The sequence below is a fragment of the Scatophagus argus genome, chromosome 6 (genome assembly GCF_020382885.2).
Source record: "Scatophagus argus isolate fScaArg1 chromosome 6, fScaArg1.pri, whole genome shotgun sequence".
Taxonomy (NCBI): Eukaryota; Metazoa; Chordata; class Actinopteri; family Scatophagidae; genus Scatophagus; species Scatophagus argus.
Genome location: NC_058498.1, coordinates 26,818,650 through 26,923,682, shown reverse-complemented (window position 1 = coordinate 26,923,682; position 105,033 = coordinate 26,818,650). Strand labels below are relative to the sequence as shown.

General features: G+C 41.5%; 1 protein-coding gene and 1 long non-coding RNA gene across 4 annotated transcripts; both read right to left on the bottom strand.

Annotated features, from left to right (window-relative positions):
- Window positions 1-15,432: 15,432 nt before the first annotated feature.
- Window positions 15,433-18,675, bottom strand: LOC124060934. Its single transcript, XR_006843657.1, has 3 exons — window positions 18,560-18,675; window positions 17,500-17,560; window positions 15,433-15,519 (listed from the first exon to the last, which is right to left on the bottom strand). It is a non-coding gene; the product is annotated as an uncharacterized LOC124060934 (long non-coding RNA).
- A 27,088-nt stretch (window positions 18,676-45,763) lies between these two features.
- slc5a9 (solute carrier family 5 member 9) lies at window positions 45,764-87,787 on the bottom strand. Of its 3 annotated transcripts, none has more exons than XM_046390963.1 (14): window positions 87,629-87,787; window positions 76,461-76,579; window positions 75,998-76,069; window positions 74,304-74,408; window positions 72,941-73,105; window positions 72,750-72,855; window positions 67,066-67,146; window positions 66,362-66,567; window positions 62,813-62,948; window positions 60,595-60,702; window positions 59,023-59,173; window positions 47,714-47,882; window positions 47,035-47,250; window positions 45,764-46,421 (listed from the first exon to the last, which is right to left on the bottom strand). In XM_046390963.1, exons 1-14 carry the CDS (start codon window positions 87,648-87,650, stop codon window positions 46,122-46,124), a joined length of 1,956 nt encoding a protein of 651 aa, XP_046246919.1. In that variant the 5' UTR covers window positions 87,651-87,787; the 3' UTR covers window positions 45,764-46,121. The 3 variants fall into 3 exon arrangements, with proteins under 3 accessions (XP_046246919.1, XP_046246920.1, XP_046246921.1); XM_046390964.1 differs by lacking the exon at window positions 87,629-87,787 and adding an exon at window positions 77,567-78,345; XM_046390965.1 differs by lacking the exon at window positions 87,629-87,787 and adding an exon at window positions 77,649-78,345.
- Between the last annotated feature and the right edge of the window lie 17,246 nt (window positions 87,788-105,033).

The following is a 105,033-nucleotide window of genomic DNA, read 5'->3' as shown; positions in this document are numbered from 1 at the left end:
GAAAGCAGTCTGTAAACTTGTTTAGAAGTGAATGCAGTCAGATTTACAAAAACAGCGTTCTCTCGCTGAGATAAGGCCAAAATGAAACAAGTAGTGTGTGTAGCTGCTAAACTTCACAATAAACACATCAAACCATTAAGAACTTGCTACTTTCTCAATCCTGCATATGTCTGATGAAGAAAGCAGTCTGTAACCATGTTTAGAAGTGAATATAGTCAGATTTACAAAAACAGCGTTCTCTCGCTGAGATAAGGCCAAAATGAACAAGTAGTGTGTGTAGCTGCTAAACTTCTCAATAAACTCATCAAACCATTAGAACTTGCTATTTTCTCATCCTGCATATGTCTGATGAAGAAAGCAGTCTGTAACCATGTTTAGAAGTGAATTATAGTCAGATTTACAAAACAGCGTTCTCTCGCTGAGATAAGGCCAAAATGAACAAGTAGTGTGTGTAGCTGCTAAACTTCACAATAAACACATCAAAGCATTAACTCGTCATATTTTCTCAATCCTGCATATGTCTGATGAAGAAAGCAGTCTGTAACCATGTTTAGAAGTGAACTGCAGCAGATTTACAAAAACAGCGTTCTCTCGCTGAGATAAGGCCAAAATGAACAAGTAGTGTGTGTAGCTGCTAAACTTCACAATAAAAAAAAAGCATTTTTTAAAAAAAATTTTAAAAAAATTTGAAAAATTTTAAAAAAATTTAAAATTTTAAAAATTTAAAAAAAATTTTAAATTTTTTTTTTTTTAATTTTTTTAAAAACATTTTTTTGCCATTTTCTCAATCCTGCATATGTCTGATGAAGAAAGCAGTCTGTAACCATGTTTAGAAGTGAATTATAGTCAGATTTACAAAAACAGCGTTCTCTCGCTGAGATAAGGCCAAAATGAACAAGTAGTGTGTGTAGCTGCTAAACTTCACAATAAACACATCAAACATTAAGAACTTGCTATTTTCTCAATCCTGCATATGTCTGATGAAGAAAGCAGTCTGTAACCATGTTTAGAAGTGAACTGCAGCCAGATTTACAAAAACAGCGTTCTCGCTGAGATAAGGCCAAAATGAACAAGTAGTGTGTGTAGCTGCTAAACTTCACAATAAACACATCAAACCATTAAGAACTTGCTATTTTCTCAATCTTGCATATGTCTGATGAAGAAAGCAGTCTGTAACCATGTTTAGAAGTGAAATAGTCAGATTTACAAAAACAGCGTTCTCTCGCTGAGATAAGGCCAAAATGAACAAGTAGTGTGTGTAGCTGCTAAACTTCACAATAAACACATCAAACCATTAAGAACTTGCTATTTTCTCAATCCTGCATATGTCTGATGAAGAAAGCAGTCTGTAACCATGTTTAGAAGTGAACTGCAGTCAGATTTACAAAAACAGCGTTCTCTCGCTGAGATAAGGCCAAAATGAACAAGTAGTGTGTGTAGCTGCTAAACTTCACAATAAAAAAAAGCATTTTTAAAAAAAAAAAAATTTAAAAAATTTAAAAAATTTAAAAAATTTAAAAAAAAATTAAATTTTTTTTTTTTATTTTTAAAAACATTTTTTTGCCATTTTCTCAATCCTGCATATGTCTGATGAAGAAAGCAGTCTGTAACCATGTTTAGAAGTGAATTATAGTCAGATTTACAAAAACAGCGTTCTCTCGCTGAGATAAGGCCAAAATGAACAAGTAGTGTGTGTAGCTGCTAAACTTCACAATAAACACATCAAACCATTAAGAACTTGCTATTTTCTCAATCCTGCATATGTCTGATGAAGAAAGCAGTCTGTAACCATGTTTAGAAGTGAACTGCAGTCAGATTTACAAAAACAGCGTTCTCTCGCTGAGATAAGGCCAAAATGAACAAGTAGTGTGTGTAGCTGCTAAACTTCACAATAAACACATCAAACCATTAAGAACTTGCTATTTTCTCAATCTGCATATGTCTGATGAAGAAAGCAGTCTGTAACCATGTTTAGAAGTGAACTGCAGTCAGATTTACAAAAACAGCGTTCTCTCGCTGAGATAAGGCCAAAATGAACAAGTAGTGTGTGTAGCTGCTAAACTTCACAATAAACACATCAAAGCATTAAGAACTTGCTATTTTCTCAATCCTGCATATGTCTGATGAAGAAAGCAGTCTGTAACCATGTTTAGAAGTGAACTAGTCAGATTTACAAAAACAGCGTTCTCTCGCTGAGATAAGGCCAAAATGAACAAGTAGTGTGTGTAGCTGCTAAACTTCACAATAAACACATCAAACCATTAAGAACTTGCTATTTTCTCAATCCTGCATATGTCTGATGAAGAAAGCAGTCTGTAACCATGTTTAGAAGTGAACTGCAGTCAGATTTACAAAAACAGCGTTCTCTCGCTGAGATAAGGCCAAAATGAACAAGTAGTGTGTGTAGCTGCTAAACTTCACAATAAACACATCAAACCATTAAGAACTTGCTATTTTCTCAATCCTGCATATGTCTGATGAAGAAAGCAGTCTGTAACCATGTTTATGAATTATAGTCAGATTTACAAAAACAGCGTTCTCTCGCTGAGATAAGGCCAAAATGAACAAGTAGTGTGTGTAGCTGCTAAACTTCACAATAAACACATCAAACCATTAACTGTCTATTTTCTCAATACTTCATATGTCTGATGAAGAAAGCAGTCTGTAACCATGTTTAGAAGTGAAATAGTCAGATTTACAAAAACAGCGTTCTCTCGCTGAGATAAGGCCAAAATGAACAAGTAGTGTGTGTAGCTGCTAAACTTCACAATAAACACATCAAACCATTAACTTGCTATTTTCTCAATCTGCATATGTCTGATGAAGAAAGCAGTCTGTAACCATGTTTAGAAGTGAATTATAGTCAGATTTACAAAAACAGCGTTCTCTCGCTGAGATAAGGCCAAAATGAACAAGTAGTGTGTGTAGCTGCTAAACTTCACAATAAACACATCAAACCATTAAGAACTTGCTATTTTCTCAATCCTGCATATGTCTGATGAAGAAAGCAGTCTGTAACCATGTTTAGAAGTGAACTGCAGTCAGATTTACAAAAACAGCGTTCTCTCGCTGAGATAAGGCCAAAATGAAAAAGTAGTGTGTGTAGCTGCTAAACTTCACAATAAACACATCAAACCATTAAGAACTTGCTATTTTCTCAATCCTGCATATGTCTGATGAAGAAAGCAGTCTGTAACCATGTTTAGAAGTGAACTAGTCAGATTTACAAAAACAGCGTTCTCTCGCTGAGATAAGGCCAAAATGAACAAGTAGTGTGTGTAGCTGCTAAACTTCACAATAAACACATCAAACCATTAAGAACTTGCTATTTTCTCAATCCTGCATATGTCTGATGAAGAAAGCAGTCTGTAACCATGTTTAGAAGTGAACTGCAGTCAGATTTACAAAAACAGCGTTCTCTCGCTGAGATAAGGCCAAAATGAACAAGTAGTGTGTGTAGCTGCTAAACTTCACAATAAAAAAAGCATTTTTTAAAAAAAATTTAAAAAAAATTTAAAATTTAAAAATTTAAAAAATTAAAAAAAAAATTTAAATTTTTTTTTTTTAATTTTTTTAAAAAAGCATTTTTGCCATTTTCTCAATCCTGCATATGTCTGATGAAGAAAGCAGTCTGTAACCATGTTTAGAAGTGAATTATAGTCAGATTTACAAAAACAGCGTTCTCTCGCTGAGATAAGGCCAAAATGAACAAGTAGTGTGTGTAGCTGCTAAACTTCACAATAAACACATCAAAGCATTAACTTGCTATTTTCTCAATCCTGCATATGTCTGATGAAGAAAGCAGTCTGTAACCATGTTTAGAAGTGAACTGCAGTCAGATTTACAAAAACAGCGTTCTCTCGCTGAGATAAGGCCAAAATGAACAAGTAGTGTGTGTAGCTGCTAAACTTCACAATAAACACATCAAACCATTAAGAACTTGCTATTTTCTCAATCCTGCATATGTCTGATGAAGAAAGCAGTCTGTAACCATGTTTAGAAGTGAACTGCAGTCAGATTTACAAAAACAGCGTTCTCTCGCTGAGATAAGGCCAAAATGAACAAGTAGTGTGTCTAGCTGCTAAACTTCACAATAAACACATCAAAGCATTGAACTTGCTATTTTCTCAATCCTGCATATGTCTGATGAAGAAAGCAGTCTGTAACCATGTTTAGAAGTGAATTATAGTCAGATTTACAAAAACAGCGTTCTCGCTGAGATAAGGCCAAAATGAACAAGTAGTGTGTGTAGCTGCTAAACTTCACAATAAACACATCAAAGCATTAAGAACTTGCTATTTTCTCAATCCTGCATATGTCTGATGAAGAAAGCAGTCTGTAACCATGTTTAGAAGTGAACTGCAGCCAGATTTACAAAAACAGCGTTCTCTCGCTGAGATAAGGCCAAATGAACAAGTAGTGTGTGTAGCTGCTAAACTTCACAATAAACACATCAAACCATTAAGAACTTGCTATTTTCTCAATCCTGCATATGTCTGATGAAGAAAGCAGTCTGTAAACCATGTTTCCAACTGAATTATAGTCAGATTTACAAAACAGCGTTCTCTCGCTGAGATAAGGCCAAAATGAACAAGTAGTGTGTGTAGCTGCTAACTTCACAATAAACACATCAAACCATTAACTACGTCATATTGTCTCTATTCTGCATATGTCTGATGAAGAAAGCAGTCTGTAACCATGTTTAGAAGTGAACTGCAGCCAGATTTACAAAAACAGCGTTCTCTCGCTGAGATAAGGCCAAAATGAACAAGTAGTGTGTGTAGCTGCTAAACTTCACAATAAACACATCAAACCATTAACTACGTCATATTTTCTCAATTCTACATATGTCTGATGAAGAAAGCAGTCTGTAACCATGTTTAGAAGTGAACTGCAGCCAGATTTACAAAAACAGCGTTCTCTCGCTGAGATAAGGCCAAAATGAACAAGTAGTGTGTGTAGCTGCTAAACTTCACAATAAACACATCAAACCATTAAGAACTTGCTATTTTCTCAATCCTGCATATGTCTGATGAAGAAAGCAGTCTGTAACCATGTTTCCAACTGAATTATAGTCAGATTTACAAAAACAGCGTTCTCTCGCTGAGATAAGGCCAAAATGAACAAGTAGTGTGTGTAGCTGCTAAACTTCACAATAAACACATCAAAGCATTAACTACGTCATATTTTCTCAATTCTACATATGTCTGATGAAGAAAGCAGTCTGTAACCATGTTTAGAAGTGAATTATAGTCAGATTTATAAAAACAGCGTTCTCTCGCTGAGATAAGGCCAAAATGAACAAGTAGTGTGTGTAGCTGCTAAACTTCACAATAAAAAAAAAGCATTTTTTAAAAAATTTTTTTTAAAAATTTTAAAATTTTAAAAATTTTAAAAAAATTTAAAAAAAAATTTTTTTTAAATTTTTTTAAAAAAAGCATTTTTTTGCCATTTTCTCAATCCTGCATATGTCTGATGAAGAAAGCAGTCTGTAACCATGTTTCCAACTGAATTATAGTCAGATTTACAAAAACAGCGTTCTCTCGCTGAGATAAGGCCAAAATGAACAAGTAGTGTGTGTAGCTGCTAAACTTCACAATAAACACATCAAACCATTAAGAACTTGCTATTTTCTCAATTCTGCATATGTCTGATGAAGAAAGCAGTCTGTAACCATGTTTCCAACTGAATTATAGTCAGATTTACAAAAACAGCGTTCTCTCGCTGAGATAAGGCCAAAATGAACAAGTAGTGTGTGTAGCTGCTAAACTTCACAATAAACACATCAAACCATTAAAGAACTTGCTATTTTCTCAATCCTGCATATGTCTGATGAAAAAAGCAGTCTGTAAACTTGTTTAGAAGTGAACTGCAGTCAGATTTACAAAAACAGCGTTCTCTCGCTGAGATAAGGCCAAAATGAACAAGTAGTGTGTGTAGCTGCTAAACTTCACAATAAACACATCAAACCATTAAGAACTTGCTACTTTCTCAATCCTGCATATGTCTGATGAAGAAAGCAGTCTGTAAACTTGTTTAGAAGTGAACTACAGTCAGATTTACAAAAACAGCCTTCTCTCGCTGAGATAAGGCCAAAATGAACAAGTAGTGTGTGTAGCTGCTAAACTTCTCAATAAACACATCAAACCATTAAGAACTTGCTATTTTCTCAATTCTGCATATGTCTGATGAAGAAAGCAGTCTGTAACCATGTTTAGAAGTGAATTATAGTCAGATTTACAAAAACAGCGTTCTCTCACTGAGATAAGGCCAAAATGAACAAGTAGTGTGTGTAGCTGCTAAACTTCACAATAAACACATCAAAGCATTAACTCCGTCATATTTTCTCAATCCTGCATATGTCTGATGAAGAAAGCAGTCTGTAACCATGTTTAGAAGTGAACTGCAGCCAGATTTACAAAAACAGCGTTCTCTCGCTGAGATAAGGCCAAAATGAACAAGTAGTGTGTGTAGCTGCTAAACTTCACAATAAAAAAAAAGCATTTTTTAAAAAAAAGTTTAAAAAAATTTTAAAATTTTAAAAATTTAAAAAAAAAATTTAAAATTTTTTTTTTTTAATTTTTTTAAAAACATTTTTTTGCCATTTTCTCAATCCTGCATATGTCTGATGAAGAAAGCAGTCTGTAACCATGTTTAGAAGTGAATTATAGTCAGATTTACAAAAACAGCGTTCTCTCGCTGAGATAAGGCCAAAATGAACAAGTAGTGTGTGTAGCTGCTAAACTTCACAATAAACACATCAAACCATTAAGAACTTGCTATTTTCCCAATCCTGCATATGTCTGATGAAGAAAGCAGTCTGTAACCATGTTTAGAAGTGAACTGCAGCCAGATTTACAAAAACAGCGTTCTCTCACTGAGATAAGGCCAAAATGAACAAGTAGTGTGTGTAGCTGCTAAACTTCACAATAAACACATCAAACCATTAAGAACTTGCTATTTTCTCAATCCTGCATATGTCTGATGAAGAAAGCAGTCTGTAACCATGTTTAGAAGTGAACTGCAGCCAGATTTACAAAAACAGCGTTCTCCTCGCTGAGATAAGGCCAAAATGAACAAGTAGTGTGTCTAGCTGCTAAACTTCACAATAAACACATCAAAGCATTGAGAACTTGCTATTTTCTCAATCCTGCATATGTCTGATGAAGAAAGCAGTCTGTAACCATGTTTAGAAGTGAATTATAGTCAGATTTACAAAAACAGCGTTCTCTCGCTGAGATAAGGCCAAAATGAACAAGTAGTGTGTGTAGCTGCTAAACTTCACAATAAACACATCAAAGCATTAAGAACTTGCTATTTTCTCAATCCTGCATATGTCTGATGAAGAAAGCAGTCTGTAACCATGTTTAGAAGTGAACTGCAGCCAGATTTACAAAAACAGCGTTCTCTCGCTGAGATAAGGCCAAAATGAACAAGTAGTGTGTGTAGCTGCTAAACTTCACAATAAACACATCAAACCATTAAGAACTTGCTATTTTCTCAATCCTGCATATGTCTGATGAAGAAAGCAGTCTGTAACCATGTTTCCAACTGAATTATAGTCAGATTTACAAAAACAGCGTTCTCTCGCTGAGATAAGGCCAAAATGAACAAGTAGTGTGTGTAGCTGCTAAACTTCACAATAAACACATCAAAGCATTAACTACGTCATATTTTCTCAATTCTACATATGTCTGATGAAGAAAGCAGTCTGTAACCATGTTTAGAAGTGAATTATAGTCAGATTTATAAAAACAGCGTTCTCTCGCTGAGATAAGGCCAAAATGAACAAGTAGTGTGTGTAGCTGCTAAACTTCACAATAAAAAAAAAAGCATTTTTTAAAAATTTTTTTTAAAAAATTTTAAAATTTTAAAAATTTTAAAAAAATTTAAAAAAAAAATTTTTTAAATTTTTTTAAAAAAAGCATTTTTTTGCCATTTTCTCAATCCTGCATATGTCTGATGAAGAAAGCAGTCTGTAACCATGTTTCCAACTGAATTATAGTCAGATTTACAAAAACAGCGTTCTCTCGCTGAGATAAGGCCAAAATGAACAAGTAGTGTGTGTAGCTGCTAAACTTCACAATAAACACATCAAACCATTAAGAACTTGCTATTTTCTCAATTCTGCATATGTCTGATGAAGAAAGCAGTCTGTAACCATGTTTCCAACTGAATTATAGTCAGATTTACAAAACAGCGTTCTCTCGCTGAGATAAGGCCAAAATGAACAAGTAGTGTGTGTAGCTGCTAAACTTCACAATAAACACATCAAACCATTAAGAACTTGCTATTTTCTCAATCCTGCATATGTCTGATGAAGAAAGCAGTCTGTAAACTTGTTTAGAAGTGAACTGCAGTCAGATTTACAAAAACAGCGTTCTCTCGCTGATATAAGGCCAAAATGAACAAGTAGTGTGTGTAGCTGCTAAACTTCACAATAAACACATCAAACCATTAAGAACTTGCTACTTTCTCAATCCTGCATATGTCTGATGAAGAAAGCAGTCTGTAAACTTGTTTAGAAGTGAACTACAGTCAGATTTACAAAAACAGCCTTCTCTCGCTGAGATAAGGCCAAAATGAACAAGTAGTGTGTGTAGCTGCTAAACTTCTCAATAAACACATCAAACCATTAAGAACTTGCTATTTTCTCAATTCTGCATATGTCTGATGAAGAAAGCAGTCTGTAACCATGTTTAGAAGTGAATTATAGTCAGATTTACAAAAACAGCGTTCTCTCACTGAGATAAGGCCAAAATGAACAAGTAGTGTGTGTAGCTGCTAAACTTCACAATAAACACATCAAAGCATTAACTCCGTCATATTTTCTCAATCCTGCATATGTCTGATGAAGAAAGCAGTCTGTAACCATGTTTAGAAGTGAACTGCAGCCAGATTTACAAAAACAGCGTTCTCTCGCTGAGATAAGGCCAAAATGAACAAGTAGTGTGTGTAGCTGCTAAACTTCACAATAAAAAAAAGCATTTTTTAAAAAAAAATTTAAAAAAAATTTAAAATTTTAAAAATTTAAAAAAAAATTTAAAAATTTTTTTTTTTTTAATTTTTTTAAAAACATTTTTTTGCCATTTTCTCAATCCTGCATATGTCTGATGAAGAAAGCAGTCTGTAACCATGTTTAGAAGTGAATTATAGTCAGATTTACAAAAACAGCGTTCTCTCGCTGAGATAAGGCCAAAATGAACAAGTAGTGTGTGTAGCTGCTAAACTTCACAATAAACACATCAAACCATTAAGAACTTGCTATTTTCTCAATCCTGCATATGTCTGATGAAGAAAGCAGTCTGTAACCATGTTTAGAAGTGAACTGCAGCCAGATTTACAAAAACAGCGTTCTCTCGCTGAGATAAGGCCAAAATGAACAAGTAGTGTGTGTAGCTGCTAAACTTCACAATAAACACATCAAACCATTAAGAACTTGCTATTTTCTCAATCCTGCATATGTCTGATGAAGAAAGCAGTCTGTAACCATGTTTAGAAGTGAACTGCAGCCAGATTTACAAAAACAGCGTTCTCTCGCTGAGATAAGGCCAAAATGAACAAGTAGTGTGTCTAGCTGCTAAACTTCACAATAAACACATCAAAGCATTGAGAACTTGCTATTTTCTCAATCCTGCATATGTCTGATGAAGAAAGCAGTCTGTAACCATGTTTAGAAGTGAATTATAGTCAGATTTACAAAAACAGCGTTCTCTCGCTGAGATAAGGCCAAAATGAACAAGTAGTGTGTGTAGCTGCTAAACTTCACAATAAACACATCAAAGCATTAAGAACTTGCTATTTTCTCAATCCTGCATATGTCTGATGAAGAAAGCAGTCTGTAACCATGTTTAGAAGTGAACTGCAGCCAGATTTACAAAAACAGCGTTCTCTCGCTGAGATAAGGCCAAAATGAACAAGTAGTGTGTGTAGCTGCTAAACTTCACAATAAACACTTCAAACCATTAAGAACTTGCTATTTTCTCAATCCTGCATATGTCTGATGAAGAAAGCAGTCTGTAACCATGTTTCCAACTGAATTATAGTCAGATTTACAAAAACAGCGTTCTCTCGCTGAGATAAGGCCAAAATGAACAAGTAGTGTGTGTAGCTGCTAAACTTCACAATAAACACATCAAACCATTAACTACGTCATATTGTCTCTATTCTGCATATGTCTGATGAAGAAAGCAGTCTGTAACCATGTTTAGAAGTGAACTGCAGCCAGATTTACAAAAACAGCGTTCTCTCGCTGAGATAAGGCCAAAATGAACAAGTAGTGTGTGTAGCTGCTAAACTTCACAATAAACACATCAAACCATTAACTACGTCATATTTTCTCAATCCTACATATGTCTGATGAAGAAAGCAGTCTGTAACCATGTTTAGAAGTGAACTGCAGCCAGATTTACAAAAACAGCGTTCTCTCGCTGAGATAAGGCCAAAATGAACAAGTAGTGTGTGTAGCTGCTAAACTTCACAATAAACACATCAAACCATTAAGAACTTGCTATTTTCTCAATCCTGCATATGTCTGATGAAGAAAGCAGTCTGTAACCATGTTTCCAACTGAATTATAGTCAGATTTACAAAAACAGCGTTCTCTCGCTGAGATAAGGCCAAAATGAACAAGTAGTGTGTGTAGCTGCTAAACTTCACAATAAACACATCAAAGCATTAACTACGTCATATTTTCTCAATTCTACATATGTCTGATGAAGAAAGCAGTCTGTAACCATGTTTAGAAGTGAATTATAGTCAGATTTACAAAAACAGCGTTCTCTCGCTGAGATAAGGCCAAAATGAACAAGTAGTGTGTGTAGCTGCTAAACTTCACAATAAACACATCAAACCATTAACTACGTCATATTGTCTCTATTCTGCATATGTCTGATGAAGAAAGCAGTCTGTAACCATGTTTAGAAGTGAACTGCAGCCAGATTTACAAAAACAGCGTTCTCTCGCTGAGATAAGGCCAAAATGAACAAGTAGTGTGTGTAGCTGCTAAACTTCACAATAAACACATCAAACCATTAACTACGTCATATTTTCTCAATTCTACATATGTCTGATGAAGAAAGCAGTCTGTAACCATGTTTAGAAGTGAACTGCAGCCAGATTTACAAAAACAGCGTTCTCTCGCTGAGATAAGGCCAAAATGAACAAGTAGTGTGTGTAGCTGCTAAACTTCACAATAAACACATCAAACCATTAAGAACTTGCTATTTTCTCAATCCTGCATATGTCTGATGAAGAAAGCAGTCTGTAACCATGTTTCCAACTGAATTATAGTCAGATTTACAAAAACAGCGTTCTCTCGCTGAGATAAGGCCAAAATGAACAAGTAGTGTGTGTAGCTGCTAAACTTCACAATAAACACATCAAAGCATTAACTACGTCATATTTTCTCAATTCTACATATGTCTGATGAAGAAAGCAGTCTGTAACCATGTTTAGAAGTGAATTATAGTCAGATTTATAAAAACAGCGTTCTCTCGCTGAGATAAGGCCAAAATGAACAAGTAGTGTGTGTAGCTGCTAAACTTCACAATAAAAAAAAAGCATTTTTTAAAAAATTTTTTTTAAAAATTTTAAAATTTTAAAAATTTTAAAAAAATTTAAAAAAAAAATTTTTTTAAATTTTTTTAAAAAAAGCATTTTTTTGCCATTTTCTCAATCCTGCATATGTCTGATGAAGAAAGCAGTCTGTAACCATGTTTCCAACTGAATTATAGTCAGATTTACAAAAACAGCGTTCTCTCGCTGAGATAAGGCCAAAATGAACAAGTAGTGTGTGTAGCTGCTAAACTTCACAATAAACACATCAAACCATTAAGAACTTGCTATTTTCTCAATCCTGCATATGTCTGATGAAGAAAGCAGTCTGTAACCATGTTTAGAAGTGAACTGCAGCCAGATTTACAAAAACAGCGTTCTCTCGCTGAGATAAGGCCAAAATGAACAAGTAGTGTGTGTAGCTGCTAAACTTCACAATAAACACATCAAACCATTAAGAACTTGCTATTTTCTCAATCCTGCATATGTCTGATGAAGAAAGCAGTCTGTAACCATGTTTAGAAGTGAACTGCAGCCAGATTTACAAAAACAGCGTTCTCTCGCTGAGATAAGGCCAAAATGAACAAGTAGTGTGTGTAGCTGCTAAACTTCACAATAAACACATCAAAGCATTGAGAACTTGCTATTTTCTCAATCCTGCATATGTCTGATGAAGAAAGCAGTCTGTAACCATGTTTAGAAGTGAATTATAGTCAGATTTACAAAAACAGCGTTCTCTCGCTGAGATAAGGCCAAAATGAACAAGTAGTGTGTGTAGCTGCTAAACTTCACAATAAACACATCAAAGCATTAAGAACTTGCTATTTTCTCAATCCTGCATATGTCTGATGAAGAAAGCAGTCTGTAACCATGTTTAGAAGTGAACTGCAGCCAGATTTACAAAAACAGCGCTCTCTCGCTGAGATAAGGCCAAAATGAACAAGTAGTGTGTGTAGCTGCTAAACTTCACAATAAACACATCAAACCATTAAGAACTTGCTATTTTCTCAATCCTGCATATGTCTGATGAAGAAAGCAGTCTGTAACCATGTTTCCAACTGAATTATAGTCAGATTTACAAAAACAGCGTTCTCTCGCTGAGATAAGGCCAAAATGAACAAGTAGTGTGTGTAGCTGCTAAACTTCACAATAAACACATCAAACCATTAACTACGTCATATTGTCTCTATTCTGCATATGTCTGATGAAGAAAGCAGTCTGTAACCATGTTTAGAAGTGAACTGCAGCCAGATTTACAAAAACAGCGTTCTCTCGCTGAGATAAGGCCAAAATGAACAAGTAGTGTGTGTAGCTGCTAAACTTCACAATAAACACATCAAACCATTAACTACGTCATATTTTCTCAATCCTGCATATGTCTGATGAAGAAAGCAGTCTGTAACCATGTTTAGAAGTGAACTGCAGCCAGATTTACAAAAACAGCGTTCTCTCGCTGAGATAAGGCCAAAATGAACAAGTAGTGTGTGTAGCTGCTAAACTTCACAATAAACACATCAAACCATTAAGAACTTGCTATTTTCTCAATCCTGCATATGTCTGATGAAGAAAGCAGTCTGTAACCATGTTTCCAACTGAATTATAGTCAGATTTACAAAAACAGCGTTCTCTCGCTGAGATAAGGCCAAAATGAACAAGTAGTGTGTGTAGCTGCTAAACTTCACAATAAACACATCAAAGCATTAACTACGTCATATTTTCTCAATTCTACATATGTCTGATGAAGAAAGCAGTCTGTAACCATGTTTAGAAGTGAATTATAGTCAGATTTACAAAAACAGCGTTCTCTCGCTGAGATAAGGCCAAAATGAACAAGTAGTGTGTGTAGCTGCTAAACTTCACAATAAACACATCAATCCATTAAGAACTTGCTATTTTCTCAATTCTGCATATGTCTGATGAAGAAAGCAGTCTGTAACCATGTTTCCAACTGAATTATAGTCAGATTTACAAAAACAGCGTTCTCTCGCTGAGATAAGGCCAAAATGAACAAGTAGTGTGTGTAGCTGCTAAACTTCACAATAAACACATCAAACCATTAAGAACTTGCTATTTTCTCAATCCTGCATATGTCTGATGAAGAAAGCAGTCTGTAAACTTGTTTAGAAGTGAACTGCAGTCAGATTTACAAAAACAGCGTTCTCTCGCTGAGATAAGGCCAAAATGAACAAGTAGTGTGTGTAGCTGCTAAACTTCACAATAAACACATCAAACCATTAAGAACTTGCTACTTTCTCAATCCTGCATATGTCTGATGAAGAAAGCAGTCTGTAAACTTGTTTAGAAGTGAACTACAGTCAGATTTACAAAAACAGCCTTCTCTCGCTGAGATAAGGCCAAAATGAACAAGTAGTGTGTGTAGCTGCTAAACTTCTCAATAAACACATCAAACCATTAAGAACTTGCTATTTTCTCAATTCTGCATATGTCTGATGAAGAAAGTACTTTGCAAACATGATTCAATTTGAACTACAGTCAGATTTACAAAAACAGCCTTCTCTCGCTGAGATAAGGCCAAAGTAGTGTGTGTAGCTGCTAAACTTCACAATAAACACATCAAACCATTAAGAACTTGCTATTTTCTCAATTCTGCATGTGTCTGATGAAGAAAGCAGTCTGTAAACTTGTTTAGAAGTGAACTGCAGTCAGATTTGCAAAAACAGTGTTCTCTCGCTGAGATAAGGCCAAAATGAACAAGTAGTGTGTGTAGCTGCTAAACTTCACAATAAACACATGTCAAACCTATTTTACATTAAGTACTTTCAAAATTATTTTGTAAGATGAGGTCAAAGTTGAAAAGTACTGGTTCCCGTATTAATATTACAGTAAACACAAGCAAAACCTTCCCTTACTTCATATGTACATAAATCAGAGCATTTCTAAACATGAAAGACATTGCTAAATATGTCTTGAAGTTAATTACACTGACACAGGTAATAATATCTCACTGAGATAATGCCAAAGTGACCAAATAGCCTGTAGCCTTTAAAAACCCATGAAACCATAAAGTATTTAATGTCTACATAAATCAGTGCATTTCTAAAAGTAATTTTGATTATTTTTTCAGTTGAGTCACTTGGCTGTGCAGTGCCAGGCTGCAAAACCACTGCGTAATAATCCCCCATCTTCTAGTGCAGTACAGCAATTTCTTTTTCCTGCTAACTATTTACAAATTGTGATATTTTGTGTATATATCAGGGTATATTGTGTGCTTTTAATAGTTTCATTCAAAAGGGAGTGTGAAATATCCCGGTATTTTGTTAATTGTATGTCTTTTTACTTGACCTCCCTGCACCTTTATTTTGCTATGCTTGTGCTGCTGTGGCAATTTCAATTTCCCCAAAGCGGACTTATAAAGGCTGATCTTATCTTTTGTTCACTGGATTCCTTTTGTTCTACATTCAATTACTCAATTCATGGTCAGTCTCACCGACATTATCAAAAACTTGAATGCCCATCAGTTTCACACTTTTGAAGCATCTGGCTGGGCATTTAAAATGCTTTTTATAATATTCAATAGTTTTTGTTCTAATAATAATAATAATAATAATGATAATAATAACATGTTATTACCACATTGCAGATTCATCAACAGCTGCTTTCTTGCTAACTTACTTAACTGAGCCTACCTGTTCATACTGTGAACCCAACTGAAGCAATACTCATGATGGAAAGTTTAATCAACCCCATATATTAGATGATTAAACTTGATGCATAACAATCATGACTTGGTCTGAGGCAGACATCAGTGGGGAAATGGGATGACTTTGATGAAGGCAAAGTGAAATGGCCAAGGAGAAAGATAGGCCAGTTAGCTAGATGCAAGCAATGCTTAAATAGCTAGCTTGTCTCGACAACAATAATGACATAATTATGCATACCTCACGTCTGCTTTGTGTTCATCCAGTTCCTTCTTTGGCTTTCACAGCAACTTCTCCACAGCTCCTTATAATTAATAAAAAAGAAGGAAAGATATCTTTATATCTTTCCAAACTTGACTTTTTAGGCTTTCTGCACCTATTTTACCCTACTTTGGGAACATGCTCTGCTCATGCCCATTACTCTCCTACACCTATTTCCCCTATGGATGCTGCTGCAGCTGCAGTTCAAAGCAGCCCGCTGACTTGAGACACTCTTTGATGTCGCCCTCTTCAGTTAAAAACAAATCCACCTTTAGTCAGACAGTGATAACTATATTTAGAACATTTTTTTTAGAAATATTCATGCACAATATACAATGATTACTATGCTGATTTCACTGATATTCATTCATTATCAGCAGTAGTATTTTTATTGTAGGGGCTACATTAATCAGTTTGTGTGTTTAATTTTATTGCAGCTGTAATGCAGAGCAACTGTACATTTACAGAAATGCTGCACTTTGCATTTCCTCTTCCTATCTTCTGTAGTGACCGAAAGAATGCGATCGCGTATACAAGCGGCCATACACATTCGAAGTGTCTGACTGGACATTTATGTGAATCACATTAAATAATGTCACATAGTTATTTTTTTAACTAAACCTGGTTTGTCATACACCAAAAGTTATATTACATTCATTATTCATTTTAATTCATCACAAAAGAGAGAGGTAAACTGATAATAACAAGTTCACAAGAGGATGCAGATTCATCAGCAGCGACTTCCTCCATCTCATGGTAAAATATGTAGGAGAACCTCGCTACTACTACTACTACTGATCCTGTCAACGGGACCGAAGTACTCTGGTTAGCTTTCTCTTCATCTCGTTCCTTCTTCCGCTGCCTCTGCAGTTTCTCAGCTCCTTGTTAAAAAGAAGAAAAGATAGCTTCAAAACTTTTTAGGCTATTCTGCACCTGTATTCCCATACTGTCCCAATGGGAAGCCCTCTGATCATGCCCATTGCACTCAGTCGAACTTTATCCCTTCTGGCCGTTGCAGCTGCTATTTCAAAGCAACACGCTATTGAATAAAAACTTGCGACACTCTTTGATTTCACTACCAGGCTCGCAATATTTATAAACAAACCTCTGCCAACTTCTTTTATTATGTCTAGCACGTTCAACTCGGAGGAGGAGGAAAACGTTATGAGATAAGAGGACCTTTCTGCCACAACGCCCGACAAGAGGTGAGGATGGATGGATGAATAAATGCAAATGAGGACGTAATCTTTTGAGAACTGAGAATAAGATTCTTGGTGTGAAATTCACGTGCTAACCGCAAGTGGGCTATATTGTGAGTAACTACACCTTTACTAGCTTCAACATTATAATAACCTGCTTAATAATAACTGTAATTCAACAATATAGCAATCATATATTGTTCAAACTTAGCCTGAGAGAAAAAGAAGTCAAACCATGTTTTGTGTCAGCATTTACAGAAATGCTGTACTTAAAAATTTCAGGTACTCGTATTTGCATTTCCTCTTCCTATCTACTGTTGCCACCGAAAGAATGCGATCGCGTATACAAGCGGCCGTACACAGTCTTTTGAAGTGTCTGACTGGACATTTATTCGAATCACATGGAACAATATCACATAGATATTTTTTTAACTAAACCTGGTTTGCCCTACACCAAAAGTTATATTACATCATTTACTCATTTTAATTCATCACGAAAGAGAGAGGTAAACTGATAATAACAAATTCTCAAGATCGCAGGTTCATCAGCAGCGGCTTCCTCCATCTCATAGTGAAATATGTAGGAGAGCCTAACTCTTCATACTGTGAACGGGACTGAAGCAACGCTTGCTATGGAAAGTTTAATTGACCCCATATTTTCGACTATTAAACTTACTGAATAACAATCATGACAGTGGGGAATGACTTGGATGAAGCTGAAATGGAATGGCCAGGGAAAAAGACGGCAACGTTAGCTAGATGCGATATGCATGAATAGAAAGTTTGTCTTGACAATATTTATGGCATAATTAGGCTACACATACCTCTGGTTAGCTTTCTCTTCATCTCGTTCCTTCTTCCGCTGTCTCTGCAGTTTCGCAGCTCCTTGTTAAAAAGAAGAAAAGATAGCTGCAAAACTTGACGTTTTAGGCTATTCTGCACCTGTATTCTCATACTGTGGGACAGCCCTCTGATCATGCCCATTGCACTCAGTCGAACTTTATCCTTTCTGACCGTTGCAGCTGCTATTTCAAAGCAACACGCTATTGAATAAAAACTTGCGACACTCTTTGATTTCGCTACCAGGCTCGCAATATTTATAAACAAACCTCTGCCAACTTCTTTTATTATGTCTAGCACGTTCAACTCGGAGGAGGAGGAAAACATTATAAGGTAAAAGGATCTTTGAATTCCCTGCTTTGCTTTCTGCCACAACGCCCGACAAAAAGTGAGAATGGATGGACGGATAAAGGCAAAAATGAGGACGTAATATTTTGAGAACTGAGGATAAGATGATTCCTGGTATGAAATTCACGTGCTCATCGCAAGTGCGCTATACTGTAAGTGACTACACCTTTACTAGCTTCAACGTTATGATAACCTGCTTGACAATAACTGTAATTCAGCAATATAACAATATTGTTCACACTCAGCTTGAGAGAAAAAGAATTCAAACCATGTTTTGTGTCAGCATTTACAGAAATACTGTACTTGTATCTGCGTTTCCTCTTTCTATCTTGTGTAGTCACCGAAAGAATGTGATCACGTATACCAGCGGCCGTACACAGTCTTTTGAAGTGTCGGAATGGACATTTATTCGAATCACATGAAACAATAGCACAGTTATTTTTTTTAACTAAACCTGGTTTGTCCGATACCAAAAGTTATATTACATTCACTACTCATTTAAATTCATCACGAAAGAGAGCGGTAAACTGATAACAATTTCTCAAGATCGCAGATTCTTCAGCAGCGACTTTCTCCATCTCATGGTCAAATATGTAGGAGAGCCTCGCCACTACTACTACTAATACTGACCGAAGCAACGCTCGCAATGGAAAGTTTGTCTTGACAATATTTATGGCATAATTAGTCTATACATACCTTTGGTTTGCTTTCTCTTCATCTCGTTCCTTCTCCCATATTCTCTGCAGTTTCGCAGCTCCTTGTTAAAAAGAATAAAATATATCTTCAAAACTTGACGTTTTAGGCTATTCTGCACTTGTGTTCCCATGCAGTGGGACATTACTCTGATCATGCCCAATGCACTCAGTCGAACTTGTTGCAGCTGCTATTTCAAAGCAACACGCTATTGAATAAAAACTTGCAACACTCTTTGATGTAGCTACCAGCCTGCAATATTTATAAACAAACCTTTGCCAACTTTTTTTTAATGTCTAGTACGTTCAAGTCAGAAGAGGAGGAAAACGTTAGGAGATAAAAGGATCTTTGAATTCCCTGCTTAGCTTTCAGCTACCACGACCGACAAGAGGTGAGGATGGATGGATGGATGGATGGATATATGCATGAACGAGAACGCAACATTTTGAGAAGTGAAGGATAAAATGATTCATGGTCTGAAATTCACGTGCTAACTGCAAGTGGGCTATATTGTAAGTAACCTTTACTTTTTTACACCTTTACTAGCTTCAACGTTATAATAACCTGCTTAAGAGTAATTCAACAATATAGCAACCACATATTGTTTAAACTTAGCTTAAGAGAAAGAAGAAGTCGAACCATGTTTTGTGTCTATTTAAGTCACATTTGACTCAATCTAAGCCTAAAACTTGACACAGTTCTGTGTGAAAAAGTGTACTTAAAATGCTGAAACTCATCATCTGTCTAGAAAACATGGTTTGACCTCTGTTTCTCTCAAATTCCAGCTGATCTCACAAGAAGCATTTTAAAACCTCTTTTCAGTGAGCAAATTTCAGTTTCAGTATTTTGAGTGCAGTAGTCTCACCTAATTGTGCACAATCAAGTTTTTGGCTTAACATTCGTCAAATGTGACTGAATTAGATAGAAACCATGGTTTTCACTTCTGTTTCCGTCAAACTCTACCTCATCACGCAGCAAGTACTTCCTGGCCTGTTTTGAGTGAATAAAGATGAGTTTCAACATTTTAAAGGAAGTTTCTTCACAGAACAATCCACAATCAAATTTATGGCTTAGATGTTGTCAAATGTCTGAATTGGACAGAAAACATGGTTCGACCTCTGTTTCTCTTAGTTTCCAGTTTGATCACAGAGCAAGTACTTAATGATATTTTTCAGTCAGTTAACTTTAGTTTCAGCATTTTGAGCGCAGTTTTCTCACAGACCTGTGCACCATCAAGTTTTTGATTGAGTGTTGGTCAAATGTGACTGAAATAGACAGAAAACATGGATCGACATCTGTTTTTCTTAGTTTCCAGCTTGATCACAGAGCAAGCTGGAGTACTTAATGATATTTTTCAGTGAGTTAACTTTAGTTTCAGCGTTTTGAATGCAGTTTCTTCACAGACCTGTGCACCATCGAGTTTTTGACTTAGTAGTTGTCAAATATGACTGAATTAGACAGAAAACGTGGTTCGACCTCTGTTTCTCTTAGTTTCCAGCTTGATCACAGAGGAAGTACTTCATCTTGTTTGTTCAGTGAGCTAATTTGAGTTTCAGCATTTTGAATGCAGTTTTTTGAGAGATCTGTGCACAATCACGTTTTTGGCTTAGATGTTTTCAAATGTCACTGACTTAGACAGAGAAAATGGTTTGACCTCTGTTTCTCTCAAGTTCTAGCTTATCTGACGAGAAGCATCATAAAACCTGTTTTGAGTGAGTAAAAATGAGTTTCAGCAATTTCAGTGCACACCTGTGCACCATCAGCTTTTGACTATGATTCAAATGTGACTGAATTAGACAGAAAACATGGTTCGATCTGTGTTTCTCTGTATTTCCAGCTTAATCATAGAGCAAGTACTTCACTTTGTTTGTTCAGTGAGTAAACTTGAGTCTTAGCATTTTGAGGACGCTTTCCTCACAGAACTGTGCACAATCGAGGTTTTGGCTTTGATGTAGTCAAATGTGACTGATTTAGACAGAAAACATGGTTTGATCCCTGTTTCTCTCATATTCCAGCAGATCTCACAGGATGCACTCGCTAAAACCTGTTTTCAGTGAGTAAACATGATTCTTTGCATTTTGAGTGCACTTTCCTCACAGAACTGTGCATGATTGAGGTTTTGGCTTCCATGTTGTCAAATGTGACTGATTTAGACAGAAAGCATTGTTTGATCCCTGTTTCTCTGATATTCCACTTAATCACAGAGCAAGTGTTTTATGGCCTGTTTTGAGTATGTAAACATGATTTTCAGCATTTTAAGCACATTTTCCTCGCAGAACTGTGCACAATCAAGTTATTTGCTCAGAAATCATAAAATTTGACTGGGTTTCGCCATTTCAAGTGGACCTTTCTCAGAGGGCTGTACACAATGAAGTTTTTGGCTTAGTATTAGTCAAATGTGAGTGAATTTGAAAACCTGGTTTGATCCCTGTTTCTCTCCCATTCCAGCAGATCTCAGAAGAAGCACTCGCTGAAACCTGTTTTCAGTGAGTAAACTTGATTCTCAGCATTTTGAGTGCGCTTTCCTCACAGAACTGTGCAGTATTGAGGTTTTGGCTTAGATGTAGTCAAATGTGATTGATTTAGACAGAAAACATGGTTTGATCCCTGTTTCTCTCATGTTCCAGCAGATCTCACGGGATGCACTCGCTGAAACCTGTTTTCAGTGAGTAGACTTGATTCTTAGCATTTTGAATGCACTTTCCTCACAGAACTGTGCACAATCAAGGTTTTGGCTCAGATGTCCTCAAATGTGACTGATTTAGACAGAAAACAGTTTGATCCCTGTTTCTCTCATGTTCCAGCAGATCTCACAGGATGCACTCACTGAAACCTGTTTTCAGTGAGTAAACTTGATTCTTTGCGTTTTGAGTGTACTTTCCTCACAGAACTGTGCATTTTTGAGGTTTTGGCTTCCAAGTTGTCAAATGTAACTGCATTCGACAGAAAGCATGGTTTGATCCCTGTTTCTCTCATATTCCACCTCATCACAGAGCAAGTGTTTTATGGCCTGTTTTGAGTATGTAAACATGATTTTCAGCATTTTAAGTACATTTTCCTCACAGAACTGTGCACAATCAAGTTTTTTGGTTCAGAAATCATTAAATTTGACTGGGTTTCGCCATTTCTAGTGGACCTTTCTCAGAGGGCTGTACACAATGAAGTTTTTGGCTTAGTATTAGTCAAATGTGAGTGAATTTGAAAACCTGGTTTGATCCCTGTTTCTCTCATGTTCCAGCAGATCTCAGAAGAAGCACTCGCTGAAACCTGTTTTCAGTGAGTAAACTTGATTCTTTGCGTTTTGAGTGTACTTTCCTCACAGAACTGTGCATTATTGAGGTTTTGGCTTAGATGTAGTCAAATGTGACTGATTTAGACAGAAAACATGGTTTGATCCCTGTTTCTCTGATATTCCACCTCATCACAAAGCAAGTGTTTTATGGCCTGTTTTGAGTTTGTAAACATGATTTTCAGCATTTTAAGTACATTTTCCTCACAGAACTGTGCATAATCAAGTTATTTGCTCAGAAATCATTAAATTTGACTGGATATCGCCATTTCAAGTGGACCTTTCTCAGAGGGCTGTAAACAATGAAGTTTTTGGCTTAGTCAAATGTGAGTGAATTTGAAAACCTGGTTTGATCCCTGTTTCTCTCCCATTCCAGCTGATCTCAGAAGACGCACTCGCTGAAACCTGTTTTCAGTGAGTAAATTTGATTCTTAGCATTTTGAGTGCACTGTCCTCACAGAACTGTGCATTATTGAGGTTTTGACTTCCAAGTTGTCAAATGTAACTGAATTCGACAGAAAGCATGGTTTGATCCCTCTTTCTCTCATATTCCAGCAGATCTCACAGGATGCACTCACTGAAACCTGTTTTCAGTGAGTAAACTTGATTCTTTGCGTTTTGAGTGTACTTCCCTCACAGAACTGTGCATTTTTGAGGTTTTGGCTTCCATGTAGTCAAATGTGACTGATTTAAACAGAAAACATGATTTGATCCCTGTTTCTCTCATATTCCAGCAGATTGCACTCACTGAAACCTGTTTTCAGTGAGTAAACTTGATTCTTTGCATTTTGAGTGCACTTTCCTCACAGAACTGTGCATTATTGAGGTTTTGGCTTGCATGTCGTCAAATGTAACTGAATTAGACAGAAATCATGGTTTGATCCCTGTTTCTCTCGTATTCCAGCAGATCTCACAGGATGCACTCGCTGAAACCTGTTTTCAGTGAGTAGACTTGATTCTTTGCATTTTGAGTGCACTGTCCTCACAGAACTGTGCATTTTTGAGGTTTTGGCTTGCATGTCGTCAAATGTAACTGCATTCGACAGAAAGCATGGTTTGATCCCTGTTTCTCTGATATTCCACCTCATCACAGAGCAAGTGTTTTATGGCCTGTTTTGAGTATGTAAACATGATTTTCAGCATTTTAAGTACATTTTCCTCACAGAACTGTGCACAATCAAGTTTTTTGGTTCAGAAATCATTAAATTTGACTGGGTTTCGCCATTTCTAGTGGACCTTTCTCAGAGGGCTGTAAACAATGAAGTTTTTGGCTTAGTATTAGTCAAATGTGAGTGAATTTGAAAACCTGGTTTGATCCCTGTTTCTCTCGTATTCCAGCAGATTTCACAGGATGCACTCGCTGAAACCTGTTTTCAGTGAGTAAACTTGATTCTTAGCATTTTGAATGCACTTTCCTCACAGAACTGTGCACAATCAAGGTTTTGGCTCAGATGTCCTCAAATGTGACTGATTTAGACAGAAAACAGTTTGATCCCTGTTTCTCTCATGTTCCAGCAGATCTCACAGGATGCACTCACTGAAACCTGTTTTCAGTGAGTAAACTTGATTCTTTGCGTTTTGAGTGTACTTTCCTCACAGAACTGTGCATTTTTGAGGTTTTGGCTTCCAAGTAGTCAAATGTAACTGCATTCGACAGAAAACATGGTTTGATCCCTGTTTCTCTGATATTCCACCTCATCACAAAGCAAGTGTTTTATGGCCTGTTTTGAGTTTGTAAACATGATTTTCAGCATTTTAAGTACATTTTCCTCACAGAACTGTGCACAATCAAGTTATTTGCTCAGAAATCATTAAATTTGACTGGATATCGCCATTTCAAGTGGACCTTTCTCAGAGGGCTGTAAACAATGAAGTTTTTGGCTTAGTCAAATGTGAGTGAATTTGAAAACCTGGTTTGATCCCTGTTTCTCTCATGTTCCAGCAGATCTCAGAAGAAGCACTCGCTGAAACCTGTTTTCAGTGAGTAAACTTGATTCTTTGCGTTTTGAGTGTACTTTCCTCACAGAACTGTGCATTATTGAGGTTTTGGCTTAGATGTAGTCAAATGTGACTGATTTAGACAGAAAACATGGTTTGATCCCTGTTTCTCTGATATTCCACCTCATCACAAAGCAAGTGTTTTATGGCCTGTTTTGAGTTTGTAAACATGATTTTCAGCATTTTAAGTACATTTTCCTCACAGAACTGTGCACAATCAAGTTATTTGCTCAGAAATCATTAAATTTGACTGGATATCGCCATTTCAAGTGGACCTTTCTCAGAGGGCTGTAAACAATGAAGTTTTTGGCTTAGTCAAATGTGAGTGAATTTGAAAACCTGGTTTGATCCCTGTTTCTCTCCCATTCCAGCTGATCTCAGAAGACGCACTCGCTGAAACCTGTTTTCAGTAAGTAAACTTGATTCTCAGCATTTTGAGTGCGCTTTCCTCACAGAACTGTGCATTATTGAGGTTTTGACTTCCAAGTTGTCAAATGTAACTGAATTTGACAGAAAGCATGGTTTGATCCCTGTTTCTCTCATATTCCAGCAGATCTCACAGGATGAACTCGCTGAAACCTGTTTTCAGTGAGTAAATTTGATTCTTAGCATTTTGAGTGCACTGTCCTCACAGAACTGTGCATTATTGAGGTTTTGACTTCCAAGTTGTCAAATGTAACTGAATTCGACAGAAAGCATCGTTTGATCCCTGTTTCTCTCATATTCCAGCAGATCTCACAGGATGCACTCGCTGAAACCTGTTTTCAGTGAGTAAACTTGATTCTTTGCGTTTTGAGTGTACTTTCCTCACAGAACTGTGCATTTTTGAGGTTTTGGCTCCGATGTAGTCAAATGTGACTGATTTAAACAGAAAACATGATTTGATCCCTGTTTCTCTCATATTCCAGCAGATTGCACTCACTGAAACCTGTTTTCAGTGAGTAAACTTGATTCTTTGCATTTTGAGTGCACTTTCCTCACAGAACTGTGCATTATTGAGGTTTTGGCTTGCATGTCGTCAAATGCAACTGAATTAGACAGAAAACATGGTTTGATCCCTGTTTCTCTCGTATTCCAGCAGATCTCACAGGATGCACTCGCTGAAACCTGTTTTCAGTGAGTAAATTTGATTCTTAGCATTTTGAGTGCACTGTCCTCACAGAACTGTGCATTATTGAGGTTTTGGCTTCCATGTAGTCAAATGTGACTGATTTAGACAGAAAACATGGTTTGATCCCTGTTTCTCTCTTGTTCCAGCAGATCTCACGGGATGCACTCGCTGAAACCTGTTTTCAGTAAGTAAACTTGATTCTCATCATTTTGAATGCACTTTCCTCACAGAACTGTGCATTATTGAGGTTTTGACTTCCAAGTTGTCAAATGTAACTGAATTCGACAGAAAGCATGGTTTGATCCCTGTTTCTCTCATATTCCAGCAGATCTCACAGGATGCACTCGCTGAAACCTGTTTTCAGTGAGTAAATTTGATTCTTAGCATTTTGAGTGCACTGTCCTCATAGAACTGTGCATTATTGAGGTTTTGGCTTCCATGTAGTCAAATGTGACTGATTTAGACAGAAAACATGGTTTGATCCCTGTTTCTCTCTTGTTCCAGCAGATCTCACGGGATGCACTCGCTGAAACCTGTTTTCAGTAAGTAAACTTGATTCTCATCATTTTGAATGCACTTTCCTCACAGAACTGTGCACAATCAAGGTTTTGGCTCCGATGTAGTCAAATGTGACTGATTTAAACAGAAAACATGATTTGATCCCTGTTTCTCTCATATTCCAGCAGATCTCACAGGATGCACTCACTGAAACCTGTTTTCAGTGAGTAAACTTGATTCTTTGCGTTTTGAGTGTACTTTCCTCACAGAACTGTGCATTTTTGAGGTTTTGGCTCCGATGTAGTCAAATGTGACTGATTTAAACAGAAAACATGATTTGATCCCTGTTTCTCTCATATTCCAGCAGATTGCACTCACTGAAACCTGTTTTCAGTGAGTAAACTTGATTCTTTGCATTTTGAGTGCACTGTCCTCACAGAACTGTGCATTATTGAGGTTTTGGCTTGCATGTCGTCAAATGTAACTGAATTAGACAGAAAACATGGTTTGATCCCTGTTTCTCTCGTATTCCAGCAGATCTCACAGGATGCACTCGCTGAAACCTGTTTTCAGTGAGTAAACTTGATTCTTAGCATTTTGAAAGCACTTTCCTCACAGAACTGTGCACAATCAAGGTTTTGGCTCAGATGTACTCAAATGTGACTGATTTAGACAGAAAACGGTTTGATCCCTGTTTCTCTCATGTTCCAGCTGATCTCACAGGATGCACTCGCTGAAACCTGATTTCAGTGAGTAGACTTGATTCTTTGCATTTTGAGTGCACTTTCCTCACAGAACTGTGCATTATTGAGGTTTTGGCTTAGATGTAGTCAAATGTGACTGATTTAGACAGAAAACATGGTTTGATCCCTGTTTCTCTGATATTCCACCTCATCACAAAGCAAGTGTTTTATGGCCTGTTTTGAGTTTGTAAACATGATTTTCAGCATTTTAAGTACATTTTCCTCACAGAACTGTGCACAATCAAGTTATTTGCTCAGAAATCATTAAATTTGACTGGATATCGCCATTTCAAGTGGACCTTTCTCAGAGGGCTGTAAACAATGAAGTTTTTGGCTTAGTCAAATGTGAGTGAATTTGAAAACCTGGTTTGATCCCTGTTTCTCTCCCATTCCAGCTGATCTCAGAAGACGCACTCGCTGAAACCTGTTTTCAGTAAGTAAACTTGATTCTCAGCATTTTGAGTGCGCTTTCCTCACAGAACTGTGCATTATTGAGGTTTTGACTTCCAAGTTGTCAAATGTAACTGAATTCGACAGAAAGCATCGTTTGATCCCTGTTTCTCTCATATTCCAGCAGATCTCTCAGGATGCACTCGCTGAAACCTGTTTTCAGTGAGTAAACTTGATTCTTTGCGTTTTGAGTGTACTTTCCTCACAGAACTGTGCATTTTTGAGGTTTTGGCTCCGATGTAGTCAAATGTGACTGATTTAAACAGAAAACATGATTTGATCCCTGTTTCTCTCATATTCCAGCAGATTGCACTTACTGAAACCTGTTTTCAGTGAGTAAACTTGATTCTTTGCATTTTGAGTGCACTTTCCTCACAGAACTGTGCATTATTGAGGTTTTGGCTTGCATGTCGTCAAATGCAACTGAATTAGACAGAAAACATGGTTTGATCCCTGTTTCTCTCGTATTCCAGCAGATCTCACAGGATGCACTCGCTGAAACCTGTTTTCAGTGAGTAAATTTGATTCTTAGCATTTTGAGTGCACTGTCCTCACAGAACTGTGCATTATTGAGGTTTTGGCTTCCATGTAGTCAAATGTGACTGATTTAGACAGAAAACATGGTTTGATCCCTGTTTCTCTATTGTTCCAGCAGATCTCACGGGATGCACTCGCTGAAACCTGTTTTCAGTGAGTAAACTTGATTCTCATCATTTTGAGTGCGCTTTCCTTACAGAACTGTGCACAATCAAGGTTTTGGCTTCGATGTAGTCAAATTTGACTGATTTAGTCAGAAAACATGGTTTGATCCCTGTTTCTCTCATATTCCAGCTGATCTCACAGGATGCACTCACTGAAACCTGTTTTCAGTGAGTAAACTTGATGCTTTCCATTTTGAGTGCACTTTCCTCACAGAACTGTGCATTATTGAGGTTTTGGCTTCCAAGTTGTCAAATGTAACTGCATTCGACAGAAAGCATGGTTTGATCCCTGTTTCTCTGATATTCCACCTCATCACAGAGCAAGTGTTTTATGGCCTGTTTTGAGTATGTAAACATGATTTTCAGCATTTTAAGTACATTTTCCTCACAGAACTGTGCACAATCAAGTTTTTTGGTTCAGAAATCATTAAATTTGACTGGGTTTCGCCATTTGGAGTGGACCTTTCTCAGAGGGCTGTAAACAATGAAGTTTTTGGCTTAGTATTAGTCAAATGTGAGTGAATTTGAAAACCTGGTTTGATCCCTGTTTCTCTCCCATTCCAGCTGATCTCAGAAGAAGCACTCGCTGAAACCTGTTTTCAGTGAGTAAACTTGATTCTCAGCATTTTGAGTGCGCTTTCCTCACAGAACTGTGCATTGTCAAATTTTTGGCTCAGATGTAGTCAAATGTGACTGATTTAGACAGAAAACGGTTTGATCCCTGTTTCTCTCATGTTCCAGCAGATCTCACAGGATGCACTCGCTGAAACCTGTTTTCAGTGAGTAAACTTGATTCTCAGCATTTTGAGTGCGCTTTCCTCACAGAACTGTGCATTATTGAGGTTTTGACTTAGATGTAGTCAAATGTGACTGATTTAGACAGAAAACATGGTTTGATCCCTGTTTCTCTGATATTCCACCTCATCACAAAGCAAGTGTTTTATGGCCTGTTTTGAGTTTGTAAACATGATTTTCAGCATTTTAAGTACATTTTCCTCACAGAACTGTGCACAATCAAGTTATTTGCTCAGAAATCATTAAATTTGACTGGATATCGCCATTTCAAGTGGACCTTTCTCAGAGGGCTGTAAACAATGAAGTTTTTGGCTTAGTCAAATGTGAGTGAATTTGAAAACCTGGTTTGATCCCTGCTTCTCTCCCATTCCAGCTGATCTCAGAAGACGCACTCACTGAAACCTGTTTTCAGTAAGTAAACTTCATTCTCAGCATTTTGAGTGCGCTTTCCTCACAGAACTGTGCATTATTGAGGTTTTGGCTTCCAAGTTGTCAAATGTAACTGCATTCGACAGAAAGCATGGTTTGATCCCTGTTTCTCTGATATTCCACCTCATCACAGAGCAAGTGTTTTATGGCCTGTTTTGAGTATGTAAACATGATTTTCAGCATTTTAAGTACATTTTCCTCACAGAACTGTGCACAATGAAGTTTTTTGGTTCAGAAATCATTAAATTTGACTGGGTTTCGCCATTTGGAGTGGACCTTTCTCAGAGGGCTGTAAACAATGAAGTTTTTGGCTTAGTATTAGTCAAATGTGAGTGAATTTGAAAACCTGGTTTGATCCCTGTTTCTCTCCCATTCCAGCTGATCTCAGAAGAAGCACTCGCTGAAACCTGTTTTCAGTGAGTAAACTTGATTCTCAGCATTTTGAGTGCGCTTTCCTCACAGAACTGTGCATTATCAAATTTTTGGCTCAGATGTAGTCAAATGTGACTGATTTAGACAGAAAACGGTTTGATCCCTGTTTCTCTCATGTTCCAGCAGATCTCACAGGATGCACTCGCTGAAACCTGTTTTCAGTGAGTAAACTTGATTCTTTGCGTTTTGAGTGTACTTTCCTCACAGAACTGTGCATTATTGAGGTTTTGGCTTAGATGTAGTCAAATGTCACTGAATTCGACAGAAAACATGGTTTGATCCCTGTTTCTCTGATATTCCACCTCATCACAGAGCAAGTGTTTTATGGCCTGTTTTGAGTATGTAAACATGATTTTCAGCATTTTAAGTACATTTTCCTCACAGAACTGTGCACAATCAAGTTCTTTGCTCAGAAATCATGAAATTTGACTGGGTTTCGCCATTTGGAGTGGACCTTTCTCAGAGGGCTGTACACAATGAAGTTTTTGGCTTAGTATTAGTCAAATGTGAGTGAATTTGAAAACCTGGTTTGATCCCTGTTTCTCTCCCATTCCAGCTGATCTCAGAAGAAGCACTCGCTGAAACCTGTTTTCAGTGAGTAAACTTGATTCTCAGCATTTTGAGTGCGCTTTCCTCACAGAACTGTGCATTATTGAGGTTTTGACTTAGATGTAGTCAAATGTGACTGATTTAGACAGAAAACATGGTTTGATCCCTGTTTCTCTGATATTCCACCTCATCACAAAGCAAGTGTTTTATGGCCTGTTTTGAGTTTGTAAACATGATTTTCAGCATTTTAAGTACATTTTCCTCACAAAACTGTGCACAATCAAGCACATTGCACAATGCAGCCATTTGCACAGAACTCTCAAACTACTCATCCCATTGCACTACTGTTTATAGTGTTTATACTGATGTTTATATATTCTACTGCTTTTTTTATATCATATAGCATTGTTTATATTTATATTTATTTTGTTTGGTAATTGGTCACCCATTCCACAATGTGCTGATCAGCCACAGGAGCTTGTTCAGCAACAGACTCTTACTGCACCACAGAGCGACACAGGAAATCATTCCTGCCTGTTTTCATCAAACTGTTAAACTCTGCACTGTGACGGACACACAATATATGCGTTATATATATATAACGCATATATTATTTCACACATGTAAATACCTGTATTTTTAGATTGTTAACACATGTAAATACCTGTATTTTTAGATTTATACTTATCTTGTTTTTTGTTTATCCTATTGTTATATCTTTCACTTTTCTTTCTTGGTCGGGAAAACTGCAAGTGCAATGTCTGCACGAAAAAGAATTTCCCTTCAGCGATAAATAAAGGAATTCTGATTCTGATTCTGAAGTACTTCATTTTGTTTGTTCAGTGAGTCAATCTGAGTCAACATTTTGAATGCAGTTTCTTCACAGACCCGTGCACAATAAGTTTTTGGCTTAGATGTTGTCCAATGTCACTGAATTCGACAGACAACATGGTTTGACCTCTGTTTCTCTCAATTTCCAGCTGATGACAGAGCAAGTACTGTATGTCCTGTTTTTCGTCATTTAACATGAGTTTCAGCATTTTAAGTACAAAGATCTGTGCACAATCAAGGTGTTGGCTTAGACGTAGTCAAATGTAACTGAATAAGACAGAAAACAAGGTTTGACCTCTGCTTCTCTTAAATTCCAGCTTATCTTACAAACTCATTTTAAAATATTTACTCACTGAAAAGTGAGTAAATATTATTTTCAGTATTTTTAGTGCAGTTGTCTCACAAAAGTGTGCACAATCCAGTTGTTGGCTTAATATTTGTCAAATGTGACTGAATTCGACAGAAACCATGGTTTTAACTTCTGTTTCTCTCTATTTCCAGCTGATCACAGATCAAGTACTTAATGGTGTTTTCAGTGAGTTAACTTGAGTTTCAGCATTTTGAATGCAGTTTCTTCACAGAACTGTGCGCAGTCAAGTTTTTTGCTTAGATGTTGTCAAATGTGACTGAATTCGTTTAGGGTATTAACTTTTCCACTACAGTGAGAGAGTTTGCCCTAGGGGGTACTCGGACTCAGAAATCAGACAAAGGGTGTAATGAAGCGAGAAAAAAAAGGTTGAGAAGCACTGTACTAACCTGTAAACATCCTCATAGATTGTGAGATTATTTTTAACAGGCATGGTTGCGTGGGCAACCACCTTACTGCTGTACCCATCCATTGTGAGAACGTGTCACTCCAAACATGACCAATGTTTCATTGTGGTCGATGTGGACATGTGACCCATGTATGCAGCACTGTAGGGGACGGGGTTAAGGTTACGTGTGCCCTTTGGGGGAAAAAGCAAGTAATAGTTAGTGTTGAGGTCAAAATGCTCACTAGCTGCCTCACCCGAATTCGTTGATGTGGGAGTAAACAGTCGGAGAAAAGAGCGTCGTCAGAATAGCAGCTTTATTGCACGGTTGGCCAAGCGCGGAGATCATCACAGTGCATACAATCGATGCCACCAGGAGATCTGACTCATTGCTGACTATCATTAACTTTATACTGTCTGTGTCCAGGGTGTAGTCCTCTGCTGATTGGTTCTTTGTCTCTTGTGTAACTTGTTTTCAAGAAATGGTCATCCTCTGACTGACCCTTATCTTTCCAGTATGTTCTTAAGTTCATGTCCTTTGTCTGACCTGATCAGACTGATGTGCATGTGTGTATGAGTTCCTCTTTCTATATGGCTGCTATGAGTCAGACTTCCTTGTGGCTGTGACATCTGACTGTCTGTTCCGGCCCACATCCTGTTTTTCAGCTGATTCTGTCCTGAGTTTATACTTCACTATGCAAGTTATTATCAGCAAGCGATTCACAGTCTTAGCAATTATAGCTTCATATATCTTGATCCCACATTAGCTAGTAAAATACATTATACCAAATACCACAACATTAAAGGCTCACAAAAGATACTTACACATTTGCGCATTTCGTGATAGGGACAGTGAGTTCTCAAAATCTTCCCCACCTGGCGTTCACCAGCAACCACTCCCATTGCAGACAAGTACCTGGTCATCATCTTTCGGCCATATGTTGACCCTGTCTGATGAATCAACAGCCGTGACATGTAGGCCAAGTCTATATGAAATATAAAATATAAAACAGAGGTGGATAGAGCAGCCAAAAATTGTACTGAAATTGTCACCTCAGAAAAAATAAACAGGGCGGGTGTGTGTGTGTTAATGATGGGTTGATGGGTAGAATTCTGAATGGGTGAAAAGAAAAGTAACTAGCTCAGTGTAGCTGAACAAGTTTACTCAAGTAAAAGTAAAAGTATGGAGATGATGTAAAACTGCTCTTAAATGTACAATTTATCCAAAAGACAAGACAAGAAAAGACAACTTTATTTGCATAGCCCATTTTTACAAGCAGTTTGTCTCAAAGGGCTTAACATAACATCAGCAACATCCTCTGCCCTTCGACCCTCACATCGACTAAGGAAAAACTCCCAGAAAAACCTTTAACAGGAAAAAATGGAAGAAACCTCAGGGTGAGCATCAGAGGAGGGATCCCTCACCCAGGACGGGCAGACATGCAATGGATGTTGTACAAGCACTAAAGCAGTTAACAACATGAAAATGACATTACTAAAAAGACAAGTAAAACAAAATCTCAACTGTTTAGTTTCACTTTTGATACCACCTCAATATGATTTTAACATTTCACAAGACTGAAATTATAATAAACTGCTGTATCATTCATGTATTTTTTATGTGCTGTTGAAAATCACTATCCTATCAATTCTATTCAGTTCAATTTCGGCCCGCAAGGGAGAACCACCACGCCGATAGTCGGTGCACAGAAGAATGACAGGCAGATGTCAACAGTAGACATTGGGTTGGTCATAGAGTTCAACATGAAGATCTGGATGGAGAGATACCTGCAGAAAGATATATAGAGAGAGAGAGAGAAAGAGAGAAAGGGAGGGAGAGACACAAAACTACGAAGAGAACTGGACACAGTTAGTGACATAAAATAATGAATTGTATGTTAATCTGACGAGGGGAGAGGATAGAAGAGGAAAAGGCGGAAGGGAAACTGCTTGGTGGATCATGTTTGTATCCCCCGGCAGCATAGGCCTATAGCAGCATAGCTATGATAGAGAGTTAAAGATTAACAGTTAGTCAGACCTATTCTACCTGTGCCTATATATCATGAGGTGAGTGTAACTATGCCTACCAGCCCTACACATTTTATTTGGGGCTAACTATATGCTTTACTAAACAGAAAGTTTTAAGTTTAGTCTTAAAAGTGGAGGTGGTGTCTGCCTGTCGAACCCAGATTGGCAACTGGTTCCACAGCAGGGGTGCCTGATAGCTAAAGGCTCGTCCTCCCGTTCTACTTTTATGAATTCTGGGGACTGCAAGTAAACCTGCACTCTGTGATCTGAGTGTTCTATTGGGAATATATGGGACTATTAGATCCTGCAGGTATGATGGGGCTAGTCCATTTAGGGCCTTATATGCAAGTAGGAGAATTTTAAAGTCTATTCTGAATTTTACCGGAAGCCAGTGAAGAGAAGCTAAGATGGGGGAGATATGATCCCTTTTACTGATTCCTGTTAAAACTCTAGCTGCTGCATTCAGGATCAGCTGCAGGCTATTAATAGAGTAATTTGGACATCCTGACAATAGTGAGTTGCAGTAGTCCAGCCCAGAAGTAACGAAAGCATGGACAAGTTTTTCAGCATCACTCTGAGAGAGGATCTTAGCAATATTACGGAGGTGAAAGAAGGCGGTCTGTTTAATGTGATGGATAAATGACACGTCCTGATCGAAGATAAGGCCGAGGTTCCTCGCAGTCGTACTGGGGGCCAAAGTAATGCCGTCCAGAGAGACAATATTATCAGCTATCTACCATAGCTAGATGTTTGGGGCCTAGAACAATGATCTCAGTAGTTTTATCTGAGTTTAATAATAAAATATTGGAGGTCTTTAAGACATGCCTGGAGTCTGGCTAATGGCTCTGTTTCTTCGGGCTTTAAGGATAAGTACAGCTGAGTGTCATCAGCGTAACAATGAAAGTTTATGCCATGTTTCTGAATAATATTTCCTAGAGGGAGCATGTATAAGGTGAACAGGATCGGGCCAAGCACTGAACCTTGTGGAACACCAAGGCTAACCCTTATATATGAAGAAGAAACATCATTAATGTGAACAAAGTGAAATCTATCTGGTAAATATGATTTGAACCAGCGTAGCGGAGTCCCTGTGATCCTAGTCTCATGTTCTAATCTGTGTAATAAAATGTTGTGATCTACAGTGTCAAAAGCAGCACTGAGATCCAGTAAAACAAATATGGAGACAAGCCTGCGGTCCGATGCCATGAGGAGGTCATTTGTGACTTTAACCTGTGCTGTGATGGGCTCTGAAACCAGACTGAAACATTTCAAAGAGATTGTTCCTGTGTAGATGATCAATTAACTGATTTGCAACCACTCTTTCAAGTATTTTAGACAAAAACTGGAGGTTGGATATCGGCCTAAAGTTTGCTAAGATGTCTGGGTCAAGTGAAGGTTTTTTAAGCAAAGGTCTAATGACAGCGGCTTTAAACGCCTGTGGTACATAACCTGTTGTTAAAGATAAGTTGATCTGATCTAAGAAGGAAACGCCAACCAAGGTAAAGACGTCCTTGAGGAGCTTAGTTGGGATGGGGTCTAAGAGACATGTAGTTGGGTTAGATTTGTTAATGCTGGAGGTCAGCTCGGGGAGGTCTATGGGCAGGAAGCTGTCCAGAGATGGAGTAGGATTAAAAGAGATTTCTAGAGAGGGCACTATATCGGCTATTCTGGGGAGATCTTTATTGATTTTTTCTCTGATGTTATTGATTTTATTGGTGAGAAACTCATGAAGCTGTGACTCTTTTACAGCCTGGCTACAGTGTTAAAGAGAAAACGTGGGTTGCTCTTGTTTTGCTCTATTAATGTTGAATAATAGGCAGTTCTGGCTTCACGAAGGGCCTTTTTGTATGCCAGTAGACTGTCTTTCCAGGCCCTCTGGGATTCAGCTGATTTGGAGGAGTACCACTTCCTCTCCATCCGTCTTGATGTTTGTTTCAGTGTTCGTATATTTGAATTATACCAAGGAGCTAGCCTCCTATGAATTGTTAACTTTTTTTTCAGTAGAGCAATCATATCTAAAACTCTGTGCAACATGGCTGCAGTATTTAGCAAAAGAATCAATTTCTGGAGGAGTAACGTTTAAATCAGTACGCTCTCTTGTACTGGTACATGGTGCTGAGGGGAGCTGTGATGGGATTGCATCCCTAAATCTGTCTACACTATCTTCAGAGAGGCATCTGGTATAGTAGACCTTTTTGTTGAGTGCTGTAAAGTCTGTTAGAGTTAGTTCAAAAATTACAAGTGAATGGTCTGACAACTAACAGGTTCTTAGTTTCTCTGCCGTAGGTGAGAACTAGATCGAGTGTGTGATTGTGGCAGTGTGTTGGTTCATTCACTGTCTGAAGGAAACCTATTGAATCTAAGAGTGAACTAAAGGCTGTCTTAAGTCAACATCCATATGAATGTTAAAGTCACCTACTATAATGACTTTATCTGTACTGAGCACTAAACTAGATAAGAAGTCAGAAAACTCAGACAGGAACTCTGAGTAAGCAGCAGCAGGTGGGCGATACACAACAACTAATAAAACTGGCTTTTCTGACTTCCAGTTTTGGTGAGACAGGCTGAGAGTGAGACTCTCAAATGAGCTATAGATAGATTTAGGTTTGGGGTTCATCTGAAGGCTGGAGTGGTAGATTGCTGCCACTCCTCCTCCTCGGCCTGTGCCTCAAGGAACATGATAGTTAATATAATCTCAACATGGCGCTGGAGGAGCAGCAGCAAGTTGTGGCAGCTCTGCCCCCTCTTCTCTTCTTCTTAGTTTTTTCTACAGTTTTTTGGCGTGTTTTACGTGTTTTGTTTAATGTGGTTGATTACTGTAGGAAATGTGCACACAGGGACACCACTTTTATTAGTTTTGTTTTTTGCTTTTTGCTCTTTTTTGACCTTTTTGGCACTTCACTGGGGAACCCCTTCAGCTTCAGCCATGGTTCTATTGTTTACACCAGGGATCAGCTGTTAGCTCTATGCGGCCCTGCTCTTCTCTACGCGGAGAAACCAGAGATTCCTGCGGAAATACGGAGGAGAAGGAGAGGCTGCAGAGCGGGACGAAAGAGAGGAAACATGGTACAAATGGTACAGACCATATATACCCTCCGTTATTATGGGAAATGTCCGTTCCCTCTCCAATAAGACCGACGAGCTTACAGCACTGATCCGGCTGCAGAAGGAGTACAGGGAGTGCAGCCTCATGTGTTTTACTGAGACCTGGCTGAATGGACTGATACCGGACTCTGTGGTTTCCCTGAATGGTTTTAAACTTGTGCGTGCTGACCGGAGAGTGGAGGACTGTGGTAAGCGGAAAGGCGGGGGGGCTGGCGGTGTTTATTAATGAGAGATGGTGCAACCCGGGGCACATCTCTGTTAAGGAACAAGTCTGCACTAAAGACATTGAGTTGCTTGCTGTTGGCATTTGGCCTTATTACATCCCAAGGGAGTTTTCGCACGTTATTGTGTTTAATGTGTACATCCCTCCCCCCGCTGGGACGCTCTGATCACTGTCTCGTTCATCTGCTCCCTGAATACACACCCAGGGTGAGAAGAGAGCCTGCACAGAAGAAGTCTGTGAAAGTGTGGACTGATGAGGCCAGTGAGAGACTGAGAGACTGTTTCCAAACTACAGACTGGGAGACACTTTACAGCTCTCATGGTGACGACATCAATGGCCTGACCGACTGCATCACAGACTACATCAACTTCTGTGTGGAGAACACCTTGCCAACCGGGAGAGTACGGTGTTTCTCCAACAACAAGCCCTGGGTGACCCCTGAGCTGAAAGCCCTACTGAACCAGAAGAAGAGAAAGCCCTCTTCTTCTGCTTTTCTGGGGACAGAGTGGAGCAGAAGAGAGTACAGGGTGAACTCAAGTATGCAATCACGCGGGCAAAGAACAGCTACAAGAAGAAGCTAGAGGAGCGGCTGGAGCATAACAACACACGAGATGTGTGGAGGGGCCTGAAGACCATCTCAGGACATGGACAGAGTGGAGCCAGAGGGACAGCTGAAGGCAACCAGCGATGGGCAAGTGAATTAAACCTATTTTTCAACAGGTTTAATTCCAACCCCACCCCCTCTGCCACCCATCCTCTACCCTCTTCACACATCTCCAGGCCAGCAGACACTACCACCATCACCACACCATCACTGTCCTCTACTTCACCTCCCATCACCCCCCTGTCTTCACACCACTTCACACCAGCCCCCCCTTCCACCATCAGCCCAACCATCCCCTATTGTCCACCCCTTTCCCCTCCCCAGTCCCCTCTCTCACCCCTCTCCTTAACATCGGACCAGGTGAGGAGAGAACTGAGGCGGCTGAAGTGCAGGAAAGCTGCAGGACCAGACGGGATCAGCCCCAGACTGCTTAGGGACTGTGCTGACCAGCTCTGTGAGGTGGTCTCGTACATCTTCAACCTGAGCCTTAGTCTGGAGAGGGTCTCCGTCCTGTGGAAGACCTCCTGTGTGGTTCCAGTTCCTAAGACTGCACACCCCAAGGAGCCAAACCACTACAGGCCTGTCGCCTTGACCTCTCACCTGATGAAGACCATGGAGAGGCTCATCCTCAGTCACCTTCGCTCTGTGGCGAGTACAGCGATGGACACGCTGCAGTTTGCCTACAGGCCAAACATCGGGGTGGATGACGCTGTCATCTACCTGCTGCATCGGGCGCTGACTCACCTGGAGAGTGCTGGGAGCGCTGTGAGAATCATGTTTTTTTGATTTCTCTAGCGCATTCAACACAATTCAGCCGGTGCTGCTGAGAGAGAAGCTGGAGAGAGCAGGTGTGGACGGACATTTGGCTGCTTGGATCATCGATTACCTCACCAACAGGCCACAGTATGTGAGACTGCGTAACTGTGTGTCTGAGGTGGTGGTCTGCAGCACGGGGGCCCCCCAGGGAACAGTACTCTCACCTTTCCTCTTCACCCTCTACACCTCGGACTTACCTACAACACCAGCAGATGTCACCTCCAGAAGTTCTCTGACGACTCAGCCATTATTGGCTGTGTGTCTGAGGGGAATGAGACGGAGTACAGGTCAGTCATCGTGGACTTTGTGGACTGGTGTGAGTGCAACCACCTGTGCTTAAACACCAGTAAAACAAAGGAGATGGTGATTGACTTTCGGAGAAGGTCATTACCACATACACCAGTGAACATCCAGGGCTTGGACATTGAGATTGTGGACAGTTTCAAGTACCTGGGTGTCCACCTCAACCATAAACTGTACTGGTCACATAACACCGATGCCCTGTACAAGAAGGGCCAAAGTCGCCTCCACCTTCTGAGGAGACTGAGGTCCTTTGAAGTGTGCAGGCCCCTTCTAAGGACTTTTTATGGCTCTGTGGTAGCCTCTGCTATTCAGTATGCTGTGGTCTATTGGGGACCGGGCAGCACGGACCGGGACAGGAAGAGACTAAATAAGCTGGTCAGGAGGGCCAGCTCTGTCCTGGGCTGCCCACTGGACTCCGTGGAGCAGGTGGGTGAGAGGAGGATGTTGGCCAAGCTGACATCCATCATGGACAACACCTCTCACCCTCTGCATCAGACAGTGGAGGCTCTGAGCAGTTCCTTCAGTGGCAGACTGCTACACCCTCAGTGTAGGAAGGAGCGCTACCGCAGGTCTTTCATTCCCGCTGCTGTTAGACTGTATAATTCTATGGTCTAGTCCTCTTTCTTCCCTTATGAGGACTTGTATATAGCTTTATAGTGTACTATTTTTACTTACCTTGTAAATTGTTGATTTATTTCACCTCTATATTTTTTGTAACTGTTTATGCACACTTTTTGCACTCTTCTTGTGTTCTTGTGAGCTGCCACAACAGGTGAATTTCCCCACTGCGGGATCAATAAAGTTCATCTTATCTTATCTTATAACCAGATGGAGTTGATTCATTTAAACTAACATACTCATCATCCCGTAACCACGTCTCAGTGAGGCAGAATATATTACTGTGTGCATTTATATTTTTGTTTATTCTACTTTTAACGGAGGGCGGCAGTCCTACAGAAGCAGCAGAGAAGTGTGTAAGACAGTGACTCTGCTTCCTGTCCTCGACCCTGGGTTGTCAGGGGGTTGGTTGTCTAATAAACTTGGCTATATTGGTAGAAATAAGAGCCGCACCACCCCAGGTGGGATGAATGCCGTCTCTGCTAATAAGGCCAGGTTTTCCCCAGAAAGTCCCCCAGTTATCTATAAAGGGCGACGGGGCGATGACATGCGCCTAAACATGTCATCACTGGTCAGATTCGGGAGGGGACCAGAGAACACTACGGAGTCCGACATGGTTTTTGCCAAATTACACACCGACTCAGTATTAACTTTGGTGACCTCCGACTGGCGTTGTCGAGTGTCGTTAGCGCCGACGTGAATTATAATCTTCAGAATCAGAATCAGAATCAGAATTCCTTTATTAATCCCTGGAGGGAAATTCTTGAAATCCCTGGAGGGAAAATCTTACCATATTTACTCTTATCTCTCGCCAGCAGCTTTAAATTGCCCTCTATGTGGCCCGCTCTGGCCCCCGGGATGCATTTGACTATGGTCGCTGGTGTTGGCTTCACATATTGCAAAACAGAATCGCCAATAACCAGGGTCGGTTTCTCAGCGGGTGTGTCACTGAGTGGGGAAAAGCGGTTAGACACATGAAGCGGTTGGTGGTGAACCACGGGCCTTTGTTTGGACATGGACTACGCTTCTTTCGAACCGCCACCCAACCTCCCTGACTTGCCGGCTGCTCGGGCTCTGCAGGGGCGGCTGACATCAGCTAAAGTAGCAAAAGTAGGCCGGTGCTGCTGGCTAGCTGTCGAGACTAATGGACTATGATCTACAGTACGAAGGTGGGCCTCTAACTCAGTTAGCCTCGCCTCCAAGGCTATGAATAAGCTACACTTTCTACACATCTCACTCTCACTAAAGGAGGCAGAGGAATAGCTAAACATTTCACACACCTTACAGAAGACGGGAGAGGGAGAGGCAGAGGGAGAGTGAGTGGAAGAAGCCATGTTAGCACTAAGCTAAGCAGAACTGAACGACAGACAGAACGGGGATCGCGAAAGGAAAGAATCCAGATAATCGTGCGGTTAATAAACTTTTCCTAATAAACTTTTCCTAAAGTGCTTGTGTACTTATTTGTAAGAACCAACCACATAAGAAGCTCATCACACAGCAAGTACTTCATGACCTGTTTTCAGTGAGTTTTGAATGCAGTTTTCTCACACATCTGTATACAATCAAGTTTTTGACTTAGTATTAGTGAAATATAATGGAACTCAACAGAAAACATGGTTCGACCTCTGTTTCTCTCAATGTCCAGCTGATGACAGAGGAAGTACTTTATGGCCTGTTTTTAGTCAGTTAACATGAGTTTCAGCATTTTAAGTACAGTTGCCTCAAAGATCTGTGCACAATCAAGGTGTTGGCTTAGACATAGTCTAATGTAACTGAATAAGACAGACAACATGGTCTGACTTCTGTTTCTCTCAAATTCCAGCTTATCTAACAAAAAGCATTTTGAAACCTCTTTTCACTGAGTAAATATTACTTTCAGTATTTTGAGTGCAGTTGTCTCACAAAAGTGTGCACAATCCAGTTGCTGGCTTAATATTCGTCAAATGTGACTGATTTCAAAAGAAATCGTGGTTTTAACTTCTGTTTTTCTCACATTGTCTCACAGAAGCGTGCATAATCCAGTTGTTGGCTTAATATTCTTTAAATGTACTTCATGGCCTGTTTTCAGTGAGTTAACTTGAGTTTCAGCATTTTGAATGCAGTTTTCTCACAGACCTGTGCACAATCAAGTTTTTGACTTAGATGTTGTCAAATGTCACTGAATTCGACAGAAAACACGATTTGACCTCTGTTTCTCTCAAATTGTCTCAGAACTGTGCACGATGAAGTTTTTTATTTAGTATTAGTGACATGTGACTGAATTCGACAGAAAACATGGTTCGACCTCTTTTTCTCTTTATTTCCAGCTGAACACAGACCAAGTGTTTATTCAGTGAGTTAACTTGCGTTTTAACATTTTGAATGCAGTTTCTTCACAGACTGTTTCTCTCAAATTCCAGATTATCTGACAAGAAGCATTTCAGAATCAGAATCAGAATCAGAATTCCTTTATTTATCCCTGGAGGGAAATTCTTGAAACCTTTTTTCAGTGAGTAAATACTACTTTCAGTATTTTGAGTGCAGTTGTCTCACAAAAGTGCACAATCAAGTTGTTGGTTTAATATTCGTCAAATGTGACTGAATTAGACAGAAACCATGGTTTTAACTTCTGTTTCTCTCAAACTCTACCTCATCACACAGCAAGTACTTCATGGACTGTTTTCAGTGAGGTAACTTGAGTTTCAGCATTTTGAATGCAGTTTTCTCACTGACCTGTGCACAATCAAGTTTTTGACTTAGATGTTGTCAAATGTCACTGAATTCGACAGAAAACACGGTTTGACCTCTGTTTCTCCTCTGGATTGTTTTGTGAGTGCAGTTTTTTCACAGTGCAGTTTTTCCACAATCAGGTTTTTGGCTTAGATGTTGTCAAATGTCCATGAATTCGACAGAAAACATGGTTTCAACTCTGTTTCTCTCAAATTCCAGCTGATCTCACAAGAATCACCTTAAAATGTGTTTCAGTGAGGAAAACACATTTTAACACATTTTTATTGCAGTGTTCTCACAGAAGTGTCAAATGTGACCGAATGAGGCAGAGAACATCATTTGAACTCTGCTTCTCTCAAATTCCACCTCATGACAGAGCAAGTTCTTTATGGCCTTGTTTTGAGTGAGTTAACTTGAGTTTCAGAATTTTGAGTGCAGTTTTTTACCAGAATTGTGCACAATCAAGGTTTTGGCAACGAAATAGTCAAATGTCACTGAGTTTCAACATTTTGAGCACACCTCTCTCACAGTGCTGTAAACAATTGAGTTTTTGGCTTAATATTAGTCAAATGTGACTGAATTAGACCGAAAACATGGTTTGACCTCAGTTTTCTCAAATTCCAGCTTATCTCACAAGAAGCACTTTCAAACTTGTTTTCAGTGAGTGAGCATGATGTTCAGCATTTTGAGTGCAATTTTCTCACAGACCTGTGCACGATCAAGCTCTTAGCTTAATATTTGTCAAATGTGACTGAACTAAGAAGAAAACATGGTTTGATCCCTATTTCTTTCAATACCAGCTGATCTCACAAGAAGCACCATAAAACCTGTTTTCAGTGCGGAAACATGAAATTCACCATTTTGAGTGTGCAGTTTTCTCCCAGATGTGTGTACAAATTCTTGATAAGATGAGATGTAGTCAAAAGTGACTGAATTGGACAGAAAACATGTTTTTCCTATGTTTCTCTCAGGTTCCAGCGTTTCTCAATAGAAACACTCACTAAAACCTGTTTTCAGTGAGTAAAATTCAATCTCAGTATGTTAAATTCAGTTTCTTCACAGAACTGTGCACAATCAAGTTTTTGGCCTAGTATTAGTCAAATGTGACTGAATTAGACAGAAAACATGGTTTCACCTCTGTTTCTTTCAAATTGAAGCTAATCACAGAGCAAGCGCTTGCCTGTTTTCAGTGAGTGAACATAAGTTGCATCATTTTAAGTACAATTTCCTCACATAATCAGTCAAATTTGTGGCCTAGTATTTGTCAAGTGTGACTGAATTAGACAGAAAAATCAATTGATCTCTGTTTCTTTCAATTTCCAGCTGATCTCACAAGAAGCACTCACCAAGAAGCACTCACTGAAACCTGTTTTCAGTGAGGAAACTTGAGTCTCCGCATTTTGAGTGCAGTTTTCTTCCAGACCTGTGCACAATCAAGTTTTTGGCTTAGTGTCAGTCAAATGTGACTGAATTAGACAGAAAAGATGGTTTCACCTCTGTTTCTTTCCAATTTATGGTGATCACAGAGCAAGAACCTTGTGACCTGTTTTCAGTGAGCTAATTTGATATTCAGCATTTTGAGTGCAGTTTTTTCACAGAACTGTGCACAATCAACTTCTGGCTTATACGTAGTCAAGTGTGACTTAATTCAACAGAAAACATGGTTTCACCTCTTCTTCTCTAAAACTTTCAGCAGTTTTTTTGCCTATTTTCAGTGAGTGAACATGAGTCGCAGCATTTTAAGTACAATTTATTCATATAATTGTGCAAAATCAATCAAGACTTAGTATTAGTCAAATATGACTAATTAGACAGAAACATGATCTCTGTTTCTGTCAATTTCCAGCTGATCTCACAAGAAACACTGTAAAACCTGTTTTCAGTGAGTAAACTTGAGTCTCCAGACGTTAAGGACATTTCCCTCACAGAGCTATTCACAATCAAGTTTTTGGCTATGATGTAATGACTGAATTAGAAGAAAACATTTGGCCTGAAAATCAAGCAAAATCAAGGTTTTGGCTTAGACATAGTCAAATGTGACTGAATTCGACACAAAGATTTCATCGTTGTTTCTCTAAAACTTCCAGCGTACCTATATTTACATACATACCTATAGCATATATGTAAATATATATGTATAGTGTACATAGATAAATATATACATATAGTTGAAAGACATGAATGTATGGGGACAATTTCAAATACATGCATATACATTGGAAAATATATGTGACATTGATATTAAAACATATATGTTGACATTTTTTCTTTCCATGTGAGACTGTATAGTGACGCAACAACTCTTGCATGATGTACATCTATCCATCCAGCCTGATAATCTGGAAGACTAAGTTTTCATTTTCACGTGACTGAATAAGATACAGACATTAGGTTGCAGTTGCAGTTGCATGGAGATACCAGTATCAGCTGAGGTCCTTGGCTTTGCTTCCAAAGTGATCATGTGAACCATCGTGGCAGGTAATGACACAGCACTTTTGCACTATGTTCAAACTTGTTATAAACAAAATGACAGAACACAAGAGCAATTTCACGCATGCCGCCAGCGTAAACACACTTTTCAGTTGCCCGCAAAGCCCACAATGCATTGCGATTTTCCCACTCTGCCACTTTTTCTCACAGAAACAGGAGTTTCACCATTTTGAGTACATTTTTCCAGAAAATGTTGCACAATCAACAAAATTGGGTTTTGGCTCAAAATTGGTCAAATGTGACTGAATAAGACAGAAAACATGGATTGACCTCTGTTTCTTTCAAATTTCAGCTGATCTCACAAGAATCATTGAAGCTTTCAGCTCCGTAATGTGTGCAGGTGCACGTGTTGATCGCCGTGGTGCTGAGCGGTACATTTATCATGGGCAGCACGAGGATCCGAATTTCATCTGATCGAAGTGGAATTCCACAACGGTTTTTCTTGGGTTACCCTTAACCTCGGATGAGTGAAAGGTTTGATTCTTTAGACATCTCAAACACCTAAGGTCCCCGTCATCGCAGGGTGGTTTGGTACTGAGTTGCCTGGGTACGAGGAGTATCTGCTTGCGGTTGTGGTCTACTCAGTTGATGTGGCAGTTGAGCACCGCATCAAGCAGCATCTAACATTAAAGCGTTTGTTTACTTGCTAGCGTCCAAAAATGCTCACTATGGATAATGTCGTCCTGTAGTAGCTAGCTTGTAGTAACAGTTCAGGGCCCATTCGGAATTTAGTGTAAGCATAGGGTGTCTGAGGGTTTTCACCACCTGGAAGGGTCTTACGAGCTTTGCGTGGTATGATTTCCTTGATGCAGAAAAGCTGAATTTCGACCACCATATGGAAGCTTCCTGATATCTCGTGCGTTCCACGGCCTGGGTGTGCAGATTTTTCATGTGTCCGATGATGCCGTTGTTCTCATTCATTCACGGGCACCCAGTTCTTCTTACTTTTAGTCTTAGCTGGGACACCGCTTTGAAATGGAATCGGTGCAAGGGTCTCACGTAGACTGAGAGGTGGGTCAGTTTCTGCTTCTGGAGCAGGCGAGGTGTATCAAACATCCCTTGGTCAGACGGGTGAGTCATCACGGCCTGATACTTGGACTGTACTCGCATAGTTCGGCAACAGTTCAACACTCTGGTCAGACAAGTGAGTCATGGTTGGCTGGACCTTTTGGTCGACTCCTCCTTATTTAAAGCAAGATATTCCTTCTGGTACCTGTAGAAATCAGCCAGAAGAGCTAGTCTGATCAGAACCTCGTATCCCTGCATCTGAGACAGCTCGTCCTTACTTGGCAGCATACTTGGCAGCACAGCACTAGAACCTTGCAATCACAAATATACGTGCACAAGCACTGAAAAAGTGAGTTTTCCTTATTATGTCCCCTTTAAGAAGACAGAATAATTGAAGAGCACATCAGAAAAGACTTGATGATGGACAAATCACTAAAAAGAAGTTTCCAAGTTAATCAAGAACTGTATGATGGATAATGTTGAGTTGCTAGATAACGGATTTGAGCATATTATAATTGATGAATGAGACAAAAGGGTAAAATAATGGTAAAATAATCATAGTCATGAGGGACTATTTCTCAGTGGGATGCAGTGGGATTGTAATTTCCCAGTCATGGGACTAATAAAGGATTATCTTATCTTATCACCACCATGGTACAAAGGGGAAAATTGATAATGAACACAATATGCATTGTGAACTGCAATGAAATATTTACAAAACAATATTTTTTTCTTTACCATCACTTCTCATTTATTGTCTATACATACTGCACCCACACTTGTGGGAGGGTTTTCTGAATAAGTGCTTGAATACAGCCCACATAGGATACAGATTTATTTTTAACACTGATTACATACTTTATCGGTGGATAAATGTGGAGTGTACTATGATCATTGTAAAACATTAATATCTTTCTTGATAAGACATTTGTCACTTAATAGCCCGTTAATGCATAGAATATACATCCAGTAGATGCAGCTGATTGTTTTTGCCTTTCATTGCAAGAAAGCATTTTTCAACAATCAAATGCCTGTCCAGTATTGTCTCTCTTTACCAAAAACTTGTTTAGGATTTAATACACATCAGGCCCAGTATCCCCAAAGAAACACATTAACAGCAAGTAGCAACAGGGCATTAACGTTGCAGACTCTTCTCCAGATTGGTTTCTCCTTCAGGTATTTCAGTTCAGTGTTTTCAGTCACTGGGGATACAGAACCAGATCTTGCACCAGTCAAACCACAGAGCCACAGAACAGCTATCAGCCACCAGGGATCTGGCAAGTGGCCAGAATCAGAGTTCATTGTTTCAGAGGTCACCTGGGGACATGTGAGGTCGATCCGAGGCTCCTGGCTATATCTGGACCACCAGGTCAGCCTGAACAGCTGGACAGAAGAGGAAGAGATCCAGTACAGTGTTAACGTTTGCTTGACACTCCTGATTTTTAAAACACAAAAACGGTCCATGCCCACTATGGTGTACCTTCCAACTGAGGACATGTAGTATCAGTTCATATTAACTAAACAAGGTTTTTTTCACTTCAGAAATGTAGACTGTACAATAGAATGGGTTTCTTTAACTAAATTTCAGCACTGCTGACGAGATGTGACAAAAAGTTCCACTAGTCTTCATACAGAGATCAAACATATTAGAAGGATTTAAAATTCAGCAGATAGTGCCACTTGTTGTGTGTCCTACAAAAAGTCAAGAAAATTATGTTGACTACTGTAGTTTTATCTAAGATGAATATCAGGAATGTCCCTGTTTGTAAAATTCAGTGGAAATGCAAAGAAGAACTCTCTTTCTGCTCTGCTTCTGCATATTTGTAGGGAGCACAGTTGGTGGTAGCCTTCATTTAAGCCTTATATGTGGTGTCGCCCTGAGAACATAACAGAATTGTAGTTCTAAATATCAGTCTTTATTGTCCAATAATCTGTACTCCTGTGCTTCTGTTTCTTATTTTAAAGATGACAACATAATATATGACATGTTTCTTACATGATCTTTAGATATTGGTGCAGTGGCCAAGCTGACAGCAACAATGATGAAGCAGGTGAGAGCGAACAATATGAGAGCAAAGTACAGGTAGTGGACATTGACCAGGATAGCAGGCCGATGATCAGGCTGACCACAGGAGGGGGTCACATAGGAGAACTCCAGAGCCATGCGGATAAGTCCCACCGCTAGTCCAGTCATCAGACCCCAAAATGCACCCTGACACATACACAAGATATTAGCTGTACAGTTGTATGAAAATGAAAAAGTGTTTGTTTGTTTTTTTTAGCTATGAATTACATTGTGACTGCACAAAACACTTTAGTGAGACTCCAATTCAGACTCTCACAGGGTCCATCTTCATAAACAAGTGCCTACTCAAATTACTCAAATTGCACAAATGACTACACACTAAGTGTTGGAAACAAGGGATGTTTTGCCTCCTCTGAACTTCACCAGTATACAAAAGTATCTGGGTGAGTAACAAGTAATTTGAAGTCTCCTCACAATGTGACAGATTTAGATTCTCCCCTGTAATTGTTTTTCCTAGGTTAAGTTGGGGAGAATGCCATTCAAGATGATTTGCTGTATGTGTGTGTGTGTGTGTGTGTGTGTGTGTGTGTGAACAAGAGAGAGAGAGAGAGAGAGACAGAGAGCGAGGGAGAGAGAGAGAGAGACTTACCTGCTCATTGGCACGTGGCCAGAAGATAGCCATTAGGAAAACAGCAGTAATGGGTGGAGCTAGAAAGCTGGTCACTGACTGGATGTAGTCAAACAACTGTCCACTATTGGCTGTTTGGATGACTGGAATCCACAACAGACTAACACACACCAAGACCAGGATAAAAACTCTGAAATCAGACAAAGCATTATTGTAATGTCAGCTTTGGGTGTGGTAAAAATGAAAGCAAACTTTCAGTAGGATGTGTCTGAAATGATAATAAATAACAGCTGAAAGACAGAGCCATAATTTGACAAACATGTTTAGAAGGTTTTCAGAAGGTTCTTTAGAAGATCATCTAAATCATTTTAGTTTTAGTGTAGTTTTAGCCGACTAAAAATCATAGGATTTTAGTCGACTAAATATACAGTAATTTTAGTTGGCTAAAATAGAGTTAACGGTAATGTTTTTTAGTTTATCTTGTATTTCTGAAGATAAAACAAAAACATTTTCAATCTGTTATGGAATTGTATTAACGTTTAAATGTGCAATGCTCATTAGCTTAGACTTCACTCATTCTATTTGAACAAACTGCTATGACATTCTTAATAAAATGAAATACTCTCTAAAAGTAGCAGTGCATAATCAAAGTAGTACAAAAATGAGAGATAACAAAACAGGACAAGCAAGGAATAAATACATTTTTACCTTTGTTATTTCAAGTGTTGAAATTCTCAAAAAGTGCAAAGAAAATTACAAGTTTCAAATACTTAAAATAAAAAAAAATAGATTTTCTGTACATTTTAGTTGAAAAATCTCATATATTCATATGGAATTTGGGATTTCAACTAAATAAAGAAAAAAATCTCCAGTTATAATCAAAAGGTGTGTGGGTGGGTTACTTCTAGTTCTAGGGCCAACAATATGTGTTAATATGTGGCTTATTTTGTTCAACACAAAAGTAACATGCCCTTATAGCCAGGAAAGAAGCAGTCACTGGCAGTCCTGTGTGACCAATCCATTTTGCTATAGCGTCCTCCTTTACAGTGGTATGAAAAAGTATCTGAACCTTTTGGAATTTCTCACATTTCTGCATAAAATCACCATCAAATGTGATCTGATCTTTGTCAAAATCACACAAATGAAAAAACAGTGTCTGCTTTAAACAAAACCACCCAAACGTTTATAGGTTTTCATATTTTAATGAGAATAGCATGCAAACAATAACAGTAGGGGGAGGAATAAGTAACTGAACCATTACATTTAATATTTTGTGGCCCCCCCTTTGGCAGCAATAACTTCAACCAGACGCTTCCTGTAGCTGCAGATCAGTTTTCCTGCAAAACATCCTGATAAACTTTTGAATTCATTTTTCCATTGATGATTGCAAGTTGTCCAGGCCCTGAGGCAGCAAAACAGCCCCAAACCATGATGCACCCTCCACCATGCTTCACGGTGGGGATGAGGTGTTGATGTTGGTGAGCCGTTCCATTTGTCCTCCACACATGACGTTGTGTATTCCTCCCAAACAATTCAACTTTGGTTTCATCAGTCCACAAAATATTTTGCCAAAACTTCAGTGGAGTGTCCAAGTGCCTTTTTGCGAACATTAAACGAGCATCAATGTTTTTCTTAGAAAGCAGTGGCTTCCTCCGTGGAGTCCTCCCATGAATACCATTCTTGGCCAGTGTTTTACATATAGTTGATGTGTGCACAGAGATATTGGACTGTGCCAGTGATTCCTTCAAGTCTTTAGCAGACACTCTCGGGTTCTTTTTTACCTCTCTGAGTAGTCTGCGCTGAACTCTTGGCGTCATCTTTGGTGGACGGCCACTCCTTGGGAGAGAAGCAACAGTTCCAAACTCTCTCCATTTGTAGACAACTTCTCTGACTGTCGATGGATGAACATCCAGACTTTTAGAGCTGGTTTTGTATCCTTTCCCTGCTTTATACAGATCAACAATTCTTGATCGCAGGTCTTCAGACAGCTCTTTTGAGCGAACCATGGTGCACATCAGACAATGCTTCTCATCAAGACAATTCTTACCAGGTGTGTTTTTTATAGTGGGCAGGGCAGCTTTAAGCAACTCATCAGTGATTGGGCACACACCTGACTTCAATAGTTTGGTAAAAATTGGATTCAATTGCCCTTTAAGTCTCCTTAGGCAGAGGGTTCAGTTACTTATTCCTCCCCCTTCTGTTATTGTTTGCATGCTATTCTCCTTAAAATATGAAAACCTATAAATGATTGGGTGGTTTTAGTTAAAGCAGACACTGTTTTTTCATCTGTGTGATTTTGACAAAGATCAGATCACATTTGATGGTGATTTTATGTAGGAATGTTAGGATTTCCAAAAGGTTCAGATACTTTTTCATACCACTGTATCTGTTGTTCTTCTGAGTCACTTTTGTACTTTGAAGAACTTACAAACGCTGCTGAAATGTTCTGCTGGGTTGCTTTCACCTTCTTTGCACTAAGTTGATCACTGTTGTCATCTGAAGTCTTCTGTAACTACAGTATAAATAAGAGAGGGGGAAAAAATCGCAACGGGGAAAGCCATTGAAATCTTAATATCCTTATATGCTTTCACAAGTTATGACAGCGCTGTCCTACTCTGTCCTACTCATGCAAATTTCATGGGGAAGCCACGTTTACTTGATGTCCAAGCCTAAACAAAACAGCAAATTAGCTTAATATTACTGCATATGTTTAACAAAGTTAGAAACAAACTTCAGAAAACGAGTTAATACAGCTAAACCTAATTATAATAGAGTCCTCGTTAAAATTACCCGGCTAACATGCTAAGCTACAGCTCATTTACTTAACCAATTGCTAGTTGTTGCACCTTACCAAATTCAACTTGGGCCTCCGTTGTATTTGCACTTGATAAACCAAAACTAGCAAGGGTAGCAACTCTTAACAAACTTAAAACACTGAACAGCACACAGTAGTAGATATCTTAGATAGTCATGACATGCATTTTGGAGCTAACGAGCTAACTAGCTTACCTTCACATGGATTTCAGGATGACTCACTTGCAAGTTTGTTGTGTTTTTTCTGGCGATTGTAGCTCCACACGTTTTGCAAAGCATGTGTGTATATATCTTGCCTCCATTTTCTCCCTGGCTGTGACATATCGTGGTGTTCATAAAAAACTGCGAGTGCATGCATACGATGACCCTTGCAGCAGTCTACCGACCATCACGTGAGTGTCTTACCACTCTCTGGTGTCTTGGGTATCTTTCCAAGTCATCCAGCTTCATCATCTAAAGTCGTTCAGATTGGATTTCATCCTTGTCAAATATTTTAGACTCGTTTTTATTCGTTGACAAACCTTCATTCTTCTTCTTTCCTGAGCAAACCTCCATCTCTCTAGATTTTTCTCCACCTGTTCCCTGCTCTCACCAAAATCACAATGTTGTCAGCAAACATCAGAAGATTCCTGCCTAAGCTCATCTGTCATCCTGTCCATCACCACAAGAAGGGACTCAGAGCTGATCCTTGGTGAACTCCTCTGTCACATTAGATCTACAAAAACACAATGCAGTTTCTTCTGCATTGTGTTCTTTCTCGACATGAAGCCACACTACTGCTCACAAATACTTCACCTCTTAGCCTAGGTTCCACTGCTCTTTCCCACAACTTCGTTGTTTGGCTCATCAGCCTGATACCTCTGTAATTTCCACAACTCTGCACATCTCCCTTGTTCTTGAAATTCGGCACCAAAACACTCCTCCATTCCTCAGCCATCCTCTCACTCTCTAAGATCTTGTTAAACAAATCAGTTAAAAACTCTACTGCCATTCTCCCAGACATTTCCATACCTCCACAAGTATGTCATCAGGACCAACTGCCTTCCCACTCTTCATCTTCTTCAAAGCCATCCTAATTTCCCCCTTACTAATCCTTTCTACCTCCTGCTCAACAATAGTTGCCTCTTCAACTCTTCTTTCCTTTTATTTCCTCATTCATCTAAAGCCAAAGGCAAAGCAGTTAGCAGAAAAGTGGCAATATCAGCCTTTGATACCTTTGGAGAACATAGGCAATGTGAACTCACTACCAAATACTTGCTGTAGTGGTGTAAAATGTTAAGACCTTCAATCAACACGGCTGTCAAACTCAGCAGCACCACTGTCAACTTTGGTCTTTTCAACTGTATCACCCTCCAAAGCCTAACAAGGATTTTATAACTGACTTTGCTGCCTTCCTGACTCACCTCTCCACACTCTCACCGAACATAAAATCTGGGGGATTTTAATATTCACATGAACAATATCAATAATACTCTTACCAAATACTTCACATCCTGTTTGGACAGCTTTGGACTACAGCAATTTGTTAACTTTCACACACATATTAAAGGGCATATTCTGGACTTAATCTGCTGCTCAGGTGTTACACCTGTTGACTGCAAAGCAGATTCCCTCCCTCCCTCAGACCACATCCTCTTATCCTTCAGTGTCAATCTCTCACTCTTCAAATCCAACCCTCCACGCACCATAACTTTTCAAAATTAAGGACATCAACTTGGACAATTTATCCTCTAGTATCAATAGCCTCCCAATGCTGACAGTTTTTCTACCCCAGATAAATTGCTCTCACACTACAACAACAGCCTCCATAACCTTCTAAATAATCTTGCTCCACTCAAAACCAGATCTGTCTAATTTACTCTGCACCTTGGTTCACTCTCACTCTTCGAAAGTTAAAATCAAAAGGACATCAACAGGAAAACCCGTCTCACTGTGTACAAGACGTGTACTCTAAACATATTCTACATTACAAAGATTGTATTTCTAAAGCCAAATCCATCTACTACGCTGGTTTACTTAGTTAAAATGTGTCAGGTTTCGGCTTACACAGGACTCAGGCGCAGAGATTGTGAGAGAATAAAGAGTTTATTTCTCTAAGCAAAACCCCAATCCAACCTCTCACAGAGCTACAGAAAAAGCAAGAGGCTATGAAACTTTATCTAGGACTCAAGGATCTAACTAGGCTAGAGTACTACAAACTAGTAAAACAGAAAATCACTCCAACAGGAGGAAAACTAGGAAGGGAAAACAAAAACTTCAAAGAACAAAAAATCACTCTAAGCAGAGGATAACTATCTAGAGAAAAACTACTAAGAACTAAAAATCACTCTTAATAGAGGAAATCTATCTGAGAAAACAAACAGAAATAAAACTGAAAATCACTCCAATAGAGGAGGAAAAACCAAAGAACATAAACAAACAATTCTCTATGGCTAAACCTGAACTTTGAAATTTACAACAAAAAATTCACTCTGTTTCAGAGGCTAGAATATAACGAGACACGAGGTACATATACATACAAAGGCTGTGGCATGGACGAGAGCTGGTGTGAACATGAGGAACGAAACACACTGGCACAAGACAAGGGAAACGCAGACTATTTGAACACATGAGGATAATGGGGACCAGAGGAGAGTTACTTTTCAAAATAAAACAGGAAGAGACGAGACATAAACCCAAGACAAGACCTCACCGCGGTGTGACAAAATGACGGAAACTCCAAGGCCCTTTTCCTCCTTCTTACGAACATTACAAAACCACTGGATTCACTTCCTCCTCACCTTTACTGCTCTGATTTCCGTAATACTATGGTGTAACTTTTCTCTGCAAAAACTGAACATATCCACCAGCAACTTACACCCACCTCTGCTCCAAGTTCACCTACCCCAGTCCTAGTCAAGACAAGTTAACTTTATTGTCAAATATGCTCTACATGCACAACATACACCACAGATGAAATTTCAGTTTTCTTGGACCCACAGTGCAAATAGGCAATATGATAAAATAAAAACAGAAACAGAAATAAACACTCTCAGGTAATATACATATATATATGTGTGTGTGTGTGTATGTGTGTAGTAGAATATCAGAAAGATATAAAATAAGCAGTCAAGGGCACTAGTGGTGATAAATAAAATATAAACATACAAGGTCTACTGTACTTGAGGTGAGGTAGTGCGGTATAGTGCAAATAAGCAGGGGAAAGGGGAATGGGTAGTCCCTGAGTTCAGTGCCCCTGCCTGATGGCTTTGCGGGTGAGTCGGGTGTTGTAGATGTCCAGACAGGAAGGGAGAGAGACACCAATGATTCTGTCAGTTGCTCTCGCGATCTCTTGGCCTCTCTGATTCCTTGTGACAGATTGACCCTGGCTGTTGTCAGGCCCATCTTGTCCCAGCCCTGATGGCGGTGTTCCAAGCCCTCAGGAGTCTGTGGCCCTCTCGCCAGCCATGGCTTCTGGTTGGCCCAAATGGAGATGGTTCTGGTGACCATGACATCATCTCTGCACTTCCTAGGTCTTCATGTACTCCTTGAGGTCTGTGGTGTTGTTGTAGGTGGCTGCCTGTCTGAACATGCTCCAGTCAGTGGTGGAGAAGCAGTCCTGAAATGCCTCTCAGGACTTCTCTGGCCACACAAGTGGTGGGGGAGGGGTAGGGCTTTGTAGACGCTTCTGGTGCATGGTGTAGACATTGTCCAGAATATTGTTTCCTCGTGTGGGAAAGTTGATATGTTCATAGAATTTCGGAAACATGCTCTTGGGGTTTGCATGGTTGAAATCCCCCAGCCAGGATGAGGAAAGCATTTGTTTCTGCTATTCAGTGATGTATTGATGGAGTTCATTCAGTGCATTACTCTTGTTGGTGTCGAGCAGAAACTTATGGGAGTATGTGCACCTTGAGACTAATGGACACGACAAGGACAAACAGATACACGGCGATTCAAAGCGTGTGCACGCGCCACCATCTGAGATAATACATTATTACTTATTGTTATCAAATTATCCATCTGCTGCAGAGATATAAAACTTTTGGACATGCGGCTCTTTAACTCCACTGCTCACCATTCCCCTTAAATTATTATACTTTCTGCTTGCACTTTCTGGTCACTCCTGCTACTCAGAGAACCAGGGTTACGGAAGTAACCTAAAGTTTCAGCGCTTGACCAAATTGAAGTGTGAAACTGTGATATACAACATACAAAGAAAAGAAAATCAATTTAACTAAGTTATATATAGATGTGCACAAATTCATAGTACTATGCGATTTCCAAGTCTAACTTAATAATTTACGGAAGGTTACCGTAGCCAGTAATATGCATTAATTAATAATTAACACTAAAGCCAAACAACCACTATCACGTATTATCTAAATCTCATGACAAGTATGGAGTTAGTCATAGACAAACATGGCCCTGCATGCAGTGGCTGTGAGTAGTTATTAAGAAATTGCTCTTATTTAATATGCCCTGCGATTGACTGGCGACCAGTCCAGGGTGTACCGCGCCTCTCGCCGTAGTCAGCTGAGACAGGCTCCAGCTTCCCCGTGACCCTGACGGATAAACGGTATAGAAAATGGATGGATGGACATGACCGATTAGCATTAATACTCACAGACATTGCATCAGACAAATTGTAGTAGGAAGGATGGTGAGCGGTTAGGCTCATTCAAAGTGAATTGTAATCTCATACTCTGTACTGAGATTAAGAAAAATGACACTGGACAAGACTCACTGGAATCCCCATGATCCCTGGTCCCCTTCAGTGACTTGATCCTCACTTCAAGACCTAGCTAGTCTTTCTCGCTGGTCAAGCAACATGAGTGTTTACCTGGAAATATCTGTGCGAAATCAGCTGATGTCACCCATTGCCCATGGAAGGATGTTATATATTTTATATTATTATATTTCTATATAGAAATTTTATATATACATATAATAGAACATATAGTAAAACACAAGCTACTAATACTAAGATACTTGAAGTTAATAATAATAACCTCTAAGTTAAATACTGTCAATAAAGCTACAGGCATTTCTTAAAAATAAAACAATTAGAGTTTTATTTTGTTTAGAGGTCAGTTTTAAGTAGCATTTTGCTGCTAACGCTGTTGTGGTGAAAACCATTGACACCGTTGTTCACCCTTTTAGATCTGTGGCAAGCTATGTAGGGTCCCACCTATATTTTGATATGTTTTGTGCACTGCAAATCCAATGTGCTGTGAATGTCAAGAAGCAGAACACATTGGTACAAAAATTTTTTTATAGTAGGAATTTCTTTATTGTGGATGGGTTGAACAGGTATTCAAGGATTCAAGGAACTTTATTGTCATACCAGCTCACATTCACATGTTTACGGTACGAAATTAGGACTCAGGTCCCGGGAGCAGTAAGTGACTATAAAATATAAAAATATAAAGTACGAATATAATATAAGCTAAACAGAAAATAGAATATAAAAGAATATAAAACTAAACATTTAAATAAGCCAAACCTTAAATAAGAAGCCGGTTTTAACATATAGCAGCCTAAGTATGCATGTGCAAGTGTGTGCAGTATGAGGTAGTCCAGAAAGTAGTCCTTAATATTGCACATGTGAGTCCTTAGTATTGCACCTGTAGGTTAAAGTGTTTGTAGTGAGGGGGGGGGTCAGGGGTGTGTGTGTGTGTGTGTGTATATGGGTATGGGGGGGTTTGAGGGGAGACTACAAGGCATGGCTGGAGTTCAGCAGTCTGACAGCTTTGGGGAAGAAGCTGTTCCTGAGCCTGGTGGTCTTGCTCCGGGGAAGGGTTGGAAGAGTCCGTGTGCAGGATGGGTGGAGTCCTTCATGATGAGGCCCTCCCCCTGCATCGTGCTGTGTAGAGGTCTGAGGTGGTGGGGAGGCTGCCCCCCATGGTCCTCTGTGCAGCCTTTACCACCCTCTGCATAGCCTTCCTCTCAGCAGCGGTGCAGTTGCCGTGCCACACAGTGATGCAGGTGCAGAGGACGCTCTCCACCGCGCAGTGGTAGAAGCTCCTCAGGACTGAGCTCCCAAGCCCAACTCGTCGCAGCTTCCTGAGGAAGTAGAGACGCTGGTGGGCCTTCCTGACCAGCCGGGAAGGGTTAGTGTTCCAGGTGAGGTCCTCGGTTAGGTGTACACCAAGGTACCAAGGTGCCTGTCCTTCCTGAAGTCCACCACCACCACTTTGGTCTTCATCACATTGATGTAGAGCAGGGGTCTCAGACTCGCGGCCCCCGGGCCAACTGCGGCCCCCGGGACGATAATTTGCGGCCCGTCTTAATATGAAAGATTAATGTTAGTGCGGCCCGCAAAATTGATATGAATGACACCTGTTGTGTGCGGAGCTGAATGAACCAATCACGGTTAGGTATATGGCTCTGGTAGGCGGGACATCGGCCGGGCTGTCCGGTGCCTCGCTCGCTCATTCATTCATTCCTCCAATCAGCTGCGCGGAGGAGAAGCCGTGAAGCCCCTCACTCCACTCGGCGCCCTCAGTCCTCGCTGCTCTCAGCTCAGAAAGGAAGGAGGCGCTGTAATCTATGATCCAGCCTTCGTCTGTGTCTGTAGCCATCTCCATCATGGCCGATCGCGCTCAGAGAGCTGCTGTGTGTTTGTTCTTCTCAGAAACTCCGACCTGCTCATTGTAGGCGCGTCGCGAGTCAAACTGAAACTTAACAGTAAAGCCGGGTATACACTGTGCGATTTTTTTCAGTCGCGGCAAAAGCTACTGCTCACACTGTACGAGTGAATCGCTCAGAAAATGCTCCTGTCTGTTAAAGTATCCGACTTGCGCATGCTTGAACTGCGTGGTGAATAATAAACAGAGCGGACTTTCGTGTCTTGTTCTCTGTGTTTGAACATGAGCATGACAGATTTGCGGACTTCAAGACACACAGAGCCACATTTCAAATTTTTGCGGACCCCTTCTCCTTTGATGTGCAAGATGCCCCTCCTGTGCTTCAAATGGAGCTCATTGACTTGCAGTGCAACTCTGCACTCAAAGCTAGGTTCAGGGAGATGAGTGGAGAAGCAGACAAGCTTGGGCAATTTTTGAGAGAGTTGCCACTCAGCTTCCCTGAACTTTCCCGAGTGTTCAAGCGGACCATATGCCTTTTTGGGAGCACATACTTGTGTGAGAAGCTCTTCTCCACCTTGAACTTCAACAAGTCCAAGTACAGGTCCAGACTTACTGATGAGCACCTTCAAGCCCTACTGAGGGTCTCCACTGCTTCTTCCCTCAAGCCAAATGTGGCTCGGCTATGTGAGAAGAAGCGCTGCCAGGTCTCTAGCAGCAAGAAGTAGGCAAGAGAAGCCTTGTTCAGAACAGTTCAGGTTTAATGTTATATTCATGTTCAGAAAGTTTAAGGTTAAATAACTATCAATACAGACATTTGAAACTGAATAAAAATAATTAATTTCTCTAATCAGTCAGTCAGTCAGTTAATATGTGGTTTCTTCAGTCGTCTGTATTTGCTGTATGATCATTTTCATTTATTTATTTAATTCATTATTTTGTGTTAAAAATAAAGGTATTTGAGAACATTGGAATGTTTTATCAGCGCTTTTCTTGTGGAAATCCTGATGCGGCCCAGCCTCACCCAGGCTTTGCCTCCAGCGGCCCCCAGGTCAAATGAGTTTGAGACCCCTGATGTAGAGGTTGCTTTCTCTGCACTAGGTGTTCCACCTCCTCTCTGTAATCCGACTCATCATTGTTATTGATGCGTCCCACCACTGCTGTGTCATCTGCAAACTTCACTACATGACAGCTGGGATGCCTTGCCGAGCAGTCATACGTCAGGTATGTGACTGAACATAGCATGACCGCTCTGCTATCCACCCCATAAACATGGTTGTTACGTTTGCGGATGACTCCACTGTGGTGGGTCTCGTATCTAACAATGATGAGACCCACTACAGAGACGAAGTCCAGAAACTGACACAGTGGTGTTCCAAGAACAACCTCATCTTGAACATCAGCAAGACCAAGGAGGTCATAGTGGATTACAGGAGGTCCAGGAAGACTGAGCACGCTCCCGTCTGTATACTTGGGGAGGCGGTGGAGCGGGTGGACAGCATTAAGTTCCTGGGCATCCAAAAAAGCAATAGCCCCCCTGCAGTGATACACTCACATCTGCTGCCACATACACACACACACACACACACAATCAAACACTCACAGCATACTATAGACTGGCAATAAGTGCACTTTATTTACTTTGTGTTTCATATTTTTATATTTTTCTTAAGTGTTCATTGAAAATTTTTGCTGCTATTAGTGTGCATTTGAGCCGAGAATCGGTTGTGTGTTATGCTCACACAATGACAAACACCCTTGAATCTTGAATAGCAAGCCAGTTATAGCGGGCAAGATGGACACACAGCATGGGCACTGCAGTGCAGCAAGAGGAAGTACTTTGATTGTTTTTTTGACAGTGATATTGATTTTTTTGAATTTGGCTTGGACCTTCTGGTTGCATATTAATATAGTGAAATCCATTACCCTCTGTAATTTTTACAACCCTACCTTCCAACAATCATGAGTTCCCTCTCTGAAGCGTTAAGCCGGGCTCTGTGGTAAAGATCCAGTGTGAACAGGGTGGCACTGCTGTTAAAGATGGAGGTCAGAGATGACATCAAAGCAGCCAATATGACTGCTAGCATCAGACCACGAAGACCTGCACAGTGAGAAGGATCGAAAGGATGTCACAGTCATGGTAATATATCAGGTGAATAATTTTGGATGTTTACAAACTACAGTGCTCTAAAAAAGATATTATTTCAACCAAGCATCACTTTGGCCTGCCAGTAGATGTCAGCTGTCTCATGAATCCCACAAGCCAGCTATGCTCAGCAGGACTCATTCTTCAGCTTGACAACAATATTCACCCCTGGTGTCCATCAGTCGGTTCGATGATTGCTGCCATGACTAGCACCAGCAATCTTCTGACTGCAGCTCCAAACAGCCACATCAGCAATGGAGGTGCGGAGCATAGCCCACTTGTATTCCATGTCCCCCAACATCCCCCGACCTGTTCCCCAACCCGGAGGCGCAGGGAAGCAACCCTTTCGTTCACAGGGGTAAAGTCCATCATGCAGACAGAGAGCTGGGGGGTTAGGGTTAGGGGGTTCCACTCCTGCCCGCTGCCTCTCACCCAGAGCAACTAGAGAAAAGAGTCCAACCCTCTCGAGGTTGATTCCAGAGCCCAGGAGGTGAGTGGGATTATATCTAGTAGGTATCTCTCGACCTTGCAACAAACTCAGGCTTCTTCCCCACCGTGAGGTGACATTTCATGTCCCAACAGCTAGATTAGGCAATCGGGGATCGGACTTCCAAGGTTCCCAGCTTTGTCTTGCAGACACTTGTTTTTTAAAATATGAGAGCACAATTTTGAAATAATGGTATAATATTGCCAACAGCCTAGGCCCAAAAGTGAAAAATTAATACCAAAAAGTTTCAATGAGTCCTACACATGAATAACACCAGTAGAACTGATTACAGGATGGACTTTTTAGGGTAAGAAATTTGATATTATTAAAATCAGATTCTCTGGAAGGACAGCTCCCAAGATGGGGCGTGGAAGATCTAAGAGAAAACAAGTGACACCAATATTTATGAAAGGTGATTGGAGTGTTGTTTTCTTTTTTAGAAAGGAACCAAGAGGCAGTACAAGGAAACAGTATAACAAAGCAAGCACAACTATGGCAGTTTCAGTCTTGAGGACTGGTACTAAGGCTCATTTGTGTTTCACTTGCTGTGATCACAATAAATTCTCTGCACCAGACTTCCTGACTCTGCTCATCATTTCAAGACCAATGAGGTACACTTTGGAAAACTTCAACTTACACCTAAAGAATCTCAGTGTTAACTGCAAAATAGGGGTTTGCAGTATTAATGTGGACCAAGAACGTTCACTCTTGGACACCACATTAACCCTGAGCAATTATCTTTTGATCAAAATTCCATTCCCCACACAATGTCCGCTGAAAAAGTTGAAAGCTATACCAAGTAGAGCATGTCTAGATGATACTTTTTAATTTAGTTTTTAATACAGAGAGATTCAACATTACTGTGTGTTTTTGTGTGTGTAAAACGTACCTACTGGCATAAGCTCCACCACTAGTTTAGGGTAGGCAATGTTGGAACAACCAACCGAAGCTCCACACACACTCTGACACACTACTGGATCCACACAACTGACCTCCTCTACAGAACATAGATGCAGAGAGAAAGGGAGAGAATAAAAGATTAAAAACTTAAAAAACCTTAGTGAGTTAGTCAGTTAGAAATAAAATGGGAAAAAAGATTTTTCTCGAAAAAAAAGCACAATGACTATTATATATAACTATTTATCAGTGTCATCAGTGATCCAGTTATAGTTGTGTATCCAGCTACTATAATAACTGTCTTTCAAACTGAGTGTTTTAGAACAAGAACTTTGCGATTTTTGAAACTAAGGTGGACCAAACTTCAGTGACCAAGTAGGAGTAGGAGTCTGATGGCCTGAGAAAAGAAACTATTTCGGGGTCTAGTGGCGCTGGACCAAATGCTCCACCAGTACCTCCTACTAGATGGCAAGAGAGTGAAGAGTGTGTGTCTGAAGGATGAGTGACAGTACTGATTGCTTTGTGAATGCACTGTGTGGTGTAAATGTCTATTATGGATGCGAGAGGGACTACAGTGATCCTCTCAACTTTCCTCACTATCTGCTGCAGGGAGCTGCAGTCCAAGTCAGTGCAGTTCCCAATACAGGTAGTGATGTAACCGCTCAGGACACTCTTGATAGTCCCTTTGTAAAATGTAGTTACAATGTGGATGGAAGATGTGCCTCTTTCTCAGCTTTCTCAGGAAGTAGAGATGCTGCTGGGCGTTTTTGATGATGGAGCTGGTGTTGAGGGACCATGTGAGGTTCTCTGCGAGGTGGACACAAAGGAATTTGGTGCTCTTGACAATCTCCATGAAGGATCTGTCAATGGTCCACGGAGCATGGTCATTCCTATCGTTCCTGATGTAAACAACCATCTCTTTAGTCTTCTCTGTGTTCAGAGACAGATTGCTGGCTCTGCTCCTCCCCTCTGTATGCTGACTCATCATTGTGTCTGATGGGACCCACCACGGTCAAGTCATCAGCAAACTTGATAACATGGTTTGAGCTGTGCATTGCTGCACAGCCGTGAGTCAGCAGAGTGAAAAATTGTGGATTGAGCACACAGCCCTGTTGGGCCCCAGTACTTCCCGATTGGGACCGTCTGAGGTCTCCCTGTCAGGAAGTCAAGGATCCAGTTGCAGAAGGTGGTGTTCAGGCCCAGGAGGCCCAGCTTGCCAGTGTTGTGGGATGTCCTTAAAGTGGCTGTGGATGCCCAGGGCATATGCACAATTTGCTTCTCTGATGGCCTGGGACAGTTTTGACCTTGCTGTTCTTAGGGCTGCCCTGTCACCATCTGGGGACCTGGTCTTTGCAGCAGGCCAAGATCATGGAGCTTCTCCATAAGGGTGGTTTTCGCATGATTTCTGCAGTGTATTGTCTGGCCATTGTAGACATAGACACTAGTTTTTTGGTGTTCATGCACCCAGAAAAAAATAAGACCATTTTCATGTTCGGAGTAGCTGTCTTGCCATATTAGATAGGCTGTTTTCCTTGCACAAGTACTTACTCACACTTTAAAACAGTTGAGATTTTGTTTTGCTTATCTTTTTAGTAATGTCATTTCTCATGTTGCAAATTGCTTTCCTGCCTGTACAACATCCATTGCACGTCTGCCCGTCCTGGGTGAGGGATCCCTCCTCTGTTGCTCACCCTGAGGTTTCTTCCATTTTTTCCTGTTAAAGGTTTTTCTGGGAGTTTTTCCTTAGTCGATGTGAGGGTCGAAGGGCAGAGGATGTTGCTGATGTTATGTTAAGCCCTTTGAGACAAACTGCTTGTAAAAATGGGCTATACAAATAAAGTTGACTTGACTTGACTTGACTTAAAAGCATGCCATAGCATTTGAGAACTTTGAAAATATTTTTTTTCCATTTTATTTTTACCCTTAATTTATAGCGAGACAGTCAGCCTCCACAGATGTCTTCCCACACAGCGAACCTTACATTTGGTCTTAAATCTATTGCTTTTGTTATTGTATTATTGTTGCTATTGTGTTTTCCAATGGATCTGCAACTGAAAACTTCACTAAAACAAACAAACATGGACATAAATATATTTGGGAAAATGAAAGTCTTTGGGCTGATTAAAACAAAAGTTTTCAAATCAAAATGATGCATGTATTTAACTTAAAAAAAATTGGTATGTTTAACAGAGAGAGGCAGATAGACTTACCAGGGAATAACGCCCGGCTAATCATGCCTGGCATGACAATGAAGAACATGGGCAGCATTTTGAGGTAGCCTCCCAACACACTGCCTGCTTTGGCATGAGACAAAGACTTGGCTGACAAAGACCTCTGGACTATAACCTGCACATACAAACACACACACAATTTTTGTCTTTAAACAATCATGAGTGCACTCATTGCCATCTCCCTAACCTTAAGACAGTCTAACCTAGTTAAACCTTAACCTAAACCTTTCTCTAAACCTAATCTTAGAACCTAGGACTGTTATGATATCTGTCCAATAAGTGTGTTATTTTTTCCCTCTTGTTTCATGTCTTGTCTACCTGTTTGATTTTGCTATCACTCACCCCTGTCTCTGTTCCAGGTCCCTGTCTGCCCTGCCCCCTCCGCGTCTGTTTGCACCTGATCCCTGATTGTTTCTCCCGCACCTGCCTCGTATCACTCCCCATTAGCCTTGTGTATATATACCCTTCTGTGTCTTGTCTCGTTGCCAGTTCGTCGTTGTATTCACTTCACGTTTCAGCATTATCATAGTCTTGTCACCAGTGTTTTTTGATCCCTGCTCGTTTTTCCTGACCTCGTCTTTGCCTCTCGTTTATCGGATACCGCTGCCTTTTTCTGACTGCCTTTTTCGTGTACCAACCCCAGCCTGAATAAACCTTGTTCTCTGCTTGACCGTCTCCAGTCGCGCTGTTGAGTCCTCCTTATTTGCCTAGTCAGGACCGTGACAAGGACTGACAAGAATGCGGAGATGTCCTTAATACAATGGTTTAAATCTAAAATTGGTACAATGCAGCCTGCACATGATGATGAGCATGGTGGTTGTAATCAATACAGTCATTACTATTGCATTCCAGAGTTTTGTACATGGTAATCATCAGAAAGACATTATTGTTCATCCCTTTTTTTACAGATTATGTAAATATAAGGCTATGTTTTTTGATCCTACTGCATAGTGCAGATCCATCCCAAACATACTTTTGGTAATCTGATGACCAGGCTTGTTTGGCACACCTGTGACACATTTGGATGTGAGGAAAGAATACATTATATATATACAAGTGGCTGTGTGAAAGGCCAATCACATTTGCTACTTTCACTTTCATCCCCACTAGGACTCTTCCTAGTGCTGTCGATATTTTTTCCAGATAATAATTTTTCCCAGAGAGATCAAATCATTGTAAAACAAACTCTTCTCATGAACCGCCACTTTACTGTGGTGGAGGGGTCTGAGTACCCTAATGATCCCAGCAGCTATGTTGTCGGGGACTATTTGCCCCTGGCACGGTCTCCCAAGACAAATTGGTTTTGGGGAAAGGATGAGACAAAGTGCGGTTCACAGAGACCTCAATGAAAGGTAAAATCAAAGTCAAGTGTACTCTGCCCGAAGGGGTACTAGGGATCTTCCCTAGAGTGGGGCCAAGAACATGGGTCTGTCCTCCAATAGGCCCACCACCTGCTGGAGGAGTCAAAGGGGTCTGGAGCAGTGTGGACTGGGCGGCAGAAAAAGACAGAGACTTGGTGAGTTAGCAAAGCTAGCTGTTGGGACATGGAATGTCACTTCACTGGTGGGGAAGGAGTCTGCGGTCGTATATTCTAGGCACTGGTGTGAAGAGAGGAGCAGAGCTGTCAACTGATCACCACCTGGTGGTGAGTTGGATCAGGTGGCGGAGGAGGAAGTTGGATAGACCGGGGAGACCTATATGAACAGCGAGGGTCTGCTGGACACGTCTTACAGTGGGAGCGGAGAGCTGCTAACCTCAACTGAGGATACAGTCGGATGGTGGAAGGAATACTTCAAGGATCTCCTTAATTCCACCAACATGCATTCCTTGGAGGAAATAGAGCCAGGGGCTCGGGGAGAGGCTCTTCCATCACTGGGGCGGAAGTTGCTGCTCAGTTAAACAACTCTGCAGTGGCGGTGCCCTGGGGTTGAATGAGATCCATCCAGAGTACCTCAAAGCTCTGGATGTTGTGGGGCTGTCATGACTGACACACCTCTGCAACATTGCGTGGTCATCAGGGACAGTGCCCTTGGAGTGGCAAACTTGGGTGGTGGTCCCCCTTAGGGTGCTGGAAAGGAGAGTCTGTCCGTTAGTCGAAACTCGGATCAAATAGGAAGAATGCAGTTTTCGTCCCGGTCTTACGAACGAGTCCCTCGAATGAAGATCAGTACCTCTAAATCCGACGCCATGGTTCTCAGCCAGAAAAGGGTGGATTGCCCAATGTGGGTTGGAGGGGAGTTACTGCCCCAAGGAGTTTAAGTATCTTGGGGTCTTGTTCACGAGTGAGGGTAAAATGGAGCGAGAGATTGACAGACGGATCAGAGCAGCAACTTCTGTGATGCGGACGCTGTACTGGTCAATCTAAATTCCCACCCTCACCCATGGTCATGGGCTGTGGGTCCTCCACAGGGTGGCCAGGCTCAGCCTTAGAGATAGGCTGAGGAGCTAAGATACCCGGGAGGGGCTCAGAGTAGGGCCGCTGTTCCTTTGCAGCGAGAGGAGCCAGCTGAGGTGGTTTAGGCACCTGGTTAGGATGCCACCTGGACGTCCCCCTGGGGAGTTATTTTGGGCATGTCCATCCGGGAGGAGACCCCAGGGCAGACCCAGGACACGATGGAGGTATTATATCTCTCGTCTGGCCTGGGAACGCCTTGGTATTCTCCCAGACGAGTTGGTGGAAGTGGCCAAGGAGAGAACAGTCTGGGCTTCCCTGCTGAGGCTGCGGCCCCTGCGACCCAGACTCAGATAAGCAGAGGTAGAGAAGACAAGTAAAACAAATTAATTTTTAAAATAAGTTATGTCTCTGAAAACACAACTGTAAAACTGAATCTTAACAACTTCCATCACACCATGTTCATCATCAAAGCCACATGCATGCAGATCTGCCATGCCTAATCACAGCTTGACAGTGCACATCTCTAACATCTCTCTACCCTTCTTCAGAACAAGCACAATCGAATGCTCTGTGCTTAGCCATGTCACCCAATCGCTGACACTGTTGTTCTCCTTTTTTTGTAGTTCACTTTTAAAGTTCTAAAGTTCTACAACATTCATAGAGGCAGCTGGTGTGCAGTGTATACAACACGTCAATGACTGTCATCCTTTGATTGGAATTAATTCCATTTTATAACTTGCATCTATTTGCCATACACCTGCAGAGTGAATGCTGCCCATATTGAAACTTTCATTTTTTGATTCCACAGTTGGTTGAAAAATGTAGAATGAAAGTGGAAAGACAGACTAAACAAGAAAAAAAATGTCTTTTCTGATTTCAGTCATGTCTTTTAATCACACCAAATAAATGTTGCTTCTCTCTCAGAAGTAGTGGATTTTTCAAATCTTAAATCAAAAACTTTTGATTTTTCAAATACTCTGTGCAATACATTTTATCAGTGCACTGACAAATGCAAAGTTGCACACACTTTTAAACATACTGATTGTAAGATTTTAATTTTAATTTATTGCATAATTAGAAATGTATAACTAGTACAAATCGTTACTTTTGACTACATGTATAGGTATAGTTACCTGATCTGTACACCAGACCCATGTAGCCAGTACAGTGAGCCCAAACACCAGACCTGGCCAGGGTAAATCCCCTGACATTGGGTCTCTGAATAACCGGAAGGCATCACTACGAGGTAGGTGGCAGGTGGTGTTGGCAACTGTCACAGAGGGGACAGCGGCCATATAATGCTCCACAAGGCCCTGATACCATCCAATTTTGGAGAATGCTGTAAAATGTACACAAAAATGCATGTACACACACGCGCGTGCACACACAAACACACACTTTAGAGCTGATCTGAGTTTGCATACTTAAAAATGATCATTAACGCAACAAAAGGGTTGTTGTTTCTAGTTTTTGTAACTCCAGATAATGCTGGCTTGAACTAAATTTATTATAAAGACAGTCTGAGTTAAATATGTCAAAAGTAAGCAAGATCAAACATTTAACTGTCCATTCTTTATTGTTTAATAAGAGCAGAATAAAATGAATTATCCTCAGAGTAATTCTAAAACACAATCACAATCTATAACATCATCTCACAATCAGCATCATTATCAGTCACCATGAGTCAATTTGTAAATTTGTAGTTTTAGGGTATTTTTTGTTTTGTTTTTTTTAGAGGATTGAAGTTTAGTAGTTTAGTAGGCTGCTACTGTTTTTACAAAGTCTGTTCTCAGCATGTTGGAACCATTATTGATAAAGTGTGTAGTGTGCACCCTACCTATGAACATTAGTGCAAATGCTCCCCCAACCATGATCAAAGTCTGAAGTGAATCAGTGTAGATCACTGCTGCCAAGCCACCTACACACACACACAGGGAGAGGGGGAGAGGGGGGAGGAGGGGGGGGGGGGAGAGGGAGAGAGAGAGAGAGAGAGAGAGAGAGAGAGAGAGAGAGATACATGTGAAAATCTGTATTTCAAACCTGGCTATATAATGCAAAGAACTGGGATCAGCCTAGAGATTGGAGAATTATCTTGTGATCGGATGTGCCCTTGAGCAAGGCATTTAACCCCCAATTTGCTCCCCGTGCTGTGTATGTTTCTGTGTAGGCAGTGTGGGTCCTGGTGGCACTGGGTTGGATCTTTATCCCCGTCTACATCTCTGCCGAAGTAATGACCATGCCTGAATATCTAGCCAAACGCTTTGAAGGGCAGCTCAATGACTGCAATGTTGAAGAATGTATCAACACTCCCAAATATTAAAGCCCTTGCCAAGAAATCTACTATTCCCGATCAGTTTGGGTACCTTATTATCTGCTGTGTGTCCAGCCCAGCAAACAGTATTAGGAAATTAGAACTAATAACTACCAACCCTGCTGGCCCTTTGACATGAGTCAGAGGAAAGTGACGTGGGGTAATCTCCTACAACCATGAGGAGGAAAAACTGTCCTTCGATAATTCTAGTCCCACCTCTGATGAGGAAAGGACAAAAGCAGCAGCTTGACTTTTATTTATGCAGTTCAGAGCCATTTTGAAACTCTTTACAAAGTGCATTACCGATTTATTAGAATTTTTAAAAACTGAACTGTACTATTTCTGACTTGAGGAAAGAAATGTGTGCTTGTTTTGTGCTTGTTTAATAGCAAAAAAATTACCAAAGAAATTTACAGTTGACACCAAACATGGAGCCAAGTATGCTAAACTTAACCACAAAGAAAAGCAACAAACTCCTAGAATTAAAAGGTACCCTGTGTCCTTAACTGAATAAGGTTGCAAAAGTTACAGCACAAAATACTGCAGTAGTTAAAACCAGAAGTGTCAGGGTCACGTCGCTGGAGCAGAGGGCTGAACCCTGGATGCAGAGTCACACAGAGAGGCAGGGAGGCAGAGGTTCAAATTAATAGTTTTTTAATAATATTACCGTAACTCAAAAGGCTCATACTTACTGTGGCATGGGATCATGAAAACTATGGTGACAAAAACATTGCATGACCAGACAAAACAATTCCTCGCACGAAGACGAAGCAAATCCTGGCATAAATCAAAAGCAAGCACAGGCAACGGCAACTGCAACAACACTACACCACAAGAAACTCACAAAAGTGACAGGGAAGACGAGGACTAAATAGAATCAGAATCAGAATCAGCTTTATTTGCCAAGTACGTGTGACCATACAAGGAATTTGACTCTGGATTTTTCTCTCTCCTGTGCACCATAGAAAATACAAAATAACAATAATAATAATAAAAAATGAAGAAAATGAAGAATAAAGTATTTACAAGAAGAAAAAAAACAAGATAAGATAAATATACATGTAGTGCAAACAGTGGAATGATGTAGTGCAAACAGTGTGATGGTTCATACAGTGGCAGGTGGATTACGGTGAGATCAGGGAGACAGCCTGGGGGAAGAAACTGGTTTTGTGTCTGGTAGTCTTGGCATACAGAGCTCTGTAACGCCTACCAGAGGGAAGCAGATCAAACAGATCAAACTGTTTGGTGGCCGATCCAAACCAGACAGTGATCGAAGTGCAGAGAACAGACTGGACGATGGAGGTGTAAAAGATGGTCAGCAGCTCATGAGGCAGGTTGAATTTCTTCAGCTGTCGCAGAAAATACAACCTCTGCTGGGCTTTTTCCTGATGAGGTCTACGTGGGACTTCCACTTGAGATCCCGGGATCTCTAATGAGACAAAAGTAACTCACCCGAAAGCTAAGACGAGGAAATATGACGAAGCATATGTAGCGCCTGGATTCACTGTGACTACAGTGGGGGATGAGGAAAGACCGGTGTGTTTACTGTGTCTAAAAATGCTGGCAGTGGACAGCATGAAACCAAATAAATTAAGGCGCGACTTGAAGACAGTACATCCCAATCATGCTGATAAGCCTAAGATATTATTATTACTATTATTTATAGTCGCGGCGGAGAGTGGGTGGTGGGGTGGGGGGTGCGCGAATTGTTTTCTTCTTGCTGGGGGGGTAACAGAAAATAATTGAGAAGCACTGGTATAGGGAGAAGAGCAATGAGGAAAGAACACACCCCTGGGGGGCGCCGGTACTGATGGGCCTGGTGCTGGAGGTGATGCTCCCCAGCCTCACCTGCTCCCTCCTGTCAGTGAGGAAGTTGTAGATCCACTGAGAGGTGGAGGCACTGTGAGCTGTGAGAGCTTCTGGCAGAGGATTTCTGGAATTATGGTGTTGAACGCAGAGCTGAAGTCCACAAACAGGATCCCGGCATAGGTCCCTGGGGAGTCAAGGTGATGGAGGAAGAGTGCAGTCCCATGCGAGTGCGAGTGCGCATGCGTCGATACGTGTGCAGCCTGTTACAGACGCTCCCGATTTCTACTGATTTTATTATATTTTCGCGATTCTTTTTACTTTCTTTTACTCTGGACTACACTGTTTTCTATCTACCACACACCAGGAAAGTTGTGAGTCTTTTCTGTGTTTTTGTTCATCGCTGAACTACACTTTTCGGAGCGGCGATGCAACTCCTCGCTGCCCGCATTGTTTACATTCGGGATCAGCTGATGGACCTGAAGCCGGCCACCGCTCCAGGGAAAACACAGAGAGTAATTCCTGCTGAATGCTGAAAACTCACAGGGGATGCAGGGGAAATAAAAACTTACGGAGGAAGAGGGAAGCTTTGAAACAACGGAGGCTTATGACTAGGAAGTTTAAGCCGTGTCTCCCCTCTATCGTCATGGGAAATGTGAGGTCACTCTCGAATAAGATGGACGAACTGACGGCACTGTCGCAGAGTCAGAGGGAATACCGGGAGTGCAGTTTGATGTGCTTTACGGAGACATCCTAAAGTCGGAGTTTTTGGAGATTAGAAGCAGCAGTTCGTCCATTTTGTTTGCAAGGGAGCGAACATTTGCCAGGTGAATAGACGGGAGCGCCGTGCGTAATCACCGCTGCCTCAGCCTGACGAGCGCTCCTGCGTGCTTCCCCCAACGGCATCTCCATCTCCGCGTAATTCCATAGAAAGCCACTGCGCCACTGACCAAAAACCCCAGAAAACTTCCAGAATTGTGGAAAAGTGGTGGAAAATTGGGTAGAGATGTATCTCCTATGCTCAAGAGAAAACTACCGGAAAACTAACAAAAAGCACAAAAAAGATCGTCCACGGGGTGGAGAGAAACTCCGAGGCAACCGTCCGCGATGCCATCGTGTTGTAAAGCCTCAAATAGATGAGGTAACAAGGCTCAGGTGCAACACATTAGGGAGGAGAAAGCATTCAGGATAAACTAAAGCAAAGCTACATGAAACAGAGCCAAACTGGGGAAGTGATGCTTTCAAAATAAAACGGGACATGACAAACTGGGTTTGACATGTCCTGGGTTCTCTCTAACCCTCCAAATCCAAACAACCTGCCAACCTAGCTGACAGGGACATGGTGCCATAGTATTCTTAGTGGTTTGAGCCACAAGGCAGTACTTGTGAATAGTTAAATACCACCAAATTACTTGGAAAATGACATCACTGGACCTCATCCTAAAAAGCATCCAGATTTACACTTGACTGTGCGTTGTTTGCCTGCTGGTAGTGTGTTTCTTTTGCATTGATTCTGTCCTACCAACGAAGACAATCACGGTTTTTCCCCAACCAGAAGCCATGGGTGGCCCCTGCTAAAAGCCCAAGATGCAGCCTATAGTTCAGGAGATAGACTGGCTTACAGCAGGGCCAGGAAAGAACTGAAAAAGGGCATCCAGTTGGCAAAATACAGATACAAGCAATGCACCGAGGAGAACTTCAGTAACAACAATCTACAAAATATGTGGAAAAGTATCAGGACCATTACAAATTAAAAGCACAGCGACCAGCAGGTCAGCCATGACCCCACTCTGCCTGACATCTTAAACAGCTTCTTCGCACACTTCGACTCTTCAAGCAGCAGAAGGACTGCACATCTTTCCCAGCCAGAGGTGCAGCATCAACCTCTCGTCCTGCAGCTGCACCAAGTGACCTCTGCCTTGAGGAGGATTAACATCAACAAGGCTGCAGATCCAGACAAGGTGTCTCACACAACACACACTCACCTTCTAATATACACACCCAGACACACATACACACACAACCAAACACTCATAGCATTCCACAGACTGGGACTGGCACTAAGCTGCACTTTATTTGCTTTACTTTGTGTTTTATATTTTTTATAAGTGTTCTTTTTTTTAATAAGACTCTTGATTCTAGTGGTCAGCTACCTCAGGAGTCCCTCAAGCCAGCAATGCCCCTGTTTGAGCATTGCTGTTGCAACTAGTTCCACTGAGCTTCTTACTGTAGCTCTGAACAGGGAGCAATGGCATTGCAGAACCTACTCGGATTCCAAGTCCTCCACCACCCCCGGGATGCAGTTTTGCCTTAGGTGGGAGTTGAAGACCGTCCTGACAGGGTTCTCAACCAGATGTTCCCAGCAAACCCTCATTCCATCTCCAACATCCTCCCTGCCCCTTGATCCAACTCACCAACATTCATGCTGAGGGCCACAGGGCTATAAGTAAGCCCACTCCTGCCCTCTGCCTCTCATCCAGAGCAACACTCTCTCAAGGAGTCTGATTCCAGAGCCCACACTGTGCTATATCTAGCCGGTATCTCTGAACCTCCCGCCCAAGTTCAGGTTCCTTCCCTGCCAGAGAGGTGCCATTCCATTTCCTCCACCTTTGTCTACTGCCAGATCCACACTGCAGACCCCTTTGACTCCTCCCGCAGGTGGCCTACAGAAGTACAGACCCATGTCACTACTACAGGTGGGGGTAAGGCCCGACTCCAGGCGCTTGTTAACAAGCCCCTTACCCTGACCCCCGTAATCTTCCAGGCAGGTTACACTTGTCCTTGTTCTTTCTCTTCATTAGGGTCTATGTTAACTACGCTTTGTCTGGTCCTTCTCCCAGGACCAATTTGCCTTAGGACACCCTACCAGGGGCCAACTGCCCCCAACAACATACTTCCTGGGATCATTAGGGCACCCAAACCCCTCCACCACAATAAGGTGGCAGTTCAAGAATGTGATGTTAAAATTTACCATTTAAACCAGTAAGCCTAGCTGCTGCATTCTGAACTGCTTCAATGCAAAAGAGAGTTGACTTTGACTTATTCCGGAGGGGAAAGGGTTACAGGAATCTGTTGATATATAAACTCAGCCCTGCGACTGACTGGCAACCAGTCCAGGATGTACCCCACGTCTCGCCTGTAGTCAGCTGGGTTAAGCTTTAGCCCACCCATGACCCTGACAGAAAAGCAGTATAGAAAATGAATTGATGGGTCAAGGTTATGTAAACTGACATATCAACAAAATAACATAATCAGGATAGATAAGTCACTCACTGTTGATTTGTAAAAGCAACATAACAATCACTGTGCAACAAGTTAGCTACCAAACAGTTATTATTTTTTTTAAATTTATGTTGAAGTCAATGAATTAAAGGACAGAAAATTTCATCTACATGCATGGTTACCTGCCACTGTGTAAACAGCCGTGACCAGCAGCAGTATGCCTGTTGACAGATAGAGATCCCAGCCCAAAGACACCTGGATAAACAAGGCTCCTGAAAAGATATCTGTCTGGGTAATACAAACACATTTATTTGTACACATGTATACATTGCATGTAAATGAATAAATGTAAATGTATGTGTGGATGTCTTACAGATATTTTGGTGAAAATGTAGAGAATAAGTGACAAAACAGACATGTATATGCGTATCCTCTGCCCTCCAAAGCGTTTGGCTAGATATTCAGGCATGGTCATTACTTCGGCAGAGATGTAGACGGGGATAAAGATCCAACCCAGTGCCACCAGGACCCACACTGCCTACACAGAAACACACACATTGCATGTTGTCAGTATTGTCTGCCACTGTATTATATTTCCTTTCTTGTTATTGTACTGAATTCAGTGACTGTCACAATATCAACCTGTTCAGTCTCTTTGTCCCTCATTTCAGCTACATCCCCACTTCCAGGCCCTGGATCTTTTTGTAGTCACTGCTGTCCTGCTGCTCTCAGACTTTCCCATATGTTCCTGTCAACTAACTCCCACATTCAACTGCTCTTCTGTTTTTCATTCTCTAATCATGTACATTAGGTTAACTGGCTACTCTACAAATGCCCCATGGTGAATCGGGGATCCACTGATGATGGCTTTTTACTGACTTAACTATATAGCTTAACTCAGAGTCAAGATAAGATAAGATAACATAAGATAATCCTTTATTAGTCCCATTACTGGGAAATTACAGTGTTACAGCAGCAAACAGGATATAGAGGGTGCAAAGCATGCAAGAATAAGGGAAGGATGAACATTCAAAAGAATAAATACATAGGAACACAAACACAAAAAAACACAAACACAAATACCTGCAGCTGTACACAGTACAGAAAAAAAAACTCACTCAGTTGATTCGACTAATTCAGATCAGCTGTTCTGTAAACTCTCAGAGTAAATAAACTCACCGGTTCAGAGTTCACCAGCTTTACTCTTGTTAAGCTTGTTGAACTTCCTTCTCTAGACAGGCCTCAAGTGTATTCAGCTATTCTGAGTCAAATGGGTCCTGTACACTGCTAGGCCTTGCATTCTGAGATGCAAACAAAAACAGTTTGCTGTAATAGCAACTATCCTTGTTCTGCTCAGTCAGCTGAAGGCAGAACATCTACTTTTCAAAGCTTGTGTAAATATAGTGTTTTGAGGACATTTACTCAAAGTATGTCTGGGATTCTGCTGCATATAATTACCACGACTATGAGCAAATGCCAACTATGCCATTGATGAATTATACATCAATGTGTCTTGCACAGCAATATGTACTAGAATCATACCAGAACATAGAACCTACTTTTCTTCTTTACAGATATGTTCAAAAAGCAGAGTGAACATTCTCGTTTGTTTTGTATCACATGTTTTTCTTCTCTGTTTGAAAAGAAAACCGGGGGGGGGGGGGGATACAAGTTTACAAACCCATCAAATGTTTCAGACCAGAGCAAACAAACTATAGGTATGAGAACACCCTTACATTCCATTCAAATCCCCCAACAGCAATGCCTCCAGCTGCTCCTGTTCCTGCCAGACCAATGAACAAACCGCTGCCAACATTACTGGACATCAGAGAGGCTCCAATCTGTAAACATAAAGATAATAGATAATGACAATAAAAGCATATATTTACTCAAAAATACTTAGATGGCTTAGATGGCTTCTAAGCATTGGCTTCTTCTCACATACAGAATATACAGTTATGGACAAAATTATTAGCCCCCTTTATAAAATCAAACAAAACCCTCAACTACAGCTATAGCCAAAAGTGTTTATAACTCATTTGCTTCCAAAAGAACAAAGATAACATCTCCACAGCGATTAAATTTTTTTACTGATGTACTGAACAAGAAAACACAAAATGACAAGGCCAAACTTATTAGCCATCTGACAATTAATAGTCAATAGTGTAACCTTTCTGATTCATAACTGACAACACCCTCTTATGGTAGTTCCTAACTAGGTTAATACATGTCACATGAGGGATCTTAGTCCATTCTTCCATGGCAAATTGTTTCACGTCATCCAAATTACGTGGTTTTCGAGCATGGACATTAACTCTGAATATTCACCACAGATTCACAATAGGAGTGAGATCTGGGCTCTGAAAGGACCACTTCAGGACCTTGATTTTGATGTCTTTCAAAAGATTTTGGACCAACTTGGATGTATGCTTTTGGTCATTATCTTGCTGGAAGACCCAGCAGCAACCTAAAACTAGACCAACAGCAGATTTCTTTACATTATCCTTCAAAATTTTGTTGAGGGTTGAAGAGGGTTTAAGGCCTCTCCCTTCCTTTACCAAAGAAAAGCAACATCCATGTGGCCAAACAGCTCAAGTTTAGTCTCATCAGACCAAAGGACAGACGTCCAAAAATAATCCCCATCTTTCAAATGTTCAAGGGCAAATTTCAGTCTGGCTTTCATGTGCCGCTGTGTGACTTGTGGAGTTTTTCTTCAGAATCAGAATGCCTTTATTTATCCCCGAAGGGAAATTCTTTAAAGAATTTTCTTGGATAATGACCTCAAAGCTTACCACGAAACAGTCTTTCTTGAGACATCAAGTCCAGAGGAGGCCAATTCAGCATCATCTTGGCAGCGATCCAGGGATTGTTGTTTTGTTTTGATTTTTTGAGATCTTACACTCTTGACCATGACCAGGTTTGTTTCTAATATATTTTGTCTCTTGTGCCTTGCAATGATGCAATGTACAGCTGTTCTAGGTGAGCATACACCTTCTTCCGTCTGAGAGCCAGTCTGATTTCTTTACTTTTTGGCACAATGAAGTGACTTCTTACCAAGAATTTAAGAGCAGGCTTCAGTGATATTAACCCTGTTCATTCGAGTACCCTAAGTAAAGTTCAGTGATGATTGATTGCTCAGGTGTCATTTGAAAGCAAAAAAAATCACACGAGGACTAAGAATTTTTACCACATCAGATTTCACTATATTTGGCAAATGCAAAAAGCAAACCTGAAAATTTATTTTACATTCCAAAATGTACCAATTAGGGGCGTTTACATCGATGAATGTTTTACTACATAAAATTTTATGAATGATGCAAACTTTGGACAGAACTTTTGGGAAATGTTCCATAGTTCCTTGGGGGCATATAGCACATCAGCATGGAATTAAGAACAAAACATGCACACCAGACAGGAGTTTGGTACTCACAGGCCACCAGGTTATTGAACGACCAGCCAAGAAATATCCCCTGACAGTTGTACGATTAGTTCGCACTGATGACTGTAGACAGAGGTAAAGATTAGTCCAGTAGTGCACTTAAAACAACACCAAAAACATGCAGTTTCACTGGTTTACAATGAGAGCAACAGCTTAGCTTTCTATGTCAATATAGAACTCACTGATTAATTAATTTATCTTTGATAGATATCTTAGTATTCATGGTTCAGCATATTTCCTCTAAGAATGATTTAGAATACTCAAATATCTTTTGGGGAACCAGCAAATTGTTATTTCTTAAATTTGACTTTGTGACTTTGTAAGCTCAAATGATTTAACTGGATATCATGAACAGCTGTTCACCTGAGAAAGGTAAGATATTTTCAAGACATATTATCAAAAACAGGATAAAATCAGTAAATGTAAAATCAGCTGAGCCACTTGCAGGTCTTACCCATATTCCAACCACCATGACAAAGATAAAATAGATGACAACCACAGCAATGTCAGCCGCTTCCATTTTGAGACCTGTGGTGGGAGGTGGTGCAGTAGTGAACTCAAAGGAGCTTCTGTCTGTATACAAATAACAAAACAGAACCACATTTGATAGACTTATCATACCAAACTGTAAAAAAAATAAACTCATACACTAAGACAAACTGTCACTCAACAAGATGATGCTGAAATGCCAGCTGTTACAGTGGTTGTGCAGTGGAGTTGAATTTCCAATGAATGTGGGCCTTTGCCAGTACAAAGGTTTAGTTTCAGTATCCTTAAACTAATCAGAACTAGGTTAAAAGTGCTGCAAAACAAAAGAAATACATTGCTAGTGAACCTTTTACTGATGTGTTCTATATGAATATTTTTGTGAATTATCATGTACTTTCATAAATTACATTTCCTTGTTATGGTAAGACTAAAGTAGTTGGCATTACATTTCCTTTATAAATGAATTTGCTGTTGCTGATTAGTTGTATATATCTTGCCTTAGTTTAAGATCCTTTGATCATGACAAAAAAAAATTGTTCTTTGATGATAAGGTTCAGTTTATTTTGCGCAATACACAGTGTATCCGGAAAGTATTCACACCCCTTCACCTTTTCCACATTTTGTTATGTTCCAAAATAGATTCAATTCATTTTTCCCTCAAAATTCTACACAAAGTAGCCCATGATGACAAAGTGAAACAAGTTTGTTTGAATTTTTAGCAAATTTATTAAAAATAAAAATATAACATGTACATGTAGCGCCCCTTTAATAGGAGCGGCTAACATGAGTTCTTTGGCTGATGTGGTATCTCTACCAATCTCTAACCCAAGTCTATGTAACTTCCTACTTTCAGCATTACAAATCTGGACCCAGTATCACACTTAATGTAAAGGCAATATCCCCATACAAATACACATTCACACGTTTTGTAAAATATAAGGACTATTTACTTATTTACACCTCCAAATGTTCCATTGCAAGGGTTAAATATAATGAACACGTTAAAGCACAGCGTAAAGAAATAAACCTAAAGCCGGCAATTAATAAATCTACAGTAATACTCAGTCTTACTTTGCAGGCCTGAATGTAGCTTCTGAGCGTTGTGGCCTCAAACAAAATGCCGTTTCACCCGTAGGCAAAATAAAATAGGTACCTGTAGCAGTAGCTGAACACACACACACACAATCCAAGGCCCGCACAAACTAGAGATGAGAGAAGAGAAGCCGCTTCACATTCGCCCGTGGAGAGCTTCATCCGCAGCCGACGATGATGGCAAAGTCCTCAGCTCAGCAACCAGTCTAGCTCCGTCACGTCCCCCTCGTCAGGCTTGTCGCATCATCAGCTTCTCTAAGGAGTTAGCTCGTCGCTAGCTGCCTGGCTAAGTTGATGCTAATGAGTTGGCCACTGACTCAGTAGCTAACGGTACTTCCCAGTTGAGTTATCCACTCGACTGATAACTTTCACCATTTAAGTCACAGAAAGAGTCCTGGTCGCACACTTTCCCCAAACACTGGCAAAAGTTAATAATTTAAACATTTTCCTCACTCCGTGCGCACATCCGCCAATTTCGCTCTCATTCTTCGTCGCTTTTTCCCGTTCTTCCCGCTCTCTCTCCCAACATCCTTTGCTACCTCCCTTTGACCCCGACTGTCCGTGACATCTTCACATACGCCTGCTCAAAATCTTTCATGTTAGTTTCTTTTCCTATATAGAAATAACATATCCCCACAGCATTTCCAGAATTCGTAACACAAATAAACAAACAAAATTACAGTTCACATCAGGTAAACAATAAACACATTAAATTCTAAACCCAATGTACCATGCAACATAAAATTCTTTTGACTTTTTAAATCCTATTTATTTTATTGATGAACTACTTTTAACTCATTTATCTATTTATTTTTATGAACCACATAACTTATACAGCCTAACTTTCAAAGGACTACATACATAAGTATCTGTGGAGATTCTCAGTCATCCAGATCATGTTCACTCAAAGAGTTAAAGCAAGGCATCTGGACTTGTGAAGATATGGCTTCAAGACGTTTCGCTGCTAATCCAAGCAGCTTCATCAGTTCTGAAAAAACTGACTGGTGGGGAACAAATATATACACCTCAGTGGGAGTGACTAAGTGAAACTAACTAAAACAAAGGATCTGATAGTCCTGCAGATTTGTCTATGTAGTTTGACGACCAGTGATGGCCCTCTGTATCTAACGACTGGCTATCTGAGTCTAACGACTGGCTAATGGCTGTGAGATTGTTAATGAGTTCGGGTATGACCGGTTAACGACTTATTGTTCTTATGGCTTTCATGTGAATTGGGGTGAAACTTCCTAGGTATGGATGGGAGGACAGCATTGTAAGTGCAAGAGAGATGATGTCTAAGTCCACCAGCTCTGTTAAGTGAAGGTTTTTCCAACTTAACATAGATGGCTTCCTTGACCCCTCTTTCGTACCACCTGTCCTCTCTGTCAAGAATGTGGACATTGTTGTCATCAAAGGAATGTCCCTTTTCTTTAAGATGTAAGTGGACTGCTGAGTCTTGTCCTGTGGAGGTGGCTCTCCTGTGTTGTGCCATTCTTCTGTGGAGTGGCTGTTACATACATACATAAGTATTCACACCCTGTGATCATCAGTTACAACCTCAAGTCTTTTTGAGTATGATCCTATAAGCTTGGCAAACTTATTTTTGGGCAGTTTCTCCCACTCTTCAGTGCAGTACCTCTTAAGCTCCATCAGGTTGGATGGGGAGCATTGGGGCATAGCCATTTTCAGATCTCTCCAGAGATGCTCAATAGGGTTCATGTCTGGGCTTTGGCTAGGCCACTCAAGGACATTCACAGAGTGAATGTTGAGTCCTTATCTTCCAAAGTTGTCCTGTTGGAAGATAAACCTTTGCCCCAGTCTGAGATTCCAAACTTCTTCCACTTACAGATTATGGAAAGCTCTGTGCTCTTTGGGACATTCAATGCTGCAGAAATCTTTGTGCCTCGACACAATCCTGTCTCGGAGGTCTACAGACAATTCCTTTGACTTTATGACTTGGTTTTGTCACGAGTGCGGTGTTGTGCCTATGCAGAGTCACAGAGAAAAAGGCAGGCAGGCCAAATACAATAGTTACTTTAATCTAACAAAATACTCAAAAAAAGTTTTTTGGAAAAAGTTCCTAGTTTGAACACATGGCATGGTAACAATCAATATTTGACACAGAGACAAACAATGAACTCACCAAGAGTGATCGGGGGAATAAGGACTAAATAGACAAAACCACGAGACACAGGTGAAACACATTAGGGAGGAGAAAGCAATCAAGATAAATTAAGCAAAGCTACATGAAACAGAAACACAGGGGAAGTGACACTTTCAAAATAAAACAAGAACATAACACAAGGAAACATGACACATGACAAGACAAACATGTAACATGACATGTGGACTAGAAAACAAAAGACAAGACATTACCAAAAACTAACACGGTGTGACAGGTTTGTGGTCTGACATACACTGTCAACTGTGAGAGTTTATATAGACAGGTGTGTGCCTTTCCAAATCATGCCCAATCAACAAATTTTTTTTTACCAATTTACCACATGTGGACTCAACTCAAGTTGTAGAAACCTCTGAAGGATGATCAATGGAAACAGGATGCACCTGAGCTCAATTTTGAGTGTCATGGCAAAGGGTGTGAATACTTATGTACATGTTACATTTTTTTTTTCATTTTTAATAGATTTGCAATCAATCAAGCAAGCAAACTTGTTTCACTTTGTCATTATGAGGTATTTTGTGTAGAATTTTGAGGGAGAAATTTAATTGAATCCATTTTGGAATGAGACTGTAACATAACAAAATGTGGAAAAAGCGAAGCTGTGTCAGTACTTTCCGGATGCACTGTACTTTCAGCAGTGAGTGACAAAAAATGTTTTCTTAATTGCACATAATGTATAACCTTTAAATACATGCATTCTACAGAACTGTGTTTGGATGACTGCTGCTTCCACTTGAGGGTGAACACAGCCATGTTTGATGACACATTACCTAGGATTCATGCCAGAATTTCATGGATGAACAGCAACTATAAGTGTCTGTCTCAGCCACAAAGTGCCTGCCAATTTTTCTTTGGTGAGAGGTTGTAAGTAATTGGTGTCAAAATCAGTCGGTTGTAAGAGTATAGATAAAGCTGTGTTGTTGAATACATTAACAAGGCTAATTTACTTTTAATTTGGTCAGTTGCAAGAATATGTTAAATTATAGCCTAAAGTATAACTAAAAGTAATAACTCCAAATAGCCTATTAATCACCAAATTTGACAAGAGACAAGTGACAAGCAATGACAAGAGATTTTTTTAAATCCACACATCACCAGGTAGTAGTATTACAAGGTTACTATACACATTAAATTAAAACCTGTGTAACAAGTTCAGAAGAAACTGCATTTTCTGTAATATTGGTGCATTAAAATTTGGATAATTTATGCACTCCTCCATCTATATTGTAGTTAGAAGTTGTAAAATTTCTGAATAATGATAGATAGATAGATAGATAGATAGATAGATAGATAGATAGATAGATAGATAGATAGATAGATAGATACTTCATTCATCCCCAAGGGAAATTCATAAAATTCCGGCTGTATCCATAGACTTAAGATAAAAAGGCATGCAATAATTACTAATAAAAGCACAATACTCAAAGATTAAAAAGTAAAAAGTCCGGTACAAGCAGAATGTGTAATAATGTAAGGTGCATAGTGAGCAGTGTGTAATACAGATTCCAGTTCTGAACTGGACAGCAGTCTGTCACTGAAGCTGCTCCTCTGGATGCAGTGGATTGTCCATGATTGACAGGAGCTTGCTCAGTGCCCCTTGCTCTGCCACAGATGTCAGGCTGTTCAGCTCTGTGCCCAGAACAGAGCCCGACCTCCTCACCAGTTTGTCCAGACATGAGGCGTCCCTCTTTTGATGCTGCCTCCACACACACAGCATAGAGAACATCTGCATTGGCTTTGTGCAAGGATGCCAGCCTGAGGAATTCCAGTCCAGTTTCTGATCTAGCTGCACTTCCCAGGTATTTGTAAATCAACAATCTCCACACAGTCCCCATTGATGGTCACAGGCTCCGGGTGAGGCCTGGGCCTTCTGAAGTCCACCACCGTCTCCCTGGTCTTGGTGGTGTTGAGGTGCTGGTGGTTGGAGTCGCACTATGCAATAAAGTCTTCTATCAGTTTCCTGTCCTCCTCCTGTCTACTCCTGATACAGCCCATGATAGCAGTGTTGACCACAAACTTTTGCATGTGGTAGGACTCCGAGTTGTAGTGCAAGTCCGATGTGTACAGGGTGAACAGGACTGGAGAGAGCACAGTTGTCAGACAACATGGCAGCACGGTCTAGATGTGCTCTATTTCAAAAGTGTCAAGATACAAGATAGGTTTATTTGTCACACACACAATCATACATGGTACAATGTGCAGTGAAATGTTTTATGTCCCTGCTACCAAAAAATAGGTAAGTAAAAAAATTAAATATTGCAAAAAAAGAACGCTTATAAAAAAAAAATTAAATTAAAAAAAGTGAAAATGTGCAGTATTTACATGAATAGTATTTACATCTAGTACATCTAATGCATGAGATACAGATGTTTCTATTGATCTGGGCACTATACAAATCATTTGAATTGAATTGAAAACCTTTTCCATAATTTCTACTTTTTACGTTTTGTACAGTACATTTTCAGTTTTTGTTGGCATTGTTAGAAAGATAATAATTGCATTTTATTTTCATTATCAAGGTCGTAGCATATGGTAGTGTACCGGAATGCATTATACTGAAAGGCTTCCAGGGTCTCCACTATCTCCAACATTGTCCTTGATATCAGAATCAGAATCAGAATTCCTTTATTTATCTCCAAAGGGAAATTCTTTTTCTTACAGACATTGCACTTGCAGTATTCCCGACCAAGAAAGAAAAGTGAAGGGTATAAAATAGGATAAACAAAACAAGATAAGTATAAATCAAAAATCTAAAAGTACAGGTATTTACATGTGTTCAAAATTTAAAAAACTTTAAAAATACAGGTATTTACATGTGTAAATAACAATATATACATTGTATATATAAAGTGAGTGTGTCCGTCACAGTGCTGAGTTTAGCAGTTTGATGGCGACAGGCAGGAATGATTTCCTGTGTTGCTCTGTGGTGCATTGTGGGAATCTGAGTCTGTTGCTGAATGAGCTCCTGTAGCTGATCAGTACATTGTGGAGAGGGTGATAGGGAACGTCCAGTATAGTCCTTATTTTGGACAACATCCTCCTCTCAGACACCACTGTCAGAGAGTCCAGTTCCTCTCCCACAACATGGCTGGCCTTCTTAATGATTCTACTGAGTCTGTTTGTGTCCCTCACCCTCAGGCAGCTGCCCCAGCAGGCAACAGCATATGTGATGGCACTGGACACCACCGACTCATAGAACATCTTCAGCATCCTCCTGCAGATGTTGAAGGACCTCAGCCGCCTCAGAAAGTAGAGGTGGCTCTGGCCCTTTCTGTAGACCCTGTCCACGTTCTTGCACCAGTCTAGTTTGTGGTCTAAGTACACCCCCAGGTATTTTATTATTTATTTTATTTTTTTATTACTCCTCCACCACCTCCACAGTGGCCCCTTTGATGTTGATAGGGGTCACTGGAGCTTTAGTCCTCCTCAGGTCCACCACCAGTTCCTTGGTCTTTGTCACATTGAGCTGTAGGTGGTTTTTCCCGCTCCATGTGACAAAGTTGTCCACTACCGTCCTGTACTCTCTCATCTCCCCCAGTAATACACCCAAGCACTGCAGAGTCATCAGAAAATTTCTGAAGATGGCAGGTCTCTGTGCAGTGCTTAAAGTCTGTGGTGTAGATCGTCAAGAGGAAGGGAGAGAGGACAGTCCCCTGTGGAGCCCCGGTGTTGCTGATCACTTCATCTGACAGGCAGCACTTCAGGCGTACGTACTGCGGTCTGCCTGTCAGATAGTCTCCGATCCAGGACACCAGTGGGGCATCCACCTGCATCGCTGTCAGCTTCTCAGTCAACAGAGCCGGCCTGATGGTGTCAAACGCACTTGAGAAATCAAAGAACATGATTCTCACAGTGCTTGCCGGCTTGTCCAGGTGGGTGTAGATTCTGTTCAGCAGGTAGATGATGGCATCGCCCACTCCAAGGCGGGGCTGGTAGGCGAACTGAAGGGGATCCTGAAGTGGTTGGACCATGGGCCGGAGCTGTTCCAGGACGAGTCTTTCCAGGGTCTTCATGATGTGTGACGTCAGAGCCACAGGCCTGTAGTCCTTGGGGTCGCTGGGACACGGCATCTTCGGGACAGGAACGAGGCATGACGTCAGACGAAGACTCAGACTCAGGTTGAAAACATGATGAAGTACTCCGCTTAGCTGGGGGGCACAGGCTTTCAGGACCCTGGGGCTCACACCATCTGGGCCTGCAGCTTTGCCTGCACGGAGTCTCTGCAGCTGTCTTCTCACCTGATCAGCTGTGAAGGTCATCGTTGAGGTGATGGGTGGGGGAGGAGTGCATGTGGTACCCAGGTGAGAGTGGTCCACCCAGGCTTCTGGGGACGAGGTGTGAGCGAGGCCATCCAGATGGAATGTGGGGGGAGGGAGCGAGGCTGGAGTGGCTGGTTGCTGCAACCGTACTGCTGAGGAGTCGTTTGAAGCGTGAATTTGGGTCCCTGTGTCGAATCTGTTAAAGAACTGATTCAGCTCATTCGCCCGTACCACAACACCATCAACTCCTCCGCTGTTTGGCCCATAACCTGTGATGGTCCTCATGCCTCATGGTTGTTCTGCCGGAGTTTCCACTCCAGCTTCCTCCGGTACCTTTCCTTTGCCTCCCTGATCTTGGGGAGGGGGAAGAGCTGTAACAGTCCCTCGCATTAGCATACAGCAGGTCTATTGTTCTTCCCTCTCTGGTAGGACAGTTCACAAACTAAGTGAAAGTGGGGAGTGTTTTGTCCAGGTTAGTATGGTTGAAATCACCTGAGATTGCAATGAATGCACTTGGGTGCTGAGTCTGTATCTGAGCTATTGCAGAGTGAATAGTTTCACATGTCCTGCTGGGGTTTGCAGAGGGGGGAACATAAACAGTCACCATGACAACATGTGAAAACTCCCTGGGCAAGTAATATGGACGTAGTCCAATGGCACACAGTTCCACATCCGGGCTGTAGATGCGCTCCTTCACCGTGATGTGAGCTGGATTACACCACCGGTTGTTAACGAGCACGGCAAGCCCTCCCCCTTTGTGCTTACCGCTAGCAGCGCAGTCTCTGTCCGCACGGACTGTATGGAAGCCCGTTACTGTCACATTGTCATCAGGTATATCCTGGTGCAGCCATGTCTCCATAAAGCACATCAAGCTGCACTCCCGGTATTCCCTCTGACTCTGCGACAGTGCCGTCAGTTCGTCCATCTTCTTCGCGAGTGACCTCACATTTCCCATGACGATAGAGGGGAGACACAGCTTAAACTTCCTAGTCATAAGCCTCCGTTGTTTCAAAGCTTCCCTCTTTTTATTTCCCCTGCATCCGCTGTTTGTTTTGATCCAGCATTCAGCAGGGATTACTCTCTGTGTTTTCCCTGGAGCGGTGGCGGGCTTCAGGTCCATCAGCTGATCCCGAGTGTAAACAATGCGGGCAGCGAGGAGTTGCATCGCCGCTCCGCAAAGTGTAGTTCAGCAATGAACAAAAACACCGAAAAGACCCACAACTTTCCTGGTGTGTGGTGGGTGGAAAAACAATGTAGTCCAGAGTAAAAGAAAGTAAAAAGAATCGCGAAAATATAATAAAAACAGTAGAAAACAGTGAAAAAGATCGGGAGTGTCTGTAACAGGCTGCACACGTATCGACGCATGCGCACTGTATTGCCATTGCATTTTGGAACTGTCTCACTTTTCCACTTTTCCTAATAAACCTTAGGAAAAGTTTATTAGGAAAAGTTTATTAACGATCATCTAGATTCTTTCTTTTCCCGATCCCCGTTCTGTCTGTCGTTCAGCTTAGCTTAGTGCTAACATGGCTTCTTCCACTCACTCTCCCTCTGCCTCTCCTTCTCCCGTCTTCTGTAAGGTGTGTGAAATGTTTAGCTATTCCTCTGCCTCCTTTAGTGAGAGTGAGATGTGTAGAAAGTTTAGCTTATTCATAACCTTGGAGGCGAGGCTAACTGAGTTAGAGGCCCGGCTTCGTACTGTCCATTAGTCCTTTAGTCCCGTCAGCTAGCCAGCAGCAGTTAGCCTGTGCGGACCGGCCTACATTAGCTACTTTAGCTGATGTCAGCCGCCCCCCTGCAGCTCCGGAGAAGTCAGGGAGGTTGGGTGGTGGTTCGAAAGAAGCGTAGTCCAAGTCCAAACAAAGGCCCGTGGTTCACCACCAACCGCTTCATGTGCGCTTCATTCATTATTGCCGATTCTGTTTTGCGATATGTGAAGCCGACACCAGCAACCATAGTCAAATGCATCCCAGGGGCCAGAGCGGGTGACATAGAGGGCAATTTAAAGCTGCTGGCGAGAGATAAGAGTAAATATGGTAAGATTATAATTCACGTCGGCACTAACGACACTCGACTATGCCAGTTGGAGGTCACCAAAGTCGGTGTGTAATTTGGCAAAAACCATGTTGGACTCCGTAGTGTTCTCTGGTCCCCTCCCGAATCTGACCAGTGATGACATGTTTAGCCGCATGTCATCACTCCGTCGCTGGCTGTCACGGTGGTGTCCAGAAAACAACATGGTCTTTATAAATAACTGGGAGACTTTCTGGGGAAAACCTGGCCTTCTTAGCAGAGACGGCATTCATCCCACCTGGGGTGGTGCGGCTCTTATTTCTACCAACATGGCCAAGTTTATTAGACAACCAACCCCCTGACAACCCAGGGTCGAGGCCAGGAAGCAGAGTCGCTGTCTTACACACTTCTCTGCTGATTCTGTAGGACTGCCGCCCTCCGTTAAAAGTAGAATAAATAAAAATATAAATGCACACAGTAATACTAAGTTTAACAATCCCATAGAAATAGTGTCAGTGCCTTGTCCTCCCATAGTCCAACCAGCACAAAATTTAAGAAGTGTTAATCATAATAAAGTATCATAAAAATAGGTGAATCACATAAACACTATGTTAAGATAGACTGAAAACAAATTTTATTCATGCCTTCAAATTAGCCAACATCACTTTATTTTGGCAATCATGAAAGAGGACATCATTAAGGAAAAAAATAACTTCAAAGACTCCATCAGAAACCAAAGTAAGTATGTATAAGGTTACATTATGTTTGTTTTGCGGAATTTGCCACCTAATATTTTGTTATCCTGCGCAAGTTTTTAATAAGCTACATACCACAATAGCCAAGTGATAAACATAGAAAAAGTGTTCTAAAAGTATTAAATACCATCAATTAATTTAAATAAAACAGGCATTCTACAGGTAGAAACCATTATTATAAGCACTACACAGATGGATTCTGATTGACTAGTAATGTTTCTGCTGTTCATCAAATTGTTCTGAAAGTTAGCCCAATCATTTCATTCACCACTGCCATTGCCCTTGTGGCTCTCTGTTGTCTTGAGTTAAAACTATTTTTAAAGCAATATATGTATAAATGTTGTTCTTGGTATGGGTGGTCTTTAACTCTTGAAATAGAAGACACTGTTACAGCTGCTGCTTCAACAGACCTACTGTTTAGACCAAATAATCCTAACAGATACAGTACAGAGAAAAAATATTTTAACAAAAACATTACAGTATACGTGGCCTTTTGTAAAGGAGTCTGTGTGGTGACGGGCCAGTGTTGACACTGTTGACATTAGATTCCTTGTCTACATATTTTCCCAGTTCTACCCTGCTATATAACCCAGAGATGACTGTTAATACAGTTGTTATCGTGAAAAGTCCAGACACATAGTCCTTATAAGCATTGCTGAATTAGGTGTTTTAAAACTCATCTGTCTCATGTAGTTTGAACCTCTGTGTTTCCATCTATCTATTTTACAATCACTGCAAACCTGTCAAGGAAATATGCTTTTGTCTGCCATAAAAATAAATCGTGTTACTATAAAAGTACAGAGCATGTAAACATAAAAATGAAAGTTCAGACCTGTAGTCAGACTGGCAGACATGTTGAGTCCAATCTTGTAGATCGTGTTTACTTCTTGAATGTTTCTTTTATATATATGTTCTTCTAAATGTGTAACAGAGTTAGTCAATCCTGCTAGTAAAACTGACAGAGGTATGTGAGTCAGCCTGAAGCTTAATTATTAATTATGTTGTTGAGACAGTGAAACTTCACTGGTTAGCTGTAATCTCTTGGCAAAGAATGACATCATTTAAGGGGTCCAAAGTTTGTAACTCCACTTTAGAGTTATAAACACACTGGTCTAAAGAGAAAGATAATATATCAAAATAACTCAACAAAAATAAAAAAAAATGGATCAAACAGAAAACAAAAGGAACTGCTGTAATAGGGCTACATTTGACATGTTCCCCTTCCTTGAATACAGGTCGTCCCGACCAATTAACTGGTTACCTAGCTGGAGAGAGCCCAAAGTTGACTTGCTGTGAATGCCTTACATTGGGTTGTGTAGGTCCCCTATTGCAGCTGGTGGGCTTTGTGGAGGGTCAGGTGGTTCAGCCTGCACAGGGTTTGGCACTTGTTGTTGTTGTCCGGTATTTGGGCAGTACTCGTAACTGTTCGCGGAAGCCATCAGGTAGGAGGGGACAGGGTAGGTTGCTCTGCTTCCATCGTTTCCTGCTCTGCCGATTCAGTGTTTTCCTGCAACACATTCAAAGGGCATGGCTTGAGGTTATTGCGGTATACGGTGTGTGTGGGTGCTTCCTTACCCTCTGGTCGTAGAACATATACTGGGTGGCCCTCTCATAGCTGAGTCACCTCCACAAATGGCTCTGGTGTCCATCTTGGGGTAAACTTTCCTTTAGCACTTCTGCGGAAATTGCGAACAAGGACTTTCTCACCTGGAAGCAGGGAAGCTACTTTGGCTCGCCAATTGTAGCGGACCTGATCCTTCTCTTGTCGCTGCTCAGTATGTTTCACCCCTGCAGGGTGTGGGGCTTCAAGTTGTCGTGCTGTGGATGGTGTTGTTGTAAGCTTGAAGGAGGGCTGGCAGTTGATGGGGCCATTGTGCTTGGTCAATCTCTGACAGGGAACTCAACAGCCTCAACAAGGTCTGATTGAATCTCTCGCAGACTCCATTCTCCATTCATTCAAGGATTCAAGGAGATTTATTGTCATTTCACACATGTAGAAACATGAGAGACACCATCAACCAAAAATGTTACAAAATATCACACATACAATGTATAAAGTGTTGCAAACTTAAAACATGGAGGCTGTTGATTTTGTTGGCCTAGTGTTCTGTATTATTATTATTTTCACCACAACAACAACGTCTCTACTTGCACAGTTAGGGCACTGCTCCCTCCTGTCGGAAAGTGGTCACGACATGCCCATCTGCGCCGCCCTGTCCCACCACCACCCGGCAGCGACACACAATAAAACAGTCCCAGAACAGAAACAGAACCAATACTCCAACCGATCCAATCATTTCCCCTGCAAATGAAAACATGAATAAAACAAATATATAGGGAAGTGTCCTGTGTTCAAACACCACTCCACAAAACTACACATTTATTCACTCAAATGGTTAATACTTACTTAGTGTGAAACCTGGGCCTGTTTAGATGAGCACAAAGCCGATATCCTGACAGGAACTGAAGAAAGGCACACACGAAGCTCCTCCTCAACAGCTCTTTGTCTCTCTCTCTTTTTAGTTTTTATTGCAGTCATGCTTGAGAAGCTCAGCTCACACAGATGTGTTGTGGAGAATGAGAGCAATGTTGAAATGGCTCTGTCTGAATGGGGAACTCCTTGACAGCATTCAGCCAAAATCCAGTTCAGCCAGTTCCTTCTGCTCCTGCAAAGTCAAGTCCATTCCAAAAACTGTCGCTGAACTATATGGGTCCCTGACCCAGTCCAGGCATTCAGTGGAGGTTGAGGGGAAGTAAAATGAGAGTAAAAGTAAAATTTCAGGTGTTTACCTATGGTCTCACACAGTTCAGCAGTGTTGACATCTTCCCATTTCTGGGCGAGAAGGAACATATCGAGGTTGGCCCTTTCCAGATGTTGCTGCCAGAGGTGCACCTTTGAACGGAATCCATTCACTTTGCTTCACTTTGCCCACTGTGCTTGTGAGCAGGTTATCATTTCAGCCTTGCATTCTTGTGTTTGCTTCATTCACATGCTGAAATATATCTGCCATGTATGCCATTCTTGAACACCACTCATCATTGGAAAGCAGCTTTGCATCATCACACCTCTCATCGGATGTTGACTTTGACAGTGTTAAGACAGCCTTTAGTTCACTCTTAGATTCAATAGATTTCCTTCAGATAGTGACTGCCATAATCACAGTTCTCACCTACGGCCTAGAAACTAAGAATCTGTTAGTTGTCCCTCAAAACCCTCTCCTTTCAGACCATTCACTTGTAATTTTTGAACTAACTCTAACAGACTTTACAGCACACGACAAAAAGGTCTACTATACCAGATGCCTCTCTGAAGATAGTGTAGACAGATTTAGGGATGCAATCCCATCACAGCTCCCCTCAGCACCATGTACCAGTACAACAGAGCGTACTGATTTAAACGTTACTCCTGGAGAAATTGATTCTTTTGTTAACAACATTGCAGCCACGTTGCACACAGTTTTAGATATGGTTGCTCCACTGAAAAAAAAAGGTTACAAATCATAGGAGGCTAGCTCCTTGGTATAAGTCAAATATACGAACACTGAAGCAAACATCAAGACGGATGGAGAGGAAGTGGTACTCCTCCAAATCAGCTGAATCCCAGAGGGCCTGGAAAAAAATCATATTGAGGTGGTATCAAAAGTGAAACTGAACAGATGAATCACATGAAAATTTAAAAACTTTTATGAGTTGAGATTTTGTTTTACTTCTCTTTTTAGTACTGTTACAACCTGGCTGAAAGGCTGCAACCAAGAACAGGAGCAGAGATGAGGAGAATTCCAAATAAACTAAATTTATTACAAAATATCACAAATCACCAAATCATAATAACAATAATCAGTGTCAGTATAAGTAGTGTAGGCATGCATGGTGATGGGTAGGTGTATGGATGCAAAAACCAAATAAACAAGAAAATAAACCAAAAGCCTGCAACACCGCAGTAATCAGGCGCGTATGAACCGAGGAAGGAGAAGTGCGCGCTAAAGACTGAAGACCAGAGGCCTTTTAAAGGCACTGCACTGGGCCCAGGTGCAGCTCATCGGCTAAATATGTCCCCTGCAAGATAAAACATAAAGAGCAACCACAGCACAGCTAGAGGTGTGGTGGGGACGTCACAGTAATGTCGTTCCAAATTCCAAGATGGCGGCGCGGGTGCACGCAGTGGCTCGAGGCTCTCGGCTTTTTGTGTATTTTTTCTTGTTTTTGTCTGTGTTTTCACTACTGTTTTCACCAGTCAAGGCATTAATTCAGTACGGAAGGGCTGAATTGTGGGAATTGGGGAATAATTACGGACTGTTTGCACCCCCAAAGCTGGATTTTATCCCACCAGAGCTGCAGCGGACCACAGAGGCTCTTGCCATCCCCCCTCTGTGGCCTCGGAGACGGAGGAGACAACGTAAACAAAAGCGGGGTAAGCGGAGCGGGCTGCGTGCTAGGCTACATGCTAACCCACACAGACCGGCTCTGCCCAGTCTCCTCCTCGCCAACGCCAGGTCACTCGTCAACAAACTGGACGAGATTCGAATGAGGATCGTCTCACGTAAGACGGACAGCTGTGTAGCGATCTTCACCGAGACCTGGCTGGATAAAAACATCCCCGATGCAGCGGTGGAGCTAGCGGGGCGCTCGCTGTTCCGTGCCGACAGGACTGCAGCTTCAGGCAAGACCAAAGGCGGAGGTTTGGCGCTGTACATTCACAACTCGTGGTGTACAGCAACGAACATAATAGGAACTTTTTGCTCCCCCGACTTGGAATATCTAGCAGTGAAGTGCAGACCGTTTAAACTGGTTAGAGAATGACCGAGCTCATGATCATAGCGACCTACATTCCACCGAGGGCTAACGCTAAGCTAGCGCTAGAGGAGCTATACTGCCTGATTAGCAGCCAAATGGACGCTAATCCAGAGGCGGCTGTGATCGTGGCTGGGGACTTTAACCATGTGGAATTAAAGGCTGTTCTCCCCAAATTCCACAAATCCATCACCTTTCCGACCAGAGACTGCAACATACTGGATCAGGTATACTGTAACATTCCAGGGGCATACAAGGCTGTAGCAGCTCCTCACTTGGGCATGTCAGATCACATCTCTGTGGAGCTGATCCCTGCCTACAGACCTCTGATTTGCAGGACCAAACCCACCACCAGAACCATCCAGGTGTGGACTGAGGAGGCTTCCTCAGCCCTACAGGACTGCTTTGAGCACACAGACTGGGGAGTGTTCAAAGCAGACGCTGACCTGGACGAGTACACGTCAGCTGTGTTGTCCTATGTTCACTTCTGTACTGATGCTGTCCTACCCACAAAGACAATCACGGTTTTTCCTAATCAAAAACCATGGGTGGACGGCACAGTGTGGCCCCTGCTAAAAGCCCGGGATGCAGCCTATAGGTCAGGAGACAGGCTGGCTTACAGCAGGGCCCGGAAAGAACTGAAAAAGGGCATCCAGCTGGCTAAACACAGGCACAAGCAGCGCATTGAGGAGCACTTCAATGACAACGATCCACGTAACATGTGGAAAGGCATCAGGACCATCACGGACTACAAGCGGAATGACCAGCAGGTCAGCCATGACCCGACCCTACCTGACACCTTAAACAGCTTCTTTGCACGCTTCGACTCTCCGAGCAGCAGAAGAACTGCACACCTTCCTCAGCCAGAGGTGCAGCAGCAGCCTCTCGTCCTGCAGCTGCACCAAGTGACCTCCGCTCTGAGGAGGATCAACACCAACAAGGCTGCAGGTCCAGATAAGGTGTCAGGGCGCACACTGAAGTCATGCGCTGACCAACTGGCAGGAGTCTTCCTGGACATCTTCAACCTGTCCATACAGCTGTCCATGGTCCCGGTGTGTCTGAAGTCCTCCATCATTGTGCCTGTGCCAAAGAAATCAACCATCACCTGTCTCAACGACTACCGACCTGTCGCTCTGACCCCGGTTATTATGAAGTGCTTCGAGAGGATCCTCCTGAGATACATCAAGGACGCCATCCCCGTTGGCCTGGACAGTCTGCAGTTCGCCTACAGGGAGAACCGTTCTACAGAGGATGCCGTCTCGACAGCACTTCACACGGCACTGACTCACCTGGAGCATCCTAACACCTACGTAAGGATGCTATTTGTGGACTTCAGCTCGGCTTTTAACACTGTCCCCCCGGACATGTTGGCCCTGAAACTCCACAACCTGGGTTTGTCAGACTCACTCTGCTCCTGGATCAGGGACTTCCTCACCAACAGGCCCCAGGTGGTGAGGATAGGGGAGTCTACATCAGCCCCACTGATCCTCAACACTGGCACGCCGCAGGGTTGTGTACTCAGCCCTGCCTTATTCACACTGTACACACACGACTGCTCTGCTATCCACCCCACAAACATGGTCGTCAAGTTCGCGGACGACACCACTGTAGTGGGTCTCATATCTAACAATGATGAGACCCACTACAGAGATGAGGTCCAGAACTTGACACAGTGGTGTTCTAGGAACAACCTCATCCTGAACATCAGCAAAACCAAGGAGGTCATAGTAGACTACAGGAGATCCAGGAAAACTGATCACGCTCCCGTCTGTATACTTGGGGAGGCGGTTGAGCGGGTGGACAGCATCAAGTTCCTGGGCATCCACATCTCCTCTGACCTCTCCTGGTCAGTGAACACCTCACACCTGGTGAAAAAGGCCCAACAGCGGCTTTTCTTTCTCAGGAAGTTGAAACGGACTGGACTGTCTACTCAGCTGCTCGTGAACTTTTACAGAGCCACGATCGAAAGCATCCTGTGTCTCAGTGTGACTGTGTGGTATGGCAGTTGCACAGCACAGGACAGGAAAGATTTAGCCCGGGTGGTGAGGACAGCACAGGGGATTGTGGGCTGCAGTCTACCAGATCTGGACTCAGTTTACACTGCCCGAGTCCAGAAGAAGGCAAGACGCATTGCCACAGACCCCACCCACCCGGGCAACAAACTGTTTGTACCGCTTCCATCAGGAAAGCGGTACAGGAACATTAAAACCAGCACCAACAGACTCAGGGACAGCTTCTTCCCCAGAGCTGTTAAAGCAATAACCCCCCTACAGTGAAACACTCATACACATAGTCTGGCACTAGTGCACTTTGTTTTATCTACCTCACTCTGTATTCTGCATTTTGTACTTTGTATTTTATATTTTTATATTTTCTTCTAAGGTGTGCAATTTTTTTATTTTCCTATTTATAAGTGTGTTTTGAAGCTGAGAATCTGCACAAAATTTCGTTATGCTTGCATAATGACAATAAAGACTCTTGAATCTTCTCATGTTGTTAACTGCTTTCCTGCTTGTACAACATCCATTGCATGTCTGCCCTTCCTGGGTGAGGGATCCCTCCTCTGTTGCTCACCCTGAGGTTTCTTCCATTTTTTTCCTGTTAAAGGTTTTTCCTTAGTCGATGTGAGAGTCGAAGGGCAGAGGATGTTGCTGATGGGCTATACAAATAAAGTTGTCTTGTCTTGTCTTGTCTACTTTACACTATCTCTGCCTTACTTTGCTTACTCTACTCTGCTTACTTTGAGTTGCTCCGATCCTGGAAAGTTAATAATCCACTCAAACGTTCGCAGCGTCGTCCTCAGCGGCAAGTTACGGGAAAAAAAAAAACACAGCAGTCTGTTTCTCGGCCTGCGAGTTGAAGAACTGTGACCCGGGATTTAAAATGATGATAATCAAACGTTTGATTGTTGCTCCCTTTCAGCGACTTGGACACCTGGAGAGCCTGGAGCAGCTCTCACTGTCACAGCACGCACGGGAAAAGCGATGACTGAGGGTCGCAGTGAACTTTTATTACCTGAGTGACATCGCCTTGGACCCCTGTGGAGATGGCTGGACCACAGCCAATGTCTGTGCCGGTTCTGAGTTTGAATTCAGATTTATGATTAGGTGTACGTCATGGTGGGGGGGGTCTCGAACCAACGGTCACTCTAACTCAGGCTTTATGGGGTACATGTACGCCGCTCTATTGTTCTCTAGAGCACATGGCCAGAGATATCAACAGTAGCTAACTCTCAGACACCATCGTCTTTTTCCTCATTAAAGTTGGCTGTTTCTCCATGTTTTGATGCATACGAACAAAATAGTCTGTGTCCTTGTTTTGAAGGGTCGGGTGTTTCGTTTGGAGATGGCCCTTAAGCTTGCTTGGGACCATAGCACTGTTAGATAGTAGTGGTGGCAAGATCGACTCTTTTTACTGAATCGGATCGTTCACTCTCGAACAGTAAATTGAACAAATCTTTTTTTGAGTCATTTCATTCATACACTGCAGGTGTACATAGCAGGTGGCTATGTAGCCCTCTTGTGGGCATTGTAAAAAAGGCCATGGTTCACAAACACTAAATACAGAAGGCAACATGGTTTGCTTCACCTGACAAAATATAATACACAAAATGCCACAAGCAGTACAAACCATGTGAAAACCTGGTAAAGCAAATACACACCACAATAAAGTGACTTGTGTCCTGCATCCTCCCTGCCATTGTCCCTGCACGCCGCGACAGTGACTAGGTACCTGTCACGTGACAACTGAACAAGAGACCGATCCAAGAACGAACGTACTGTTCAAACTTACAGCTGTCTTGTAGGCTCAGAGTGGAGACCACCACAATAATTTCTAAGTTTTAGCTCTGTCCAATTGTTCAGGAAAATCTTCCCTCGAAGTCCAGTAGAATCATCAACAGGAGACAGGATTCCGAGCAGCAAAGACTTTAATGCCGGCAAAAAAGGGAAAAACCGTTCACAAAGCACACTAGGTACACATGAAGGGTCTCTCTCAGAATGACTGGTGGCTTCACATTATATACCTTAAGGTTTGGACCTTTCCACGCCTATTGTCCATCCCTTTTGCCAACTTTGTTTTATTTACTCCAATAGGTTTCTCTTTTTGTCCTGAATTGGGTGGTGACTTTTACACCATTAGGTTTTCTGGGGGCTTTCTACTGACCTCATCCTGCACCTGTTTATTCATTATTTTATTATTTTTATATGCTTCTGTGTACAGGTTACACCAGTGCTTCTCAAATAGTGGGGCGCGCCCCCCTGGGGGGGCGCGGTGCGATGCCAGGGGGGGCGCGTGTGACCCTGGGGAACATGCTTTTTTTGCCGTACTAGAATAAAGTGTAATTGCACATCCACTACAGTAGTTGGCAGTGGCGCTCTCATTGTCAGAGTGTGCGCAGGGAGTATTAGCTCTATGGTGTAGCGGCTTTTTTGCACCGAGCAGGCGATATGAAGTGCAGTAAGCGAACCCTTAAGAGACAACATGAAGAAATTTTTAACAGGGATGAGAAGAAAGGCGGAGAGAGACGAAGATAATGAGACAAAAGTAACTCACCCGAAAGCTAAGACGAGGAAATATGACGAAGCATATGCAGCGCTTGGCTTCACTGTGACTACAGTGGGAGACGAAAGACCGGTGTGTTTACTGTCTAAAAATGTTGGCAGCGGACAGCATGAAGCCAAATAAATTAAGGCGCCACTTGAAGACATTACATCCCAATCATGCTGATAAGCCGCTGGAGATTTTTCAGCCAAAACGTGCCGAATATTGCCAACAATCATCCCGCTTTGTGAATGCTACTTCAGTAAACCAGCGAGAATTGTTAGCATCCTATTATTACATATTATTAAATATTATTACATATTTTTATTACTATTATTTATAGTCGCGGCGGAGTGGGGGGGGGGGGGGGGGGGGGCGCGAATTGTTTTCTACTTGCTGGGGGGGGGGCGCAACAGAAAATAATTGAGAAACACTGGGTTACACCATTATATTTTGTGCTTCGGTGTACAGTTTACACCGTTATATTTTTTATGTGCTACTATGCACAGTTTACACCATTAGTTCTCCTCTCTGGGCTGCCTTCCAGTTTCGGCCTAAGTTTCGGCTGGTAGCAGACACCATTATCTTCAGGCCTTTTCCTGTGCTATTTTTTAAAAATAATTAGTTTATGCAGGATTACAATAAATGTTCTTTCCCAGGTTTACAGCAGTTACAATATCATTACATTGACAGTGTATGGCTACCATATACAGTGTTTCACTACCATAAAACAGATTATATTAGACAGTGTCTCATTACCAAAAACAGATTATATAATTACAGTTATGCCTTCTATAGCTTACAGGCCCTTAACCAGTTGTATCCTTTTAATACAGCTGTATCCTGCTTTTCTTTCAATCTTAATGGGAACATAACATGACTACTTCATGCCATCATCTTGCAGCGCATACTATAACTTTAGCTCATCACAACTTACATAGAAATTATACCACAACAGCATTGTTCACGAACAATGAACGAGAACAATGAACAAGAAAGATGAACATGAACGATGAACGTGAACGATGAATGAATGTACTGTTCGAACTTACAGCATCGTTCATGAACGACGAAACAAGAACGATGAACAACAATGGTAAAGGAGGACCGAGAACAAACGTACTGTTCCAACTAACAGCATCGTTCGCAAACGATGTACGAGAACGGTGAACATGAACAATGAACGAGAACCGAGAACGAACATACTGCTCGCCACACAGCCTGAGCTGTGAACGATGGACGAGAACAAGAACGAATTGCTTCTTACACAGCCTGCACTGCCTGTCATGTGACAGCTGGTAGAGGACAAGTGAATGTAAAACTCATTTTGAAAATTAGTGAGACAATAAAAACAAAAAGTAACAATTAATAAGTTCCCCAAAATGTTTACATGGTGCATTTATTGTGTCCAAAATGTGACATTATTATTGTTATTATTATTATTATTTGTTGTATTATTGTTGTTAGGTTTTATTATTTTATGGCAGATTGTAACAATCAATATGTTGAAATAATTTTCAAAAGCATTCATTTATAAACACACTTTACATTATATACACAATAACACTATACACATCTACAAGAACAGAAGACCACTAATTAATTATGATTTGATGAATAAATAATGTATGTCGGGTGTCACGTGACAAATGAATGACCATCAGATATCAGACATCATTCATTTCCTTGTTCGTTTGTCAGTCCACATCCCCAGAGCTGAGCTACAGTTGTCATGTGACAAATGAACAAAAGAACGATCTGTAATGGACAGGACGGTTTCTTCCTTTTCAAAAATGTGTCCATCACCGTACGCTGTTTTTTACAGCCACTTCCCTCCAATTCTTTCGTGCATCACTAATTCTGTTCTTAATTAACAAGGTGTCAAATTCATCACGGTACCTGCTGCCACCCACTGGCAAGAAAAATTCACTGCATTGAAGAGGGCTCGCGGTGGCATGTATGTGCGCATGCTCTGTTCAGTGGACAGCGCAATTACACAAACCGGAACTAAGGTGCTGTCTTCTGTTTCCCGAGCCATTTCCCGTGAGCACCGGCAAGGCTGGGATATGCTTCCTTCCTATGCTTTATTGGCGTTATTGGGAGATCGTCAGGTGTGCCGTGGATAATTTTCCACACTAATCTGCTGCGGCATAGTGGTTGAAAATCACTGGTATAGATCACCTGAACGCCCCAGCGACAGGAAATCTACCCCAACAACTTCAAATGAGGTGGAAATAGATACCAATGGGGCTGTCACCTGCAGTCTAGCATTGGCACACACGCACTGCAGACAAGCCTCTGTCCACTCCTTTACATCCTCCGTCATCCTCGGCCAGTAACAGCGCAGTCGTAGAGCTGCAAGAGTCCGTTCACTACTGGGGTGGCCCATCCTATCGTGGTACTGTCTCCACACACCACTGGCTTTCTGTCTGGGAACAATCACTTGAAAAGCCTCCTGATCAGAACCAGCCCAACTTGACACTCTTCCCAGGACCCCATTCTGCAATCACATTTTGTCCCATTCCCTTAGCAGTTGTTTCATATATGGCGAGGCGGAGTCTCCGGCCTCTTGCCGAGGGGATTTAAAACTGGCATCCGTATACAGCCTGAAGGAAAGGAGAAATCAGCATATGCTGGATGCTTGGATTTCCCTCAGGACCAATAAAGTATCTATCTGTGTGCCAGAATGGGTGCATTTACTAAGGCAGCCTTTAATTTGTCAAAAGACTGCTGACATTCTGGAGATCAACTGACCATGAGCAGTACCGTGTGTCAGGACAAGCAGGGGTGTTGCAGTCTTTGAGAAGCCAGGTATGAATCAACATCAGATCCCTCCAGATACTTGGCAAACAAGCTTCGGCTTAGCAACATGACTTGGGAGTCTGTATCAAGGACAAATGGTATTGAGCATCCATTTATTTTCATAACAACATCAGGGCACTCACCAACTAAGGACGACTTCGGCTGAAAGGGGAACTAAAAATCCTGGGGCTTGAGTTGCCTCTGGGAGCACTGGCGCTGAACATGCCCTGCATCTCCACACCTACGGCAGATTGGTCGGCCCTCTGCATCCCACTGGTAGGCCCCCTATTGGAGTTCTAGGAGTTGGACATCCATCTCTGCTGGAGAGCTGCATTCTCACCTCCCCTACTAGATTGGCTGAGAGCGATTTCATTTGCTCCATGAGCTGTTTTCCAATTTCCTCAATCAGCTCCATTTATAACTCTGTCTGCATCTGTCCTTTCAGTTTTTCCAGGCCCGCAGCAGTGACATTTCTTGGGGTGGGGACTGTAACCTTCTGTGCCAAGATGGGGTCTGCACTATTCTGCAGTTCCTGCTCCAAGGCCTGCACCTCCCTGCAGGTGTCAGTGAAAATCATGTGTTCATTACGTCGCATTGGTCTACTCAGCTCCTGTTTTACAGGTCCTGGCTGTAACCCAACCATAAGCTGGTCCAACAGTAGGTCATCACCTTCTTCTGTGCCACATCCATCCCGCTCTTGCCACCTGGAAAACATTTCTCATAATCTTAGTATGTAACCACCCACCCCTTCTTCAGGCCTCTGTCTGCAATTAAAAAAACTAGCCCAAGTTGGGCTTTTGTGGCTGGTTTTGCATACAGCTTTTGTAAAATATACAGTATTTTCTGTCCTGTGTCTTTGTCCTCAGAATCAGAATCAGAATTCCTTTATTTATCTCCAAAGGGAAATTCTTTTTCGTACAGACATTGCACTTGCAGTTTTCCCGACCAAGAGAGAAAAGTGAGATATAAAAATAGGATAAACAAAAACAAGATAAGTATAAATCTAAAAATACAGGTATTTACATGTGTTAAAATTTAAAAATACAGGTAATTACATGTTTGTTTGACAATATATACATTGTATATATAAAAGTAAGTGTGTCTGTCAGTGCAGAGTTTAACAGTTTGATGGCGACAGGCAGGAATGATTTCCTGTGTCGCTCTGTGGTGCATCGTGGGAGTATGAGTCTGTTGCTGAACGAGCTCCTGTAGCTGATCAGTACATTGTGGAGTGGGTGAGAGGGAAAGTCCAGTATAGTCCTTATTTTGGACAACATCCTCCTCTCAGACACCACTGTCAAAGAGTCCAGTTCCTCTCCCACAACATGGCTAGCCTTCTTAATGATTCTATTGAGTCTGTTTGTGTCCCTCACCCTCAGGCAGCTGCCCCAGCAGGCAACAGCATATGTGATGGCACTGGACACCAGCGACTCATAGAACATCCTCAGCATCGTCCTGCAGATGTTGAAGGACCTCAACCACCTCAGAAAATAGAGGCGGCTCTGGCCCTTTCTGTAGACAGTGTCCACGTTCTTGCACCATTTCAGTTTGTGGTCCAAGTACACCCCCAAGTATTTGTACTCCTCCACCACCTCCACAGTGGCCCCTTTGATGTTGATAGGGGTCACTGGAGCTTTAGTCCTCCTCAGGTCCAGGTCAGTTCCTTGGTCTTTGTCACATTGAGCTGTAGGTGGTTTTTCCCGCTCCATGTGACAAAGTTGTCCACTACTGTCCTGTACTCTCTCTCATCCCCCTAGTAATACACCCAACCACTGCAGAGTCATCAGAAAATTTCTGAAGATGGCAGGTCTCTGTGCAGTGCTTAAAGTCTGTGGTGTAGATAGTGAAGAGAAAGGGAGAGAGGACGGTCCCCCGTGGAGCCCCAGTGTTGCTGATCACTTCATCTGACAAGCAGCACTTCAGGCGTACATACTGCGGTCCTGGATCGCAGACTATCTGACGGGCGCTAACCCTGTTCCAGGACGAGTCTTTCTAGGGTCTTCATGATGTGTGACTTCAGAGCCACAGGCCTGTAGTCCTTGGGGTCACTGGGACGCTGCGTCTTCGGGACAGAAACGAGGCATGATGTCTTCCACACCGCAGGGACCCTCTGAAGACTCAGACTCAGGTTGAAGAAATGATGAAGTACTCAGCTTAGCTGGGGGGCACAGGCTTTCAGGACCCTGGGGCTCACACCATCTGGGCCTGCAGCTTTGCCTGCATGGAGTCTCTGCAGCTGTCTTCTCACCTTCTCAGCTGTGAAGGTCATCGTTGAGGTGGTGGGTGGGGGAGGAGTGCACATGGTTCCCAGGCTTCTGGGGACAAGGTGTGAGCGAGGCCATCCAGATGGAATGTGGGGGGAGGGAGCGAGGCTGGAGTGGCTAGTTGCTGCCGTACTGCTGAGGAGTCATTTGAAGTGTGATTTGGGGTCCCTGTGTCAAATCTGTTAAAGAACTGATTCAGCTCATTCGCCCTTTCCACACTGCCATCAACTCCTCCTCCGCTGTTTGGCCCGTAACCTGTGATGGTCCTCATGCCACTCTACACCTCTCTCATGTTGTTCTGCTGGAGTTTCCACTCCAGCTTCCTCCGGTTGTAAATGGCAGCTAATTTGTTTATGGCAACCGATACAATTCTGTCACTTTATTTTTTTTGTGCCTTTATTTTGAAGAGCACCGCTCTTATTCTACTACTTCCTGCTGTTGCTGACGCTAAACTTCCTGCTCCCGCTTCAGCGTAACGACATCTCGTCGCTTCGGAGTTGGTAAGGATACAAAACAAACTATTTACCTGTCATATTTTGTGTTGAAACCTGTGTGAGTGGTTATTTTATTGTCGTTCGCTTCGTTTTTTATGTCGTCCGTATGCCTTATGTAAGGACTTTCACCGCGACTTGTGTGTGGAGGAAGGACTGTTAGCACACTGAGCTTAAACTTAGCGCCCTTGGAAGCAGAAGGAGGTAGGAGAAGATTATGGTGTATGTTGTATTCATTGCAAAAGAGTTGTTCATTTATCTATAAAGAAAAAAAATCGTCATTATTTTGTTTAAATAAGAGCTATAATGCGTAACAGTGCAAAAGGTTAATTTCATATAAAAATTCATAAAATAAGTTGCTAAAATTATTTGTATTAAGCTAAATGTAAATATTTCTGTGTATTATTTGTGGAAACATGGCACTATAGCATTTGTATTTCTTGCCCATTTTATAGTTTTCACGGTGTCAGAATGTCAGTGGAAACGGAGGAGAGAAATAAAGTTGCACCAGTTTGAAGCTCTCTGCATTTGCGTGGTTACTCCACGTGGGCCGCTACACCGGTACCTCTCCTTTGCCTCCCTGATCTTTAACCTCAGGGTTCACTGAATAGCTCTCACCTCCTCCCTATTGCCCTATTGTTCTTCCCTCTCTGGTAGGACAGTTCACAATCTGAGTGAAAGTGGGGAGTGTTTTGTCCAGGTTAGTATGGTTGAAATCTGAGCTGAGTCTATATCCAGGCTATTGCAGAGTGAATAGTTTCACATGCCCTCCTGGGGTTTGCAGAGGGGGGAACATAAACAGTCACCATGACAACATGTGAAAACTCCCTGGGCAAGTAATATGGACGTAGTCCAATGGCACACAGTTCTACATCCGGACTGCAGATGCGCTCCTTCACTGTGATGTGAGCTGGATTACACCACCAGTTGTTAACGAGCATGGCAAGCCCTCCCCTTTGTGCTTACCGCTAGCAGCACAGTCTCTGTCCGCACGGACTGTATGGAAGCCCGTTACTGTCATATTGTCATCGGGTATATCCTGGTGCAGCCATGTCTCCGTAAAGCACATCAAGCTGCACTCCCGGTATTCCCTCTGACTCTGAGACAGTGCCGTCTGTTTGTCCATCTTATTCGCGAGTGACCTCACATTTCCCATGACGATAGAGGGGAGACATGGCTTAAACTTCCTAGTCATAAGCCTCCGTTGTTTCAAAGCTTCCCTCTTCCTCCGTAACTGTGGAGTAATCAGCTGTAGTTCACGCTTAGCCTCCCCTTTGAGGGCGCCCAGAACAAAATATGCTTGTTGCTGCTGGGTCAGTCCGTGTGTCCGCAACATGGCTTCCACCTGAGCCCTCCATTCAACAAATTTAGCCTTATCCCCATCAAATTTAGGAATCCAAGCCGCCCCCATAAACTACAAATTGTGAAGTTACGGGCACATTAGTGCTACTTTGGGCCCCATCCATCTTATTTATTTTTTGTAATTTAATGTTTTGTTTTTTTTTACAGTGGAACTGGTAAGGTGTGGTTCTTTGGATACCAGTAAAAAAGGAAATTCACCGTTGCCAATCGTGATGACTTCTATGGCTATCTGTCGGTCGGTCGGTGATGATGGCTTTCCCCCTCAATTCACGATCGTAGACTCCACCGTGCTCTCTGTCCTTTCTTTCCTCCCCCCACTCGCTTTTCTCCCTCAATTTTAAAAAAGGCATGCCAGGTGCTCCAGGTCCAATCTATAATGAGGTGGGGGTGTGGTCTGGGAAACGCAGCTGTTCCCTATTCCTTCAGCATAAACAATAAGTAGTAGTTTATTTCTGTGTGGTGTCATGAGGCAAAAGTCAAGTTACAAAAGCATAATCAGAATCAGAATTAGAATTGACTTTATTGCCATTGTAAGTGAAGAGGTTTCACATTACTAGGAATTTGTCTTGGTGATTGGTGCATACATAGAACGTAACGAGTAACATATAATAGTCGAATAAAATAGAATAAGGTAAAACAAAATAAAATAAGTAAAATAAATATGGTTCTGGAGGTAGTCCAAAAGTGAGGTAGTGCAGGGTGGAAGTATAGTGCAAGTAGGTGAGTTAAACAGTGCAAATGAACAGCAGTTTCATTGGTGATCGGTGATCAGCTGCAGCCTTCCATCTCTCAGAGACCTGTACACCTCCAGGACTCTGAGGCGTGCAGGTCGGATCACAGCTGACCCTTCTCACCCTGGACATGGAAGAACAGTTTCTTCCCCTGTGCTGTTAGACTGTTGAACAACAACTGACTAACATGCTGCCCTGCACCTTAATAACTGATTTTTGCTCATGTCATTATCCACCTACTGTTCATTTGCACTGTTTACCTCACCCACTTGCACTATACTCCACCCTGCACTACCTCACTTTCGGACTACCTCCAGAAGAAACATATTTATTTTACTTATCTTATTTTATTTTGTGTTACATTATTTTATTTTAATTTATTTTATTTTATTTTATTCTTCTATTATATGTTACTTGTTACGGTCTAAGTATGCACCAATCACCAAGACAAATTCCTAGTAATGTGAAACCTCTTCACTTACAATGGCAATAAAGTCTTTTCTAATTCTGAGGTGGATAATGACATGAGCAGAAATCAGTGCCTGTACTGAAGTAACTAAAGTGCATGTTAGTCAGTTGGTGTTCAACAGTCCAACAGCAGAGGGAAAGAAGCTGTTCTTGTGGCGTGAGGTTTTGGTCCGAATGGACCATAGCTGTGATCCGACCTGCACGCCTCAGAGTCCTGGAGATGTACAGGTCTCGGAGAGATGGAAGGCTGCCGCCGATCACCTTTGCAGCGGAGCGCACAGCACGCTGCAGTCTGTGCTTGTCCCTGGCGAAGGCCCCAGCATACCACACGGTGATGAAGGAGGTAAGGATGGACTCGATAATGGCCGTGTAGAACTGAACCATCATCTTGACTGGCACGTTGAGTTTCCTCAGCTGCCGCAGGAAGAACATCCTCTGCTGGGCCCTTTTGATGAGGGAGCTGATGGTCAGCTCCCACTTGAGGTCCCGGGTGATGGTGGTACCCAGGAAGCGGAAGGAGTCCACCATGCAGATGGTGGTGTCTGTCAGGGTGAGGAGGAGCGGTGGAGCTGGCCCTTTCTGAAAGTCAATGATCATCTCCACTGTCTTCTGAGCGTTCAGCTCCAGGTTGTTGTTGCTGCACCGGGACACCAGACAGTCCACTTGGCCTCTTTGTAGCTGTTTCTATCCCCACTTCTGAAAGCAGACTCCTTCTCTAGCCTCAGCTGTCTGAGTTTAGCTGTGAACCAGGGTTTGTCATTGTTATAACTCACCCTGGTGCGTGTT

Coding starts and splice junctions, on each gene's coding strand:
- slc5a9 (XM_046390963.1), bottom strand. CDS start 87,650: ATGTCTGCCAGTCTGACTACAG. Junction 76,580..87,628: donor GTCTGCCAGTCTGACTACAG/GTCTGAACTTTC, acceptor ATTTGTATACAG/ACAGAAGCTCCTTTGAGTTC. Junction 66,568..67,065: donor ATTTGCACTAATGTTCATAG/GTAGGGTGCACA, acceptor TACATTTTACAG/CATTCTCCAAAATTGGATGG.